Source organism: Musa acuminata, chromosome BXJ1-4 (genome assembly GCF_036884655.1).
Source record: "Musa acuminata AAA Group cultivar baxijiao chromosome BXJ1-4, Cavendish_Baxijiao_AAA, whole genome shotgun sequence".
In the NCBI taxonomy this organism is placed as follows: domain Eukaryota; kingdom Viridiplantae; phylum Streptophyta; class Magnoliopsida; order Zingiberales; family Musaceae; genus Musa; species Musa acuminata.
This window is the reverse complement of record NC_088330.1, coordinates 38,615,001-38,753,458: the sequence shown is the minus strand read 5'-3', so window position 1 is coordinate 38,753,458 and position 138,458 is coordinate 38,615,001. Positions and strand designations below refer to the sequence as shown.

Here is a 138,458-nt window from a genome sequence, read left to right as displayed (position 1 = left end):
AGACGTGCTACATTTATGTATTTGACATAAAAGGCATCAGATTGAAAATTCTGTAACTATCATCCCCAATAAGATTTGCATGTTAGAAACCAATCTTTTAGTAAATAGCTTGTATAAAGAATAAGTAGAATATTCTGAATCACATAGAAGTGACTATCTTGCTTATTGTTCATTGATGGGAACCATTCACTGTGACATGATTAAGCTAATGCCACAATGGGACAGTGTGGGAAGGATGAGAAAATTTGAGTCTGGAGTCCCAAGTTAAGGTGCAGAAGTAAAAAAGGAAAAAAAAATGGCAGAATAACCTCTATGCTAATCATGCTTATGCAATGATATCACCAATGATAAACTTAAAGGAACAAGAAAAGAAACCTGGGGAATACATTCCTACAAATAATAACATTCAAGAAAGAGAAAAGAAACAAAACCTGTAAACTGAGGCATAGAAGATCGGCAAGCCTCTTTAAGGTTATCCTTGAATAATACTTTGATACTACCAATATATTCTGTAAATATGACAAAAGTAACAAATGTTAGTAACAGAAACTATATTGGAAACAAAACATATGGGAATGAATAGTTAGCACAATGTACATGTTCAATGATTCTAAGTTTCAGATCTTCCTCAGCCTCGGTACCCAAAGACCCTCCAAGAAGATTTTTCTCATTTTCAAACTCGACCTTATACATCTCCCAAAGACTTGCCCAATGAATCACCTCCATGGTTACAAGCTGCTTCAACAGTAAACTAGGATGCGAGTCAACAACAAAAAATAGCATATGAGACCATAGTAATCAGATAATCCAATAAAAAAAGCTAATAATACATATAGTGGACAAGCATTCAAAACATAATTCATACTGAAAACTAGGAAGCTCAGAAAGATTTTTATCTTCTAAAGTAGAGTTAAGAAGACTTGATTGCATAGGGTCGTATGGAGACAACACCAAGTACCAGCAAATTTTTCTTAGCACCTGTAAACAGAATACTTCTCAGAATAGCTCCAGTGCAATTCCCATGGGAAAAGAAATGAGTAAAGCAAACATTTACAGGAATCCACTGTGCTGAGTCCTCTTTTACAGAAGGAATGCCGTATATTGCCTTGTAACTACGACATATTTCCAGGTAATCATTGTTATGAGAATGATAGCTGCACCAGGCGAAATAAAAAAAACTAGTTACTAGCCATTCATTCCTCAAGCCAACAAAGAGAGATACTGCAACTAGAACTAAACAGAAATACTCCTGAAAAGTACACCTCATTTCTAATAAAACTTAAGCAATATGCATGCTCAGAACACAATAACCAAATCAGATTGGAGTAAGATGCAAGATGTAAGTTGCTTCCCAAGGGAACACTTTACAGCAGAACTAATCCCCACACCCCCTTCTCTTTTCCTTCTGTCCCTCTTCAAAGAAGACATTGCAAGAGAAAAGAGGGATTTCCACTTTTGTTGGATGCCAAAGATGCCCTACCCCAACTACATTGGCCAAGGGAGTGGGAGCTTTAATGGATTCTACACAAGCAAGACTTGATACATAAAACTAATCATTTCTTCACCACTTCATGACTTAATAAGAACTATGATCCCACTTAGTGCCTCGTTTTGGCAGGTGCTACATCTAAATTATTGTACTTTGTGATGGAATGAGAGAGAATAAACTCTAATGATACTAACACTTTATTAAAAAAATCAACATTTCCAAGATAATGCAAGAGCCAGAGGAACACAACCCATGTCATGGGCCTCGGAGAACAAGAAATGACCCTCCTGTTTTTATCCCTTGTGTATATTACGAAAGGAATTTAGTTGAGCTGTAATAAAATGTAAATTAAGTCACACGCAAAGAACTGGTGATAGTAAAGCCAGTAAATAGAACAAGATAATGACAAAAGGGTGAATATTACAGATGATGGGAAGAACCTTGATAGTCTAAGGCAACATATATTTTCACTGAGTGAACTATTACAGATACATTGCATTAATAAGGGCAACAACTAAGTTGACTAAATTAAAAACTCTGATACACCAGTCTGTACCACTTGGACAAAAGAAACTCTAAATGACCCTCAATTAAGTCCCAGACCTCGAATGATTATTGTCCATTGCAGTTATAATTCGTCGATCCAAAACTACAGAAAGAAAATGTGGGCATTAAAAATAATCAAAATAGATTTTTCACATAGACTGATTAGGTATACCCACTGCACTTAGATCACAAGACTGACATGTTGAATAAAAATATTCCACTGGGTCCAGAAAAGGCAGTTGAGTGATGAAAGGCTCCTGCTTAACTATACATGAGGAGAGACAATGTCCATGATTTGAAACCATGACACCAAAGACAATAGGGAAACATTGCTGTTGGGCAAAGGTGTGCCATCTTTCAAGTGCTCAAGGTTATAGACACGAAGGAAAATTGAATTTGCAAAGTATGCATTTTTATTGCAGTCACATTATTGCTTTGAAGCACAACTTGGTTTTACTCTTAAAAACTGCAAGATGGCTTTGGTATAACAACGAATTTAGCAAGTAAACGAATATACCGAATCATTAGTTCATAATAAATGCGCTTCAACTCCAAGAGTGAAGGTATATCTGCAGGAGCCTCTTCAACAACATTATCACCTTCCTTTGGCTTCTTTTTTCCCTTTGAAGCATCTGCATTGAATACCCGAGGACTAATTTTTCTTGACAAAATTTGTGCCCGTACATAATCCTGACGGTCTAAGCACAAGCGCACCTGGATTTGTTTGTTTTGAGTGCATGTCAGCATTGATACATAATATTTATGTCAATAATTGGTAATGAGTAACTGGAGGCAAGGTTATCGCAGCCTCATACTTGATCAAGAATGAAAGCGATTTTTTCAGTCTTTGCCATGGCTCCAAAAGTCTCCACCTGTAAATTATGCGACAAAGAATGACATTAACAAAAAGGTAAAACAAAACAGATAAATTGAAAAACAGCAGTTTTAAGACTCATAACTACTCAGAAGCAACATATTCCTAGTATAACCTAAGGCTTCATATCATTCTTGCAACCTAGGGATACAAAATCTAAGTCACAACTTACAGCAATTTCTTGCATCAAATCAGCAGCCTCAGATATAAGGCCTTGTTCTTCTTTAATCTCTGCAAGTTTTTTAATTAAACGTGCCCGCTCTATCTCGACATAAATCTGCAAAAGGTTCCATTAGATAGTTTTTAATATAAGTAAAGAACGGTCGCCTCTAGCTCCAACATGATGTGTCATTCACCTTCCCAGCAGAAACATTGTTCAGGGTTTTGATTAACTCAATGCGAGTTTCAATATCAGGTGTATCATCAATGTACTGCATTGCTTTTTGCACCACAGCAGTCACAGCCTGCACAAGAGAATGGTAAGAGAAGATATGAAAAACCAACAAAAGGTAGTGAAAGTTATGAATAAGTATACCAAATAAGTTGAAATCTAAATCACTAAAATCAAGGATCCAACATTCCTCTATGACAAATGCCTTTGTGTTTACATGGCATGCAGCTATTGAACAAGAAGATTAGCAAGAGCAAACATAAAAGGAACGAAAAAAAGAAAGAAGAAATTTACCTGCTTAAGCTGTCCTCTTCTCTTCGAGAGAAGAACAATCTGATCATTCAGAGTCTTCCATGCACGTGCTTTGTAGCAAAGCTCCACTATGTCAATAACAGCTTTCTTTGTTCCAGCCACATCACCAGCAAGCCTCATTTGCTTCTCCACATTCAATAGAGAATCTACAGCAGCATCTAGATTCTCTTCCTGCATCAAACAAATTTTACATCAGAAATCATGATGAGGGAGGCTGAGAACAAGCCATACTAATGACTTTGCGTCAATCGCATAGACTAGGGGAAAAGTCACAGTTCTGTTGGATAAGAGTATTTCGATCGACATCTATGAATAATTTCACTGTCGGGCTAAACTCTTCGACATATTATAAGCATTAAAATAAACAATATCAGTTCTGAAAGCAAGATATTACTGGATTTCTTCTCATGCAAGAAACTACTAATCCAAATTTCCTTCTTTTCTTAAAAGAAACATAGCTATGCCCTCCTCCAGACAAGTTCAAATTAAACACCAGTCATTGGATCATGAGGAACAAGAAACACAATTTCCACAATACAAGATCCAAAGAGACCACCATAAGAGGGTAAAACCATTCCTAACTTCACCGATAAAAAGATACGAACACTATCCCGAGATCAGCCAAACGATTAAGAAGAAGAAGTCGAACAGAAACACGGAGAGCAATTGAGTCATCAAAAATCAAGATCGACGGCTCTGAGAAACAAAAGCAAAGAAGAGAAAAATAAATGGAGCTCAGATCTTTAGCCAAAACATGGATCGAAGGGAACGACGGATGGAAATGGAATCGGGATCTCGAGATCAAAGAGAAGCTCACCATCTTGGAAGCGACTCGGAGCCCCAGCGGACAGAGTGCAAGGGAAAGGCGTGACCATTCGCTAAATGAGTTGCTGGTTTCGGTCGGATCCAGTACGGATCTACAGAAACAGATCCGAATCCGAAAATTTCAAAAAGCCATATCATTGCGCATCCAAAAGAGCCCTTAACAAAATATTTTTCGTACATGTCTTTCCTACTCGACAGAGATATCTGTCTTCTTATTGGACAAGGAGAAGGCCCCACGGTTTCTTTCAGTCAAAAAGTTTCACTAACTGGTTTTGGGCCCCACTGATCCTCATCTACCCACGAAACAAAAGGAAATTCCAGCTGGAGATGTCATCGGTGGACTACGTTGGGTCCCATGGGTTTCATCCAATAATAAATCAGGTGGTCGGTGGGCTGCTTCGCGAAAGGTCCTCCCTCAAAACCCAGCCGGAGGAGCTCGACGGTGCGGCCTTGCCACTGAAGCAGTTATAGCGGCCGGCCTGAGTCTGAAGTGACACGACCTTCAACAAGTCCAAACCAAATCCCCAGCTTTAATTAATAGAATTTTTGTCTCTATGATAAATCCTAATTCTTTTCGCAAATAAGGGGTTAGTTTAAACTCAATTAATCATTCTTCTGATGATGGTATAGGTTTCATTCTCATTGAAATAGATATCGAATTATAAGATATATATATATATATATATATATATATATATTTATTTATTTAGAAGACCACATCAAATGAGGGAATAGCCGTTGAGGGGGTGGGGCTGCGGATGTTAACCATGCAACATCATCATGACTAATTGACGATGTTAAACAGCGCGACTTATTGAGGTCCCATGCTCGATCGTCATGACTAACCAACGCTGTTAAATGCCATTACTGGTGCGGCCATCAACGCTTTGGTCACGCAAAGGTACCTAAGAGGAGGGAGGGTAGATCTATTTCCGCCACCTCAAGAAAGCCTCTCATCCCTCTTGCGCCTCTCTCCTCTTTCCCTTTGATTGCGTTGTTCTACCGTCCGTTGTGTCCATTTCTAGGGTTCATTTAGGACTCGGATTTCACCCTTCGCTTCGAATTGAAGCGAAAAGGGGCAGGTGGGCTTCGGGTGCCGTAAAAAAATTGGGTTTTTTGACAGCGAGCAGCGAAGTTTATTTGCGGGGGTCGTTCGATCCCAAGATGTCTGATCCCGCAGCCATGTTGGCCGCCATTGAAGCCCGATTCAGCTCCCTGGAGCTCATCGGGAGGGGATCCTTCGGCGATGTCTTCAGAGGGTAAGTGCCGGATCCATTTCGTGGTTTTGGAATCCTTAGCTTTTTGGTTCCTTGATGTTGATTATTGTGCCGGTGTTGTTAATTTGGTGAAAAGGGACTTCTTTTTAGTGAGATTTTTTGGATGGTCGCTAGGTGTTGTGTGTTTTAACTGGTTAAGGCTAATGAGTTATTTACGGAAGAAGATGCGTTATGGTGAACACGTGAAAACGCAAAATGTGGCCTTTGGTTGTATCCGTTCAGACTTTGGTATACATGGCAGCTTGAACTATACAGTGTTTCAGCGACTAATGGAGTCGTTGAATGCCTCTTCATCAGTTTTTCCAGAGGCATCAATGTTCGTCAGTGATGTATGGAGAGTATGGTGGTCTCACTTGATTCTTTCCCCCACCCTTTTATATGTTTTTGGTTGCTGGACCTAGGGTTGATAATAACTAGTAAAAGACTCTAGAGTCTATTGTTATATTGCTCATGTGAAGGACTTCAATGACTTTTTATTGGCTTTGTCAACAACAACAAGAAGCTGTGATGTCGCATCTATTTAGGATCATCTAGATGGATCTTTCCTTGCCTTTGAGATTTGTGCAAGACAACATATCTAATAAAATCAAGACCAATCGTATCTCTTTTTATGTTTTTTTAAAAAATCTTCTTAGGTTTCCTATACCTTATTTGTACCCTTGATACCAATCTTGTCACTATATCCTTTGAATATGTTTATACCATCTTAGACAATTTATCCTCATTTTATTCTCCATTGGGGCTACATCTAATTGTTCGCAAATGTATTGTTTTTACCTTTCCTAGTAATTCTGCACATTTACCTCAACACTCTCATCTCAGTTATACAAAACTTTTTGTATTTGTTATTTCTTAACCCTTCTATACTTTGATCCATAAAATATGACTGAAACAACAAGTATCTTCTAAAATTTTTCTTTAATCAGAGAAATACTGAGTGATCATATAAAAACTTGATGCCCCTCTTCACTTATTCTATCCAACCTTTTCTCCTTCTAGTGGCTTATTTCTCTTACAAATTTTTTGATTACAATGAATACTAGTAAACTATTGTTTTGTTGTATCAAGTTATTTATATGCTTCTGTACTGTTATGTTTTATTATTCTACTTTTACAACTCTGATTATGTCCCAAACCTTTACTTCCTGTTGGTTTTCCTGACATCTGCATCATGATCATGCATTAGTAATATCAAGCCTAAACAACTCTGACAATTTGCTAGTTTTGCAGGTTTGACAAGGACCTTAACAAAGAGGTTGCAATCAAAGTCATTGACTTGGAGGAAGCGTGAGTTCCTTATTTAGAGTTTTTCATGAATCTCTTAATTTATGTGTTCATTGTAACAATGTATTTGTCCGCATCTTGTATGCAACTAATGCAAAATTGCAAAGCATTGAACTTTAGGCTGGATTCTTCATGCTGACTATACAATGTTGTTTTCATGATATAGGCTGTTAGCACATTCCTATTAGCTTTTCTCTCTTTCTAATGGTCCACAACCATGCAGCTCAAAATTTTGCTTCAGGACTGAAAGCCTAGTTTTTGTTTAATATGTAGTATTAGCACAAAGCTCTGTCCAGAAAAAGTCAAGGGCTACTACTAATGCCCTATATAGTATTTAAACTTCTGTAATGTGAACGAGCAGTAGCAGTATGCTAGAAGTCTTATAGCATTATCACCATATATATGGCTGGCAATGGATACATGACTCTAGCCGAATTCATGTATTGTTTGGAATTGTCAACATTGTTAATGTGTTACGGCAGCTTTATATTACTGAAAAGTTTACTAATTGAACCTGATGGTGTATATTTATCTAACGATAAAGAAATTAGTAGAAGGTAATTTTAGTGAGAAAAAGAATAAAATGAGTGAATTCTTTTGGGGTCTTAAAATTTTAAATAGAATTGTGGTGTAAAGTCTCACAATGATCTGTCATTGTGCGCCTCTCCTGCTTGTAATTTGTAATTTGTGCATAGAACATTTTGTAATTTGTGCTTTGACAACTGAATATTACATATCAAGAGTGTAAAATTATTTTCAATGATGATATCAGTTACCAAATTTGCCTTGATCCTTTAAGAACCCTAGATTGTTTTGATTTTGTGGGAGAGGATTGGTGATGACTGCTTCAGTCAGGCACTAATAAGTTACAATCTTAATGACAGCATCAGTCAGGCACTAATAAGTTATGATCTCTTTGTGAGGATTTAAGACAATTCTTCTCTTGAGAATAATATTGTGGGTGGCTAGATCTGTGTGTTATAGGCTGAACTAGTGGCAGAGATGTGGAATCCATTACGTACAGGGATGACACAACTTAAAAGCTAGTATGATACTCGTAAAAATACTACCGAATAAAGTAGTGGCAACAAGGTGACAGACAATCTGAAAGGATTGATGCTTAAAAAACAAAACAACCTATCTATTATTGGTGATAGTATAGTATTTGAATTACATAGTATATGCTGCATCTAGTTATTTGCATTTTCTGCATCTGGCCAAAGACATGTCAAACAGATGTAGAAGTTGGTGATGGTCTACTCTAGGTTCCAGTTCATGCTTTCCATTTACCCTGGTTCTTGTCAGGTTTGACCTGGTCATCTCCATGAAATTTTTGAATATTATGGTCAAGTGAGGATTGATCTTGATTCTTTCTAAACATCGTCAGCGACTGATCAGCTGCCATGTACGTTAGGATTTTAGTTAGAGATCACTTCCTTTAAGAGTCTAGCTTTTGTTTTCTTTTTTAAAAGATGATGTGAACTATTGATACAGTAAAACTCAATTAACCACTTAATATCTCTTGTGGTTTTCTACATATGCCATTTGCTTCCTTGTGTAGAACTTGCCTCTAATTTTAAAAACTGAAACTCTCTTTAATTAAGCACCATGAGACTGAATTATATTAATTGCATCCCGAGTAATGATATGAATTATGAATCTTTATTGAACATAACCGCAAAAAACAAAGGCCTGCCTAACATCATGATCAATTTCATCCCTGTTCAAAGTTTATTTTGTCACACTCTTTGTCTTTGATGTAAATTTAATATGTTGATTTAACTTGTTGAATCATTGGGCTAAGTCATGGCACATCATGTTTTCAAACTTAAGAGTACTCCAGCTGACCTTGCCAATTGCTCACATGACTATGTCATGACATGGTTCTTTTGGAGCTTGACCAATATTTGAAACAGAATTAGGATGGATTGAGGTATTGTCTCTATTTGGTTGTTAAATTGATGTGTTTCTCAAGTTGCTCATCTGGAATTAGCAAACACATCATTGTTGCACCATGTTATACATACATACATATCTTTATATAAATAAATAAATAAATCTTTTTGATGCTTATTCTGATGCTTTGTATATGTATTCTTCTTTTTTTGTAGTGAAGATGACATCGAAGATATTCAGAAGGTTTGTTATGATCTTGACAGCTTTTCTATTAATCAAATGTTAATCACCATTATTTTCTAATAGAAAACCTTTTTTCCTTCCAGGAAATTTCAGTTTTGTCCCAGTGTAGATCTCCATATATTACTGACTATTATGGATCCTATCTCCATCAAACCAAATTGTGGATAGTTATGGAATACATGGCTGGTGGTTCTGTTGCTGATCTGGTAAGTTCACTTCAATCACTTTAACTTAGCTTAGCTTATAATATTTGTCATAGTTTCTAGATCTGCAACCTGTTAGGATGTGTTTGCTTATAAAATGAAAAAAGAACTTAATGATAATTAAAACTGTATCATGTGACTTATAAAAATTAACATCAAATCATTTCATATGATCCTGCATATGGCATTATAGAAAAATTCATCACATCTTGTGCATTTTGTCTTATGTTGATCAATGAATTTACGATGACCAGGTTCAGACCCATTGTATTGCTACGTTACTATTCTACACCTTTTTTTTTTTCTTCTTCTTCTCCTGATACTCTTCAGATTTGCTGATATTGATCACACTTCATGAGTTACCTAATGTTGTAGAGCGTTTCAGTCTTTCCTCAGATCTTGCTAACATTTTCCATGCATCTCTTAAACCTTTTGATATCCGGCCTTCGTGCAATTTCAGACCATCACCTAGTTAGCTGTAACTTTGGCCTTGCACACCATCCTAAGCCTCCCGATGTTTGCCAAGTCCGAAGCCCCATCTTTACAATGCTAATACATGGCTTTTTCTTGTGAGATGCCTAAGGAGGAGTTGCTATTAATGGCTAATTAATGACTATTTTTTGTAGATTGTGATGAATTGGCACAAGCCTTCCTTTTCCCTGTCACTATAGGTCTCAAAGTGGACTACCGTCCTGAATGTGCTATTTTAAGTTGTCTGACCACCCTTATCTTCACTATGTTTTGTCTCTTTGTATATTTGGTTTATTTTATTTGTATATTTTGCAAGAGAATATTTACTAAACTTTTATGTTGCTTTTCATAAAAGATTTTGAGCTTCTCTGTTCCTTTATTGCTCCCATGTTTAGTGGAGTCCACCATCTTAGTTGGCCAATTCCCCTTCATTAGGTTTCAATTCTTTTTTAACTTTATGAAAATTGCTGCATGGATTGTTGAAGGATTTGATAGTGCCAAGAAGAGAAAAACATTTTTGTATACATATTTATGGAGAAATCAGATACAGATTATATATGACATACCAAATCCAACTGATTAGCCTCTTTGATTAGGTCTTTCGTGGTGTGGCACTTTACGGATGCTATCAACTCCTTACAAAAGATCCTTAATGGTTGGAAACTTGGAATAAATTGTAATTGAACTATTTAATATTTGGATGATCATACTGATATTTTCTTCCCAATTGCAAGTTCAATCATGGAATAATCTAGAGCCTGGTCCCAATTTTTTTCAGGCTGTTTTTTTTATTGAGGTCCTTAATATCAAAATTTATCTTTTGGTTACCTTAGGTTGTGTGAAGCAACTACAATGTTATGCGAAACCCATCTGAGAAAAATTCCATCTCAACCAATCTTTCTTGCATGGGTAGATTAAATTGATTCCTTAGAGATGCTTGATTGGTTGATCTTTAACTAATTGACATATCTTGAAGTCTATACAGCGTAGGTGAAGCTTGTTCATTTTCTCATCTTTGAGAAAGTGCTAATCCTTTTGCCTTGTAGCATAGCATCTCTGATCTATGTTCTAACATGTCTCGTCTGCCCTTATCATGAATTTTTAGCTCACAACAAATAGCACTGTATTTGATATATGCAAATTTGAGAAACATTCAAGAACCAAGTCATATCAGCTTTTGATGATGCTTCTCCTCCTTGCAGTCTTTGAGGAAGCTCCACATTACAATCGGGTCTTGTGCAAACATTATTTCAGTTGAATAATTCCATGGGATTGGTTGATAAAAATTCGAGCTAATGAATGCTTCCTTATGCATGGAAAGATTAACCTCAAAGTCTCCCTTCATGACCTGACCCATGGAGAGGGTAAATATAAAATGTGGTTACAAGACAATGATTGCAGCATCAATTCTTTCATGTCATTGCTGACGGGGGGATAATTTCACTGTTAGGCTTCTCACGGGCAGCTTTACCTTTCTTGATCAATCTATATATTTGGAATTTCATTCATAACTACAATTTGTCTGCCTATCACCCTCCAAGCACTAAATGGCTTTTCTTTCTTATGTCTATATTTTCATTACTATCTTGAAGCAGGCTTGACTTTAATAGACATTGAAAGTGGACCATGTATAATTAATATTTTATAAGCAGCAAATTTTATCGTTTGATTTTCCATAGGCAGTTCAGAGATTACTTTTACTTAAAATTTCTGGTTGGTAGTTCTATAAACAAATAATTGAAATACATTTTCTCCATTACTTTCATGGTAACCACTTGCATGTTACAACATTCTTCCAGACCAATGCACCAATTGCAGTTCTTGCATATCACCAAGTTGGTAACAGAAAAGTGGCCTTTATATTGACCGCAATTGGGAGCTGGCTGGCTGTTATATTGGTCCAGTTGCTCTGATTCGACTCATTTGCAGCATCTGGGCCCATCTGGAATCTATATTTCTTAGTCCCATTTCAAATGTTGTATAGGTGGACTAGATAAATCCACTTGCTGCAACTGACACATAAACAACTTGATTGTGCTTAGGCCAATAGGGAATACATTTCACTATTCTTGTGCAAATTAAATGGTGTTACTGTCACAAAGACAGGGGAACACAAGAATTAATAACACTAGGAGGAGCCTGGTGAAACAGAGGTGGCAAAGAGCTGCAATAGCTCTGTTCTATGGAGATTGACAGTATTGGTGGCTCATTTGATGCAGTGATTTAAAAAGGTGCTCGAGCGAGGTGAGGTGAGGTGAGGCTCAAGCGCCTTCCCCAGAAGCTGGATGACATGCTTCAGTAAAGCATTGCCTAGGCGCTCGCTTGAACTTAGGCGCCGGGTGCCTTGGGCGAGCGCCCAGTTGAAGGTGTGCATTCAAATCAGATGGTCAACTCTAGTGTGATTGAACAATACCTAGTTGGTTCGATTGAACCAACTAAACATTATAGTAAAACCACCTCGCCCTCGCGCGAGACCCCCATACCCTACTTCGCTGCCCCAACTCACCTCTGGTCCCACCAAAGGTAGCCGCTGTCAATGGCTGCTCTCCCTTCACCACTGCTTTTTTCATGCGCAACTCCCTCTATCGCCTAATTTTCGTGTGTAGCTCCCTTCGCCATCAAGGGATAGGTCTGCAACTTTCTCCGTTTCTACTGTCGCCGTCTGCAGGTTCCTCCGCCATCGTTGCCATCGTTCGAAGGTTCCTCCATCGCGATCGCCCTTTCCTTTCCCACCTTTCACCATTTGTGACTCCTCTTCCCCTCCCCCCCACTCTCTCTCTCTTACTGTGCACTATTATAATTATTGTTAATAGGGGATTGTTAATCCTTTGAATTGATGATTAAAACTATTTTTACCATATTTTATATTTTATATTCTATTTATTTTATATTTTAAAATTATATTATATATTTAAATATTTTAATATTCTAGAGAGCCTCGCTTTGTCCGAGTGGGTGCCTAGGTGATCACCTAGCGCCTAAGGCGTTTTGGGCCTTTGGTGCCTTTTGCCACCTATCGCCTTTAAAAACACTGATTTGATATTAGTATTTGTTATATTCTACTTCCAAATATTCTAGGCTCGCTGCTATAGAGGCACTGGATGCAGGTTAAAGGAGCTAAGTGGTGATGGATGGCTGAGTAGTTTCTTTGAGATTTGACAGATTTTAGCAAAGGAAGTTGAAACATTGTCATAGCATTCTAATTATCTGCCTTTGATGTTTTCAAAATTATGAATTTTCATTCTTTAAAGATACCATATGTTTTGTATATCTAACCTCAACAGAACAGTTCCAACTGGTTCTTCACAGTTATATATGTCCAACTTTCCATTTACCTTACTGGTTCTTCCTATGCAGCTTTAATGACAAGGAGAAAATTGTGCTAACAAGAACTACTTTCCCATAGTTGTTTCCGCCATATCTGAAGTTGCTGAGAACCTTTACTTTGCTTGTAATTCTGTTAACTATATGCCTTAGTTCATTTAAAATTCTTATCCACTGTGTTTCTTGTACCATGCTATTGTGTTGAGTTAGACAATTAGTTTTTATGAATTTCCACAAAACCATATCTGTTTTCTGCATCTGAGAGTGATCGTCTATCTCTAAATTTTATGCATGGGTGAAAATTAGGGAAAATCCTGACAAAGTTAAGATTTTTTCATAACATTTCTTAGATACTTAGTCCTGATTACTTTTGTTTTTGTAGCTTCAAACTGGTCCTCCTTTGGATGAAATGTCTATTTCATGCATTCTTCGTGACTTGCTGCATGCAATTGAGTACCTTCACAATGAAGGAAAGATTCACCGGGATATAAAAGGTCATTCTTTTTTCCTGATTATGACCTGCTTCCATTGCTTATGTATATGTACTGATGTCTTGTTTGTGCGACTTTGAAATATTGCTTAGGTTTCATACTATGGTTATTTTTTGCCCCTTCAGCATGTTTTATTTGCTTCTAAGATACATTGAACATACAACTTAATCTAATTTAATATTTTTCAGCTGCCAACATTTTGCTAACTGAAAAAGGAGATGTTAAGGTTAGCAGATACTTTCTCTATTGTTGACACATAAAGATTGGAGGAATATAATTGACATTTGATGCCATTGTATGTAATATGTGTTTATATTGTAGGTTGCAGATTTTGGTGTGTCTGCACAATTGACAAAAACAATGTCAAGAAGGAAGGTATTTCCTTAACAATTATTGAAGCCTTTATAGCTAGGGTTTTACTTATACTTCATGAAATTATCTTGCACTAGGTGCTTTTAAAATTAGTAAATACTAAGGTTTGCTGTACCATGGCATACCGCTCGGTACGGGCGGTATGTACCTGTCCGACGGGGGGTATGAGAGTTACATTAGTATACCCTCATGTACCATATGTCAGTACACTCATTACAGCTTGGTACAGCTTAGCATCTATTATACCGATACTTGATCAGTACACCGGTATGGACCGATAAAGCAAACCGTGGTAAATACTGTTTGTATCCCAGATCCAAGAGTGTATTCAAGTTTCATAGTTTAGCATGTTAAGTGGTCTGATGCTAACTAGTAACCACTTTATATATTCTTTTGGCTTGCTTCAGTAATTGAAAATTTCAGTTATGTTAATCTGATGTTTCCCTTTGGCCAAAAAAAAAAAAAAATGTAGTGGGGTTTCGTCATGAAAGTTTAAGATGGGAGTGCCATATGTTAAGTAATTTTCAACATGGAGTGTTTCAGTGCTTAGGATGTATGATGCATAAAAATGCTGATAGGGAGAGTTGGACATCTTGCAAATTTAACAAGTGCAAACAACAATCATTTGCTAAATTCAAGTCAAGATCAATTTCTGCTGATCTTTCTGGTTTGGCATGGTAGATCTCTTCTTGTCAAGCACTTAAGCAGTATTGCACTAATCATAATTGATTAGTGGTTATAGTCTTATAAAAAAAATCATTTTTCTTACTTAAATCAAGGATTGTCATTTTTTGCACACCATTGTACCTGCATCGTGTTGCCATGGTAGATGCCATCCAGCCCACCCAGGCACAGTAGTCATGCCAGTTGGCATGGTCTATAACTACCTAGAAGTAATTAGGTAGGCACATGCACATACCGGTACCATGCTCATGCAGGTACCCTGTGAGGGTAGTATGTGATGACCTGCATGGGGTGGTAGTATTGAGCAGTAGTAGTCACATATTTTGCCAGGGCTTGCCTGACAATTGCACATAAGGTTTGTATAGTTGTTTTGAAAGACTACACACTTTGTAAGTGAGTATAACATTGAATTTATGAACTTTAAGAACATGCAATTTACACAATGTTGCCTAAATATATGTCATAAACTGTAAAGGCCACAAATTATTTCTAAAGTCAAGTGCACAAGGCTCCTGCCTGTGAAGTTTGGAGGATCAGATGCGCAACAGCCTTAGTTCCAATAACCAGAAAGGTTGTATCACTATGTGAACCGTGCTACATTGGAAATGTTACCATTCCGCAAGGCTCACCTTGTAATTGGTAGGTACATTATGTAGAATTTCATTCTGTTCACTTGCTACTTGATTTTTTCCTTTTTGAAGCATTTGCATTGTTTCTGATGCTTTATTGCACTTGGTCTTATTAATCTTCAAGCCTGTTTAGCTTACTTCAGAAATTAGATGAGATTTGATTTACTGACAAGTTTGGACTGTTTCAGACATTTGTTGGAACTCCATTTTGGATGGCCCCTGAGGTCATTCAGAATTCTGAAGGATATAATGAAAAGGTATTATGCAGAAATTTTACTACAAACTGTTGTACTAATGTTTACATTCTAATGACTTTACTTGGATAAATCTTATTGCTGATGCAGGCAGATATTTGGTCTTTAGGTATTACTGCTATAGAAATGGCAAAAGGTGAACCACCTTTGGCCGATATCCATCCAATGAGGGTTCTTTTTATGATTCCGCGAGAAAATCCTCCTCAGGTTTGGCTTTGTCTTTTCTTTTGAAAAAGTCTGTATTCAAACCCAACTTATTTTTTTTAGTATGGAATGTAGGGATATTTTTTCTAAATGGTAAATGAAGCTTATTTGTGATTAAAAAATAGTAACTATTATTATATTTGATGCAGCTCGATGAGCATTTCTCTCGACCTATGAAAGAATTTGTATCTTTGTGTTTAAGAAAAAGTCCTGCTGAGGTAAACACTCTTCAAAATAGTTTTTCTTTTCCCTTTTTGGTTTTTACTTAAAATAAAGACACAATAAGTAATTCCTTGGTAAAAGAAAAATAAGTAGAATGGCAATATAGATACTTAATTTTCTTTTCTTTTCAGTTGTTTCTTTATTCTCCTTAGAGTTGCAATTAAGGGATCCAGACAGAGTTATGCTGACTGTATGAAGAAGCACTACTTTTTTTAGCTTTTACTTGTGCTATTCAGATATTCCAAGTGCATTTCTGACAATCTCCACCTGTTTGATTACTATACTTCCTATATGTATCTCATACCATCTGATTAAAACTAGCCCCTTGTCATGTAAATAGCACGAAATTTCAATGTGAAGTAGCATGCAGCCCTTAACGATGACAAGAAGATAATAGCCACTATTCCATGTACTAGTCCGGTACCTAGTAAGAAGGTCCTTAACTATGTTCCTTGGATGTCAATTTGATATGTCAGTCCTGGTCTGGTACAGACTTGAAATGGTGTTAGCATCTGATCAGTTTCAAGCAGCATGACTCCACATTTTGTTCCTATAGCTTTTTTTCCTTGATGTGATATCTTCTTCTCAATTCTAATTAGATAAGGTAGTAAAAATGATTGTTGTGTTTGACTTTCTAATGTTTGCCTGGTGCATATGTGGTGTTCATATATTATTGTTTTAATGTCAATGGTAATGCTGTTTAAAAAATATGAATCAAATCCTGTTTTGATCCTGTTATTTCCATGTATTTTAACTCTAATTGATCTTTTATCTCCTGTCTTGTGGAGTAAATTGTCTTGTCAATGGTCCAACATAATGGTGTTTTTACTGTTTTTTCTCTCTTGTCACCTGTCTGGGAATTGTGATTTCCCTTCTTGCTGTAACCCTTAATAATTGGATAAATTTGACTCAGCAAGTAACTCATTCTTCTCTATGAAGCTAGATATTATACACATGTTAAGTCATCATATAAATTTAATGTTTTTAACATCTGGACTTCAGAGACCTAGTGCGAAGGAGCTCCTTAGACATCGTTTTATCAGAAATGCCAGGAGAAGTCCAAGGCTTTTGGAGAGAATAAGGTCTTTTCATTAATGCAATTTGTATTTTGCTACAATTGCAATTACTTTCTTCTTTTAAAATTCTAACAAACTATGTTGGCTTGTTTGAATATACTTGGACTTTAAATGTTTTATGCATTTATCACAATTCATAGTTTGCATTCACATGGCAGAGAGAAGCCAAAGTTTATTGCTAAAGAAGGCATGGAAACCCAGCAGCATCTCCAAAATACCTATGACGATGCAACAAGAACCACCAAGGTGATGAAGGATGGAAACCAAGTTTCTTATTCCAGGTATGTTTTTGTCAACTATATGTAACTTGCATATCCTCTGAACTTCATCTTTGACTTACTTCGATTTCACCACAGTCAAAGCAAGGGCCAGAGTAATCCTAGCTGGGAGAGTGGCATGGGTGGATTACAGGGTACTGGGACTGTCCGTAGTGCTGTGAAACCAAGTAACCAAGTATCCCAGAGCACTGGCACTGTGCGTGCACCAGGACCAAACATGGATGGGTCACAAAGTACAGGGACTATTCGTAGTGCTGTAAGATTGCCTCAAGGTGATTTGGCAAGAGAGAGAAATTCTGATGTTCTATATAGTTCTAACCCAACAAACAAGGTGGCAGACAGAGAAAGTCAGTGGACATCTGCATTGGAAAGTACATTTGATGGATCAACATCGAAAATTTCAGTTAAGAAGGAAGCAGAAAGTGGAGAAGATGATAAAGCACTGCAAAGTCCTCTGGAAGATGTAGGTTTTCATCCTTTAATTTTGTGATTCATAAGGTATAATAACAAGGCTATAAAGTCCCAACTATTTGGATTTGCTACATGGATCTTTTGTCACCATTGGGATTTGAAAAGTCATATCTTTATGTTAAGAATATTTAAATCTTTATTTAGAATTTTTCTTAAAGTCTTTTTAGATCTTCCTCTACCTCATACGACTAATTGTAATCATGTCATCTCTTCTAAATTCTAACTATTGCATTTGTAGAAGTCTGTTGATCACATGTCGATAGCATCTTAAATGATTATCCTCATCTTAACATTTCTTTCCTATCTTTTCTACACACTCCACAGACCTAATTGTGATCCATAAAGCCCATAAGATATTTTGAATCCAAAGATATAGATTAATTTTGGTCGTCTTCTGTCAATATCAGTATGGCTCTAAGAGTCTAAAAATACAACTTAATTTTCAGGATTATCTTTCGTCAAGTGGATCAGGTACTGTTGTCTTACACTCTCCAAGAGAAATTTTGAAGCATGCAGCATTCAATCAAAATGTTAAGGTAAAATGAGTATTAGTTTTTGGGATGAGTACAGGATATTTTTCTGGTGTCAGTAACTCAGATCTTATGTTATTGCAATCTCCTACATTTCAGCCTCTCAGCAAGAACTCTTCATCTGAAGATGTGTCTATCAGTGGTACAGTAGTCCTCCATGGCAAAAATGACGAATCTGATACTCCCCGTGCTTCAAAATCTAGGTTGGGAATGCTGGAGAAGGCATCCAGCTTATCCACTGAAGATAGTGCTACAAACCTTGAACAGGTTCCTTATATCGAAAGAACACATGCGTATCGACATTTGATGAATTATTTTGTTGCTAATCCTTTACTTCATGCAAACGATTGGACACTGCAGGCAAAAGCTGCATTACAAGGGGGACTGAGAAAGGGAAATGCTCGTGAAAGACCACCAGTGAGCAAACAAAGTAAAGATTATCTTGAAAACAAAATGACTGAACGGACAACTACCTCAGTCTCTTCTAGGTTGGTATACTTTCTGGCTTTCGATGCTTGGGGATGTTCTCTTCATCTGGTTTTCTCTTCTAAGAATGATGTTGATTTTTCTTTTTCCTTGGAAATCCTAGTGAGAATGTTGGCTTTCAGAAAATGCTGAACAAGTCAAATCAGTTAAGTGATGAGCTAACTCAATCCAGAGCTGCTGCAGCAGCAGCTTCTCCTGTATTGTCATCATTGATAATTCCTTCACTAAAGGAGGTAGTGCTTATGGGCTAGAAGTATTCATCTAGATTTATGTCTTCTAATTATTTCACAACACCTATTGCTTTTGTGGCTATTTATCTGTTGTTCATTGTGATACTTTGATCATGATTGTATAAAACCTTGATAATCATAATGAAGATAAGTGCTGCAACTAGTCATATTGGCAAAAAGAACTCACAATCTTTTCAGAACCACACAGATTCTCTGTATTAGATTTGTGGTAATCTTGTGTTGGTGAATTGGATAACTCAACTTTTAGAATATTTTAGCTATCTTTTATTCTGGTGATCTTACTAGTTGTCTTCCTTTCCAGTTCATGACAAGTATACATCCTTGTGAATTTTGAGTTATATGCCTTGATATGTTTTGAAAAGCAGGACAATATATGCTATCTTATTTTGTCAAAGGATAGATCTCTCTAACTGATTACCTTTTGCATACTACATTTAAGATGGCACTATTTTGGCATGTGATACTTATGATAGCTGATGGATTGTCAATGATTTTACCCTTTAAATTCATTTTTCTACGTTGATGGAGAAATTTAAATTCTCTATGTTGATAAAATAACTATGAATATTACTTTCTGAAATGGGAACAACTGCTCATGCATGTTGGTGACTGTAGCCACTCTGAGAAACTGTGAGTGCCCTAGAAGTGCCTGTCATAAAAAATTCCTTAGTGATCACAGAGTTGCTTGTGTCATGCCCAGTAGAATATTGCAGCAGTGGCAGGCACATCACATGACATATCTGATAACCAACACAGAACAGTTCATGCTGGAATTGAATTTCATAATGCTACACATATTTGTTCCTAATTGGTTTTGTGCTTAAGATTTGTAAAGTATCTTCAAATCCTTGTGTGAATCCTTAATCCTGAATTAAGATGGACTCTTTGTCTGTTTCTATTAGCACTCAACTGAATCATGTAGTAGATTTTTTTTCATGTTAGTTCATTTTTATAATACAATATACAGATGAAAATAAACTAAAACTATCGAGCATTATATGTAGGCTGCATCATCAAAACAAAGCACAGTCAAATCTCTTTTTATTGTTTTTATTTATTTATTTTAGATCTTCTACCTCTGCTCACAGTACTAATCCTGATACTCATCATTTGATCAAGGCATCTAAGATCTCCTTTAAATATGTTATCTTTATGAGGTCTACGCTTTGTTGTTCGCTATTGAAAACATTTGTTATTCTTTCTATTCCAATAACTTCACACATTCATCCCAATATTCTTATCTTGGCTACACCAATTTTCTGTACATGTTTTTTTTATTATTATGTAATGCTATGATCCATGGTGTAGTTGACCTTATAACTGTCAATTAAATATTTCATTTTAATTTAAATGAAAACATGATATCACAAAGAACTAATACATCTCTTCATTTTAACTACATTGATAATAGATCCAAGATTCTTAGAACTTTTTTTTGGGAACTTGTCCATCCATTTTAACTGCACTCCTATTCCTTTCCTAATATTAGTTGGTAAAGATGGCATTCATATATTCAGATTTTGGTCTTAACATCTTTGATTTCAAATGTTTGTTTCCACAATGTTTGTTAAGCTTTCATCAATCAAAATTATGATAATTTGCTCTTTTTGATTGTCATAAATGAGGCATAGTTGTATATGCAGTCAATTGAATCAAGGCCTGAATTAATGCAATATTCGTTAGGGTAGTAACTTCTTCCATGCCCTTGACTATATTGAATTAGGTCTAAGGGATCATAAGCTTTTTTATCTTTTTCATGTATACGATCTGTAAAATTGATTATCTGTACATTTAACTGCAGTGGTTGCTGAAAATATTTTCATGCATAAAGGGAAGTATGTTCACTCTAGCACATAATGAAGGAAAATTTAGAGAAAATTTGATGCAGTTGAGTGCATGGACATTCAAATCCAATCTATAATAGCGTGTCTAAACATGACAGGATATATGATCCATGTGTGTAAGAGCTCATGTACTGTCGGTGACACTGATGAGTTGAATTCTCTCTCATGTTTTGAGCCACTTTGTACAATCTACTTGTCAAATTGACACACCAACTTAAAATCACTCAACAGTTCTGTTGGTACTACCAAGGATGTTTTCCAGTGAAAGTTGTCTCTTCGCCTAGCAATTTCTTTTATTTGTATCGAGATTCTTTCCAAATCTACTACTACTACTACTGCTACTACTATTATTATTATTTTGCAAGTTCCAAATCTATTATTTGGTGATAGAGCTGATGGTGCATATTTTGTTCTTCACTCCAAACATGACCAACCCCTGTAGATTCTTATTCTTTTATTTCTGGTAGGCCACTGGCGACATGTCTGAAGGAGCAGCAGTTACAGCAGTGATGGAATCATTGATGGATTTGGAGCACCAGGTGCCTGGCACTTGTGAAGCTCTTATTGTTAAGCTTCTTCGGCAACTGCAGAGGTCCCTTCCTTTGATCTTCTGCCTGCATTATGCAATTTTCCCAGTTGTACATTCTATGCCGAAAAATGAACGTTCAACTTTGTTGTACAGTTCAAAGGAGCTTCCGTTGAAAAGAGTTCATGACTTGGCTGTCAGCATTTTCTCAGAGAAAACTGAGGCATCCCAGGAATCAGCTGACGGGAAAAAGCAACCACATGCACCAACGCCTGAGACCCCCGGATTAAGCCCACTTGCAAGATTTCTTCTTTCGAGGTTTGTGATTCTTCAGGTCTTGTGTTGTCAATTTAAATATAATCAGATCCAAATCCTGGATTATTTGGTGCAGATGGCAGAGCCATGTTTCACAGGAACTCAACTCATGAAGGGTGCTGCAGAAATGCTGATAACAGGGTTTGCATTTTTCCCTTCTCATCATTAAAATGTATAATTAATTTTGACTGTAAATATTGATTTGTCTACCAATTTCTTTTTTTTTTCGGATTCTGGCAGCAGCTCTTTTTTTTTTTTAAATGTTGTTAATTGTGTTTCACACTATTTCTTGTGTTCTTTGTTTGTGTCGAAAACACACCCAAGACAAGATTAATTCCTGCTTGTAACTCTTTTATCAGTCATCATTTGCTCTTCTCTAATTCAACCTTAAGCTTTTGCTTCTTTATATCTCCAAAACATAACCACTTTAGATTTATTTATTTTTTTGAGTGTTTCTGTTACTAATTCCCTTTTCGATGACATACTGTTGAAGGCATCGATTTAATATTCCAGTTTCTTATATGATTCATAGGAAAATATATTCCAGGAAATAGGATGGAAACCAATCAAAATAAAAAGTCATAAGAAATGTGTGTTAATGATTTCATATATTTTCTATTACTCAAATTATGCAGTTCATCATGACCACCAATTATTCATCAGTCATTTCTGAATTAGATTCTCATCTGTGAAAACCCTTCCATTTTTACCACAGCAACTATTGATTGATTTGGGTGTGATGTTGTTTCCCCACCCTGTTCATTTACATCTCCATTCAAGCACAAAACATAAAATAACTGGGATTTATGTATCTGGTTTTCAGGTATTCTACAGTTCAATGCATAGTCACCATAAATAATTTTAAGCTAAGCATCATAATACACTGACAAGATGTTAAGCACAAGTAGATGCACTTCTCCAAGATTAAGATGAACTCTTCAAGGATTAAAATACAAATGAGAAGTGAAAATAAACACACTTCAACAAAGTTAATCCATAATGATATCACAACAAGCAGATGATAGCTGCAGAGTTAGTAGATTTCCATGCCACATAGAAAGTGCGCGATAGGCCACGTCTGACCCATATAGCATGACAGAAGAGAGAGAGCATGCTTTCATGGGAAGCACGACATCTCATTTGATCTGGAAATGCTTGTGCGTGGAATTACCCGTGTCACTCATCTGCATCCTCCCATCTTCGTCTGGCTGCCTGAAGCGGCTCAAGCCGTCTCCCTGGCTGTCGGAAGAACTCTTTCTCCGGCGCTCGTTGTGGCCAGCCAAACGCCTGCGACAGCTCCTTTTGGAGTCGTCGAACTCCGATACCTCATGGAATCTGCATTCGTAGAGTCAGGGACGTGTAACCATACTTGGAACGCAAAGCAGAGGAGGAAGGAACAGGGGAGGACCTGCTACATTGCTGACAGAACCTCTGCCGCAGACCCGCGACGATGACGACGGCGGCCTTGGAGTGCACCTCGCAGACTCTATGCCGCCGGTGGTACAGCTTCGCCTCCGCCAGGTCCGCGGCGCACTTCTCGGCCTGGCAGCACGGCGGCGACACGCCTCCGCCGCTGCCGCTACCCGATCCCTTCTTCGTCGCCACGGACGAGGAGGGCCTCCGCTTCTTGTCCTTCTCCGCCGCCTCTCCCCCGGGAGCCACCTCCTCGTCTTCCTCGCCCCCGTCGTCGTGCACGGCAGCCCCCGCCATCTCGTTCCGCACCTTCTTTCTGCTCTTGCTCTGCGGCTTACTCGACAGGCGTCGGGGTTCCATAATTGGTCTGGAGTGTGAGCGTGCAAGGAGGAACGAGAATAGACGCAGAGGGAAGAGACGAAAGGGAGAAAAGGGAAGGGGATGAGAGAGAGAGAGAGTCAAGGATTCTGTTGTCTTTGTGTTGCAGCTGTGTCTTCTGCAGCAGAAGACATGGCAGCTGTGCTCATGCACACAGAACACTGTCGCATTGCTGTGCTAATGCTGAGAGCATCGATACTCGACTCTTGTTCTACCAGAAGAACCAAAGCAGATCCACCAACTCAGAACTTCTCTTGAATCAAACTAAAAGCAGAGTCTGCAACCAACCCCGTCGTCCACGCTACATAACTCGGTGATAAACAAGGCTCCGGTGGGTGGGTGAGACATGACAGGGACGACTCGACGGCACGGCACTGTACCATTCGACTCCACCCGTCGCCATTCCACGCTTAGCACACGGCCCGCCTCGTCTCTTTCGTCCCTCTTCGCATCGTACACATATAATTGCTCTGTTGTTACTCGTGAAATTTTCTACGCAAGAGTCTCCACATAGCTCGATCTTTAAAGGTTTTCTTCACAGTTTAACCACGATTTACCCTTTGTCTCTTTCTGCGGAATCTCTGCAGTTAAGCCACCATAGGAGGGGGAAGATGGAGAGTAAAGACCGCCAACACTGGACGATCCCGGTGGAGCAGAGCAGACTCCACCGTCGCGTCCTCTGTTTCTGTGACTTGTTCTTTTCTCTTTTGTACCGCCCCGCTTTTTAATAACGCTAGCGACAGCCGGCTGACAGCTGCATGACACGTGATCCGAGGGAACACCGGAGAGGACGATGATGAGAGAGAGAGAGAGAGGGTGGACTCAACCCAAATGAACGGGAAAAGGACGAGATTTACTCGGCTTGAGCGGCAGAGGGGACCCGTGACGACGTGCTCGTCACCGGAAGCATCTCCTGCAGTGGAGGCGAGAGAGATTCCTACCACCTTCGCCGTTGAATAAATTAGGCTTTTTCTGGTGCACGTACTTTAATTCTTTATAGCTTGGGTTTTTATTTTCTATAGTTGCACAAATATCACTCCTCCTCGTCCAACGCTCGTCGCCTCCGCGCCGCTTTCGTCATGCGAGGCTTCCCCTCCCTCCTTCCTCCCTTGCATGGCCCAATGTATCACATCCTACTCAAACTGCTCTACACCTCGATCGAGCAGCTAAGAGGGGTAGAAATGGCGGGCGAACACGAGCGAGCAAAAATAGTGGAGAGTAAGGGGCGAGGGACAAAAGTGATGGAGAGAGAAAGGCGAGTAGCGGAAGTGACAGGGCAAAAGCGGGGTGACGATGAGGGATATTATGAGATTTACGAAAATAAGAGTATCATTAAAAAAAAAATAAAAACAATGGTACCTTACGAGATAAGTCCAAAATAGAAAAACTCTCAAATTGATGAATTGATGTATATATAATACATAATTTTTCATCTATATAATAGATGAAAAATTATTTCTTAATATGATAGAATTTACGTGATCGACACAGTGACTTCACGAGTCGATGTGTTAGCCTCGTTTGATCGGCATATTAATGAGATATGACAGAAGTGATATGTTCATTGTTCGAGGGTATTCGAGTTGATTCTGTTGCTCGTTCTTTTATTTCACTCTTGAGACACAACAAAGGTAGTATGACACATGATATCATCATGAATATTTTAGGACATATGACATGATCCACAGAATGAGTACAATTTGTCAACAAGCGATAAATGCATTGCCATGATCATCACAAAGAATATGTCAAATCTACCACAATCTTTATCAGGGTGCGAAGTGAATGCACCACGTCGATTTGTCAACAAGTGGGTATGACACATACCTACTTGTCAAATCACATTGAAGAGATGTCTACGACATACATTCATGCTTGATCATGTTGGTTAGTGTGTTATTCGTTGGTCTCTGTCACGTCCAGTTGTGTTGATCGATACATTCTCCATTGTTCTTCATCGGTCTCAACCATGCTCGATCATGTTAGCTTAAGTGTTCTCCATCGTTCACCATCGGTCTCTGCCATGCTCGGCCATATCAATCGGTATGTTCTCTATCATTTCTCCATGGGTCTTCACCCTACCTGAGCGTGTTAGTCGGTGAATTCTCCATTGGTCTCTACGACGCTTGATTGTGTCACCAGGTGCATTCTCTGTCATTCTCCATCGATCCCTACCACGTCTGGGCATGTTGATTGGTGTGTTCTCTATCGGTCTTCGTCATGCTTAAGCATATTAGTCAATGCATTCTCAGTCGTTCTCTGCCAGTCTTTGCCACGACCAACAATGTTGGCCTAGCACACCCTCTACCTCTGATGTTGCACTCGATCTCCCCAACTCTACTTCTCGAGAAGAAGGGGGGGATTGGGGGGTGCGCAGATGATGTAGCAGAATTGACATGGGTGACATACTAAAGAGATATGATCGACCAACCAACCACCACGATCAATGCTTAATGCAAAGGACACATCAGATCTAGATAGCTAGTGGGCTAGTAGTCTCATGCCACTTGGGCTTAAAATTATTGATTGATGAGGCCATTTCCATCCCCGACAATTGCTACTTAGAGACAATTATCCAATCCTGAGTTTGATGCTGAATAGTGACGATTTTAGTTGAATCTCGTGCCCTCTATTATTACACCAATTGTGTAATAAACATGCATAACGATCCTAGGTGACTATTGTACAAAGGAGGTCTCTGGTACATTTTAGAGATTTTAGTTTTTCAATCCAATTTGTCTAACTAACTACGACTTAACTTTCGGAGGAATGTTTGTCAAGAGTGTCTCCCAAGAGTTAGTTTTACAGGATTTGATACTTTTCTGACGAGACAAAGTTCCACGAGGTCGACTCGTAAAAGAATAAGGATCTGACTCGACTCCCAAGCCATACAACCATAATTTTGATCTAACATATATAATAAGAAATTTATAACAAAAATATAGTATAGAAATATTATTTTGTTACAGAGTGAATTTATGAAAATTGATGACCAAAGTATAATTCTAAACTCTAATGTGTTGACCGATAGTGAAAATAGGTCAACACATGACTTACTGTGATAAAAGAAGAAAAAATAATTATAAAAGTAAGTATAAACTGAGAGGTTCTTTATATCCTCACAGGCACACCTTATGCGACTATCCCTAAAGAACAAACTAGCCTTAATCAATGGTATTACCAAATCGTAGTTTCAGTTCAAACCATTTATTACGATTGATTTTTAAAAAATAAATTACTCTATCGAGATTCAAATCCAAATTAATAGACTTTAAGTTTGAAGTGCTAACCACTGTACCAGAAAACATATTTATATTTTAATTACTTTAAAAAAAATTTAGCACGTTCAACATCGATTCCAATTAAATTTTGGCTTCGGATCGGTGTAGTTCATTCGAATTGAATCGAGGTTAAGATTGCATAAAACCATGTAAACTCATCCAAAATAGAGAATTCTTCTCGTGCCCTTATGCTTGGACCATGACGAAGACAAATAATAATTTATCACATGCTATTTAAGATAGAGCTCACCATGCTATTTAAGATAGAGCTCATCCAAAACAAATTTCATCTCGAACCCTCGCTAAGATAAAAAAAATTATGACTTATTAGATAATGCACAAGGTAGAGTTCGAGTGGACGATTCCTTTGTTATCGATGAAGACAAACAATGTTTTATCAACAAAAAATATATATTATATTTAAGTCCTCCATTAAACTAATATGCTAATAAGTTAATTAAGAAAACTCACTTGAGAATTGACATAGAAATAGTTAATATCAAAAGATTTATAAAAGAAAAATCATCAAATATTTGAATTGGGCCGTGAATAACATGAAAGTGTCGATAGTACTAGGGAAGGGATCAAAGGCCTTGAGAACGAGACAATAAGGAGGACAATAAAAACCTCATTAAATGATTACCAGTGATGAATATTTACGATATTATAAAAAAATATAGAGGATCATATAAAAAGTAAAAAAGATATTTTTCGAAAGGAATTCAAAAAAATTCACCTTAATTATATTTATAAAAACACAATTCTCCCACCAATTTCCGACACCCTCACCCATCTCGTCTTGGCTTCGGAGTTTCAGTAAGATATCTATGGGCCCCACTGACATGTACTCGAAACGGGTGCGACCGGCAGGGGTCGAAAAGGTTCTGCTCTTTCAAGAAACAAAATCAAAACCGTTATCAGATACGATCTCTCTCTCTCTCTCTAAAGCAGCGGCCATAGCTCGTCGTTTTCTTCTCCTGCTCGTCCCCGTCTTCGTCTTCCAGAGAGAGGAAGGACCAAATGCCCGCTCAAAATCACCCGCTTCCTCCATCGGATCACCAACTCCGCCTTACGCCCCGCCTCCACCTCTGCGGCGGTTGTTGGTCGCTAAGCAGAAGCAGAGAAGCAGGAGCATGGTGGTGGCGGAGAAGCGGACGAGGGGAAGGAGCCGGCGGAAGTTCCTCACTAACAGGATGGTCCGTGATAACAGATAAAGATTTCCTCAACCGCATGAGGAAATCTCGTAGGATAGTTGAGGAAATCTTTATCTGTTATCAAGTCCGGACGGAGGCAGCAATCGCGTTTCATGTCTCTCTTCGTTTCGTTCCTCGTAGCGATTCTCTATTCGTCATCCGCTGTTGGTCGCGTTCTCTCTTTTCCATGTTTCATCTGCAGATCTTGATGGCCGAGAAACAAGAGTATGTCGCTCTTCCCTTCTCTTTCCCAATGCAGAAGCAATAGCATTCATTATCGTCTATGGATTTAGTGCAGCTGTGACATGACTTATTAGTCCTTTATCTACTATTAGAATGCTTTACTTCTTCCATTTGTCCGTAAATTGGAACATAAATCTCATCTCCAGCGCGCATATGTCGAACAAGCATAGGTGTTGGAAACAGTGAGACGGCTACAATTGCTGTCTCTGTGACATCGAAGCTCGATGCCTTTCTTGCAGTGCCAAGTGTTCTGCTGCTGGCTTTTGGCCATGAATTATAGGCAACCTTCTTTAGCAAAAGTACCATATCCATATGGAGTCTTAGAATCAGCTCAAGAAGTTTTATCAGGTAGATTTGACTAAAAATTCTACATGTTGTTGATGTAATAGATGAAATTTGTACTTTTAATCCGTGGTTTTGTGAACTTATAGGATACCAATTTGTTGCGGTCTCAACAGGTTGTGGTTGACACCACTTGGCAGCATGAGCTATTTTAGGGTGAGCTGAAGAACTCATTTACACTCTTAATATGTATTTTTAATAGATTACGAATTTGACATGCCATTTTCACTTCCTTTCAGCTTCAAGTTGGCTTTCTATGCGAAGGTGAGGATCTCCTGCAATACACATGGTAAAGAAATATGGGATAGTGGTATTTACTCGACCTTATGCTGTCAAATGCTCAATTATATCTTTTGACGTCAAAATTATGTCTCATGATCCGTGAAATCTTATAGAAAACTCAAATTATCTTATAAGGATTGCATAAATATATTAGAATTAAGTTAGATTTGAATATCTTGAGTCACATGGTCCAAAACCTATCAAGTTAATGAGTTATTTCATCAAAACAGATCATGACAAATGATGTTAGAGTTAGATTACTCCTAGCATTATCAAGACTTAGAACAGATGAACGGGGAGCACAATTTTGAGCACCATTTACATTTGCATTGGCCTGTTGGACAAGGTAAATTAGGAAAAGCTGTCACTCCATATCCTCTCTTCTTCCATATGAAGTATAGAGCCTCTAAAAACCATCAATTAATGTGGTATCTGGATCTGATTAGAGATTGTCTTGGAATGGTTTATGATTCATTATTTACTGTAAAAACTAAGAACTTGCCGCCTTCTTTTTTTTTTCCAGTCCATTAGCTATCATATGGTTTCAAGACTAATTATAAATAACTCTATGTAATTAGCTACCTTTAGCATTATAATTTCTCTACTTTAAAAAATTATATTAATTTTATTTCTCTTCACATCATCGAATTTACTGATGAAAATATCGCATGTATTCAATAGTAAATCGAAGTGAGGTAGAGTCAATACATACTCAATGATAAATATTATAGTATTTCTGTCAACAAAATCGATGATGTGAGAAGAAACGAGATTAAATGTTTCACTTTTATAAATATAGATATCTCAATGTAATTTTTGAAATTACAAAGAACGAAATGCTAAAGATAGCTAATAACATATGATAATATGTAATTAATCCTATAATTTTATATTATAATCATGACATGAATATTAACCTCAACTCCTATGAACTCAACATCTATCTAATCTATTGATTGACTCTTTGATATAGGAGTCGGGCCAACGTATCTTGTTGGCTTGGGTTGAAGCTGAAGTGGCGAGCTGAGTCTACCTTAAAAAAGTTTCTTTGTTACCAACGTGGTCGCACTAATTCCTTTTCTTTTTTGTTCTTTGAAATGCTTGCCATACCTATAAATTGTTCTTCATCACACAATTCTCCCTTTAGTATATCTGCTCATTTAGTGGTATCTTTTCGTTGCCTCTTTCCAGATGTACACTGCTTTCTTTTTCCCCTTGTCTTCCGACATTGCCACGGGAGTCAACCCACCCTGCTCGGCGTGAATGCAGGTAATCAATGCACCCGCATTCCCAAGTCAACGCTGCTCCAATATGTTATGCCCCCACCATTTCTCATCCCCTTTGCATCTTTTGACCCCCGTGATTGCCGACGACTGACCGCCCACTACCTGCAATACCGCTCCTCTCCGGCCATCACATCGTTCTTTTATGCCCTGCTTCCCATCACCACTTCTTCTCCAGAGAAACTACATTGCGATCGTCTGACCCCCCTCTAATTACTGCACATGAATGCTTGATGTCTGGCTGAGCAGCTCTTGCCTTTACTTTGGTAAAGGTAGGACCTGTTTCAGCTGTAATTGAGAGAGGGGGCGAGTTCTTGAAGGACTGGGAGAAAGGGGAGGTACCAGTATGCTGCTGAGATCTTTCATTCATCACAAGTTTCTTGTCTGCACCATTCTGTCAGTCATTTCTCTCTGGAATGCAGCTGCTCAGCATGAGGGTAGGCTTCTTGAATAATCATCATCGTCCTCTGCTTTTCCATCTTTTCCCGATTATAGAGATGAGGAAATTTGGACAGAGCAGCTCCCCTGCTCCATTAACTTCCAAATCAAGAGGATGTCTTTCCCAATCTGGCCTTCACAAGATCCATCTTGTCTTGTGCTCCTTTTTTTTCTGTTTTCTTTCCCTCGTTATCAGGTTTCCTTTTTCGGCCTTCTCTTGGTTTCGATTGTTTGTCTCCCTCTTCCTTGGATGGTTTGTTTCTTTTTCTCAGCAAGGTTGCTATGAGTCCTTATTTTGTTTCTCTGAGATTGTTTTGTAGGTCTCGTTATTCACCTGCGTCAATGTCACTTGAATGTGCCGCAATTAATCTTTAGATTTGTGCCATTAGGATTTTCGTTGGTCAATCAAACTTTGTGTTTGAATACGATATATTACACCATTTGTCAAGTGATTATGAATTCCAAAATTATGTTTCATTGGGTTGTCATCTTTTTGCTAACATCATGATTGATTGCAAGATAATAGTATTACCATTAGAAATTCTAAAAAAAAAAATATAGTTGACTTTTATTTTCTTTCATATTAGGTCTCTTTATGATAACACCATCACTGTCGACCTTAAGCTCAGATGAAAAATATATGAAGGGGTGCATTATGTAACTGACAACCAGCATTAAATTATGTTAAATCTCATGAACATAAATTTTAATCGATTTTAATATAGAAAACATCAAATAATTGAGTTTTATGATTTTATTATTATTGTTGTTGTTGTTATATCTGTAATGTTTGAGCTTACATGTTTCTAGGAGAACCATATGCAATGCGCATAAGCTGCGGGGCTCCAAAGGATGTTACTACTAAGCCTACCAATACCCTATGGAAAAAAGACTTTGGATATACGGGTGGAAAACAGGCAAATGCAACAATCCCCAGTTTCATTGAGCCTCAACTGAAAACACTTCGATATTTCCCTCTGTCTGATGGCCCGGAGAATTGCTACGACATTACTGACATTCCTCGAGGACACTATGAAGTGAGGCTATTTTTTGCACTCATTGCTGATCCTAATTTTGATAATGAACCAATGTTTGATATCTCTATAGAGGGAACTCAAATTCACTCTTTGAAGTCTGGTTGGAGCAACAATGACGAGCAGTCTTTTGTGGAAGCCTTGGTGTTTGTTACTAACGCATCTTTCACTGCTTGTTTCCATAGCACTGGTCATGGTGATCCATCCATTCTCTCAATTGAAATCCTTCAAGTCGATGACACTGCATATTATTCTGGACCACTGTGGGGTAAGGGGACAGTGCTTAGAACAGCCAAAAGATTGTCATGTGGTACTGGGAAGTCTGCATTTGATGAAGACTATGGTGGCAGTCACTGGGGTGGAGACAGATTCTGGTTAGCTATTTCATACTTTCAAGACTCTGGTCATTCCATATCAACGGAACATAGTATCAGTATGACATCAATTTCGCCAAACTTCTATCCGGAGAAGCTTTATCAGTCTGCAATTGTGGGCAGTGATCTACAGCCCGATTTATCATTCGAAATGGAGGTGGAGCCGAACAGAAATTATTCTGTGTGGCTTCATTTCTCTGAGATTGACCCAAGAATAGCTGGTGAAGGGGAAAGAACCTTTGACATATCACTAAATGGCGATATTGCATTTGAAAACATCAACATTATTGGCATGACAGGAGGAAGCTATGCAGCTCTTGTGCTGAACACGACTGTCGAAGTAAGTGGGAAGGCTTTAACAATCGTTTTGCGTGGCACAAATGGAAGTCATGCGATCATAAATGCAATTGAGGTGTTTGAGGTTATTTCAGTAGAGTCCAAAACTTCAGCAGATGACGGTAAGTATACTCCAACTTATTTCACAACTAAATTTCCTTGATAATTTTTATGTTTCGAGTGCTGTTTCTGTTTTCACTTAAGCCATCAATTGTTGTTTCTCAACCAAGAGTGTTATGGATATGTTGAATCATGACTAGGGAGCTAAGACTAGAAAAAGAACAGTTGATTGGCCATGGATACCCTTTCTTCTTCTCTCTAGGTTAATTCCTCCTTACTCTCTTAGAATGCAGTCTTTTGTTTCCTCATACTTTATATTCTCTATGATTGCTGAAAAGGACTGGCCAACTTCATTATGCTTACACCTACTAGCAAATGGCTGTTTTCATGAGACCAACCATGCTCATCCAGGATACATAGGATTTCCATGTTGCAATGCAAAGGGTCAACTTTTTAACCATTGTCAGTGGAAGACTACTACTGTTCACAAATGTTAGAGAAATATGGCATTGTTGTCCCACCACAGCTAGCAAAGAGTTTATACATCATTTTCTTGTAGCAACTATGCTAATTTGGTTTAGGTATTTGTGTGATATAAGTTTCTCACATGCAATTTATTACTGTTAAGAACAGCAACCTATTTGGCTAAAAGTTTGCTTCTGCATGTTTAATTTATTTGATTCTTTGCTGCTCGAAGCTGGTTCGATAATTATATTTTATTTCCAAGTGAATAGCTGATGATATTTCACTTTGCCAGAAAGTGTACATGTTTTTCATAATATTATATCTCCAAATGCCCTTTTGCAGTCAGTACTCTGCAAATTCTAAAGAGCTCTCTGGGACTTCCACGTCGTTTGGGCTGGAATGGTGATCCATGTGTTCCTCAGCAACATCCTTGGAGTGGAGTTGACTGCCAATTTGACAGCAAGAGTGGCAATTGGGTCATAGATGGATTGTACTTTCTCAAACTTGCATTTATTTATATGTAGCTTTACATTATGTTTTCTCTTTTGCTTAAGTTAGAAGTTACCGTACTGACTCCTAAGGAGGGTTAAAAAATTAGATCTCTTTAATATTTTAATTCGTAGATTTAAAAATTTTATATTAAAATTTTTATAGTTATAAAAATAAAATATTTAACTATCTTTATCCTAACGCCATTGATAATATGCAATTAACCCCTCTTAAAGATTCCCTACTCATTGACTTACTTGAGAACAAAAAGACAAGGACTAGCATTTCTTGTCAAGAGCAAAACCTGTTAGCTATCATCCCTTGTGATCACTTGTGTATTGCAAAAAATGTCACTCTAATTCACTGCCACTTGTGACTTAATATTCTAATGTATTTGGGCTTGGCAACATGAAATTCTCAAACCATTAAATTCTGATTAGGGCAATTTCACTAGGCAAACAAATGTGTGAGGGGTGTACTAGATACGTAAACTTACAACCTCATGCTATTTGAGAATGTCTATATCTTATATGAAATGTCAAATAGAGGTTCTTGCTTGTCACACAATTATTAGAGTTGATGTGAAATGCCTAATTCAAAATGTGATCAAAACTTGTCCAACCATATCTTATATATGTGCTAGTATGTGTATATAAGTCTTGACAGTTGAAATACTTCTTACGTGCAGAGGTCTCGACAATCAAGGTTTAAAAGGTTTTCTGCCAAATGACATTGCTAAACTGCAACATTTGCAAAGCATGTAGGTCACCATACTCTTGTTTATGGTCTATAGTACTGCTTAAATTATTTCTCTTATCCTGTTTGGAGAAACTTGTGTCATGGTCTGCCTAACAATTGATATGATATTTGTCATATTAAATAACTTGAGTAAAGGCTTATCTGGTGTAACACTTTTACTGTTATCTTTATTCAATCTTACTTGGATGTACTCATCTATGGATTCTTTCTTTTACTCTTGTGAAGGCTGCTATTTCACCAGTCATATGACATGTTTTCTTGTTCTTTAATTTCTGAAGTAACTTTAGTGAAAACAACCTGTATGGGGCCATTCCATCCTCTCTTGGCACCATTGCCGGATTGCAAACACTGTGAGTTACTTCCTCTTTGTCTTCAATGTATGATGCAACTTTGTCTTTTTTTCTTTATTCTAATATATCAAGTTGAAGTTTTGTTCTATTTACTTTTTAACCATTTATAATTAGTTTAATACGTGAGGCTTTCAAACATAATTCATCTTATCGGTTTGTACTGATGTATCGACCAACTATCGATATGGTACGTACGGAATTGTATTAAGTCAAATCGAATATACTAATATATACCTGTACTGATCTTTTATCGGATTAGTACGTATCGTTCATACCGAATGAAACAATGTGATACGACAAGACTTACTTTCAAGGATGATCAACCCTGAGTTCCTAATATTTGAAAAAATCCTCATCGGCATGCATGTTTAACACCTACATTTAACATAATCTCTGCCACTTGATCTCGATTTTAATCATTTTATTGCTACCTTGTCTACAATGCATTTAACATGGTCAATCTGAAGCATTTTTTATGTCACAATACAAAATTGTTGATCAACAAAAGTTATTATGTGGATAGTCTGTGTGATTTCTCCTTGCGGATATGTAACACTTATCTCAATTATAATCCTGTTTTGTGCAAATATTTCCTAGTCGCAAAACCTCAGTTGTAAGATATTTGGTGCTGATATTTTACCTTGATAAATTAATTACATCTAGAATCAGAGTGAATGTTCTAATGAAGTGACTCATGGATGGTTTAAGCGTCAACCATGCAGTTGTCGACTAATTTGTCAGTACCAGTCTCCCATCATTAATCTACTCAAGTTGGGTCAACTATGCTTATATTTATTTAATCCAGCTAGACAGGGAAATATTCTATTTGGATACAGGATTATGTTATCCTGATCTACAAAATTGCTGATTGAGGTTCTTCAAAGCAGTTCCAAACGAAAAGTGGCCAGCTATGAAAATTAAAAAAAATGCAGGAAATGTGTTATCCTTGTCATAAAAAATAGTCTTAATCAAGTTAGGACTCTGATTTAATCTGTCTACGTGGCTACAATACAGAAGGAAAAAAAGTAATCCTTCTGTATTACTTTGATTTAATCTGTCTAAGCCACAATACAGAAGGAAAAAAACGACTCTGATTTAATCGATACGAGCGATGCATATCGATTTGATAAGGAATCCATATGAATAATACATCGGTGTACCCCCATATATTGTGTCAGTATACTCGGTATAACTTGATATATATTGTACCGATAATTGGTATATCGATAAGACAAATCATGAGAAAAGTATATGTTCTTTTTTCCTTTTTGCTTTTGGTGGAGTATGATTATATAAAGCAGGTCCTCGTATGATTAGTTTGTACATAAATTAGAAAAATATAGATGTATTGGATTTTGTTAAGAAAAATCTAGTTGAACATCAGTCAGGCGTTACCCTCTGCTTTTTCTATCTTTTGATAAGTTGTTCTTTGCAAAGTAACTTCAGTCAATTCTGCTATTTTCTTGATGTTATCAGGAATCTATCTACCTTTTCTGGATTGATATCAGAGTCAAAACCTCTGACCCTTTGTCAAAACTGATCAGTCCTTTGTGCCAACCAAAGGCATCAATTTTGACTTTTCTAAAGATGAAAAAATGGCTTCTTCCTCGGAATTCATCTTTCCTTGATGCAAATATAAAGAAGCTTAGGAAACTTAATATCATTTATATAACAGAGCATGGTGGGATGTTTATTGGATTTTGTCTTGTATAAAAATCTTCTATTGCAACTTTCTTTTCCCAATTTCTTTCCAAGAACTCATCTAATTCACTGATGCACTTGTCATGGAAATAACGGGACACGTGTCCTTCTTTGACCAAAGGTACTTAGGAAATCATTATCATTAATGCTGAAAAAAAAAGGCTTGTCCTTTTCCATTCTATTGCATTAATTTATAGATCAAGGGCGCACTTTAATTTTATAATATCATTCTTTCTTTCTTTTAATATAATATTTTGCAAGAAAATAAAGAAATGCATTAGTTGCTAACTCTATGAATTGTTTGTAGAGATCTCTCCTATAACCAACTAAATGGATCAATTCCTGAGAGCCTTGGGCAGCTGACATTGTTACAGATACTGTAAGGATTGCTACAGTCAAATCTTTGTGAATTTGTAGCGGCTGATGTTGAAACTTTTATATAACTTTCTTGTAGGAATCTCAATCGGAATCTTTTATCTGGAAGAGTTCCTGCAAGCCTTGGAGGACTTCCGCTTCACAGGGCTAGCTTCAAGTAAGAAATGTTTGTTAAGGCAATAGTCAAGATATTTGCTCGACTAATTAATGCCTAAGTTTCTATAGTGGTAATGCAGAAAGTAGCTGTTCTGCAAATATTTGATTACTTGTTTCAATTTTAGCACTTTACGAAGCTGAAAACTAATTTTTGCATCATGCAGAATCTAAGTTGGTTATTAGACACAAATTGACTAAAATATAGAGGGTTTACATATTAGTAGTGTCCCTTTTGAAACTATATGTTCAATGATAGTGATATTCAACATCACCTGAGTTTGAAATTGGAAACTTTTAGTCCACATATATCTATTATTTGATCCCAACTTTTAACGAGTGGAGGCAATTGTCAGGTTGACTGTATTTCTTGTGGCTTCTCAATTGCCTTTTGAAATGAAAATGCAACTTTGATTTGCATAAATTATCGATCATCAGTATTCTTAGTATATTTTACAAATCAGCACTAATTATGACTGTTAGATGACTACTCTAAGGGGTTGAAGATTATGAATAGTACTTATTGGAATAGCCCATAACAGATAAATGCTGTTTAACTATAGTTAGGGACAATGATCAAAAGGAGTTTTCTTCCAAATTTTGCATCAATTATCTCCTCTAGATTCCAGCTACATTTCTCATCATCAGCCTCATGCAGCAGGTGAGACTTGGTGATTAATTAGGTGTCATGCAGATGAGCGTACGGTTTGATTAAGATAATCTTGAGCTCATTATCTGCTTTGAAGAAATATAAATTTTCCTGCATTACTATTTGATCAATGTCTACTCTGCAGTTTTAGGATGCTTACTACGGAATGCACAGTTTTACTGGTAATGCAGGTCTATGTGGAATACCAGGATTACCTTCATGTGGTCCTCATCTATCTGTTGCTGCTAAAATTGGCATTGCTTTTGGGGCTTCGTTTGTGTTTCTGCTCGCCGTCGTCGCTGCACTGATCTGGTGGAAAAGAAGGGAGAACATCCTCCGTGCGCAAAGGATTGCAGCCGGTAAGTATCCTGTGTTCAAAAGAAAAGAAATCTCATCATAACCTTGTTTATGAACTTATTAACTTAAAATAGCTACCTTGCTCTATTGTAGCAAGAGAAGCTCCATATGCCAAAGCTCGGACGCATTTTGCACGAGATGTTCAAATGACAAAACATCATCGACCACATGACCAAGTTCGGAGTCACACACTGATAACGGTTCCAACTTAATCTCTGGATTGAAAGGATTACATGATTGTTCATTTTAACCTCTTTGTTCCTCTGCGATTGTGTTATCATACAGGAAGAGTTTTGATCAAATAGATTTTTGATATAAAAGGTTCATGTATATACATCTCTATTACTTTATTCTGCTCTTCACAGGGGTAAAGGCTTAAACTTACACCTAAAACTTTAGCTTCAATGCTGGTTATATTTTAACTACTGGTCATGAGTTTGGACCAAAACCAATATGTTTTTATCTTGGCTTTTCTTCATTGCAAGCTACATTATGTTATAATTCTTTTAATGTTTTATCACATCAATGCAATTAGGGGAGAGCGGTACTAAGCAACGTGCATTATGACACCCCTATCGTTCAGTGCAAAAATGTATTGTATTGACTCTCCCTCGTCTACAAGAGATCACATCACGTGCTCCAACTAAATTAATCGGCGGACGCATTCACACCCGCGGCGTCTGCGGCTCGAGACAAACCGCTGTCTCCGTTACTCCACCGATTCATCTCGGCCGTCCATTCTGTGAGGCGGAGGACAGACATCTGTGGTGTGTTGGACACGTCTCGCGGACGTACCGCCGCCCCTTGGTACTTCGCCGAGGGCAAACAAAACGGGGGCACACGCACCCGCTGGTATTCGGACAGTGGGTCCCGCGTAAGGGCGGTGGGGGCCCAGCTCCGTGATCCGAGTTGCACGGCGCGGAAGTGGTCGATGCGAACAGATGGTGGGCATCGCTCGACGGCGCCGAATTGTCCTCGATTGCCCCGCTCCACCGTCCAAATCTTGCAATCAACCCATATATAAACCCCTTCCCCCTCTCTTTTAACTCGGCCTCAGCCTCTGCCTCAGCCTCGCTTCTTGGATCAGAGTCATCGTACAATCGGGCAGAGCAAATAGAAGCCACTGCAATTAACAAAAGAGTCAAGAGAAAGAGCACTTCACCCATGGCGACGAGGGAGAAGCCGGCAGCCGGCGATGAAGGAGGAGGAAAGGAGACGCATTTCCGGGGGGTGAGGAAGCGGCCGTGGGGAAGGTACGCGGCGGAGATACGGGACCCGGGGAAGAAGAGCCGGGTCTGGCTTGGAACCTATGACACGGCCGAGGAGGCAGCGCGGGCATACGACGCCGCTGCTCGCCAGTTCCGCGGATCCAAGGCCAGGACTAACTTCCCCCGCCCGGACGCCTGCCCGTGCCCCGGGCCCGCCAGCGTCATCGTCGCCCCCTCCGAAGAAGCTGGCGGCGGCGGCGGCGGCAGCCCCAGTAGCCAGAGCAGCACGGTGGAGTCCTCCAGCCGCGAGGCAGCTGTACCGCCCCTCGCGATCCCGCTCCCGCCCTCGCTCGACCTCGATATCCTCCGCCGCAGCGGCATCAGCGGCTGCGCTCGGTTCCCCTTCCAGCCGTACCCGGCTGTCGCCACCCCCGCCATGCAGCCGGGACACCGGTACTTTCTCTTCGACACGATCGTCAGATCGGAGAAAGCAGCGGCAGCTGCGGCGATAAGCCGCCACCACCTCCTCACGCTGTACCCGCCCACGATCGTCGCCGATCTGAACTCTGCGATAGCCAGCGGCGTCCAGAGCGACTCCGACTCCTCGATGGTCAATCTCCACCGCAACCACCGCTCTTCGCCGCCGCACAGGATGCTACCCCTGGATCTCGACCTCAACCTTCCCCCTCCGCCCGAGATCACGTGATCCGCCCACCACCGTTCCCCCCCCACCCCCCCTCAAACAACAATATCCCACTACCCGTCTCATTCCCCGCCTTGAAATACTTCTCTCGTATCAAGCCCAAAAAGGAACAACTTAGTATTCCGTTTTTCTTATTTCTTTACTTTTCACTTAGAGAGAGAAAGAGACCGAAAAATATTGTAAATATTTAGTTCTTTTTTCCTTTTTTTTTCCACAGAAAAGGAAACCCGTAGTACCATTTCCACTGACAATAAACGCTTTTTTTATATTCTACGGAGGGAAAACGAGGGATGGCTAGGCAGACTTTCGTCCATTTCTTGCTTGTTTCCATTGCGACAATTTGACAACCACCTTTCGTTGTCAACGATCACTTAGACGCGTCAGTAAGCTACTTCACGGGGCAGCGATTCTGGTACTGAAGTAACTATTCCACCGTCGCTCACCAGCTTTGTTTGTGGGTCACCTACGATACCAACCCCATCGGCTACGACGCCCGTGACTTTATTTATATTTATGTTCATCCTTCTCAAATTGGATTACGTTATGGTAATCGAGATGAATTGATTGGATACGGATAGTGATCCACCGTCATTCATAAATTAGGACCACGTCCTCCAACCTCTTATCTCGTATCATTTCGAGGAAGTTTTCGATGGTGCTCAACTCGATGATGTCGCAGACCGCATTCTTACCGCGAACAAGTCGGCCCAACTATCTGACCACGAGTCAGCTCGCAGATTCAGGCACGAGTTCCGGGCGCGCCGCGCATCCATTGTGTCGTGGTGAGCCGTAAAGGTGGTATTAGGACAAAGCACAGGCTGTCTGATGACGTGGCATTTGATGACCGTACCAGCTCAGCCATCTCACACGAAGCGGGAACTCAACTGCATCTGTCCCTTCCTTGTCTAAGACAATCGACAGTTAAAATAAGTACATTTTAAATATCAGGCCTGTAATACTATCCACCTACACACGAACGGTCGTGAATCCACTCCATCATTTTCAGCATCCATCGCAACAGTTAGTCTTGACCGCGATTTGGTTCGAAACCAAACTGATCAAAAACTGAAATCGATCAACGATTTCAGGTTTAAGTTAAACTGACATCAGCTTCTAGCGATTTCGTTCCGATTCCTAATACTTGGAGTGATATTGATTCGGTTCCAAATCGGAAGAAAAAAAAAATCAATATTAAAAATAAAAATTAAGTATTAATAAAATATAAATAAATTAAAAATAATTTCGGTTCAATTAATCAAAACCTAAACTAAAATCGTCAATTTCAAAATCAAAACCACTAGTTCTTGAACTGAAATCGATCTGATTCTGTTAGAATCGACGATCCAATCGATCTGATTCCGCTTCCAAAACTTAGGTTTTGCTCTCTCCTCGCTTTGATGGTCTTAAAAAAGAGAACCGTTCCATCCATCTCTCTCGGCCTTCAGCTATAGTACCGCCATCTCCATTCTCTCGCTATCCACCTAGCCAGCACTACTAATTCGAAACAAAGATGGCAAACTCACAGAAGAAGAAAGATCTACTTCAAAGCTTGATTTCGACCTCGAGTCGAGCTCATCTCGAGCTTGAGCATTTCTTACTGAAAGTGGATCAAATTTCATCATTCACCGGAGTTAACACTGTTCGTGCTTCAGCAACCAAATAGTTGTTCCAACTGAATGAAACTAACCTAACGTTCTCGTATAGACGATCCACACCAAGAACCTACGAAAGAAAAAAATTGCTAGCACCATAGGTTCTAATTAAGCCTTCAAATGTAAATTAAAATTAGATCCTGTCGGACCAGGTAAAGCCTCAACAAATCTCGTTGGTTTGTCTTTACAAGCCAAGTGTCTGCTCACAGATCGGCTTATACAAGGCTTTAGACTTTATTCCTGACTGAGTTAATCATAGTATAAGTTGGGACAGCCTATAGCACTTTCCCATACGACGTCTGCAGTCTCACAAGTTTCTGTTGACTCGTTACATAAGTTGCTCTTTGAACAAGTGTTAAAGTGCCGACATTAGTATGTAGATGCTGCAGCTTAGAAAATATTAGCAGAGCTGGTGTTACCTCTTCAATGCGCATGCTATTCTTTAAATGAGTGGGAAATACTGTGCCGGCCTAAACAACCACAACAGAGAGAGCAAACAAGACTTTAATCCTTGGTTTGGACAATGCTAAAGATACACTAAATTTGAAGTAGTATTTTTAGTTTTTTATGGCTCAAACTTGAAAGGGAAATCAATCTGTCAACTGATATTTTCCTAATTGAAAACTCTAGTCTGCTTTGAAGCTTGAGTTAACTAAGTCAACTAGGAGTGACGTTTTAGTTCCACTAATTACACGATGCTTAATCCATTTCCAGGTGAAGCATATCCGAGTCCTCTGGTTTTATTCATGTTCTCACTTAGACTTCTACTAATTTGCTTCAAATTGTAAACTAAATTTTCTTCTATCTCCTCGTTTTCTAGATCTACGTGCAGAATCATAAATCATGTATAGTAAGCTTTGTTAATTTTCAGTAAAAACTACCTAAAACTGATCTTGGTTGGATCTCTGACATTCAATTGTAAACTTAACTTCACAAAGGCCACAGCAGCAGGAGCGAGAAAATGTTGCATTATCCATTATAAATCTACGTACTGATAAACTAATACCACTGATGAGGAACATAGATCAACATTCTCCTTCACTGCAGTTACAGGATACTAAAAAATCTTTTGACTACAAGGCCAAAACTTCAGTACTAAGCTGAGCACTTCAACCACCGTATCATTTGGCAGGACTTTCAGAGTTGTATGGTGAGATTGTTCATCACAAACATATATATACAAAATGCTTGGATAAAAAATAGCATCATTAACTATAATTTGATTTTTTTATGAAAATATATCAGCAAAAAACAAAATAAAGAGAGAAGTTAGAAGAAGCATTTAACATCATCCCCAAGACTACTCAGTTCCATCTCAATAGCTGAACAATATAATTTGAGGAGAATTATTGCTAGTAATCAAGGACTAAAATGCTTGATTCACAGAATTATGTACTCATATCATGAGAGAGAAATACACATATATAATGCATGCCAACGCGTCCAACATAGGCACACTGCCACGCATCAAATTTGACAGTTCGCATTGGTATGGTGCATTGCAACATCAGCTTGGTACAGTAAAGTACACCATGCCAATACATAGCCACCGTGGATTAGCATGCGAGACATTAATTCTCACTGGTAGGACTACGTTGCGAGACATTAATCTTCACTAGTAGAAGAGACTAAGTAGAGGAGAACAGTATGTCGTCTCATAATAATCTCTACATTAGTACAACTGGAATCACTTTGGAGAGATTGTGCTCCTATATATTGCTTTTACTTGTATGAGTTCCCAAATGAAAATAGTTTTGACAAACAAATACTTCATGTTCCCCTTTGTGCTTAACACTCTTTTGACTGTGGTATGACTCGAGGATTCTCTTGTGAACAAGCTTAAACAGACGTTGATAAGAAAGTCTTATAGGTTAAATTAACTCCTATCTTGCATGTGTTTGACTTTGCAAGAAAATTGACTTTGAGACTGATGTCAATAGTTGCCCATAAAACTTAATACATATCTTCTCTAAGCATCAACCACTAATTGCATGAATATGATGGGGACGACACTAATTAGAAACAACTGCTTCCTTTAACTCTTTTGTCATTTTTTACGTCTAAAAATTAATGGCTGATTTGGCTCCTGAAGCTTGAAATGAGAAGGATCCTCTTCATATGCTGGACTTGTAAAACAAAGGTACATCCAAGATCAAGCTACATACATATTTATAATCCCGTAATATAGAATTGAGTAAGGCTGCATCCTGTTTATCTTGATAAAATTATAGCTCAACCCATGTAGAATAAAATTAACAATGCGTGCCGTATATTTTTTGTTGAGCAATGATTTACCAGTAATTCTACCCATTCTCCTTTCTCAATGCATATCTCCGACACTAAATTAATCAATAAAATGCATAAAGCGGCACAGGACAACTCAAGAGGGAACAAAAAGACACCACGACATACTATGCAGAGGAAGGACAAAATTCGAGTACCTTATCGGCATCGACCCTCAACGTCGAGACGAGCAGCAGTGGCGGATGCCTCCTCAACCTTGAAAAGAAACGAGAAAACAGAGGAAAAAGAGAGGTCAGTCACACGATAACCAAGTGCGCCTCCTCGATGATCGTTATCGAGAGGAAGAAAGCTAAACCACCTCGAATCCTCCGCCGCCATCTGGGGCTTCGTCGGACCCGAGTGCCTCCACAACGGCCGCAGAGAAGGAAGACACGGGACGGGAGATGGGAGGTAAGGGAGCAATTGGAGCAAGGAGGAGATGGGTTTGGGGTTTGGGGTTTGGGGGGCGGCAAATTTGGGGAGATGAGGATGGCGCTGCTGCGCGCGGGCGCTATATATAGACGTCAGATATCGGATCCGGTTGAGACTTGGCAGCGCTCAATCCGACCCAGTTATGCGTCTGACCGAGCATCGATTAGATGACTCAAACAATAACATGTTATACACCAATATATATACGCAGACATGATCATGAAATCACATCGAACGTCAGATATCGGATCCGGTTGAGACTTGGCAGTGCTCGATCCGATCAAGATGAGTCAGATCGAACACGGATTGGATCGGGAACGATTTGATTCAAAGCCAACTCCCTCAAATCGGTTGTCCCTTTTTTACTATTTATAATTAATGGATATAAATATTTTTAACTTATTAGTTAATTCTAACAAACTTTTTGGACTCCTTTTGTACCATTTTTGTTTCTTTCTTTCTTTCCCTTTTTCTATTTCTTATTTTTGTTTTTCTTTATGAGAATCTTTCAACGTTGATGATATAAAATTAAAAAAATAGATAATCAATTTAGATAATTAAAAATCAAAGATAATATTTGTTAGATTGATTTAACATTTTAAGATTTAAGATGTCAAATTATAAGCCCTATCCATTTTTTAGATTTAAGATGTTACATTATAGGCCTAAAAGATGATATCCATTTTCTGTAATAGCCTGAAAAAATATTATCTTTTGGGTCAATTTGTATCAACTCAAAAAATATCATATTCGAAGTCCTCAAAAAATATCATATATATATATATATATATATATATATATATATATATATATATATATATATATATATATATATATATATATATATATATATATATAACTCCTCAATTATCAATCATATTTTTATTTTTCATAACCTCTTAATTGACTTCGAATATGATATATATATATATATATGTATATATATATATATGTATATATATATATATACATATATATATATATACATATATATATATACATATATATATATATACATATATATATATACATATATATATATATACATATATATATACATATATATATATACATATATATATATATACATATATATATATATACATATATATATATATATATATATATATAGATGATTGTATGAAGCGAAGGGGTTATCAATAGCAATTTTCTAACTATATGTTGTACACCAATATACTTACATATATGTGACCTTTTATAATCACAGATATGACCTTTTATAATAAATATACTTTATATGTGATACTAATTTTCTTAGAAAATATTTATATTTTTTTGGGGTATTTATTAAAAATATCTCATTTTATTTATTTTTTCTTAACAGTATATTTGATTTAAAAGTTTCCTTCAAAATTCATATAAAAGAATAAAGAAGTTGAAGAACATGTGGCTCCAAACTTTAAGGGGTGAGGGTGAGTTTAAAGTATTGAAGATGAAAGAGATGGAATCCATTTGGAACTACTTCACAAGTGTCTTAGTTATTGTCAATTGAAGAAATATTGAAACATTATAAGAAAACAAAATTATGGTGAAAATCTTAAGATCCTTGGTTATAAGATTCGATTATATTATGGTGACTATTGAAGAATAAAAAAGATCTTGAAATAATAACCATTGATGAACTTATGACTTATTTACAAGTTTATAAATAAAGAATACAAAAGAAGATAAAAGAAAAAATGGAGTAAGATCTTTAAGCAAGCTTTATCTCGAATACAAATATGAAAAAGTTAAAAGAGAAATGACCCAAAGAGGTTAGGGTTGTCGTCGTGGTAAAGGCTATGGTAGAGATCGAGACGAGCATAATAAAAAATTGATGATGGAAAATGCTCGAAAAGATGATGCGGAAAAGATCATTCTTCAATAGAAAGAACAAAGGTATGATAAATCCAAAGTTCGTTATTATATTTAAAATAAGATTGGTTATTATTCATCTAAATGTTGGTACCATGATTCTAACTAAGTTGATGAGGAGACTAATTATGATAAAAAGAATAAAAAAAGATGATTTCATCTTATTGCTAATACAAAAGGAAGGAGACACCTAGAGAAAGTAATTATATACGTGAGCATAAACATATGTTCATGGAGCCAGATTGAAGAGGTTTTTGGAGATTTCTCAAAAGTGAAAGTAAAGGGAAAATATAAAATCCTTATATAAGCTAAAAATAAAAATTATTATTTTATCTCTAATATGCCCAACATAAAGATAAATATGTTAAACTTAGGACAATATTTAGAGAAATGACATAAATAAATAAATAAATAAATAAATAAATAAATAAATAAATAAATAAATAAATATATATATATATATATATATATATATATATATATATATATATATATATATATATATATATATATATATATATATATATATATATATATATATGTACAATATAACTCCCATGCTAAGAAATGAAAGTATGAATATAATTGCTCGAGTGCAAATGACTAAAAAGTAGTTGTTCATATTGAACATAAAGCATGCTCGAATACTGAAAGATAGTTTTTGATGATAAATACTTGAATACTAGTTTGAAACATAGTTTTTAGATATGGCACTTAAGACATGGACATTTGTACTTTGGTGCACTCAAGTTTTTTTTTGTTAAAATTTTCTACATATTTTTTTACTAGTTAATAAATTATTACAATATTTTCACTTGACTCATTTAGAGTATTTTTCATTAATATTTATAATATTATTTTCTCCTTGGTTGTCATTGTTTATAGAACATTATGATGTCATATTTTTAGAGTATATTTAGATTATTTATAATATTTTTGATGAGATTTTATAATATCTTTATTTTGGTGATAAAAAATACTATAACAAGTCAATGTTTTATTTTTATTTAGATGATATTATTACTAATTATTATAAATAACTACTTGAATGATAGTATTATATATCAAATGGTTTTATGTTTTGATTTAATTTAGTTTATTTATAATATTTTTAGACTTTATAATTTTTTTATTGTGGTGATGATATTATAATAAGTAAAAAAAAATTAAATTAGAGATATTATTTGAAAAAAAAATAAAATCAGTATACCGAAAAATACTCAAATTATAAATATTTTCTAACGTAATCTAACCTTCCCAATTAATGTAAAAGCAACAAATACAATTTGGGACGTAAAGCCGTCTCGATTTCTTGCCCGGGAAGATGGCAGCCTCCCGCCGCTCCCCGTCTTCTTCCTGACCTTCGCATCTCTTCTCATCTTCTCTTCATGATCGCATCTGCGTTACTGCAGTTTTGACGCCAGTCGATAGCCTGGTTTCCTTCGGGGGGGTTGGTGATCACGGCAGAGCGGAGGGATCGCTCGGTCAAGATCATCGCCCCGGGGAAGATCACCCTAACCTCACGCCACCTTCCCGCGCCTCAGGGCGCTCCACCTCAAGCCTGTCGCTGGTCTTTTTCTACGCCTCACGCCATAGGCCCCCCGGATCTCGCCTCTTGTCTGTGGTAGGACCTTTCTCTCGTGACGCATAAATGGTTGTTTCGTCCTCTCTGACTCCGATGCCCTGGAGAGACTTGGTACTATTTATTCGAAATGCCACGATCACTGTTCTGATGTGAAGAAGTCGTTCGTCTCGTTCAACTCTGTTCTAAATCTGATGGGCATTTGGACGCGACATGCATACTCGATACGTCCCCCTTTGTTATGATCTTTCTTGCTCGAACAGTTTTGGGTCAGAATTCTGAATGTTGGTTAATCGGATGCCAATCCGCCTGATCTGACCCCAGATCACGTTAACAGTTGAACTGGGGACGGATCGGGGCCGATACAGTCTAAGTTTCTTGCAGTCCTATGAGCAGCCGTAGACTTAAGCCCGTCAACTTTTCTTTCAATTTTCTTGTAGTTTTTAAGAGATGAACATCATATATTTACTAATCAAACGATAAAAGGACGCGAGAATATGTATTTAGTGGAGGCCTGGTCTTTTAGAGACAAAGCTGCTTACTGAGTTTTTACATGGGCCTCTTATCAAAGAGGAACATCGCTTTTGCTAAAGCTAGAATGTGTGGATATATCCATTTAGAGAAGCTCAATTTGCTTAGAGCAAAACAACTTTAGTCTGCAATATTCAATTCTGTCATATTAAGATATATTTATTGCTCAAAAGTGCATCCTTTAGTTACTGTCAAGTGATTTTGTTGTTTCTGGTGTGTGGTATGACAAATTGAGTCTTTATGATTGCACCATGTGTCCTTAGTCTACTGATAGAATCTACATGAAATGCAGAAAATTGATTTCTAATGACAGGATTTGTATCTAGGAACCTGCAAAATGGCTGTGCTGACTAACTAAATGACAGTATGCTTCCTTGTTTGCAGGTCGTCATAGGCAGTGATCACGATCACTGTCTATGACCTGCACTAGCTTAACTTATGTATGAAGTTCCTTTACCATCTGCTACTAGCCCTCATCTTCGTCGAGCTGGTAGCAAGCCTATTTTTACAGACCAGGGTAAAAGAAAATCAATATCCAGCCATTTCCTTTGCTTTACTCAAGTTTCTGGACGTAATTTGATGTCCACGTCACAAACCTAACTTTCATTTTTCAGATTCCACTGAACCTGGAGTTGCCAATGACTTAGGCTTACTTTTTCCGACAAAGGTAAATGAGTTGAAGAGTCCCAGCATGGCAGCTTCTAGCGTTGCAATGATCCCATCACCAAATTTTTTTTTTTTCTGTATACTTGTTCCTTTTTCCTTTTTTTTATTCTTCATAGTATGAAGATGAGTTCCTTTAAAATGGTAATCTGATTTTTACAACAATATATTTATATTCTCATTTTTCTCTTATTTTAATTGAATAACTTAACTGTTCTTGATTTAGCTTGATCATTTTGAGATTGCTAAAACTATACAAACAATCAGAAAAAAAAAAAAAAAAAATCAGCAACCTTACCTGGTATGTTTGTGTCCTCCAGTTTTGTTCAATCCCCTAATTATTTTGAGATCTGAAGCTATCATAAAAATATGACCCAGCACTCAAAATCCTGACCCCATCTCACTTAAATATGGACTGTCCTAGACTGGTTTGTTTTAGAAGGGAATTAATTTCTAGGCACTGGTGTTTTGGCCATTTTGCTGATGTACCACCATTAAGGACCAATAGATACAGGCAATTTTTTCATATTAGATACTTGTTTTGAAGTGCTGTAGAAGTGAAGTTCATTAATTAAATTATATGTATACTAACTTAAGAACATTTTCAGGTTTTATTGTTTCTTATGTGGGGCATCAGCTGTTGTAAGGTTAGTTCTTAATCTTAATTGGACATATAGTATATTGGACAGGTATGCATAAGTGCCTAAGACAGATTTCAGGTATATAATTCACATATATTCTTTGCAGATAGGCTGGGACTCTGTAATGCAAATGAATACAGATAAACGACATCTGTTTCTTTATGAGGCATTTTTATATTTTAATCCACTTCTTCTTGTCGTGAGTATTGTCATGGTTGGGTAACTCATTTATTCCCAAACCTGATATTTTTTGATCCATTGTTCTCTGATCCCCTATTTGCTTTTTTGTTCTAATATTCTTAATTTAATATTACAGACATTGATGGTTTGGCTGTGGGGAGTAAATCTATGGGTTTTTCTCAATCTTCTGTTAACTATGCTAAAGTATTTGATCTTGACCACACTCATCTCACATATCGGGAGATATGGAAGGTATTACATGTTTCCTTCATCATTTCTTCATCATATGGCTCGTCTCATACTAATGGTCCTCCAAAAGCATATCATCTTCAAAGTATCAAAGTAACACCACTATTGGTATCTTCACTTTAAATGTTTTATGTAAAATTGTAACCACATGCTATCTCCTCTGTGACATGAGTGGGTATGCAATGCTTGCTAATATGTGCAAATAAATATGTCCATGCATGCCTGCTGGGATCATGTGGTCCATTCGGTAGCTATTAGTATATTTTCATTGTGAATATATTGGAAATTTGGATCCAGTTCTGTATACTCCATGTTACCAGTTAGCTCTGTAAAACCACCTCCTCTATATTAAGCTTTCCACATTCCATGGGGTGCATTTTTTGTTTTATTCATGCAATCATGCAATAGAGGCAAATCTCTTCATGTTCCAGAAGCAATCTGGGTCGACTTCGGATTAAAAATAGCTGAATATATGTTATCATTTCTGTGAAATCAACTGGAAAGGAGGCATATTTACTAGTTTTCATGGAAATATCAAGATGTGGAATAAACTGGTGCATAATATGGCATCTCCAATATATTTCATCAATAGTCAAAGCAGTATAATAGATGCCAAAACACTTTTCTGTCTCTGATTTAAATATCAGACCCCATCTTTGTGGAGGCTGATTTAAAGTACATGCTCTTCAGGTTATTTCTCTCTGGTTCCATATGCTTTTCTGATGTTGATGGACATTTTGCCTGCTGCTTGAGTTTGGTGCCGAGTTTTTAAAGAAAGTTTTCAACTGCCATGTGTTTCATTTCTGGTGATGCTAATTACCATGCTAACATCTCTAGCTCCGAACATCTCTCAATGTGACATTAATGGTACTCGGCAGTGATGTGACTGGGGGGTTGATCCCCCATATCTTGGACCCTTTTTTTTCGTTATGTTATAATGTTATTTCTATAATTCCTTTTATGCCAAATATCATTTTCCCACAAAGTACGTCATTTGTTTAGGATATTAAGTTTTACACTTATATAATCACCCTTGTTAGTGTTTTAGACACACATGTAATCTGGATAGTTGAGGATAGATGTAATTTTGATTTAAGAATAGATTTATTTGTTTGTTTGTTTTCTCGATTCATTTAGAGTCTGACATATTAGACTATGTAAGTAGCTAATGCTAACTGAATTCTTTATAATGTTTACAGTGTGCAACCTGGATGACCATCATAGTTCCTACTAGTATGGCAGCTTATCTCTATTTGTATTCACATGGTGAAGTATCACTAGCTGCATCTCAACCAGTATAATATCAGTCCCCCTCTAAATTATTTTTTAGTGCTTATGTTTTTACGTTGTAATGTGTATTACAAATATATGGTGTCTGATCTGTTTCCTTGTTCGTAATAATTTAAGGCGTACTTGCAAGTTGCACATAATGTTTACACCTATTGTTTCTAAAATTACAATAGAACATATATTGACCAAGTTTTAAAATTTTGATTATATCAATCAGTACAAACCAACATGTATTGGTCCAAGTCAGATGATAAAGTTAGTTTTTCCATACCTCCAGATGTTTTCCAACATCGATAAATGTGTTTCAGGTTGCATATTATGAAATGTAAAAGTTTTGAGCTATGCTGTTATGGCCATTAAATGTGTTTTTTGGTGCATTTCACTTACTTTGACAGATGTTCAAAATTTTCAGTGATCTAATTGATTAATATGATTGGGATCTACATTAATGTGTTCCTTTCCTTTTACTGAGAACATGTAATAGTTATATGCACTTCTCGTTTATGTAATTTATGCATCTTACAAGGAACTCAAGTGTTAATAACTTGTGTTTAATTTAAATTCCTCATTTTATGCTTGTAATTTTTGTCTAGTGAACAATCATGTGTGATGCATTCTGATTTTTCTTTTTTCATTGTAATGTTGTTGAATTGTTCTAAGCTTTTTGTTTGAACTGCAGGTTATTCTTTATGCTGCCATTCTAATGGTTCTCATATTCCCCTTTGAAATCTTTTACTTGCCATCCCGCTACTACTTGTTAAGGACTGTATGGCGCATAATACTCCCATTGCAGGCAAGTGTTAATTCTTATACTCTGAACCAACTTTATGCAGAGTTGACATGATAATTATAGCTACCCAACTTGCAAGAAAATTAGGCTTTATCCACATCGTCCATGAGACAGTTTTAACTCAGATCATCATATTTCATTGTTAGAAAGAGTTGAAGGTATAAGCATTTTGGTTAACTTTTTTTGTTTGCATGAATTTTGAAGCTTTGATTTCCAGTGTCCACAATTTGATGTTCTTTTACTATCGACTTCATGAATGGCCCAATTTGTCGAAGTTTGTCACATAATGATAACTGAGCATATTCTAAGTTTCTAGATTATGGCTGCACGTTGAGAGACACTTTGGATTCTTATACGTAATTTTCTTTAGATGTTTTCAAAATGTTTCAAAGATTTATTTTCACAAAATTAAGCTTTTATTTTCCATTCGAATGCAGGCAATCACATTTTCTGATTTCTTCTTGGCAGATATCATGACATCAATGTCAAAGGTATTTAATTTAATAGTTTTCGTCATTTAAATTAGTTATCATTTATCTGTTAAACAATTTCCTAGATAGAAGATTGTGTATGGTGCTTCTTTATGCTATGAATTGGTGTTGTATCACTTGTTCGAACCGAAAGAGAGAACCAACATGCTCTCCAAGTTTGCCGACTTGGATGTTTTGATTGTCACTATCATCTGTCAAGGATGCGAACGAAGATGTGATACCAGTTTCTGTAACCTAGTGGACCAGTATGGTACCCTGTTTGGTACCTGTATACTAGGCATTATACCACTTGTCTTAGTATAATTAAATAAGATAATTATATATAAAAATTGGCTGGCACATGTACTGGTATCGAGCTATATTTTGCAATTCCTTTACTTGATTGACCTGGTCAATATCACTCGTCTTTGGGTCTTGACCAGTTTTTTAATCCTTGTGATCTTTGTTCATGGGTCTATGAGTCAAACTTGTACTGTAATATTTTTCCATAGCTGTCATTTCCTCCGCAAGATCAAACCAATCAACAAGTTCATTCCATGCAGATATCCTCTACTAAATCTGATTATCATGTGATAATTCATAAAACTAAGGAGACGTGCATGCTTCAGTGTTTTGCCAAACATTAATTCTCCTGTTGTATCTTAAATTTTCACTACTGTAATTATTGGTTTCTTTCTAGGTATTCTCAGATTTGGAGCGGTCAGTTTGTCGGATGTTTAGCCGGCAGGTTAGTACAGAAGTATTAAATCGATCTCTTTTTTATATAACTTCCAAGACAAGTACTCGTCAAATGTTTGCAACATGCTTCTTCTATATTTTGCTAGATTTCACTTTCTTTAGCCAAAATTTTAATTTCTATAGAATTTTAAGTCCACCTCTCTGCACATACACCCCCTGAGACAAGCAATCACATTTTATTGGTTATCAAAGTTTTCAACATGATTTTCTTTATTGGCTTCTAGATTGTATGAACTTTTACATAGACTTGTCGTATCTGTTGATGGGCATTCTTCTTTAACATTTGAAGGAATTTGACTGATTGACTGTTTATTTGATTCCTTTGTTCGATAGTGACCTGAGTATCACATGTTGCAGTTTAGACAATACAATACACTACCACAGAAATTATACCCAGTGTGATTTATGTCGTGTTGTTGTCATTGAACATGTATAATTTGGATACGTACAGGTTATAGTACTTTGAGAAATGAATTAAATCATTATTAGCGATGTTCGTTAGGTTGAAGATTTTACAAGCTAAGTTTACCATCACCTAAATAATTTCAAAACTACAAATTGCAATTTAATCGCTTTCCACAATAAATGAAAAAGTGTAACAATGTGCTATGTGCTTAGGAAGCAATTTTAGTTGCTGCCTTATTGCTGCAATAATTAAGCTCTACTGATGTCTGCAACCACAAATTCTCTCTTTTCATCAATAACAGCCTTTATATGGATTCATCAATTTTCAGGTTGCAACAATAGCTTGGTTTGAAGCTGATTCTGTATGTGGCAGCCACTCTGTTGTAATTCCTGTAGTGCTTGTCTTTCCCTATGTGTGCCGTTTTTTCCAATGCTTACGACAGTACAAGGATATTAAAGAAAGAACATGTCTTTTTAATGGTAAAAGTATACATTTAATGCTTTAGCTTATTTTTTAGTAAGCTTTACCATTTCTATTTATGATGCAAACTGCAAGCTTATAGTTATTAGGTCAAAATAAAATATAATATTCTGATGCTTGATATGTATTATTTAGTTGCTCAAAGGGTTACAATGTCTTTGTATGATTAAATGATATTTTGATCCTGACCGCATATCTGTTCATGTTCTTTTTTTTTTTTTTCTTTTGATCCCTTTTTTTTTTTTACCTTTATGCATTCTGTTGTTATGCTTTATAATAACAAGTTCTAATAATTTAGCTAATGTGATAACCACTAATAACTGTTCCATGGCTCAGTGTTCTAGATTCATAGTTGTTTCATAATTCAATTACCAACTGCAAAAGATCGACTTGGGTAAATCAGATAGTAAAACTTAGATAAGTTATGGCTATATTTACCCATAAAGAACACACCTACCATACACGTTTCCCTTATTGTTCACTAAAATTTTAATTTTTGATATCATAATAACTTTTTAGGTCTGCATTGTGATGTGCAATGACAAGCATAACTAATGTCTTTTAAATCGGCAACAACAAAAGCATGTACATTTTTGTAAATGAAGTAAATTATAGAGTAATAATTCTACATGCAAATTCTTTTGAATATAGGAGATGAATGAAAAATGGTTGCCTTGAATGGTCAATGATAACTGAGAGTGTTTCATCTTTGGTTTGAGTTCTAACTCGGCATACTTTTCTAATTCTTCAGCTTTTTTCTGGGTATTCTGACTCGGGGGTAGCAAAGGTTTGTCCCAACTCCCAACTTATCCAAGATGTATTTCATTATTCTTTAGATGAAGTTATTTTCAAGAACTTGTGATCTAGTGCTTGAAGACACAGACCAAGATCAGCCTACACCTTATCCATGATCATATATTTTATTGACCAAGTTTTAGGCCCACAAGAGTCACACTAATGAACTGATCCAAACTCATGACAACCACCCTTCATCTCAAGATTCTCATTACCCTTAGCTTTACTAGATTTAATCGTTTTCTCCTTTTCTTACTTCTGAACAGTTGCTTTAAATGCTTGAATGTTTTGTCTTAATATACTGGATTATCTAGCCTCTTCTCACTTTTTTTTCTTAATTGCTCACATGATATCTTCTCTCGTTTCAGCTTTAAAATATTCAACTGCGGTTCCGTGATTTTTCTTTCGGCTCTTAAGTATCATGTTCTCCCACTCAGTTGGACTAATTTCTACCACCCTCTTTGGCTTATTTCTAGTGTCATAAACTCATTATATTCATTTTATTGGGATGTCACTCGAGACTGGGATCTGAGGTATGTGCCAGCTTTTCTGCATCTTCTGAAGCTTTTTTGAGCTACGATTAAAATTATTTTTTGTTGTATTGATCTATCTCTTCCCTTGCAGTGCATTCTCTCGTATTTTCAAGTTTAAAAATCCACATATCTGCACAAACCTTTTCTATGGGCGAATATGGGTATATACTTGGGAGTCTCTAACAATTCCTGACCACAATGTCATTGTTGCTAAGCCTATGTGTGCAATTGCAGGTCTATTATTGGGTGATAGGAAGCAACTTAATACTTAGGTGCACGTGGACTTACAAACTTTCAGCTCATCTTCGGCACAACCATTTGACAGTTTTTACGATTACTGCTTTGGAAATAATGCGGCGGTTTCAGTGGATCTTCTTTCGGGTCGAAAATGAGTGGAACAAGATGATGATGAGCAAGCCAAGCTTGGAACTATCCATTAATGAAATCCCAGAGGAGGAAGATAAGACTACTTGGATCTGCCAACCATAACGTGTAAACGATGGTGATTCGGCACTTGAGTGGCTATTTTCATGTCACCATTTATTCTTTCCCGGAGAATCTGATGGCCCTTCATACAACATAAATCAACAGGAACGAGGTATATGTTTTTTTTCTTGCAATATTCATTTACCCTACAGCTAATTTGTAATTGGCCATTATTTTTTGTAATTGCTAAGACACTAGAATTTAGTATTCGTCACATACATGCTAAAAAATTTAAAATTTTTAAAAGCTTATGTACGTGTTCTTATAATTAATCCATCATTAAATATCATTTAAATGTTAATAAAATGTCGATTTAATTTTTTTTTTTACCATATTATTTCTAAGCTTATTATTTCTAAACTTTGCAAAGGGGGGGGTAGATATGTTAAAATGCCTGTTTCTCCACCCACTACGGTTAAGAGGACAGGAAGGAACGTATGGGTCTACCGTGGACACGAACACGAATCAAAAAGCCGGCACGGGGATAGGACTGACAGGGAGAGTTGCAGTAATTTATCCATCTCTATCGAAGAAAGCTTTATGATGCCACCATCAGAATGATCCCATGTTCATCCACTGGTGATCATACATAAAAACATGATCAATATGGTGAAGTCCACCAAAATATTCGACTCTGTTCATTCTTCACATTTCTGTCAATCTAAAAGATCAAATCTAACCCTCAAAGGTCCAGTCATGTTGTCATAACCAGGACATGACATCACCCATAGACCTTAGTTTACGGACCATGATATCATCTAAAGCCAGTTAAAGTGTCAGAGTAGATTGCTGAATACACTGCATCTCAATAATGAAAACAAACGAGTATGCATCAAACTCCTAATTAATTACCTGCAAATTACAAAAGAATATTTTGACTACAACATGGACCAATTATTAGCGACCACAACAAACATACTCTCTTCTTTCCTCTACAAATGTCAGAAGAAGAGATAGGAAAACAAAAATAGGAGTGTGATCATCTATTCTCAAAACCAATAACCTCTAACAGATGGAAGGCATACACTAAAAGAGAACATTGGACTTTTAGTCATCTTCTAAGTAAATTGCAATGGACTTTGTAGATTATGTTAAGTGTTTTTATACAATAAACTTTACTCCATGATGCATCTAAAGAAAAGCAACCATCAGTGTATCGACCATTCAAATCAGAGACCAAAGAGCCTCAAGAAAAAGGCAGCAATTCGAGACATCAATAGAACATGGAATCCATGTCAAAACAGTCTCAGTGAGGAAATTCATGTGGTATTGGTAAGACTATAATCTTATTGATATGATGCATACTTGCTAGATGATAATGTAACTCACCTTTAGTCCACTAGCTTCGGCACAAGCTGCTCTGTGGGTTCACTTAGAGGTACTCTTTCTATTTTTGAAACTTGCTCGTTTCCATCGACAGATGGTTTTATGAACACATTGAACAAGATGTTGTTCAGAACCGTAAGTAGGACAAGTGCAACGGCAGTATATGCAAGATAAGATCCTGACACTTCTGGCATATCATCAGTCCTCTTGCCGGTTATCAGATCTCTGTCTAGAATAGGCTCTGCAATTTCATTTACGTAAATTGTTGTTAAAGGTGAATAAGAAATTGAAATATGTTATAATACCACTAACATGTAGTGCATGAAATTGTAATCCAGGAAACTAAATGTAACCGAACACCTAATTGGCTATATTGGAATTTCATTATTAGTTCCACATCGTATCCTGTCATAGAAGTGGATCGTACAAAAGGGAAACACTTACTATTTGCATCACCTTATTTTAGATGGTTCTATTTCTTCTAACAAAACAATCATTCCATTAAATATGACATGGTAGAATCATGACTTGTAGCATATGGTACTTCAAAATAATTTCTTTGCAAGTATAGACTTCCACCCAAATCCTTATTTTTTGTGTCCTCACGAATATAGAGTCTATAAACAATAACAACAATTAGAAAAAGTTGTTATCAACAATTTAACGACAACTACATGAACCCTATTCACCATTGAACACTAATAACAGCAGCGTCATGCAACAATTCCCCTCATACCTCTCTTATCATTTGTAATTGGATTCTCTTCGGTCTTCTTCTTCCCCTCTCAGCACCTTTGTTTTCAATTTATTCACCTCATGCCATTGGTGCATTTATAATTTTCAAATGATCTTAGACTATATCCCCTTATTTCGGCAGTGACCAGTCTAACTAATTTCTGATGACCAATGATAATGAAACAATTAGGGATATGCAATTAGGCGATCGAGAAAATATATCAAGATCTTCCATAATCATTTAGATACAATCGAACTACATTCATTTATGATGAATGCATTTCAGATAGTTGAGCGATCCCTTAGCTTCTATATCCTATCTTTATCATTTTGGCATTTATAATATGCAATCAACTCTATATGCAATTTAGGCCTTGACTTCCTTAAATAGTTTTGCCATTCCATGTCTCCTAAAGAAATCCTCTTGTTATTATCTCAAGATGCAGAAGTAGCAACTGAAATCAGAACCCACTAGTTTGTACTACTATGAGAAATTCAGCCTCCTGAAGAGATCAGATCCTGTCATGTATTGATAGCTTGCACTTATTTTCAGCCATTCAATTTATATCCATATTGATTTAAGATTTTCCTTAAAAAATGCATTCATCTCATCTGTGTTGCTTTCCAGGACAAACAAAATGAATACATTCATCTCTCTCCCTTCCTCCCTCCTTCCTTTCTTATCCTTCAATCTCTTTCATTATTCTCCTTTTAAATTTCTTTCTTTGTTTCCTTATCACTGTTGTTATAGAATTTGCTGCACAATTCAACCATGCAAAATCAATTTCAAGATTAACAGTCAACAAGCTTATCGTTAATTCCTTATACACAAATTGATATGTCTCATTCACAGAGATTTTCATCTCCTTCTGCAGCTTTTGGAGACATACCCAATGCCCCCTTTCTCTGGTCTTACTACTACACAAGAACAAAGGTGAACATCGCAATTGACCAAAAAACATGATATAATTCATCCAAAACCACAGATTACTCCATGCAATTTGAAGCGTTAAAGCAATGAAACAGCGAATGGAAACTACAAATATGACCTAGAGAAATTAGGAGGCGTACCTAAAGGAGGAGGAGAGGGCCGCTTCTTCTTCGGGAGGGCTTCCTGCTGCGCGAGGGACTCGAGCTGCTGGTCGAGCCGCTGCAATGCTTCCCGGGCCTTGCTGGGGTCGACCTCGAACCGGGTTTCTTCCCCACCCATGGCGCTAATTGCAGTGAACAGCCGCCTGTGAGCCCTCCTCCGAGCAGGGCCAGGAGCTCCGACGATGTTGAAGCTAAAGGCGGCATTCAGAGGCGAGGCGAGGAGAGCGGCTCTGTGGTGGACGAGCTGAGGCGGCGACGGAGACATGAGAGCCGATCGCCCACGCCTGGCAGCGAATGCACTGCGTTCGTCGAACACTTGGTGGGGGAGTAACGGACATTAATTCACATAATATGCACGAAATTACGAAAAGGAAAAAAGAAATATATGCTCTAATTTCAACAAAAAATAAATAAATTCACATAATTAATATTTTCTCTAAAATTAAATTAATAATTACATATTCGTCATCTTAGAAAAATTCTCAAATGAAATTAATAATCATAATATAAGATAATTTGGATTAAATCATATCAAGTCTAAAATCGTGTTGGACCTTTGAAATTTATATTCAGCCTATTTATATTTCTTGAAGAAAAAGGTCCTAAAAGCTCTCAACATATTTTTTTTTTCCTTATCACACTATTTAAGACCCTAAAATGCAAAGCACTCATTTCATAATTTTCAAAAGTAAATTTCTTCAAACCAAAGATTTTGCAAATTTACAAAATATTGTTCATCAAATTTTGTTTATAAATCTATGTCGAGCTCAATATAATTTTACCATCGTAAAATAAATAGATTATTTTCATAACTCAAACTATGATCATCTAACTCAAAAAAGATCTCAATATAAAAATGATGAGTTCTTGAATAGAGTATCCATCTTGATTAGCTTTGTGATAAAAAAAATAATCTTTTTAATCTTCAAAAATAATTTCTTCAAACAAAATTTTTATAAATATAAAATCCTTCCAAGACCTAAATATTATTTTCTAAAATTATCAATTAAATATTTTTAAATAAATGTATGTCTTTCTCAGCGTAATTTTGCCATTGTAAAATAGATAGATTATTTTCATGACTCAAATTATGATATATTTGACCTCCAAAAGCACAAAAGAGAAGAGTCTTTAATTGAAGTGCCTATTTTGATTGGTTTTGTGGAAAAAGCATATCGTCTTGTGTGTTTATTTTCAATTTTTTTTATGATTTTGTTTATGTAAATGTAATGAGTGGGGTTTATAGATAATGTCTCCTTTATACCCATAAAAGTAAATATCCACTTGTAAAAAGAGTTTTTACTTGATACTTTGCAATGTTCTTATAATGAACTATGCATCTTATGTACCACCACAAGAATCATGTGGTTTGTGATAAGGAAAGCCTATCTATCTATTCACCATTCACACAAAATGCATTAAAAATAAAAGTAAAATAAAAGAGAAAGAAAGTTTTTGTTCCTCAATTTTTCTTACTTAGTAGTTATTGGCCCATCCTCCAATTTATCGTAGTTTAATTTTATTGGAGAGAGTTCATCTTTTTTTTTCATTCTTGAATTAATCTTCGTTAGAAATGTTTCTCATGTCTTATATATATATATATATATATATATATATATATATATATATACTTGAAATAGAAAATAATTAGGTATTTAATTCGATATGCATATGATCTAATCAAATCACGAGTCGAGTCGAGTCGAGGTGAACCCCATCCACTACCATATCGCACGCGAAGAGGAACCCGACCTATGGGTCCCCCAGATCGAGGGACCCAGACGAGAGGGTGAAAAGTCGTAGGGGAGGGATCGTGGGTACGCGTACAAGGAGTCGTATTCATTCCAATGACACCTACATCATGATGGTTGCTGATTGGGGCTGCGCTGGGACCGGTCTCGGGCCCAGCATCGGATCCAATAGGGAAAAGCCGTGTCGTGGTTCCTGGCGGGGCGCGGTTGGTTCAAACTGGTCTGGCTCTCATCGACGACTGAATGATTGGGCTGCGTAGGTGTTCGACGATATGACGCAGCACATGGCGGGAGACACGGCGAGAGGACGACACCGCGGCCGCAGGTCGCAGATGGAGACGTCCGCTCAACTTGTGCTGCTGACATTGCGGTCGAGATTGACTCACCCATTCACTCTCTCACTCACCGTGTGATTTCATGCAACACGCATCTCACTCACCAAGTAATTCTATCTTTCATCCGAACTATTTGCTACGAATAGTTCGACAAATTCTGAGATTTTTCTTAAATAACTTTTCTTTTTTTTTTCGACATCGTCGTAACCATAGTTATCGGAATCGGATTGAACATCAATCTCGTAAAATATGAAGTCACTAATTAATTTATTGAATCACCATACCACGTCGAATGATCAAACAATAAGTTTAATATTTTAAAAAAAAATATATTATATTAAAAATATATAATAGTATAATTGGAGTATATGAGTTCCAAAAAATACATAGATTTTATATTTTCTAAATATGTAAATTTTAAAAAGCATATAATAGATATCTGACGGATTTGATGAACCCTTGGTTTTTATATTCCTTGATGAATCAATATAAAATATAGTATAATTTTTTTATTTTTTTTATAATAAAAAAATAAAATATCTTAGGTTGGAATTAAACTCTAAAACTTCTTGTAATTCTTCCGTAAGATAGTATAGTTAAAGACAAGAATAATGGACATACCTTATTTGGGAACGTCAGAGTATCTGGAAATGTTCGAGAGAGAGAGAGAACTCAAAGAGAAGGAGGAGGCGGAGGAGGAAAAGATGCAGCGCAATAAGTGTTACAGAGCTGAGAAGAAATGTCTGTCCGCACTTAATGCGGTATTGTATTTTTCGCACTCCGATGTTTCTTCTCAGACTGTCTCCGGGCATTCGTATAAGCTTACGCCAACAATGTCCACAGTGGATCCCATTGCAGATTCCCGTGTCCAGTGATTGCTGCAACAGTCATCGCCAGAGAGTGCCAGTGGCCTTGCCAGTTTCCAGCCATGATTGGGCCATCTCAGGACAAAGCCATGTTGCTATTCCTTTCAACCCTTCTTTTGTGTACCTCTCTGTGAGTCTTGTCGTGGCACTCCAGAATAATGCATGTCCTGTTCCCATTCCTATCTCCGCAGCTGCCACCGCCGCAGGAGGATGAAGAAGGAAGGAAGCACATCTCCTTAGACTCACTTCTCCAGTGAACGAACTTGCAGGCTGCTGCAGCATCCACATTCCACTGTACATATTCCACGGCCAGAACGATGAAATGGCAGATCCCAGAGGCGATCTGCCATTATTGCCAACTCCACCCTCACTCATCATCAAGAAGCTTCACCCTTCCCACATCCTAATATAAAGAGGAACAACATGGTGACTGTTAGACGAGAGAAGCTCACAGTCCTATGAAATGTGAGGGATCCTGTCGGCTTCCACGTCGTGGTCGTCGGCGGCAGGTTGCCAAGCAGATGCGGTGAGCAAGGACAAGTCCTTCCAGCCCAGCTTCAAGCATCCGTGCTCCTCCACGAGAGTGTATCCCTTCCATGGAAACATGCCCAGCAGCAGGTTGGCCTGCGCCGCCGGGCTGCCTGCCAGCGACACCCGACGGAACCCCGCTTTGCTGAGCTCCTCCCCCCACCTCTCCACCTTCACCTCCCCCGTCCGCTTCGGGCCGCCCACGGCCACGATGTTTTTGATCTCGGCGGCTAGTAGCTGCCGCTCGACGGCGTGGCGCTCCTCGCTGTCGGCGCCGGCGCCGTCGCCGAGAGCGTCGAAGAGCGCGGAGTAGTAGTGCAGCGCCTCGACGAAGCGGCCCAGAAAGCCGCCCGCGTGGCTGAGGTCCTGCTCAACGATGGTGATCAGCTTGGGGCGGAGCGCCTGGAGCAGGCGCACCGTTCCGGCGTCGGAGCCGGTGACGTCGTAGAGGCAGTGGTGCATCCAGTGGACGACGGTGGCCTCGCGAGGGTGGTGCGGGGCGAGAAGGGGGGCCGGGTCGGCGAGGTGCCCGATCTTGCCCTCCAAGGGGTGGAACTCGAAGGGGAGGCCGAGCGCCTCCGCGAAGTCGGAGAGGCGGCGGCCGGTGGCCTCGAGTAGCTCGATGGAGGAACCGACGCCGGTGAGGCGGAGGGAGCGGAGCTTGGCGGGGCGGGAGGCGAGTATGTGGAAGAGGCCCGGCCATTGGAGGCCCTGCATGATGTCGAGGTCCACGACATGGACGCAGTCCTCGCCGTCGAGGGCCTCGAAGATGGCCTGGTTGGCGGTGAAGTGGGAGAACTTGACGAGGGGGGAGATGGCGTTGTAGGAGTTGAAGGCGTGCGAGATGCGTCGCTGGGTGGCGGCCACGGCAGCAAGCGGAGAGTAAGCGCCCAGGAAGGAGCTCACGATGCGGGCGCGCAGTGCGTCAGCGAAGTAGGCCGCGACGCGCTCGGGGGAGGAGCCGAAGGGGGACGCCAGCTCCGAGATCTCCGGGAGCAGGTCCCGGGCCTCCGCGAGTTGGTCCGCGGCCACCGCCTCAGCGCAGCGGAGAAGGAGGCCGAGTAGCCGGAGGCCCCGCGACTCAGCTCCCCGGACCTCCGCCTCCACGTGCTCCTCCTCGGCCACGACGATCTCCATCTCAGGCTGGTGTTGGTTGCGCTTCTTGCGAGCGCGGTCCTCGTCCTCGACGTCACCGCACCCAGGGGTCGCGTGGCCGGGAGCTGCGGTGGAGCCGCCAGCAGAGGAGGAGGAAGGGTCGCGTTCGGGGCGCTTGGGTCTCATGGCGTTGGCCTTGATGGAGGGCCGACGCTGCACGCTCCGAAGCATCACGAGAGCCAAATCTTATATGGAACGGAAAGCAATTGGACGAAGAAGCAAAAGAGATGGCAGGAGGAGGATCTCTTCGATGTAGAGGAGGAGGGGGAGGAGGAAGAAGAGGAAGGAGATGGTGTTGTTATGGCGTCAAATCGGTGTAAGCGTCAGCTAGCGGCCGCCCGGGCTGTCGCCGTCCTTTTTGTTGGGTTTATCTGCGTCCCGTAGTTGTTTCTTTCCCCCATTATTATATCTGTTTTCGCTTTCATTTCATCAAACGACTTAAGGCCAGTTGGAGTCGCATCTTTGGATCTCGACTGGATGCTCCATCCCATGTCTCGACCGAGTGGCCAACCAGCGAAAACACAAGTCCGAAGTTAACTCGCCACGGTGGGTCCAGTGGGGCCCACCTGCGATCGACCAATGAGCATCCGACGTTATGCGTTTGGTCACTCCCGGGTCGTTGCAAGGGGGGGGAGAGAGAGAGAGTAGCAGCGGCTGCTGCACTTGTGAGGCTGCAATTGCTGGCTTGAGTACAGCCTCACACAGACGAGATGGATTGTGAGATGAAAGGATGAGAAGGGGGGAGGAGGGGATGGTGAGTGAGTGAGAGCTTATGATGTATCTTGACAAGGTTAAGCACAAAATGGCACCGAAGTGGGCCCACCGAAGAAGAGCCAGGTTGGCCATTGTAACCATTGGCTGAGCCTCCCACCTCACCTCATGATTACGTGAAATATCTAATTATTTATGCATGTCTCTATTTATTTATTTCGAGTCAACGTTTGATTTCATCCACATTCATATTTCATTGCTGTTGTGTTGTCCTGACATCACATCACTGATTTCATACACAATTTCCAAAGATATGTACAGTTATTTCGAAGCAAACACCATATGAGAGTTATCAAAGCGATTCTTCTTGCTTCTAGTTAAAAATGGTATTCAAGCAAAATCTCCACACAACATCACTTGATGGGGATGGCAACAGCTTACGGTCTCAAATTAGGAACCATTTTGCAGCAAGGTTACGAGAGTCGGGGCAGGAATCTTAAGGAGTAAATAGCTTTGATAACATGACAGAAGTTGCATCTGCCCCCAACATTTCCACTGACACTCAGAAAATTGATCTGCCAGAAGGAAAGTGACCAAACATTTGTTAGGCTCTCTTCTGTTGGGAGGAGAAAGCAAATTACTGGTCCTCAGCGGATGCTTCTGCAGCAGCAATCTCTGAATCCAGTAACGACATCAGCTGCTCCCCGACATGCTTTGCTACCGATATCATGTCAAGAATAACACTGGGGTCTAAGCCTGCACCCCCTCGTTTCGTCAACCCACAGATGTGGCCATGCCGATTCACGGAAATAGACACCGCAGAGCTCATTTGAGACTCCTCTTCCGAGGTTGCATCTACAATGTAGTGCCTGCTGACCTGACAAAACATTGACTGTTATATATATGACCAATGCAACATGAACCACTAGTTTTGACATAGTAGCTTGCAAGCAATTTGTTGCATGTTTGACGGTTGGTAGCCAGGTTATTTAAGTCCATACATGTGGATCCAGGCAACAAGGATGTTGTTTTCTTAATTGTAAAAATGAAAGACGAAATCAGTGCACTAGAGTGGTAACCATAGCAACAATTTCTCTTACCTTAGTTAAAGTCACTATGACGGGTACTCCACTAGTGTCAAACTGCAAGAACTCTTCATCACTGACGTCGACGTCTGGTTGGTCATTAGGTGAAGCTCCAAGATTGACGGTGACCTTTGGAATGCCTGTATTGCTCAAAGCTACCTGGCAAGAAAGTATACACTGAGAATTGCTGCTCCATGAAACTTTCGAGAAGACATCAATAACTTTGCACCATTTTATAGTTTAGATCAAAGGATCTTATTTAGTTCATTGTTAATTAGACAGCAAGCTTTGGCATAATCAAAAGATTGTTTCTTTGCAACTTGGGTCACTAAAATTCGAACCACAGAAACAGTCCCTCTGCTTATAAAGGTAAGGCCATTCAAGTTGATTCTCCGTAGACCTTGTATTAGCAGAAGCCTTGTAAAGTGGGGTTCGTAATTTTACGTATTGGATCATCACCACCAAAATTAAATATCATCTTTCATACTCATTTAGTGGGCAACAATGATCCGTAGCTTAAGATAACAATAAACAGAGTTCACAACGAGGTGAAGCACATAAAGTCAGCCGGAAATCATTTAATGAATATACAGTTTAAAGCCACTTTGTGATTGTGAGATCATTCCATTCTAAACTCATTACTACTCTCTTTTATGCAAAATTTTGTATGTTGTTGAGACTAGTAGATTCCTGATTTCTGAGCTCAAACTAAATTAGAATGGTTAGCAACATGAACTTGTAAGAATTGAAGTAATTAACTACTGAGATTCTTGTCATTTAAAACCAACAAAACATGTAATGACAAAATAGTTAGGTTTTTTTAACAAAACAGTTAGTTACTGTATTCTTTAAAAAGTTGAGAGATAACTAATACGAAATGCACAAAATCAACTTCCTTAACACTTCAAAACGAACTTTGGTCTTAAAAAGATATTGGAGATAAAGCATTTCATGTATAATAAATTGAAGTGTATACATAAAATGAATGCTTTGCTTGAGATCAGCAGGAGTTTATCTTCAGCCTCTTGAAAAAATCCTTTTCTTCAGTAAGAGTACAAGTCTATTAAAGAGTTCTGTCACTCTTTTAATGCACTATTGAGAAAATAGGAAAGGATAGAATAATGCTCAGAGAGTAGTAAGTTAATAGACTGAGTCTTCAGAGAAAGCAATGACTACAAGTAGGCATAAACAAAATCCTAGAAGCCACAGAAATATATTTATGCTTCCCAATTAGTCACATAAGAAAATCAGCACAATGTATGACTTTGTCATGCAATCAGAAAACTCCTATCTCTTGAGATTAGATAACAAATTAATTTGTTAGCACAAACAAAATGTTAGTAGTCACAGAAAGATACATGGTGCTGACTTTTCTTCTACCAAGAACAATTACCTTGATAGCAGCAGCCAATGCATCAAGTAGGTTTCCATCTGAACTCACAACAAGTCCATCAATGTACAAATCCCAGCATACCTTGCCCTCAACAATGACTAGTGATGAGAGGTCAATTCCAGCCCCTGACATACACTTCCGAAACATCAGCAGCAAAAAGAAAGCCAACGACATGATCTTCTCATTTTTCATAAAAGTTTTCTAGTGTATCTTGAATGCACTTGATTGTGGGGATTTTAATAGCTAATGAGAGAGGTTCTGAAAAGTTGGGAATCAAGTTATGATAATCAATATTCAACATTTTTAGAGTATGAATACCTGCTCCACTCCTTCCACCTAGTAGGCATCTCTGGAGAGCAAATGAGAGCTCTGTAGACAGTTCTTCACCTCCCCTTCCCTGAATATTTTCAATAAACAGGTTGACATCAGAGCTTCTAACACAAATAAATTTATGACAATAATAAATTTTCAACTCAGGAGTTGAAATCTTATATTTGTTCCAAATGGCTACATTTACTTCTCGTATAAGGAAAACTTAATGTTTTAAAATTTAGATGAATTCAATGTCTTCCATTTAGTGCAGCTTAATGCAAGTATAGACAGACACTTGATCATCTGTTAGTTTCAAATATAAACTTTAAAAGTTGCTCTATTTTTTGTTATGAGTTTAGGGCACACAAGTGTTCAAATATAAACATTATCCGTCTGTCCAAACATATTCAATTTATTTATCAAGTTTCCATTAAGTCATCTAATCATTCGCTGCTTTTCTCTGACAAAATTCTCTCCTTCGAACCTACACTCGGTATATAGCTTCTCTCTTCTTTTTTTCCCCAAATGACTGCACTTACTTCATTAAGAGCTTCCATCTATCTCATTTGGTATGCATCCATTATCATTTTGGTGTCTTGCGAAACATGTCATGTAATTGTACTAAAAGCCTAATGCAAAACTGCATTCTATTTTGCCAGTTATTTTGTAAGTAGTTTTCTTGTCACAGACATACATTTTCTAGGAGGTAATTTGCACAAAAGAACATATTTGACATTATATAAAAAAAACCTACAAACCTCAAACATGGGTGCTGCTGTTGGGCTGCAGTCAATGAAAATGGCAACTTTCCCTTTGTCGGGTTGAAGAGGGTGTGGCTTCCCTAATTCTGCCTGCATCAACCAAGAGAGAAAAATAGATGCACAAGTAGTGCACAAATTCACAAAAGATAACCTACTATAAGAATAGGATGCCATGATTGATTATCTCAAGAAATCTTAACCTATTAGTTCTGAGATTTTGATCTAGGAAAGGGAGAAAACAAACTTCAGGCTCCTACTCTTAACACAGTACTTTAAAGTTAACTATGGGATAAGCAGATAATGCACCTTGATGCTTACAATCACATCGGTTGCACCCAATCTAACTCGAGCAGAACCATTTGCCTGCAGAATTTGACATTAAATATGAGATTAAAATATTCCTTACTAAACGGAAGGAACAAAAGGAATAAAAAATGATACTTATTCAAACAAAACAGCAACTTTTCACCTGAGGAATGACCCCTGTTTCAACAGATATGGGCCGGTAGTGGAGTCTTTGGCGGCCATCGGTGCGGAGATCCTGTGCAATCCCGCCCCGTATGAAGCGCTTCTCTCCCTCCGACAGCCCCACCATTCTCTTCCCCTACAAAGAATAATTAGAAGAAAAAGTGTGAAAGCATTAATCATATAAAAAGAATAACGAGAAACTACAATGTATAGAATTCTCTATCACTACTCTCGCAAATAAAGTAAATTCCAGAGTTAAACTAATCTAAAAGATCAAATCAACTTTGTATAGATCAGATAAAGAACTGTGGCAGGAATCGAAAATAACTAAGATATAAACAATTTACACAAGATTTTATGCTTTCTTTCCATGTCGCATTTAAATGAAATTAGTCGATTGGAGAAATATTAAGAATGTAGGTTACTGTCTGTACTTGCTGTTTACTCTTGTATAACGAGCTTACTCGACTACTATTACACAGGTGATTGCAAACTGGTTACCTATAACAGTGGCAGAGCCGACCAATGCTTGGCGGTGGCTGAGGGAGATCCGAAGTCGGGAAAGTGGCGACGAGCAGTATGCGGCAGGTCTCCACCCCAACCGTCGCAAAGAGGAAACCAAACCACAGTGGCCGCTTCGAGGCAGCGGTGGAGCAACACGTTGTCGCGAATACGTCGGAGCGGCAGATGGCTGAGCAGCGAGGAACCAAAGGGTGAGAGAGCGGAGGGTATGCCTCGTCGGTGCGAGGAAAGTGAACACTTCGTCGGGGCAGGGCAGCAGAGACGAGTGAAGGGGCGGCCAGGAAGAGGAGAAAGGAAAGAACGACGAGGGCTTGCGGGAGGGTTTCTGAGAGACTTTGTCCTTCCCTAAGCTTGATTTAAATGACTTATTTACCCTCAACATTTTGCCCATTAAAATTATATTTATATTTTTTTTAAAAAAATATTTTATTATTTTTAAATCTTTCCTTCATTAAAATTTTTATTTTATTATTTTTTAAATATTTCAAATATTTATTATTTTATATATTTATTATTTTTCATAAAAATAATAATAGCCTATGTAATGTTGTGAACATTAGCCTTGACCATGGTTTCGATATATATATATATATATATATATATATATATATATATATATATATATATAATCTTAAATATTTTCGTAATTACGTTTTAAATTTAAGTTTAGTAAATCAGGAATTAAATGCTTCCTTCTTCTCGCCATCCATCGACTAAAGAACGCCGGATGATCTTACACCGTCCATTACCTGATGACTTCAGCCGCTCCACCGTCGGATCGCCCCGGTGCCATTCCAGGAAGTCTAACGCCGCTCGCTGCTCGACCGGGCCGGACGCCTCTCGGGCCGACCACCGTCGCCACCATGGTATTCTGCGCCCCATTCGGATTCTCGTACGCTGCCGGAAGGAGTCAGGAAGAAGTTCCCTTGAGAGATTCCACATCCTATCCCTCTCCTCTCCTCCACTGACCCGGACGACGAACCCTCTCCACACCCGTCATTAGGGTTTTGTGCGGTTCCTCCTCTCCGGCTCCGAGCCGCGATGGGGCGCTCCCGCGCCGTGCCCAATTCCGGCGATGACGAAACCAATCAGAGGTAACACGAGATCCGCCACTCGTCGGAGGGAATTCTTTGATGTCTTCTTTAACAGAATTCCCTTTTTTCCTTTTTTCCTTATTCTTTTTTCGAAGAATTTGATGGGATCTAATTGTTTCCCTGTTTTGCTAATCAATCTTTAAAGAAAAGAAAGAAAGAAGAAAGGGATTTAGAAAAGAAGCGGTGGCGTACTCATGCTGATAGACATGTTGGGAGAATCTGAATTTGTGGAAATCGTGTAAAATTAAAGAATGTAAACAACATATGCTTGCACTGGAGTACAAAAAACTGGGGATTAGATCATAGTTCATTACAACATTCATCAGAGAGATAAAAGAGGAGGAGAATAAATGGCATAATAGTTGTGTCAAGTAAGTCCCTAAGTTGTTTACTGTTAAGAACGCATAGAGCATAGAGGAATAACAGGGCATTTAGGACAATTGAGCTCTTGGTCTTTCAATTTTTTGTTACTCTGAAACAGGAAAAGGATGGACATGAACTTGTTATGCTTAGCACGTATGCTTTGTGCCACATGAGAGAACATTTTCAAGGGCTGTTTCAGTGTTCTTGAATATCTATGTCGCATGTAGATGAATATGTATTACCATATGTGATGTTATCTTTTCTCTTTTATTGTTGAATGTATTAACACTTTTCATTTTGCAGATCAAAGAGAAGGAGGGTTGCTTCAAGTGGGGAAGCTCTGGAAACAATAACTGCAGGTTCTTTTCCTATATGCATGTTTTAGATTAAGTTACAAAAGTTTTTTGTGACAATTTTTTTTAGTCAGGACACTGTATTTCTTTTGAGATGCATTTCAACCTTCAAATGCAAAAAAAAAAGAAAAGATTTTAATAGTCTTTAAAACCTGTTTTTCATTGATGCAAGGTGTTCTTAATCTTTTACCCTTTTATTTACATGAGGTGTTTCTCATTTGGGAACTTAAAGTTCATATAAGCTACATGAAGAAGAAACTAGCTCGTGGAATTTTCTTTAGTCAGGTGTTATAGACTTAGCTGGAATTACCTAAGTTGTGAGGTGCTCTTACGATATCCATTCGCAAAGAGTCAGCCTAAGAGCAATCTCGTATAGGACCTGAAGAAACTGCAAAAAGAAAGTTAATTAGATTTCATAAAACGAGCGGCGAACAAGTCTCAATATCTCGTTGAAAGGGGAAGCATATAAGCAATTCAACAAATACATGGTGTACAAAGAGAAAAAAGAGAGGAATGAAAAACAAGAACTTTAGAAGGCAAAAGAAGAACCGTAAGTCCAAAAACGATTGCTCAACTAGGTGTTGGTGTGTAAGGTAAGCCCACTCACACTTTGCATGTAAACTTGTTTATCCAAACAAAGCCCAACAATGCCCCAAAGCCCCATCTTGCCCTGTGCCACCCGGGTGGTTCCAAGAGTCTGAGATAGCTGATGTTTTGCATTGCACCACTGACTGCAAAAAATAGGTCGCAATACATGAAAATTGGGTTATTTTGGGGCAATTTTGTCTAGTATAGCAAGTGATTGTTGCACAGCTTCATAAACTACTTCTGCTTACAAAAACCCAGCAAAAACACACAAAAACAAGGCATAACACAGTGCCAAACAACTGTGCAAATAAAACAGAAGCGACGAACAATCCGTTGACGAAAGTGTTATGAGCATGCAACAACCGTCCGTGACACAGTACATAAAGCTCCCATAAATGTGGGGTTTAGGGAGGGTCAATTTACACAATCGTACCTCTAAGTATACAGACTCTTGTGGAATTTTCTTTAAGACACAATAATTGCTTGCAGTTACTCGAAGGTTTATTTTCTTGGTAAAAGGAAGTTGACTAATAGATACAAAGCCAATTATTGCTAGCTGAAAGTTGAAGCTGAAATATGGACAGTTGGACCTATTTTTAAAGAAAAATGAAATTATCAAATAATTGTGACAGTGAATGATTTAAGAAAGGAATTTGGTTGCAGCATATTATCAAATGTTAAACTGTCATGGGAAATCAGAAAGCATAGTTGATGCTAAAATTGACTAGGAAAAATGACTGGTGAAAATTTGAGTTGCTGATGTTAAATGACAGGAAAAATGTTGGTCCTCTAAATCTGGTTATTATGGTCCGTGCTGATATTTTTGATGAAAAGTATATTATTTTCATGGTAAAAGGGCTCCAAGCTACAACATGGTAAAGGTTACTTATCAAGTCTGAAACATACAATGTGGACCTTCTTTAATCCATGTGATAATTTCAGGTATCCTTCTAAACTAGCCATTATTCCATTTTTATGCTAACCATGTTTCATCTTGCCCATAAGCAAGATCAAATGATGGATTTTCAAACTCATTGGAGGCAATGTGGACTGTGGAGAAGGATTCACCAAGCAAACCATGAGCTTTGGCAATGGTTTCATGCTTATGGTGGTAATGACTGTGTAAAAACTTTTAAGGAGTGCTCAATGGAAGGGAGGTTAGTATATCTGAAAACATGTTCGGTCATGTTTTAGAAACTAATGCAACAAAAAGGTAAGACATATGTTCCAAGATTGAGAGCGAGGTCCAACTAGAGAAAGATGTGTCTAAAGAAGCCGAGAATCAATAGCAAAAAAAGATATACCATCAGACTATGCTTTAATTACTTTTATTTTGTGCAATCTCAAACAAACAATCAATACTGGATATTTGTTATGGATTTTTCTTTTATTTTTTAAGATTCTAATGCCATGTGTACAGCTTCTTTATGGTTTAACAGAACTGTATGATTCCTTTCAATAAGGTAAATACCCATTATATTTGGAGTTACACCATCATTGTTCCAACTTCCAAAATCAGATGTTGTTTGCTAATCTGACTAGGGTAGTGTTCTGGTGTTATTTTTCCTGTGTGAGCCAACTTTTGGTGTTATGGAGTCTTTGAGATGATATTACCGCAGAATTTGGAGTTACTATATATGAGCATGAAACTGCGGATAACGTAAGATGAAAAATTACTGCTTGATAGAAGAATGAACATCAACACATCAGCATAGATTTTTTTTGAGGAAAACTGTGTTTGTCTCTAATTATATTATAGGAGTCATAATAGCACTTTGTCTTTAGAAATTAAATGTTATTAAACTAGATTCAGTGAGAACTATTATTATTTGGATTATTCATATTAGATATCCAGGTACAAATTTGAAATTTGGGAATCGGTACCATGAATTTTAGTGAACACTGGTAGGTCAGATGCTGGACTAGTGGAAACGATAACTTTTTTCTTCCTACATTCTGAGAATCTACTAGTACCGTTCAAACAAAAGAGGACCAATTAAACAATGCCACACACTCTCCATGAAAATAAATCTCAAGTGTCACCCCTTTCTTTTATGCATCCTATCTCATGGCAGCTTTTATGAGTAATTTTATTGAGGCAGGTCCAGGAGCCAATGAAGGGAAAAAGGCTTTGTATCACTGCAACTATTGCAACAAAGACATTTCAGGGAAGATTCGTATCAAGTGCACAAAATGTCCTGACTTTGATCTATGTGTGGAGTGCTTCTCTGTTGGTGCTGAAGTCACTCCACACAAAAGCAACCATCCATATAGAGTTATGGTTGGTACAAACACTACTATTTCATCCTTAACTTGTTCATGATCTTTAATATGATATAACAATTTTTGCTCCTTCAATGTGGAAAGTTTCAAGTTCCTTAGGCTTCAGGTTGGATGTATCTTCTCTTTTTTTATAAAAAAATTAGTATGAAATTTTTACCAAGTGGTCTTCCTGGAAGCTGAGTTAATTATGTCGAGTGGGGCTTTATTTTGCCATCAAGTTATATTTGAACTGACAGATATTCAATTTGGTATGTACCAACATCGACTGTGAGAGGGCAGACAGTAATAATTAAAAATACACCTTAGGTTTCGAGACTGTTGAGTGGGTCTGTTTCTTTTTACGAGGAAGAGTGAAATGGTACTTAAAAGTCCTACAGAAAAGTGTGACCTTTGTTCTTCTGAGAAAGCTGATACGAAATTAATTTTGGAGTTCTGTTAAGGCTAAATAGATGGTTCAAACTTGCCAAAAATGTGCTGTTGTCAAAAGTGATGAAATTATTATTTTGCTAAATCCATGTCAATTTTTATATGCAGGAGGTAATAATAAGTTGAAGCATTGTCTGAGTAAAAGCATAATTAGAACATAAGGCCTTGTTAAACTACAATAGTGATATCTTTAAGTTGGAAGAAAGTCATCAGATAGCCCTTCTTATTATTGAGGGTTCTGGATTTGAGCTAATTTCACATTACATTAGCTGTTTCTTCTTTTAGAAAACATTATTATATACACTTTGTTTTTCCTAAACTTGTCATTTATCATGATCACCGAGCCTTGTTATTTTCTATAATTTTTTAATGTTGTTTATACTTATAGTCAGATGTTCTTATGTTTTCGCATCCTTACCTCTTTTGATATAAGAATCTTTTTCCTCAGGTCTAATTGCCATTTCTGACCACTATAGGATATGATGTAACCTCCTTAATGAGTTATTGATGACCTCTGTAGGTCTAATTTCCCTGTTACTTTTGTTTAGTGTGGATTAAGGTATTGTTCATGGTTCTATTTATTATTATAAAATATTAATCCCAACAAGTTCTACATCTTTGCAAAAGGATGTTCAGTTAATAACTTCCTCATATTTTGCCAATTTTTCAAATACACAATTATTGTTTTTAGCAAACACATTGGTTTTAAATCTATTCTTTTGTGTAACTCTCTTCTGTTTGCAAAACTGTCATATTGGTTGAACAACTGAAAACAACTAGTTAAATTCTTTTATCGCTCAAAACTAACAATATCAACTCACCCAAGTATGATTCTATCAATGTTGCATTTCTTATTTGTGTGACAGTCAAATGTTATCCTTTTTTATATGTATATATGCAATATTATAGACTTTGAGTGAGACTACACAGTCTCTCACTTTTTAGATAGAAGAGAGAGAGAGAGAGAAAAGAGAGGGGTGAGATGGAATTTTAAGTTGTTTGATATTTATATATTTTGTATATTTTTTGTCTCAAAAGAAAAATAAAAATGGCAATGAGAAGTCTATATGACATTTCTATCTGAAAAAATAAAAAAATCCAGATATCAAACAAGACTTAAGAAGATTTCATCACCCTGACTTCTTTTTTTTAATGCTAATATATAATTAACTGTTTAAATAAATTCTTCCACTAATTTTGTCAGACCTGTTTTATTTTGATGTCTCTGCAGAGATGGATTTATCTACTCTGATAGATGCTAATCAAATGTCAATTTTTTTCATCAGGACAACTTGTCTTTCCCTCTTATTTGTCCAGATTGGAATGCGGACGAGGAAATATTACTTTTGGAGGTACCATCCATCTTTTGTCTACCTAAATGCTTTGGACTCTTAGCCTTACTCAATTTGATCTATAATTTTTTGGGTTACCTTTAGGGGATTGAGATGTACAGCCTGGGGAACTGGGCAGAAGTTGCGGAGCATGTTGGTACCAAGAGCAAGGCTCTGTGCATTGATCATTATACCTCATCGTACTTGAACTCACCTTGCTATCCTCTTCCAGTACTGCGGTGTCCCCAATATCTTTTTTCATTTCATTTTCATGTTTGTTGATACTCATTTTACAATGTCAAAACTCTCATGTTCTGTTGGTTGCTGAATCACACTCAGGACATGTCTCGTGTCAATGGTAAGAATAGAAAGGAACTTCTTGCGATGGCTAAGGTACAAGTTGAGGGCAAGAAAGGTCGGTTTTTATTTCTCTGAACAAATTAGTTATCTTAAACATGCTTTTTCCCGTTCTTTAACTGAGGTGCACAATCAAGTGTAGATGTTAGGGGTTTTTGCACCATAAGTTCACTAGAAATTCAGATCTTGTTGTTCAGTTAGGAACATTTTCAGCTCAATAAAGTTATCTAAACATAAGCAACGGAAGCCAACAAATCTTATAATGTGACATGCAATTAAATTACAACATTAATGATGTTATCATCATTATGCATGATAAGAGCACTGACTGAAATAAGAGATCAACATGAAGTTGATTCAAAAATAATTATGCATGATAAGAAACATTGCATTATTATCATGCAAAGTGACACCTATCAGTGGTTGGCCTGGCTAGGGATGAGACCCTGAATTTTATTCGGGTGAAACGACCCTCATATAGACAGGAGAGATTACTTGATATCACACCTTCAAACAAAATTAGAACGGAGTATTACTTTACTTGTCAATGTCAAAACATGTCTTCTTTACAGACATGTAGAACCGTTTGTGGTCATGTCTGATGTTCCATTGGCCTATTTTGGGAATCACTTAATATAATAATCGAGAGAAACATATCCATTCATATGCGTACATGTCACGTCTTGCAGATGTCATTCTACATCACTTCACATTCTAATACATCAAACTTGTTTATCAAAAGATTCCTATAACAATATCCAAAGAAACTACAATATGCATTAAAAGATAATATGCAATTAATATATACATATATGTATATATTTATTATGCGAGGGATAGCTATCAAAAGAAATACGAATTAGATAGGCACATCATGTTAGAATTTTATCATGTCACAACTTGGAAGGTTTGATATTTCAAAAAGAATCCAAGATCATCTAAATTGGATTTAAAGTCATAAGATATAATCAATTTACAATTTAGTCCCTGGAAATTACAATCAGGTGATCAGAAATTTGTAGATTAGTTCATGGAAACCATAATATATGTTATGGAAACCAAAACATATGAAAGGAGCACTTATGTTATAAAAAGTGAAGGGTTCAAAATTTCAAATATATATTCTCAAAAAGATGGTCAGATTCAGAGGATCGTGATGAGAAAAGGCATGGAATGATTCAAAGGCTAAACAAAATTTTAAAAAATGTAAATTTTGTAAGCAGAAAGATTAAATATTTCTTACTTGGACTTGAAGGTCAACAAGAGAAAAGACAGGTGATTGTTATAAACTCTACTACAGTAATGAATTAATTTAGTGCTATCATCTAGCATCAATTAATTACTTAAAAACCATGAAAAAAGACAATATTTGATAATCAGAAAAATATAATAAGGGTATCAGAAAATTGGGACGGCCCCTGCCTACCTCCCCTTTTGGTTATGACATTACCTCTTCATCTGCAATACACTCCATGATGGATGCTCCCCTACCTATCTCCCCTTTTGGTGATGACACTACCTCTTCATCTGCAATACACCCCATGATGGATGCTACTAAGAAGCATTGATCGGCCAGAGTGGAGGGAATCATTGGAGAATTTACACATGTGAATGGGCATTACGAAATTCAAAAACATAATCCTGTTCTTACTTGAAGTCATCTAGTTGTCAAAACAAATTATAATCTTAGTCAAATTGCAAAACCAATCAAAGCTCCATATTTAAACTCCTAAGTTACCCTTATTTGATCTAGCTAACATTCGGGTTTATGGAATGGAAAGAGTATTATGTTGCTATGCTTCCACATTAGTCAACTGCCAGACTTTCAAATGTCCAAAAAAAAAAGACACATCCTGTTTCTTATGCAATAATTTAGTAAATGTAAACATGTATCAATGTAATAAATGTTTCTGCATCTTAAAGTTTGTGCAGCAGTATCAGTTTTCATTTTCTCTTGAGGGTAAACATGTTATTAATCAATTAAGATTTATGTAAACCTGAGAAATCATTAACTTGAACCATTCGGATTACTTCAGGAAGCTCAAGTGGTCTTAAGCCCCTGAAATTTTCTTTGCTATATTCCCCTCCTTTTATTATAATAATTCATCTCTTACATTTATCATTTATTGTTTACTTGAAATTTGCTTCATGAGATTTGTTTTAAATTTATTGCTTTTAGTTTTTAACTCTGTATAATTTAACATTTTAATTATGATTAGCACCTAAAATGATCCCTTCCCCGATTAGTGTCCTGGCTCTGTTTATAGCACTTGTCTTTGTTCAATAACAAAGAAACATGATATTAGGTCAAAAGATAAGGGAAACTACAAGAAGCGGAAAAGGTTGACTCTACATTAATATTATTAAAACAACATTGTATTCAAGCCCAAAGCAATCCTAAATCTAACCTGGACTAAAACTTAGCTACATTATGTCTTAATTAGCTTTTGTAGAAGGCAGCACAATTAGTGGTTGTGTATTTTGCTGGAGTTGGTTTAGTTATTCCTCATCAATTACCTATGGAATCGCAAATTTGGCAGTAAGCCTTGACAGATACGGGCACCAGTTTCTTTTAGCATCTTCATGGCAAGCATTAACGTGATAATCCATGCTGCCTGGTTTTGGTTCCTTGATAATGGTTTTTGCCTCTTTAGGATGTTATACCTGTTTGGTTGTTGAAACCATTTCTCTTAATGAAGTGCTCTACCACAAAGCTTTTTAATGTCATCTAAAAGTTTGAGGTTGTCGTTTTAACTTTTAACTACTCTTCATTGTCATAAAGGTCACAGTTCTGGAATTTTTTTAGACCATTTTTCATCAAGCCATCAATCTTGAGTTAATGTGCTTGCCACTATCTGTTGGATGCCAATGTGTGCTAAGTCTAATCTTGTGCCTTTACTGTTTAATATTACAGGTACTTCACTGCTTGGTGATGTCACACTAAAGGAAGAGTCTCCATTCTCACCTGCAAGGGTCAAGTATGTGTTCCGATATAAGCCTTTTCTTTTGTCCTCTCTCAAGATCTTTCTGAAACCTCTCTCTCTCTCTCTCTCTCTCTCTCTGCGCTTGTGTGTGTGTGTGTACATGATAGGGTTGAAGATTTAGATGAAGGTTCAACAAATCGAGCACCCTCAAACCTAGCTGCAGGTAATTTTAAGTTACTTTTCTCTAGATGTTGTTATGCTCTTGGTTCTTAGTTGCTGAAGGAGCTAAACATGGACAAAATACTAAAATGTTTTGCATCCAAATTTATTTCTATTAGTTGTAAGTTGTAACATTTACATGGAATTGTTTGAATTTTCTTGCAGGTGCAAGTAAGACGGCTTCAAATGTGGGACAACTCAAGGATAATTCTGATGGACCTAAAGTAGAAGGTTGTACATTAGCAGAGCATACATGTTTCTTTTTGAATTCTCATTTTGACTTCCATCTAAAACTGAAGTTTATTTTGCATATATACATTAAATGCCCTCAGCTTAAATTGATCTTTGTTAAAAATTGGTGCATATCTCTGGACTTTAGCCCCTGGAATTTTTTGCTGATTATCTGCTTGAAATTGTTTGGATAAAAATGTAAAACATGATTTTTAAGGTTCTGAAACTTGAAGCTAAGTATTGTCACAAGATGCTTGTTGCTTGATCAAGTAGTAGTACACATGCTTTTAGGTACAAAGTTTGTGGATCATTATTTCTTAAAGCATCTAATGTTCAGGTGCTTATGTTTCTTGAACGCTAAAAAGCATATCCTAATTCAAAATTAATTGGCAGATTCTTATGCGGATAGGACCATTGGTGTAAAAAAGCCTAAATGTTCAGGAGATGAAGGACCTTCTATAACTGAGAGTGGCTATAATCCCAAGAGACAAGAATTTGATCCTGAATATGACAATGATGCAGAGCAGTCATTGGCTGATATGGAGTTTAAGGAAAATGACTCAGAAACCGAGCGTGAACTGAAGCTGCGGGTGCTTCGTATATATTTGTCAAGGTTTGTGTCTAATGATGAATTTACTGCTGTATATGATTCATTATAGATTATACAGATTCTCTTTAGATCAAGGATACATGACAGTGCTTGGAATTTATTTAACAAAATTCAAAAATGGAGAATCTGATTAATGGTGGAATAAAATTTTGGTAATTTTATAAAACAAAAAAGATTGCATGCAACTGCACTGACTGTTTATGAGTCATCTAAAAAAAGCTAGGGAGAGAAATGAATAAAAAATAATGCCAAGTATATGGTCCTACATTGGTCCTTGCTTAGGCTAGTAAACAGTAATCAGTATATACCAGTTCGGCTGGTATTTGAAACCATAATGAGGACTACCAATATAGTTTTATGCTTACTGAAAACTTGACTTCTCTGATTCTTTATTTTAATATGAAAAGTTTGTGATGGTGTTCTTCGAATTATTTTATGATGGTTTTTGGAAAAGAATGGATATATGATAGATACAATGGTGCGTTCAATATGCAGTGATCACAAATGTAAGGGCAATAGGAAGCAAGATGAATGAATTACTTTAGTATTTCACAGACAACAATTTTGAGTCCTTGTTTATTTAATAAAGTGAACATTTGCAATGGGTATCCAAATATCCTGACTAATAGTGCAACATTATGCATATTTGATAACAGAAGACATTTGGTAGTATTTTATCATTGTGTCGGATGTCTACAGAACATAAAGCTGTTGCTTTTCAAATGACTTTTGTATGACATTCTTCTATGCTTAAGAGAAAAATATCATTCTATTTGTTGACCACTTTCAAAGAGTGATCATTGTGCTATAATCATTCTGATAGACTTGATGAAAGGAAGCGAAGAAAGGATTTTATACTAGAAAGAAATTTACTTTATCCAAATCCATTAGAAAAGGAGCTCTCAAACGAAGACAGGGAAATATATAACCATTTCAAGGTCTTTCTGCGCTTTCTATCTCAAGAAGAGCATGAGGACTTAGTTAAGAGTGTCATTGAGGAGCGGAAAATTCGAAGAAGAATTCAAGAGCTACAGGTGCATTATTTTTCTGTGTTTATGTAACTGTCAATTGCTTTTTGTTAATCATTCTTGTCTTGCTAGCTTTTGTAAATTGGCAAATGATCCTTCCTGATTGAAAGAAGTCAAATGGTCCTCATGACAAAAAAAAAGAAAAAGAAAATAAAGGAAGATTTCTTTCCTGCCCCATGGTTTTACTTCTACCTTTTTCTTTTTTATCTTTTCACTGCAAAATGTGTAACTTCTATCCTGAAATTTTTCACACAATTAAGTGAAATCCATACAGCTCCTAGTTTCTCATCTACAGTTAAGTGTAACTTCTTTTCTAATGCCACCTTGGTTTTATGGAAAATAAGAGCACCAACCCACCCTAAACCGATCATTACTTAAGATAGCAAGTAGAACTTCTTTGCACTACTGATGTTTGTTATGAATACGTTACGTCAATTATATGATTTTAGTTTTTAGCTGGCCTAGATTTAACTGCCAGGAATGTCAAGCTGCTGGGTGCCGCACACTGGCAGAGGCAAAAGCATACACAGAACAGAAGCAGAAAAGGGAACTAGAGGCAAGCACACAAAATTCCAAAGAGAACACTCAGGTTCTTAGTGGTAGCAAACTAGTGCAAAAAGCAAATCGGCCTTTGAACAAAGAAAAAGGGGAAAATGATGGAAGCCTGAGGAACACTATCGATAACTACAAAATAAAAGGCGTCACTGGGCTAGATTCTGGTGGTAAGGACTCACTTTCAACAGCTACAGGACAGATTTCTGCAAGATCATTTGATGAATGGGATATCACTGGACTCCCTGGTACAGAATTACTCAGTGAAACTGTAAGACCAACTTTCCTGTTCCTGTTAACACTTTCTTTGTTCAGTTTGTTGGTCATGTATACACAATCTTGTAGTTTGATATAGATCAGGTGAAATAACATCTTTCTTGAAACCTAAGCTGCTTGTAAATATCATGCTTGGAATTATAAAGTAGCGAGCCCTTCCAATTACTTAATGCAGATAGCTTCTAAGGATATTTTTGTTCTGAGATCTTGTAATAGGACAATTAACATCTTGTCTAACACCTAGACCAGTGAGTCCTTCAGAGATTTCTTTATTTAAGCCATATGTTAGAATTAAGTATAAATTGTTGGTTTGGGACTTCTGAAAAACATGTTTACAACTTGTCTTTATATGGTGTTTAGATAACAGCTTCATTTTCATGTTATCAGGAGCAAGAATTTTGCTGTCAAAATACATTGCTGCCCAGTCATTATCTCAAAATGCAGGAGACGCTGGTGCAAGAAATATACAAGGGCAACATTGCTAACAAATCGGATGCCCATGGTTTATTCAAGGTTGACCCGGTAAAGGTGGATGGGGTGTATGATATGGTAAAGAAAAAGTTGGGCCAGCAAGAAGAGCCTACTGTTGTTTAATTCAGCTCTAGCATAAATTATTTCAATTAATGGCTTCTGTAAGTTATCGAGTCTCGGATAGTTCAGAAGCTGATATGCTTGTAAGCCTTCACAGCACTGTGTTGTATCTGTTACACTTAATTTGCTTGATCTTGAATAAGGTGGGTCAGAGTACATGAATATTTTGTATATCTTGAGTCTTTCGCGGTAATCGTTTCTTGGTTACTTATACATACGCCGAAAGGAAAAGTCATCAGTGTAATCAGTGAATAACCATCATCAGCAAAATTTCATTTGGTTTATAGCTCCTACAATTCAACTGTACTGTTTCTCACAGGACTGTTCTCATATAATTTCAGTAAAACATTTCTAACCTATAGCCCATCCAAAAAGAGAGGACTCTTTTTTGATCTACTCTACAAGAATCTAAGAGCAGTTTGCTGCTTTGAGGCATCTTTTATTACATTGTTCTTATGTTGTGTATGCCCTCCTGTATTTCTAATTGTTGATTATATTGTCATAGTCATGCTGAGTTGTTCGACTATGTATTTGATACTTGAGGTGTGAAGAAGAGTTTAGTTTCTAAACATGTCATGTTTCTTTCACTACAGTCATAGCAACTGAAGCTTGCAGCATGTTGGGATATCTATCACAAGCCACATCATATTTTTCCATGTTGTCATTTGCAGGAAGTTCAAATCAGGGAGGATTTTCTAACACTGTTTTTCTTCTAATGGAGTTTTTTTTACATATTTTTACCTTTCAAAGTTTCAAAATCACATATATATCCCTCCAACATTTTATTAATTATATATATATATATAGTTATTTACAAACTCATATTAAGAACCTTGAATATGACAATAGTGTACACAGGCTCTAAACAGTAATGAAAATAAAAAATTAAAGGAAAAATAAAAAAAATAAAAAAGAGGGAGTTATGAATAATAAAAATTAAAAAGAGGACAAAAATAAAATTAGAGGGAGTTATGAATAATAAAGTATTATTTTATTATTTTTTTAAGGGATTGTGAATACTAAGAATAGGCTCTAAACAGTAAACTCCTATTTGCTACTCCGTATCCAAAATTTCAATTTGGCTTGAATGAATTGGTTGCGTCGAGTCGATTCAGTTTGCGCTGCGCGGGGGGGGGGGGGGGGGTGGGGGGTTCTAATTTACAAAAATGCCCTTTTACTTGCTTTTGTTAAACTTGAATCGTATGCCAAAACCTACTGTTCAACCTCCAACTTCTCATCTCGTTACGAAGTCGATCCCATCGTTTTCGCCTTCTAAGCTTCTTCGGATTCAAGTCCTCTAATCCAAGAAAAAGATAATGATTTGAAGAATCCAATTCGATTTTTCAGTGATGGATGATTTCTCCGACTCTTTCAGGTATTCTGCTTTCTTATAATCTTGCAAGAATCCATGTGTCATTGGGAATGAGGGCGCAGGAAGCTTCCCTTCTATCCGTGAAATAAAAAGTTTCAGAATCACGAGTTTCCTCGTGTTCTTCCGGTTCACCATCCTTCGTAGTAGAAAGATTATAAACGTACAATAATGTTTAAATGTTTTCTGATATTGTCTCTGCAGTGGAAAAGCTGTAGGTTAAAATTTTGGATGAACAAAATAGGTTTAAATACAGAAATTATATCTAGTATTAGTTGATGTGGTTCGAGCCGGTCAAAGATGATCCTCTTGCTGATTGATTGGCATGAGTGGAAGAAAATTTAAAGAACTCTTTTAGGAGAGGCTCAGATGCTGTTTCAACAAGTACTTTAGGTGTCTTTCTTTTCCTAGAGGTCGAACAGCAGGATGCTTCAGCAATGCACTCTTAGGTGATTCATGGTTGTTAGTCATACAAGTTTGGTGTTTTAGGTATAGTGCCACAAAAAGCTCTCTCTCTCTCTCTCTCTCTCTCTCTAAGATGAACAACCATGAAGGTCCCTCCTAGGCCAGTCTACCTACTTGTCATCTCAAACACCCTCACTAATAAATACATCAATGATTCTTTGTTGAGTGCATGATCACACACTTGCTAATTAGTAATTACATAGTCTCGCACTAGCAGGTCAGCTATTTTAATTTTGTCCATTGACCCACTTGCAAGACACAAAAGTGCCTTCTTAGCAGCCTCACATTGATCATATTGTTAAAGGAGAAATGTTTGGCTCATTTCTGCAACCTTGGTTGGCCATTCAGCAGTCTTATCATCTCAATGATCGTTGGAATCAGTGGCCTCCTTCTTCCTTTCTTTATCCATGGTGCATCATGATCCTTACAGCTTAAGCTTAGTCCATGATCTCCTAAATCCATGGTGCCTGATGACCTTTATATCTCAAATGCTCGAGCATGGGTATGGTTCTTTCAAGGTCAAGAAACAAGCACTGCTTCTTTTATTTACTGTGGAGGAAGTATCAGTTATTTGTTCTGTAAATTACTTACATTACTCTGTATGACCAATGTGTTTGGCTTACACAAAATAAACGTTGGCAATGATTAAAAGGTTTGAGGAAGGTGTGGAGAGGGTCGAAGCATCATCCGGAATGTCATGTTTATCTTTGAGGACCACCATCCTTTCCTTGGCCACAGACTAAAGAAACAAAATGGTGATGGTTTTAGGTGACAGTTCATTTTACCCTCTTAATTATCTCCATGTACTAAAGTATCTTTTCTTGCATGTGAAGATTGCTTTGTGGTACCATCTTTAATTGGGAAGTTTGGTTGAGGCCACCAATCATCAGATACGAGCAGTGGAAGTGCAAGCAAGAAAAGCGCTTCTTGTCCAGACTTGGGTACGATTTCTTCTGTATGTCGAGTTAAACTCGTTCTTCTGCAACCCGAAAAAGCGGAGAATTTGAGTCACCAAAATAATATCTATCTCTCAAAGGACGATGGATTGGGTCATTTCCGGACTCGACAAACAATGCCGTAGATAATGCACATTGAGAACACACATGCCTTCTTCGTGTGACTTGTGACGTTCCAACCTCCGGAAGCAGCACTCGCGAAGTTAAGGGTGCTTTAAACATGGCTATGAATCGTGCGAGGGTAGATATAAGAAAAGCTTTGTTCTTGATCATAGTCATTGTGTTGGTGGCCCGTCGACTGCATCTATAGAGGGAGCCGCTTGGTATCCGCTTCTCCCCCAGCTTGGGATCTCAAAACTTTCGAGAGATGGCAGAGGTGTTCATCTCTCTCTCTCTCTCTCTCTCTCTCTCTCTCTCTCTCTGTGTGTGTTTGGTGAACTAATTGTCTGGACATAGATGGATTTATTGTCAGCCATGGATCTTTATGAATTGGTCAACTTCATGCTCTGTTTCATGAGTTATTCAGCTCCTTTTTTTTTTTTACTTTGATGTGTTCTTTATTAATTGGATAACTCACATCATGCAATCCGGATGACCAAAAACAAACAGGATATCAATCGGTCTAGTGGATTTGACCCTTCTTCATTTAGATATAAAATTTCTCTGCTTGGTTTAGATTTTCTTGGACTTTGGATTCAACATGATGTTCTTCAACATTCATTGACTTTTCTACCGAGTCAAAAGCTCCACCGTGCAAGAAAAAGAAGGCTGAAACTTTTGTTCATGGAAGCCAAAACTGATTCATGTCTGTTTGCTTGTGCTTTTCTTGCTCGCCTTGACACAACAGATCGCCACGGTACTTATCACGGTGGACCTGCACTGCTGCACCTGCTCCAAGAAGATCAAGAAAGCACTGTGCAAGCTCCAAGGTAAGCTACCTTCTCCCTCTCTCTCTCTCTCTCTCTCTCTCTCTCTCTCTCTCTCTCTCTCTCATGGTGCTGACAAATTTGTGTGGAAATTGGTCGGTGTGTTGGAGACCGGTTCAACATCCAATCAATCGTCTACGACGAGAAGAACAACACCGTCACAGTATCCGGCCCCTTCAACCCTGACTGCTTCATCAAGAAGATTCGCTGCCTCGCCTGCAAGGTGATCATATGTGTCCAGATCAAGCAGAAGCAGAAACCCGTAACTCCGCCACCGCCACCGCCACCGCCACCGCCACCGCCACCGCCGCCTAAGGTGGATGTGAATTTAGGCGTGTGTGTTTACCCGGGGTGGCCCAACTGCTGGGTCTACGACGGCGTCTGCGACGGCCTCCCGCCGTCCGCCTTCTGCCGTCCCTGTCGCGACGGCTACAATATCATCGTCGAGCAGGAGCCTTGTCAGTCCTGCTCTATTATGTAATTTCCTATACGTATAGTTATTCTCGTTGCAAGATGTTATTGGATAACAGTAATAGTTAACGGATAAGAAGGTGGACTGAGGTAAACGTCATGTGACTTCCTCTGTCAGTAATGTACGTAATATAATATGTCATGATATATGTTTATGCTGTTATATCTCAGTCGTCGCTATACGATGTTCGGTGATTATATATATATATATATATATATATATATAGAGAGAGAGAGAGAGAGAGTGAATCATCTTGATTTGTCGACCATGGAACTTCTTACGTGAATAGTAGATGGAACTTCTTAGTTTATCATCTTGATTTGTCGACCATGGAATAAGGGTCCGATAGCTTCCTCAATTATCAAGCAAACATTCGAACCTTCTCTTCAATCAGATCAGACTTCTTATGCACGACGGGCTTGAATCGAATCGGATTGATCTAAGCATCATCAACATCTATCCATCATGTATTCTAACTCATGATTTGCTCTGATATCCAAATATCACGTATTCTAAAAGCTGAAGTTGTTAGGAAATAAACCCAATATATGCTTTAATCATAGAAAGCAAAAGTGTTTTGTAAGGATTTAGCTGAACATCAAGTCAGAATTATATTAGAATAGTAAAAAAAGGAGAACTAGAAGTTGTGCTTGGAACATTCTACTTGACTAATATGCAGATTCAAACGATCCAAAAACTGGGACTTGATTGCACTGCTGGAGACTAATGAACAGTGCCTTGCGTGATTCAACAAACAAGCACCGAGTGCTAACATCTTACGTTTCTGGATCGAACAGTTTCAACAATAGTCCTCTCGCTGTACCCCATGCCGGCATTAATAAAACAGCGGCCCAAACACAAGAACACAGGAAGAAGAAAGAACGAAGTGGGATCGACAGCTACAAAATTGGAAAGCGAACAGAAGCTGCTTACCAGAATGCCAAAGCGAAACCAACTCGACCTTGACGACGACCTCCCGGTTGGCTTACATATCAAATCCTCAACTTGGGGTCACAACGGGTCGGACATTTCGGAATTCAAGTACCAGAGTCGGGTTCGTACTAGTACCCGATCCGTTTCACGACGAGGCACCGATCGTTATCATGTGATGCGTACGTAACACGTTTGCCCCTCTTATGGAGAGGTGGACCCATGCCCCATGCATGCTACCGGTTGGAGACCCGTCCGTCTCCTTTGCCTTATCGAGAATATAAATTTCTTTTCTTGAAAATATCATAAAATAATATAATTATTTTAAGAATTGAATTGAGTAATTATTTATCCAATTCCAACAGCTTAATCTATCAGAAAAAAATTAATATATGTTGTAACCCTTTTAAAAATAAAAATAAAAAATAAAAATCTATATAATGATTGAGTGCTACCGGCCTTAGTACACAATTAATGATCAGTCATTGTATTGGTGACTCGTCGACTGCCTATATAGAGGGAGCCTTTGGTTATCCGCTTCTCAACCAGCTTGGGGTCTTAACTTTCGAGAGATGGCAGAGGTGTTCATCTCTCTCTCTCTCTCTCTCTCTCTCTCTCTCTCTCTCTTAAAAATCTGTCTTCACTGTGGTGAGCTAATTGTGAGGATAAAGATGAATTTATTGTCGGCCATGGATGTTTATGTGTTGGTCAACTTCATGTTGTGTTTTTCTTTGATGTGTTCTGTATTAATTGGATAACTCACATCATGCAATCCGGATGACCAAAAACAGATCGGTCTTGTGGATTTGATCCTTCTTCTTTTAGATAAAATTTCTCTGCTTGGTTTAGATTTTCTTGGACTTTGGATTCAACATGATGTTCTTCGACATTCATTGACTTTTCTACCGAGTCAAAAGCTCCACCGTGCAAGAAAAAGAAAAATAAACTTTCCCGTCCATCTCGACATTGACGAGAAAGATGATCTCACCGCAGGTTGGGATTGAGATGCATTACCTACCCTGATGACGATGGCAGCGACAACGCTCGGTGACTGCCGGTCAATGGTGGCCGCCAATCTGGTCGTCTTTTCTTTGTCTCCATCCTTGGCTCGGTGGCCTCCCACACTACCAGCCTCGGCACGGATATCGTCGGTCAGGCCATGGCACATTCTGCGTCCCCAGATTTACTTCCAAGTATGTTCCTCTAAAAGCTTCCTGGAGATTGAGAATGGCAGGATCACTATTACTGTCTCTAAGAAATATGACCATTGCTTCCCTCTAAATTCCTCTCCTTTATTCTGTATTAGCAAAAAGGCAGACTAAACACAAAACAAGCATCCAGGAGAAAGCTAGTTTAGATCTGCCATAATGATAAGGTTGCATTTACTTCGATGCTACAAATCAAGATGACAAACTTACATTATTTTTATTGATGAAAATGATATCATATTTAATAAAAGAGACATCTTCAATTATTCCCCTAAGAAGTGTCACATGGCACAATAATGCACCTCAGTGATATAGTTTAGATGTGCCATCCAGCACATGAATGCACTTCGATAATATAGTTTAGATCCAAAACATTGGATGTGGACAAAGGTAATGAATCAAATAAAACTTTAGAGGATAAACATAAAATGTGATCATATCACGACAGAATACAAGTCGAAAAATCATAAATGTATGTGTTTTTCCTGATCTCATATGAATTAAAAGGGCAATGGCAACAATTATTTAGTCATACTGTTAATCACTGTTTCACAAAAAATCTCTTTTTCATCCGACCTCGTTTTTCATACGAACATGTAAGTCTTCCTCAACTATGGAACAAATATTTAAATATTCTTTTCAATCATACCGGACTTTTCCCTTGGTGGAACACAGCCCTCATATGCTGATGACCAAGGCTTTCATCCGATGCAAAATTCGATGCTCGTACGGAAGACCCGCCTCTGCGATACCATGGCCTTCACTCCTTGAATCCATAGCCCTTCTTGCCGTCGTGTTGTTCACCGAAGTGGAGCTTCCAGTAGCTCCCGATCATACCTCCGTATGATCAAGTCCCTCACGGGGCTAGGTTGTGTGAATCGCATTGCCACAAAAATAACCTTTGTGCGCTTCACAATCTTCCAAGCTTGTCCATTCTCGTGGTGCCTCTTGCGCGGAGGGTTGGCCATTCCTCTGAATGCCAATCTCAGATGCTCGCTCCTCTAATCGACTCCTTTTCCCTACATCTCCATGCCCGTTTTCTACCAAACGGTCACGCGTGTGCTAACTGCCCTCAATGCAGCCCCGCTAGGTCCCCCACGTTTGCATGCTAAGTGTTTCTATGAGTGCTTGTCCCGCTCTGATACCATTTGTCACGGACTTAGCTGGTTTCGCCTAAGTCGTGCGGCACCCTTGCGTGTCCGTCCGCAAAGGTCAACCTCCCCGAAGCCTCCCATGGTCCCTTAGGTCCCACAAAAGAGAGAACAGGACAGAGAAAAGGCCTCACTCGGGATCCACAAGCAAACATCTCCGAAAAACACTTTATAGACAATGCAAATTACAAACAGACTTTACAAGCTCTGAATAGTTGCACAACAAAGGGTAAAATGGTCCATTACAGATCGAGAATCAAATAAAACTCGAGTGGACAAACATAAATTGTGGTCCTATCATGCAGAATACAACAATTATCTGGTCATAGTTATTAAGGTCAGTCACTATTTTACTAAAAATCTCTGGTTCGTTATTAACTTAGGTATCGGAGAGATCTCATCGAAAAATCCATCCAGTCTTGTTTATCATACGGGTTGATGCGGGGGGCATCTGTTTAAGCTGTGGCCTCGGGGCCGACGCGGCTCGGTTCTGGGGTCCGGAATGTGGGGGTCTCTAGCGCAGCTCCTCGGGGTCTCCCGACGGCCTGGCACCGTGGTTCGAGTCGGCAGTTCGGGTCGGCAAGTCGGTTCGGGTCGGCAGTTCGGGTCGGGTGGAAGCTCCGCCGCAGCGCTAGGAAGAGGCGACACCGTCTCGGCACCTGCACACAGGTCGGGCCGGGAGCTCGGTCCGACCCCTCCGACGATCAAGGAAGTGAAAGCGGAGAGGGTTTTGGAGGAAGAGAAGCCTCCGAGTGTGTGTGGTGCTTGTGTTGCTCCCAGTGAAGAAGTGGCCTCACGTGGCGTTAAGAACGCTGGGGTATTTATAGATGAGTTTGATGTTACCTGACGTGCCCGCTTGCCGAGGCAGGGCCGTACCTCTGATGGCATCTGACGTCGTCGTGGGTGTTGCGTGGAGAGCCGAGCTGCCGCAGGGTATGGGCGAGCCTCGGTCGACGTGCTCCCATCAGGTCGTCATTAAAGCTTGCTTCCTTGGGCAGTGCGTCCACCTGGGGTGGCTGACGTCATGGTCAGCAGGTTGCCATTTTTGCCCATAACATATTCCCCCCCCCCCCCCCCCCCCCCGAAAGGAGCTATGCATCGGTTGTTGTAAGAGGAATCTGATGCATGGCTTCTGTCTTCAGGCGGGCTGGCCGCGCGGACGAGGTTTCGGGGAGAATGGAGCCGAGGGGCCGAGGAACACGACACAGGCGGGCTGGCCGCGCAGGTGTGTCTCGAGAGCAGGGGCCAAGGAGCACGACGCTGGCGGGTGAACCGCGCAGGTGTGGTCTAGGGATCTGGAGGCCGAGGAGCACGACGCAGGCGAGTAAACCGCGCAGGTGTGTCCCGGGATCTGGAGGCCGAGGAGCACGACGCTGGCGGGTGAACTGCGCAGGTGTGGTCTCGGGATCTAGAGTCCAAGGAGCACGACGCAGGCGGGTAAACCGCGCAGGTGTGGTCTCGGGTGGCGTAAAGTCGAAGAGCCGAGGAGCGGCCAGGTGTGTCTTGGGTGGCGTAAAGCCGAAGAGCCGAGGGGCACGACGCAGGCGGGTAAACCGTGCAGGTGTGGTCTCGGGTGGCGTAAAGCCAAAGAGCCGAGGAGCGGCCGGGTGTGTCTTGGGTGGCGTAAAGCCGAAGAGCCGAGGGGCACGACGCAGGCGGGTAAACCGCGCAGGTGTGGTCTCGGGTGGCGTAAAGCCGAAGAGCCGAGGAGCGGCCGGGTGTGTCTTGGGTGGCGTAAAGCCGAAGAGCCGAGGGGCACGACGTAGGTGGGCTGGCCGCGCGGGTGTGTCTTGGGTGGCGTAAAGCCGAAGAGCCGAGGAGCGGCCAGGTGTGTCTTGGGTGGCGTAAAGCCGAAGAGCCGAGGAGCGGCCAGGTGTGTCTTGGGTGGCGTAAAGCCGAAGAGCCGAGGAGTGGCCGGGTGTGTCTTGGGTGGCGTAAAGCCGAAGAGCCGAGGGGCACGACGCAGGTGGGCTGGCCGCGCGGGTGTGTCTTGGGTGGCGTAAAGCCGAAGTGCCGAGGAGCGACTAGGTGTGTCTTGGGTGGCGTAAAGCCGAAGAGCCGAGGAGCGGTCGCGTGTCTTGGGGGGCGTAAAGCCGAAGAGCCGAGGAGCGGCCAAGTATGTCTTGGGTGGCGTAAAGCCGAGGAGCCGAGGAGCACGACGCAGGCGGGCGAGCCGCGCAGGCGTGGTTTTGGGAGCTGGAGGCCGAGGAGGTCTTGGGCAAGATGTGGCCGAGGAGCTACTTAGGACAGTCGGGGAGCTCGGCGCAGGGGGGTCGACCGCGCACGCGTGTCTCGGGAACATGGGGCCAAGGAGCATCTGTTTAAGCGCCAAAATGATGCGGGGGGCATCTGTTTAAGCCGTGGCCTCGGGGCCGACGCGGCTCGGTTCTGGGGTCCGGAATGTGGGGGTCTCTGGCGCAGCTCCTCGGGGTCTCCCGGCGGCCAGGCACCGTGGTTTGAGTCGACAGTTCGGGTCGGCAGGTCAGTTCGGGTCGGCAGTTCGAGTCGGGAGGAAGCTCCGCCGCAACGCTGGGAAGAGGCGACACCGTCTCGGCACCTGCACACAGGTCGGGCCGGGAGCTCGGTCCGACCCCTCCGACGATCAAGTAAGTGAAAGCGGAGAGGGTTTTGGAGGAAGAGAAGCCTCCGAGTGTGTGTGATGCTTGTGTTGCTCCGAGTGAAGAAGTGGCCTCACGTGGCGTTAAGAATGCTAGGGTATTTATAGATGAGTTTGATGTTACCTGACGTGCCCGCTTGCCGAGGCAGGGCCGTACCTCTGATGGCGTCTGACGTCGTCGTGGGTGTTGCGTGGAGAGCCGAGCTGTCGCAGGGTATGGGTGAACCTCGGTCGACGTGCTCCTATCAAGTCGTCATTAAAGCTTGCTTCCTTGGGCAGTGCGTCCACCTGGGGTGGCTGACGTCATGGTCGGCAGATTGCCATTTTTTCCCATAACACGGGCCGAACATGAAGTAAGAGTCCGAGCTTCCTTAACTATCAAGCAAATATTCGAACCACTCTACAATCACATCAGATTTCTTATACACGATTTGAATCGGGTTGGTCTAAATATCACGAACATCCATCCATCATGTATTCTAACTCATGATTTGCTCTGATATCCAAATATCACATATTCTAAAAGCTGAAGTTGTTAGGAAATAAACCCAATATATGCTTTAATCATAGAGAGCAAAAGTGTTTTGTAAGGATTTACCTGCACAACAAGTCAGAATTATATTAGAATAGTCATAAAGGAGAACTATAAGTTGTGCTTGGAACATTCTACTGGACAAATATGCAGATTCAAACGATCCAAAAACTGGGACTTGATTGCACTGCTGGAGACTAATGAACAGTGCATTGTGCGATTCAACAAACAAGCACCGAGTGCTAACATCTGACGTTTCTGGATCGAACAGTTTCAACGATAATCCTCTCGCTGTACACCGTGCCGGCATTAATAAAACAGCGGCCCAAACACAAGAACACAGGAAGAAGAAAAGAACGAAGTGGGATCGACAGCTACAAGATTGGAAAGCGAACAGAAGGTGCTTACCAGAATGCCAAAGCGAAACCAACTCGACCTTGACGACGACCTCCCGGTTGGCTTACGTATCAAATCCCCAACTTGGGGTCACAACGAGTCGGACATTTCGGTATTCAAGTCCATCCAACCCGCTCGAATCAGGTTCGGGTAGACTGGGTTCGGATTCGAATACCAGAGTCGGGTTCGTACTATAGTCTTCCTAATGGTACCCGATCCGTTTCCCGACGAGGCACCGATCGTTATCATGTGATGCGTACGTGACACGTTTGTCCCTCTTATGGAGAGGTGGACCCATGCCCCCTACATGCCTGCCGCCAATTAGGAGGCACGTTTCTTCCGCATAGGGCCAGAAACGGGTAAAAACACACTGGGACAAGTGAATCTCCTTGCCATGCCATGTGGAACTACTCTGGGATGGCGGCACCATTGGGTTCTTCCGAGGACACCCAAGGATCCCCTCCAATGCCAATGCGATTCCAGCATACACAGGGGACCATACATATGGAAAGCTGGGGCCAGTCTCAGTGGATAGCCACATGGTAAGGGGACTTGAACGGTTTCAATTTAAAGGTGCATCATGGAGAGGATCCGCATCATTTCAAGGCGGAGGTAATCGGCCAATGACCACGGCCGCGAAACCACATTGAACTCGGGTTTGGGGTCCGGAAAGGACACTGCCTGTATACTCCAAATCAGGAAACACTGATCTAGGGTGCTGCCTCCGTCTCGAAGTGGTGGTACCCATGCCTTTGCATGGAGAGTACACTGTATTCTGCATTGGATGGAACAGGTGATCCGACCTATTAAGCCGGGCGGGGAAGAGGGAAGAAAAGGTGCCCTTTCCGATTCCGGGAAGGGGTTTTCGTCCTCTTCTCTCTATTTGGCACGTTTCGATCGCTCGAAGCGCCGTGGTCTCCATCAGGTACGTCTCTTCTTCGACACCAATCTCGTCGTGGCTTAAATTTCATACCATACTTGGGATGCCTCTTCCGAACGAGATAAAATTGGCTCGATCCAGCTAGGGTTCCGTGAATTGCCCACGGATGTTCGCCTTCTTGCTATTTCGTGATTCTTAATGTTTCTGGAAACTTGTTTCGAAAGTTTTGGATCGATTTAGAAGGTAATTCCGAGTGTTGGTGATCGTAGAACCTGGTATCAGATGCTCGATGCCGTAAAGTTGCCTGCTTTATGGGGTGTGTGTTTCTGGGGTTATGAAGAACATGCTCCTGTGCTCTTTAGCGGGGTTGCATTTACTTTTTTTGTTGGTTTCAGGATCTATCCCACCGACTAATAGGTATGTATTTGGTGCTACACATTGGCGCGACGTTTGACAGACGCTTTCTTGCTAGAGATGGAAGTAGGGTTTTTACGGCTCGTGTTACTCCTGTTTTTGCTCCTGTTGATTTTGGCCTTTGATGTTGAATTCTCATACCATTCGTTGTTTTGATTTTGTTTCCTTTTACAATTTGTGCAAATTAATATATTTTGCCATTGTTTTTTTTGTTTTTGTGGTAATTTGCATTTATCTATAGTTAGTAGCTTCAGTGATTTGTAGCTATAAATGCGCCGATTGGTCGCTGGAAAAGTCCTCTTTGCATTGTTTCCGGCGGCCACTCTATCTGGTAGCTAATATATAATATAGCTTTCAAGCAGTTGAAATGACTGAAGAAGGCACAGCTACATGCGGACAGTGCAAGGGAAGAAGCAAACCAAAGAAACGGACACCGACCGATGGACAGGAGAAAAGCAAAGGCAAGAAGCATGTGAACGAAGATGACCATGTTTTAGAAGAGGGTGGTGAAGAAAAGAAGGAAGGTGAAGCAGAAGAGGATGGCGAGGAAGAGAAGGAAGACGAAATCAAAGAGGAGGGGGAGGAAAAAAAGGAAGGTGAAATAGAAGTTGATGGAGATAAAAAGAAGGAAGGGGAAGCAGATGGGGATGAAATAAAGGGAAGGTGGAGATGGGGAGAAGGAAGGTGAAGAAGTAGAAGATGGAGACGAAACGAAGAAAGGTGAAGTAAAAGAAAATGGAGACAAAAAGAAGAACGATAAAGAAGTGATCGATGGTGAAGGAAACGAGGATGGATGGCCAACAAACTCACATGACAAATTTGGAATGTGTGGGCGGAGAAAAAGAGGCCACCGAGAAAGTAAATACAGTAGAAAATGGTGGATGCAGTTGTGTCACGTGATTGCTTTCGTCATCGACTTTAGATGTGATAACGCCATAATACCGGTTGGAGACCCGTCGTTCTCCTTTTCCTTATCGAGAATATAAATTTCTTTTCTTGAAAATATCATAAAATAATATAATTATTTTAAGAATTGAATTGAGTAATTATTTATCCAATTCCAACAGCTTAATCTATCAGAAAAAAAATTAATATATGTTGTAACCCTTTTAAAAATAAAAAAAATTAAAATCTATATAATGATTGAGTGGTACCGGCTTTAGTATACAATTAATGGTCAGTCACTGTATTGGTGACTCGTCGACTGCCTATATAGAGGGAGCCTTTGGTTATCCGCTTCTCAACCAGCTTGGGGTCTTAACTTTCGAGAGATGGCAGAGGTGTTCATCTCTCTCTCTCTCTCTATTAAAAATCTGTCTTCACTGTGGTGAGCTAATTGTCTGGATAAAGATGAATTTATTGTCAGCCATGGATCTTTATGTGTTGGTCAACTTCATGCTGTGTTTTTCTTTGACGTGTTCTTTATTAATTGGATAACTCACATCATGCAATCCTGATGACCAAAAACAGATCGGTCTTGTGGATTTGACCCTTCTTATTTTAGATAAAATTTCTCTGCTTGGTTTAGATTTTCTTGGACTTTGGATTCAACATGATGTTCTTCAACATTCATTGACTTTTCTACCGAGTCAAAAGCTCCACCGTGCAAGAAAAAGAAGGCTGAAACTTTTGTTCATGGAAGCCAAAACTGATTCATGTCTGTTTGCTTGTGCTTTTCTTGCTCGCCTTGACACAACAGATCGCCACGGTACTTATCACGGTGGACCTGCACTGCTGCACCTGCTCCAAGAAGATCAAGAAAGCTCTGTGCAAGCTCCAAAGTAAGCTACCGTCTCCCTCTCTCTCTCTCTCTCTCTCTCTCTCTCTCTTTTTGCTGACTAATTTGTGTGGAAATTGGTCGTTGTGTTCGAGACCGGTTCAACATCGAATCAATCGTCTACGACCAGAAGAAGAACACCATCACAGTATCCGGCCCCTTCAACCCTGACTGCTTCATCAAGAAGATTCGCTGCCTCGCCTGCAAGGTGATCATATGTGTCCAGATCAAGCAGAAGCAGAAACCCGTAACTCCGCCACCGCCACCGCCACCGCCACCGCCGCCTAAGGTGGATGTGAATTTAGGCGTGTGTGTTTACCCGGGGTGGCCCAACTGCTGGGTCTACGACGGCGTCTGCGACGGCCTCCCGCCGCCCGCCTTCTGCCGTCCCTGTCGCGACGGCTACAATATCATCGTCGAGCAGGAGCCTTGTCAGTCCTGCTCTATTATGTAATTTCCTATACGTATAGTTATTCTCGTTGCAAGATGTTATTGGGTAACAGTAATAGATAACGGATAAGAAGGCGGACTGAGGTAAACGTCATGTGACTTCCTCTGTCAGCAACGTACGTAATATAATATTTGATGATATATATGTCTATGCTGTTATCTCTCAGTCGTCGCAATACGATGTTTATATAGAGATTTTGGTTTATACTCGTAATCTAAATTTAATATACATACAAAATAATAATAAAAAATATATATATAAATTTATAGAGATAAAATAGATAATTTCGAAGCCACAAAAACGAATAGATTTATTATAAACCCCCAACAATTTGAAAGATTATAACAAATAGGATTGCTTTTGTTTGAGATATGGTTCAACACACTGGTTGGAGACCCGTCCGTCTCTCCTTTTCCTTGTCAAGAATATAGTTTTCTTTTCTTGAAGATATCATTAAATAATTATATTATTTATGAGTTGAATTGAGTAATTATTTATCAATTCCAACAGCTTAATCTATCAAAAAGAAATTAATATATGTTGTTACCCTTTTAAAAATAAAAAAAAGGACAAGAAGGAACATCTCAATTATAGTAAACCTTTCATAAAAGAAACTTTCCCGTCCATCTCGACATTGACAAGAGAGATGATCTCACTGCAGGTTGGGACTGAGCTGCATTACCTACCGTGATGACGATGGCAACGACAACGCGCGGTGACTGCCGGTCAATGGTGGCGGCCAATGGTGAACCACACGTCTGGTCGGCTTTTCTTGTCTCCATCCTCGGCTCGGTGGCCTCCCACACTAGCAGCCTTGGTACGAATGTGGTCGTTCAGGCCATGGCACATTCTGCATCCCCAGATTTGCTTCCAAGTATGTTCCTCTAAAAGCTTTGGATTACGACGACATACCGGTTGGAGACCCGTCCGTCTCCTTTTCATTGTCAAGAACGATGTTAGCCGTTCCTAATGTACGTGTCAACACAGACAAGAAGGATCATCTCACTTGTAATATCTCTCCTAAATACCATCTTATCGTAAAACTTTCATAAAATAAACTTTGCCATCCATCTCGACATGGACAAGAAGGATCATCTCGCAGCAGGTTGGGATTGAGCTGCATTACCTACCGTGATGACGATGGCGGCGGCGACGTGTGGTGAGTAGCGGTCGATGGTGGCGGCTAATGGAGAACGAAGGAACGTTACCTTTTCTTGGTTCCATCCTCGGCTATGAGTATCGATTGCACTGCCGGAGACGAAGGAACGGTGCCTTCTGTGATTCAACAAACAAGTAGCGAGTGATAATGGCCGCGAGGCCATGAACAAAATGGAGACAGTAGTGAGTTATCTCAACAAGAATCCTGTCCCTGTACCCCGTGCCGGCAGTAATAAAACAGCGCCCCAAACACAAGGAACACAGGAAGAAGACAGAACGAAAGATTGGTTTTGAGTACTTGTTCTTCTGTATGTCGAGTTTTCAGTCTTGGGACGGTAAACTTGTTCTTCTGCAACCCGAAAAACCAGAGTATTTGTTTGAGTCACGAAAATAATCTCTCTCAAACTACATTGGCTCTGAATCTTTACTGGCTCATTTTCCAGACTCGATAAACAGTGCCATATACAACGCACACTGAGAACGCTCAGCCGCACCACACATGGCTTCTTCGTGTGACTCGTGACGTTCGAACAACCTCCGGAAGCAGTACTCGCGAAGGTAAGGGTGCTTTAAACATGGCCATGAATCGTGCGAGGGTAGATACGAGAAAAGCTTTATTCTTGATCAGTCATTGTGTTGGTGGCCCGTCGACTGCCTCTATAAAGGGAGGCTTTGGTTATCCGCTTCTACACCAGCTTGGGTCTCAAAACTTTCGAGAGATGGCCGAGGTGTTCATCTCTCTCTCTCTCTCTCTCTCTCTCTCTCTCTCTCTCTCTCTCTTAAAAATCTGTGTTCACTGTGGTGAGCTAATCGTGAGGATAAAGATGAATTTATTGTCAGCCATGGATGTTTATGTGTTGGTCAACTTGATGCTGTGTTTTTCTTTTATTTGTTCTTTATTAATTGGATAACTCACATCATGCAATCCGGATGACCAAAAACAAACAGGATATCGATCGGTCTTGTGGATTTGACCCTTCTTCTTTTAGATAAAAAATCTCTGCTCGGTTTAGATTTTCTTGGACTTTGGATTCAACATGATGTTCTTCAACATTCTTTGACTCTGTTACTGAGTCAAAAGCTCCACAACACAAGAAAAAGAAGGCTGAAACTTTTGTTCATGGAAGCCAAAACTGATTCATGTCTGTTTGCATGTGCTTCTCTTGCTCGCCTTGGCACAGATAGTCACGGTAATTATCAAGGTTGACCTGCAATGCTGCACCTGCTCCAGGAAGATCAAGAAAGCTCTGTGCGAGCTCCAAAGTAAGCTACCGTCTCTCTCTCTCTCTCTCTCTCTCTCTCTCTCTCGGTGCTGACAAATTTTTGTGGAAATTGGTCGATGTGTTGGAGAATGGTTCAACATCCAATCAATCGTCTTTGACGAGAAGAAGAACACCGTCACAGTATCCGGCCCCTTCAACCCTGACTGCTTCATCAAGGAGCTTCTCTGCCTCGCATGCAAGGTGATCAAAGGCGTCCATATCAAAGAGCCGGCAAAACCGCCGCTGCCACCGCCGCCGCCGCCACCGCCACCGCCACCGCCGCCGCCCGTGTGTGTTTGCCTGCCACCCGTGTGTGTTTGCCCGCCACCCGTGTGTGTTTGCCCGCCACACGTGTGTGTTTGCCGGCCCTCGGTGTGGCCCGTCTGCTGCAAACAGCCGTGCCCCTGCTTCGATCCGCGCCAAGGGTGCCGCCGCTGCTGCACCTGCGGCTGGATCTGCGACGTTCCGTCATTGCCACCATGGAGGCCCAATCCAGTCCCGTTGCCGGAGGCCGTGGTGAGGCCGCCCATGTGTGGTTTCCCGCCCACGGGGTGGCCCGTCTGCTGCAAACAGCCGTGCCCCTGCGTCGATCCGCGCCAAGGGTGCCGCCGCTGCTGCACCTGCGGCTGGATCTGCGACGTCCCGTCACCGCCACCATGTAGGCCGTTCCCGGAGGCCGGGGTGAGGCCGCCCGTGTGTGTTTTCCCGCCCCAGGGGTGGCCCAACTGCTGTCGCCAACCGTGCCCCTGCTTCGAGCCACGCAGCGGGTGCCGCCGCTGCTGCTCCTGCGGCTGGGTCTGCGACGACCCCCCGCCGTCCGCCGCCTGCCGTCCCGGCTGCGAGGTTGGCGGTTGCAAGATCATCGTCGGGCAGGAGCCTTATCAGTCCTGCTCTATTATGTAATTTCCTATACGTATAGTTATTCTCGTTGCAAGATGTTATTGGATAACAGTAATAGTTAACGGATAAGATGGTGGACTGAGGTAAACGTCATGTGACTTCCTCTGTCAGTAATGTACGTAATATAATATGTCATGATATATGTTTATGCTGTTATATCTCAGTCGTCGCTATACGATGTTCGGTGATTATATATATATATATATATAGAGAGAGAGAGAGAGAGTGAATCATCTTGATTTGTCGACCATGGAACTTCTTACGTGAATAGTAGATGGAACTTCTTAGTTTATCATCTTGATTTGTCGACCATGGAATAAGGGTCCGATAGCTTCCTCAATTATCAAGCAAACATTCGAACATTCTCTTCAATCAGATCAGACTTCTTATGCACGACGGGCTTGAATCGAATCGGATTGATCTAAGCATCATCAACATCTATCCATCATGTATTCTAACTCATGATTTGCTCTGATATCCAAATATCACGTATTCTAAAAGCTGAAGTTGTTAGGAAATAAACCCAATATATGCTTTAATCATAGAAAGCAAAAGTGTTTTGTAAGGATTTAGCTGAACATCAAGTCAGAATTATATTAGAATAGTAACAAAAGGAGAACTAGAAGTTGTGCTTGGAACATTCTACTTGACTAATATGCAGATTCAAACGATCCAAAAACTGGGACTTGATTGCACTGCTGGAGACTAATGAACAGTGCCTTGCGTGATTCAACAAACAAGCACCGAGTGCTAACATCTTACGTTTCTGGATCGAACAGTTTCAACAATAGTCCTCTCGCTGTACCCCATGCCGGCATTAATAAAACAGCGGCCCAAACACAAGAACACAGGAAGAAGAAAGAACGAAGTGGGATCGACAGCTACAAAATTGGAAAGCGAACAGAAGCTGCTTACCAGAATGCCAAAGCGAAACCAACTCGACCTTGACGACGACCTCCCGGTTGGCTTACATATCAAATCCTCAACTTGGGGTCACAACGGGTCGGACATTTCGGAATTCAAGTACCAGAGTCGGGTTCGTACTAGTACCCGATCCGTTTCACGACGAGGCACCGATCGTTATCATGTGATGCGTACGTAACACGTTTGCCCCTCTTATGGAGAGGTGGACCCATGCCCCATGCATGCTACCGGTTGGAGACCCGTCCGTCTCCTTTGCCTTATCGAGAATATAAATTTCTTTTCTTGAAAATATCATAAAATAATATAATTATTTTAAGAATTGAATTGAGTAATTATTTATCCAATTCCAACAGCTTAATCTATCAGAAAAAAATTAATATATGTTGTAACCCTTTTAAAAATAAAAATAAAAAATAAAAATCTATATAATGATTGAGTGCTACCGGCCTTAGTACACAATTAATGATCAGTCATTGTATTGGTGACTCGTCGACTGCCTATATAGAGGGAGCCTTTGGTTATCCGCTTCTCAACCAGCTTGGGGTCTTAACTTTCGAGAGATGGCAGAGGTGTTCATCTCTCTCTCTCTCTCTCTCTCTCTCTCTCTCTCTCTCTCTCTCTCTCTCTCTCTCTCTCTCTCTTAAAAATCTGTCTTCACTGTGGTGAGCTAATTGTGAGGATAAAGATGAATTTATTGTCGGCCATGGATGTTTATGTGTTGGTCAACTTCATGTTGTGTTTTTCTTTGATGTGTTCTGTATTAATTGGATAACTCACATCATGCAATCCGGATGACCAAAAACAGATCGGTCTTGTGGATTTGATCCTTCTTCTTTTAGATAAAATTTCTCTGCTTGGTTTAGATTTTCTTGGACTTTGGATTCAACATGATGTTCTTCGACATTCATTGACTTTTCTACCGAGTCAAAAGCTCCACCGTGCAAGAAAAAGAAAAATAAACTTTCCCGTCCATCTCGACATTGACGAGAAAGATGATCTCACCGCAGGTTGGGATTGAGATGCATTACCTACCCTGATGACGATGGCAGCGACAACGCTCGGTGACTGCCGGTCAATGGTGGCCGCCAATCTGGTCGTCTTTTCTTTGTCTCCATCCTTGGCTCGGTGGCCTCCCACACTACCAGCCTCGGCACGGATATCGTCGGTCAGGCCATGGCACATTCTGCGTCCCCAGATTTACTTCCAAGTATGTTCCTCTAAAAGCTTCCTGGAGATTGAGAATGGCAGGATCACTATTACTGTCTCTAAGAAATATGACCATTGCTTCCCTCTAAATTCCTCTCCTTTATTCTGTATTAGCAAAAAGGCAGACTAAACACAAAACAAGCATCCAGGAGAAAGCTAGTTTAGATCTGCCATAATGATAAGGTTGCATTTACTTCGATGCTACAAATCAAGATGACAAACTTACATTATTTTTATTGATGAAAATGATATCATATTTAATAAAAGAGACATCTTCAATTATTCCCCTAAGAAGTGTCACATGGCACAATAATGCACCTCAGTGATATAGTTTAGATGTGCCATCCAGCACATGAATGCACTTCGATAATATAGTTTAGATCCAAAACATTGGATGTGGACAAAGGTAATGAATCAAATAAAACTTTAGAGGATAAACATAAAATGTGATCATATCACGACAGAATACAAGTCGAAAAATCATAAATGTATGTGTTTTTCCTGATCTCATATGAATTAAAAGGGCAATGGCAACAATTATTTAGTCATACTGTTAATCACTGTTTCACAAAAAATCTCTTTTTCATCCGACCTCGTTTTTCATACGAACATGCAAGTCTTCCTCAACTATGGAACAAATATTTAAATATTCTTTTCAATCATACCGGACTTTTCCCTTAGTGGAACACAGCCCTCATATGCTGATGATCAAGGCTTTCATCCGATGCAAAATTCGATGCTCGTACGGAAGACCCGCCTCTGCGGTACCATGGCCTTCACTCCTTGAATCCATAGCCCTTCTTGCCGTCGTGTTGTTCACCGAAGTGGAGCTTCCAGTAGCTCCCGATCATACCTCCGTATGATCAAGTCCCTCACGGGGCTAGGTTGTGTGAATCGCATTGCCACAAAAATAACCTTTGTGCGCTTCACATTCTTCCAAGCTTGTCTGTTCTCGTGTTGCCTCTTGTGCGGAGGGTTGGCCATTCCTCTGAATGCCAATCTCAGATGCTCGCTCCTCTAATCGACTCCTTTTCCCTACATCTCCATGCCCGTTTTCTACCAAACGGTCACGCGTGTGCTGACTGCCCTCAATGCAGCCCCGCTAGGTCCCCCACGTTTGCATGCTAAGTGTTTCTATGAGTGCTTGTCCCGCTCTGATACAATCTGTCACGGACTTAGCTGGTTTCGCCTAAGTCGTGCGGCACCCTTGCGTGTCCGTCCGCAAAGGTCAGCCTCCCCGAAGCCTCCCATGGTCCCTTAGGTCCCACAAAAGAGAGAACAGGACAGAGAAAATGCCTCACTCGGGATCCACAAGCAAACATCTCCGAAAAACACTTTATAGACAATGCAAATTACAAACAGACTTTACAAGCTCCGAACAGTTGCACAACAAAGGGTAAAATGGTCCATTACAGACCGAGAATCACTCACACGTGTCCACATGACACATCCTTTATTTACAAGCCTAAAGCGGCCCCCATCCCAACTAAAATGAGACTATTAAGCCTTCGGTCGTCCCTCTACATGCTGTATAAAGCATGAACACACCAAAAGACACGGACATACATAAGTATTAAATCAAACATCCTGTTTAGAAGTTTGTTCGTGACAATCTGGCACATTAATGCACTTCTACGATGTAGTTTAGATCCATACGAAACATTGATCGGGGACAAAGTTAATGAATCAAATAAAACTCGAGTGGACAAACATAAATTGTGGTCCTATCATGCAGAATACAGTAATTATCTGGTCATAATTATTAAGGTCAGTCACTGTTTTACTAAAAATCTCTGGTTCGTTATTAATTTAGGTATCGGAGAGATCTCATCGAAAAATCCATCCAGTCTTGTTTATCATACGGGTCGATCATGAAGTAAGAATCCGAGCTTCCTTAACTATCAAGCAAATATTCGAACCTACTCTACAATCACATCAGATTTCTTATACACGACTTGAATCGGGTTGGTCTAAATATCACCAACATCCATCCATCATGTATTCTAACTCATGATTTGCTCTGATATCCAAATATCACATATTCTAAAAGCTGAAGTTGTTAGGAAATAAACCCAATATATGCTTTAATCATAGAGAGCAAAAGTGTTTTGTAAGGATTTACCTGCACAACAAGTCAGAATTATATTAGAATAGTCATAAAGGAGAACTATAAGTTGTGCTTGGAACATTCTACTGGACAAATATGCAGATTCAAACGATCCAAAAACTGGGAATTGATTGCACTGCTGGAGACTAATGAACGGTACCTTGTGTGATTCAACAAACAAGCACCGAGTGCTAACATCTGACGTTTCTGGATCGAACAGTTTCAACAATAATCCTCTCGCTGTACACCGTGCCGGCATTAATAAAACAGCGGCCCAAACACAAGAACACAGGAAGAAGAAAAGAACGAAGTGGGATCGACAGCTACAAGATTGGAAAGCGAACAGAAGGTGCTTACCAGAATGCCAAAGCGAAACCAACTCGACCTTGACGACGACCTCCCGGTTGGCTTACGTATCAAATCCCCAACTTGGGGTCACAACGAGTCGGACATTTCGGTATTCAAGTCCATCCAACCCGCTCGAATCAGGTTCGGGTAGACTGGGTTCGGATTCGAATACCAGAGTCGGGTTCGTACTATAGTCTTCCTAATGGTACCCGATCCGTTTCCCGACGAGGCACCGATCGTTATCATGTGATGCGTACGTGACACGTTTGTCCCTCTTATGGAGAGGTGGACCCATGCCCCCTACATGCCTGCCGCCAATTAGGAGGCACGTTTCTTCCGCATAGGGCCAGAAACGGGTAAAAACACACTGGGACAAGTGAATCTCCTTGCCATGCCATGTGGAACTACTCTGGGATGGCGGCACCATTGGGTTCTTCCGAGGACACCCAAGGATCCCCTCCAATGCCAATGCGATTCCAGCATACACAGGGGACCATACATATGGAAAGCTGGGGCCAGTCTCAGTGGATAGCCACATGGTAAGGGGACTTGAACGGTTTCAATTTAAAGGTGCATTATGGAGAGGATCCGCATCATTTCAAGGCGGAGGTAATCGGCCAATGACCACGGCCGCGAAACCACATTGAACTCGGGTTTGGGGTCCGGAAAGGACACTGCCTGTATACTCCAAATCAGGAAACACTGATCTAGGGTGCTGCCTCCGTCTCGAAGTGGTGGTACCCATGCCTTTGCATGGAGAGTACACTGTATTCTGCATTGGATGGAACAGGTGATCCGACCTATTAAGCCGGGCGGGGAAGAGGGAAGAAAAGGTGCCCTTTCCGATTCCGGGAAGGGGTTTTCGTACTCTTCTCTCTATTTGGCACGTTTCGATCGCTCGAAGCGCCGTGGTCTCCATCAGGTACGTCTCTTCTTCGACACCAATCTCGTCGTGGCTTAAATTTCATACCATACTTGGGATGCCTCTTCCGAACGAGATAAAATTGGCTCGATCCAGCTAGGGTTCCGTGAATTGCCCACGGATGTTCGCCTTCTTGCTATTTCGTGATTCTTAATGTTTCTGGAAACTTGTTTCGAAAGTTTTGGATCGATTTAGAAGGTAATTCCGAGTGTTGGTGATCGTAGAACCTGGTATCAGATGCTCGATGCCGTAAAGTTGCCTACTTTATGGGGTGTGTGTTTCTGGGGTTATCAAGAACATGCTCCTGTGCTCTTTAGCGGGGTTGCATTTACTTTTTTTGTTGGTTTCAGGATCTATCCCACCGACTATTACGTATGTATTTGGTGCTACACATTGGCGCGACGTTTGACAGACGCTTTCTTGTTAGAGATGGAAGTAGGGTTTTTACTACTCGTGTTACTCCTGTTTTTGCTCTTGTTGTTTTTGGTCTTTGATGTTGAATTCTCATACCATTCGTTGTTTTGATTTTGTTTCCTTTTACAATTTGTGCAAATTCTCATACCATTAGCTATAAATGCGCCGATTGGTCGCTGGCAAAGTCCTCTTTGCATTGTTTCCGGCGGCCACTCTATCTGGTAGCTAATATATAATATAGCTTTCAATGCAGTTGAAATGACTGAAGAAGGCACAGCTACATGCGGACAGTGCAAGGGAAGAAGCAAACCAAAGAAACGGACACCGACCGATGGACAGGAGAAAAGCAAAGGCAAGAAGGATGTGAACGAAGATGACCATGTTTTAGAAGAGGGTGGAGAAGAAAAGAAGGAAGGTGAAGCAGAAGAGGATGGCGAGGAAGAGAAGGAAGGCGAAACCAAAGAGGGGGAGGAAAAAAAGGAAGGTGAAATAGAAGATGATGGAGATAAAAAGAAGGAAGGGGAAATAGATGGGGATGAAATAAAGGGAAGGTGGAGATGGGGAGAAGGAAGGTGAAGAAGTAGAAGATGGAGACGAAACGAAGAAAGGTGAAGAAGTAGAAGATGGAGACGAAACGAAGAAAGGTGAAGTAAATGAAAATGGAGACAAAAAGAAGAACGATAAAGAAGTGATCGATGGTGAAGGAAATGAGGATGGATGGCCAACAAACTCACATGACAAATTTGGAATGTGTGGGCGGAGAAAAAGAGGCCACCGAGAAAGTAAATACAGTAGAAAATGGTGGATGCAGTTGTGTCACGTGATTGCTTTCGTCATCGACTTGAGATGTGATAACGCCATAATACCGGTTGGAGACCCGTCGTTCTCCTTTTCCTTATCGAGAATATAAATTTCTTTTCTTGAAAATATCATAAAATAATATAATTATTTTAAGAATTGAATTGAGTAATTATTTATCCAATTCCAACAGCTTAATCTATCAGAAAAAAACTAATATATACAATTAATGATCAGTATAATGATTGAGTGGTACTGGCTTTAGTATACAATTAATGATCAGTCACTGTATCGATGACTCGTCGACTGGCTATATAGAGGGAGCCTTTGGTTATCCGCTTCTCAACCTGGGGTCTTAACTTTCGAGAGATGGCAGAGGTGTTCATCTCTCTCTCTCTCTCTCTCTCTCTTAAAAATCTGTCTTCACTGAGGTGAGCTAATTGTGAGGATAAAGATGAATTTATTGTCGGCCATCGATGTTTATGTGTTGGTCAACTTCATGCTGTGTTTTTCTTTGATGTGTTCTTTATTAATTGGATAACTCACATCATGCAATCCGGATGACCAAAAATAGATCGGTCTTGTGGATTTGACCCTTCTTCTTTTAGATGAAATTTCTCTGCTTGGTTTAGATTTTCTTGGACTTGGGATTCAACATTATGTTCTTCGACATTCATTGACTTTTCTACCGAGTCAAAAGCTCCACCGTGCAAGAAAAAGAAGGCTGAAACTTTTGTTCATGGAAGCCAAAACTGATTCATGTCTGTTTGCTTGTGCTTTTCTTGCTCGCCTTGACACAACAGATCGTCACGGTAATTATCACGGTGGACCTGCACTGCTGCACCTGCTCCAAGAAGATCAAGAAAACTCTGTGCAAGCTCCAAAGTAAGCTACCTTCTCCCTCTCTCTCCCTCTCTCTCTCTCTTTTTGCTGACTAATTTCTGTGGAAATTGGTCGTTGTGTTGGAGACCGGTTCAACATCGAATCAATCGTCTACGACGAGAAGAAGAACACCATCACAGTATCCGGCCCCTTCAACCCTGACTGCTTCATCAAGAAGCTTCGCTGCCTCGCCTGCAAGGTGATCATATGTGTCCAGATCAAGCCGAAACCCGTCAAACCACCGCCACCGCCACCGCCGCCGCCGCCGCCGCCTAAGGTGGAGGTGGAGGTGAATTTAGACGTGTGTGTTTTCCCGCCCCCGGGGTGGCCCAACTGCTGTGCCTGCGACGGCCCCCCGCCGTCCGCCTCCTGCCGTCCCTGTCGCGAGTTTGACGGCTGCAGGATCATCGTCGAGCAGGAGCCTTGTCAGTCCTGCTCTATTATGTAGTTTCCTATACGTATTCTTATTCTCGTTGCAAGATGTTATTGGGTAAGAGATAACGGATAAGGCGGACAGAGGTAAACGTCATGTGACTTCCTCTGTCAGCAATGTACGTATGTGATGATATATATGTTTATGCTGTTATATCTCAGTCGTCGCAATATGATGTTTATATAGAGATTTTGGTTCATACCCGTAATCTAAATTTAATATACATACAAAATAAAAATAAAAAAATATATTAAAATTTATACAGATAAAACAGATAGATAATTTCGAAGCCACAAAAAGGAATAGATTTATTATAAACCCCCAACAACATGAAAGATTATAACAAATAGGATTGAGATATGATTCAAAAGGAATATAGTTTTCTTTTCTTGAAGATATCATAAAATAATTATATTATTTCAAGAATTGAATTGAGTAATTATTTATCAATTCCAACAGCTTAATCTATCAAAAAGAAATTAATATATGTTGTTATTCTTTAAAAAAAAAATACAAGAAGGAACATCTCAATTATAGTAAACCTTTCATAAAATAAACTTTCCCGTCCATCTCGACATTGACGAGAAAGATGATCTCACCGCAGGTTGGGATTGAGATGCATTACCTACCCTGATGACGATGGCAGCGACAACGCTCGGTGACTGCCGGTCAATGGTGGCCGCCAATGGTGAACCACACGTCTGGTCGTCTTTTCTTGTCTCTATCCTCGGCTCGGTGGCCTCCCACACTACCAGCCTCGGCACGGATATCGTCGGTCAGGCCATGGCACATTCTGCGTCCCCAGATTTACTTCCAAGTATGTTCCTCTAAAAGCTTCCTGGAGATTGAGAATGGCAGGATCACTATTACTGTCTCTAAGAAATATGACCATTGCTTCCCTCTAAATTCCTCTCCTTTATTCTGTATTAGCAAAAAGGCAGACTAAACACAAAACAAGCATCCAGGAGAAAGCTAGTTTAGATCTGCCATAATGATAAGGTTGCATTTACTTCGATGCTGCCAATCAAACTTACATTGTTTTTATTGATGAAAATGATGTCATATTTGATAAAAGATCTGCCGTCGACTGTCACATGGCACAATAATGCACTTCAATAATATAGTTTAGATCCAAAACATTGGATGTGGACAAAGGTAATGAATCAAATAAAACTTTAGAGGATAAACATAAAATGTGATCATATCACGACAGAATACAAGTCGAAAAATCATAAATGTATGTGTTTTTCCTGATCTCATATGAATTAAAAGGGCAATGGCAACAATTATTTAGTCATACTGTTAATCACTGTTTCACAAAAAATCTCTTTTTCATCCGACCTCGTTTTTCATACGAACATGCAAGTCTTCCTCAACTATGGAACAAATATTTAAATATTCTTTTCAATCATACCGGACTTTTTCCTTAGTGGAACACAGCCCTCATATGCTGATGATCAAGGCTTTCATCCGATGCAAAATTCGATGCTCGTACGGAAGACTCGCCTCTGCGGTACCATGGCCTTCACTCCTTGAATCCATAGCCCTTCTTGCCGTCGTGTTGTTCACCGAAGTGGAGCTTCCAGTAGCTCCCGATCATACCTCCGTATGATCAAGTCCCTCACGGGGCTAGGTTGTGTGAATCGCATTGCCACAAAAATAACCTTTGTGCGCTTCACATTCTTCCAAGCTTGTCTGTTCTCGTGGTGCCTCTTGTGCGGAGGGTTGGCCATTCCTCTGAATGCCAATCTCAGATGCTCGCTCCTCTAATCGACTCCTTTTCCCTACATCTCCATGCCCGTTTTCTACCAAACGATCACGCGTGTGCTGACTGCCCTCAATGCAGCCCCGCTAGGTCCCCCACGTTTGCATGCTAAGTGTTTCTATGAGTGCTTGTCCCGCTCTGATACCATTTGTCACGGACTTAGCTGGTTTCGCCTAAGTCGTGCGGCACCCTTGCGTGTCCGTCCGCAAAGGTCAACCTCCCCGAAGCCTCCCATGGTCCCTTAGGTCCCAAAAAAGAGAGAACAGGACAGAGAAAAGGCCTCACTCGGGATCCACAAGCAAACATCTCCGAAAAACACTTTATAGACAATGCAAATTACAAACAGACTTTACAAGCTCTGAATAGTTGCACAACAAAGGGTAAAATGGTCCATTACAGATCGAGAATCAAATAAAACTCGAGTGGACAAACATAAATTGTGGTCCTATCATGCAGAATACAACAATTATCTGGTCATAGTTATTAAGGTCAGTCACTGTTTTACTAAAAATCTATGGTTCGTTATTAACTTAGGTATCGGAGAGATCTCATCGAAAAATCCATCCAGTCTTGTTTATCATACGGGTTGATGCGAGGGGCATCTGTTTAAGCTGTGGCCTCGGGGCCGACGCGGCTCGGTTCTGGGGTCCGAAATGTGGGGGTCTCTAGCGCAGCTCCTCGGGGTCTCCCGACGGCCTGGCACCGTGGTTCGAGTCGGCAGTTCGGGTCGGCAGGTCGGTTCGGGTCGACAGTTCGGGTCGGGTGGAAGCTCCGCCGCAGCGCTAGGAAGAGGCGACACCGTCTCAGCACCTGCACACAAGTCGGGCCGGGAGCTCGGTCCGACCCCTCCGACGATCAAGTAAGTGAAAGCGGAGAGGGTTTTGGAGGAAGAGAAGCCTCCGAGTGTGTGTGGTGCTTGTGTTGCTCCCAGTGAAGAAGTGGCCTCACGTGGCGTTAAGAACGCTGGGGTATTTATAGATGAGTTTGATGTTACCTGACGTGCCCGCTTGCCGAGGCAGGGCCGTACCTCTGATGGCATCTGACGTCGTCGTGGGTATTGCGTGGAGAGCCGAGCTGCCGCAGGGTATGGGTGAGCCTCGGTCGACGTGCTCCCATCAGGTCATCATTAAAGCTTGCTTCCTTGGGCAGTGCGTCCACCTGGGGTGGCTGACGTCATGGTCGGCAGGTTGCCATTTTTGCCCATAACATATTCCCCCCCCCGAAAGGAGCTATGCATCGGTTGTTGTAAGAGGAATCTGATGCATGGCTTCTGTCTTCAGGCGGGCTGGCCGCGCGGACGAGGTTTCGGGGAGAATGGAGCCGAGGGGCCGAGGAACACGACACAGGCGGGCTGGCCGCGCAGGTGTGTCTCGAGAGTAGGGGCCAAGGAGCACGACGCTGGCGGGTGAACCGCGCAGGTGTGGTCTAGGGATCTGGAGGCCGAGGAGCACGACGCAGGCGAGTAAACCGCGTAGGTGTGTCCCGGGATCTGGAGGCCGAGGAGCACGACGCTGGCGGGTGAACTGCGCAGGTGTGGTCTCGGGATCTAGAGTCCAAGGAGCACGACGCAGGCGGGTAAACCGCGCAGGTGTGGTCTCGGGTGGCGTAAAGCCGAAGAGCCGAGGAGCGGCCAGGTGTGTCTTGGGTGGCGTAAAGCCGAAGAGCCGAGGGGCACGACGCAGGCGGGTAAACCGTGCAGGTGTGGTCTCGGGTGGCGTAAAGCCAAAGAGCCGAGGAGCGGCCGGGTGTGTCTTGGGTGGCGTAAAGCCGAAGAGCCGAGGGGCACGACGCAGGCGGGTAAACCGCGCAGGTGTGGTCTCGGGTGGCGTAAAGCCGAAGAGCCGAGGAGCGGCCGGGTGTGTCTTGGGTGGCGTAAAGCCGAAGAGCCGAGGGGCACGACGTAGGTGGGCTGGCCGCGCGGGTGTGTCTTGGGTGGCGTAAAGCCGAAGAGCCGAGGAGCGGCCAGGTGTGTCTTGGGTGGCGTAAAGCCGAAGAGCCGAGGAGTGGCCGGGTGTGTCTTGGGTGGCGTAAAGCCGAAGAGCCGAGGGGCACGACGCAGGTGGGCTGGCCGCGCGGGTGTGTCTTGGGTGGCGTAAAGCCGAAGTGCCGAGGAGCGACTAGGTGTGTCTTGGGTGGCGTAAAGCCGAAGAGCTGAGGAGCGGTCGCGTGTCTTGGGGGGCGTAAAGCCGAAGAGCCGAGGAGCGGCCAAGTATGTCTTGGGTGGCGTAAAGCCGAGGAGCCGAGGAGCACGACGCAGGCGGGCGAGCCGCGCAGGCGTGGTTTTGGGAGCTGGAGGCCGAGGAGGTCTTGGGCAAGATGTGGCCGAGGAGGTCTTGGGCAACAATTATTTAGTCATACTGTTAATCACTGTTTCACAAAAAATCTTTTTTTCATCCAAACTCGTTTTTGATACGGATCAAACATCCAAGGCTTTCTCAACTATCGAATAAATATTTAAATATTCAAAGTTTCATATTAGTCGGATTGATCTAGACATCACAAATATTTATTATGTATTCTAACCCGTGATTTGGTCTGATAAGCAAAAGATCACATATTCTAAAATCTGAAGTTGTTAGAAAATAAACCCAATATATGCTTTAATCATAGAAAGCAACAGTGTTTTGTAAGCAAAAGTTAGAATTATATCAGAATAGTCAAAAAGGAGAACTAGAAGCAATGGCAGCCGCTTTCTCCTGGTCATAAAGGACATCAAGATAGAATTATATTACAATAGTAAAAAACGGTTTACCTGGCTCGTCGACTGCCTCTATAAAGGGGGCCTTTGGTTATCCGCTTCTCCCCCAGCGTGGGATCTCATAACTTTCGAGAGATGGCAGAGGTGTTCATCTCTCTCTCTCTCTCTCTCTCTCTCTTAAAGATCTGTCTTCACTGTGGTGAGCCAGTTGTCTGGATAAAGATGAATTTATTGTCAGCCATGGATCTTTATGCGTTGGTCAACTTCATGCTGTGTTTTTCTTTGATGTGTCCTTTGTTAATTGGATAACTCACATCATGCAATCCGGATGATCAAAAACAGATCGGTCTTGTGGATTTGACCCTTCTTCTTTTAGATAAAATTTCTCTGCTTGGTTTAGATTTTCTTGGACTTTGGAATCAACATGATGTTCTTCAACATTCATAGACTTTTCTACCGAGTCAAAAGCTCCACAACACAAGAAAAAGAAGGCTGAAACTTTTGTTCATGGAAGCCAAAACTGATACATGTCTGTTTGCATGTGCTTTTCTTGCTCGCCTTGACACAGATAGCCACCGTAATCATCAAGGTTGACCTGCACTGCTGCTCCAACTCCAAGAAGATCAAGAAAGCTCTGTGCAAGCTCCAAAGTAAGCTACCGTCTCTCTCTCTCTCTCTCTCTCTCTCTCTCTTGGTGCTGACAAATTTGTGTGGAAATTGGTCGATGCGTCGGAGACTGGTTCAACATCGAATCAATCGTCTACGACGAGAAGAAGAACACCGTCACAGTATCCGGCCCCTTCAACCCTGAGTGCTTCATCAGGAAGCTTCGCTGCCTCGCCTGCAAGGCGATCGAAGACGTCCAGACCAAACCGCCGAAACCCCCACCTTCTTCTCCTCCCAAGGACGAAAAACCAAAGCCCGATAAACCGCCGCCGCCGCCTGAGGTGGTGGTGAAGCTCCACGTGTGTGTTTTCCCGCCCTCGGCGTGGCCCATCCGCTGCTGCCAGCCGTGCCCCGAGCCACGCCGCGGGTGCCGCCGCTGCTGCTCCTGCGGCCCGCTGTCCGACGGCCGTCACTGTTACGAGGGTGACGGCTACAAGATCGTCCTCGAGTAGGACCCTTCTTATTCCTGCTCTATTATGTAATTTCCTATGCATATAGTCACTCTCGTTGCAAGATGTCATTTGGTAACGGTAATAGATAACGGATAAGAAGGGGGAATGAGGTAAACGTCATGTCACTTCCTCTCCCCTATGCGTAATGTACGTAATATAATATATGATGATATATGTTTATGCTGTTATATCTCAGTCGTCGCAATACGATGTTTATATAGCGATTTTTTGTTTATACTCGTAATCTAAATTTAATATACAGAAAAAAATTAAAATTTATAGAGATAAAATAGATAATTTCGAAGCCACAAAAAAGAATGGATTTATAAACCCCCAACGATACGAAAGATTATAACAAATAGAAACGTTACAAGTCCAAGCATAAATGATTGCTTTCGTCATCGACTTGACATTTGATTACGACGACATACCGGTTGGAGACCCGTCCGTCTCCTTTTCCTTGTCAAGAACGATGTTAGCCGTTCCTAATGTACGTGTCAACATAGACAAGAAGAATCATCTCACTTATAATATCTCTCCTAAATATCATCTTATCGTAAACCTTTCATAAAATAAACTTTGCCATCCATCTCGACATGGACAAGAAGGATCATCTCGCAGCAGGTTGGGATTGAGCTGCATTACCTACCGTGATGACGATGGCGGCGGCGACGTGTGGTGAGTAGCGGTCGATGGTGGCGGCTAATGGAGAACGAAGGAACGGTACCTTTTCTTGGTTCCATCCTCGGCTATGAGAATTGATTGCACTGCCGCGAAGGAACGGTACGTTCTGTGATTCAACAAACAAGTACCGAGTGATAATGGTCGCGAGGCCATGAACAAAATGGAGTCAGTAGTGAGTTATCTCAACAAGAATCCTGTCCCTGTACCCCGTGCCGGCATTGATAAAACAGCGCCCCAAACACAAGGAACACAGGAAGAAGACAGAACGAAAGATTGGTTTTGAGTACTTGTTCTTCTGTATGTCGAGTTTTCAGTCTTGGGACGGTAAACTTGTTCTTCTGCAACCCGAAAAACCAGAGTATTTGTTTGAGTCACGAAAATAATCTTTCTCAAAGTACATTGGCTCTGAATCTTTACTGGCTCATTTTCCAGACTCGATAAACGGTGCCATATACAACGCACACTGAGAACGCTCAGCCGCACCACACATGGCTTCTTCGTGTGACTCGTGACGTTCCAACAACCTCCGGAAGCAGCACTCGCGAAGGTAAGGGTGCTTTAAACATGGCCATGAATCACACGAGGGTAGAGACAAGAAAAGCTTTATTCTTGATCAGTCATTGTGTTGGTGGCCCGTCGACTGCCTCTATAAAGGGAGCCTTTGGTTATCCGCTTCTCCACCAGCTTGGGGTCTCAAAACTTTCGAGAGATGGCCGAGGTGTTCATCTCTCTCTCTCTCTCTCTCTCTCTCTCTTAAAAATCTGTGTTCACTGTGGTGAGCTAATTGTGAGGATAAAGATGAATTTATTGTCAGCCATGGATGTTTATGTGTTGGTCAACTTCATGCTGTGTTTTTCTTTGATGTGTTCACTGTGTTTTTCTTTTAGATAAAAAATCTCTGCTCGGTTTAGATTTTCTTGGACTTTGGATTCAACATGATGTTCTTCAACATTCTTTGACTTTTGTACTGAGTCAAAAGCTCCACAACACGAAGAAAAAGAAGGCTGAAACTTTTGTTCATGGAAGCCAAAACTGATTCATGTCTGTTTCCATGTGCTTCTCTTGCTCGCCTTGGCACAGATAGCCACGGTAATTATCAAGGTTGACCTGCAGTGCTGCACCTGCTCCAGGAAGATCAAGAAAGCTCTGTGCAAGCTCCAAAGTAAGCTACCGTCTCTCTCTCTCTCTCTCTCTCTCTCTCTCTCTCTCTCTCTCTCGGTGCTGACAAAGTTTTGTGGAAATTGGTCGATGTGTTGGAGAACGGTTCAACATCCAATCAATCGTCTTTGACGAGAAGAAGAACACCGTCACAGTCTCCGGCCCCTTCAACCCTCAGCGCTTCATCGAGAAGCTTCGCTGCCTCGCATGCAAGGTGATCAAAGACGTCCAGATCAAACCGCCGCCGCCGCCGCCGACACCGCCGAAGCCACCGCCGCCGCCGCCGCCTGAGCAGAAGCCACCCGTGTGTGTTTGCCCGCCACCCGTGTGTGCTTGCCGGCCCCCGGTGTGGCCCTCCTGCTGCAAACAGCCGTGCCCCTGCTTCGATCCGCGCCAAGGGTGCCGCCGCTGCTGCACCTGCGGCTGGATCTGCGACGTCCCGTCATTGCCACCATGTAGGCCCATTCCACTCCCGTTGCCGGAGGCCGTGGTGAGGCCGCCCATGTGTGGTTTCCCGCCCACGGGGTGGCCCGTCTGCTGCAAACAGCCGTGCCCCTGCTTCGATCCGCGCCAAGGGTGCCGCCGCTGCTGCACCTGCGGCTGGGTCTGCGACGGCACCCCGTCGTCCGCCGCCTGCCGTCCCGGTTGCGAGGTTGGCGGCTGCAAGATCATCGTCGGGCAGGAGCCTTGTCAGTCCTGCTCTATTATGTAATTTCCTATACTTATAGTTATTCTCGTTGCAAGATGTTATTGCGTAACAGTAATAGTTAACGGATAAGAAGGTGGACTGAGGTAAACGTCATGTGACTTCCTCTGTCAGTCATGTACGTAATATAATATGTGATGATATATGTTTATGCTGTTATATCTCAGTCGTCGCAATACGATGTTCGGTGATTATATATATATATATATATATATATATATATATATATATATATATATATATAGAGTGAATCATGTTGAGATATATATCTATATATACATATATATATATATATATATATATATATGTATATATATATATATATGTATATATATATATATATGTATATATATATATATACATATATATATATTTATATATATATACATATACATATATATACATATGTATATATATATATATATATGTATATATATACATATGTATATATATATATATGTATATATATGTATATGTATATATATACATATATATATACATATATATGTATATATATACATATATATATAAACATATATATATATATGTATATATATATATATATGTATATATATATATATTTATATATATATATATATAATAGTAAAAAAAAGGAGAACTATAAGTTTTGCTTGGAACATTCTACTCGACAAATATGCAGATTCAAACGATCCAAAAGCTGGGAATTGATTGCACTGCTGGAGACTAATGAACAGTGCCTTGTGTGGTTCAACAGACAAGCACCGATTGCTAACATCTTACGTTTCTGGATCGAACAGCTTCAACAATAATCCTCTCGCTGTACACCGTGCCGGCATTAATAAAATAGCGGCCCAAACACAAGAACACAGGAAGAAGAAAGAACGAAGTGGGATCGACAGCTACAAGATTGGAAAGCGAACAGAAGGTGCTTACCAGAATGCCAAAGCGAAACCAACTCGACCTTGACGATGACCTCCCGGTTGGCTTACGCATCAAATCCCCAACTTGGGGTCACAACGGGTCGGACATTTCGGTATTCAAGTCCATCCAACCCGCTTGAATCAGGTTCGAGTTGACTGGGTTCGGATTCGAATACCAGAGTCGGGTTCGTACTATCGTCTTCCTAATGGTACCCGATCCTTTTCCCGACGAGGCACCGATCGTTATCATGTGTTGCGTAGGTGACACGTTTGCCCCTCTTATGTAGAGGTGGACCCAAGCGCCCTGCATGCCTGCCGCCAATTAGGAGGCAGGTATGTTCCGTATAGGATTAGAAACGGGTAAAACACATTGGGACAAGTGAATCTCCTTGCCATGCCATGTGGAAGTACTCTGGGATGGCGGTACCATTGGGTTCTTCCGGGGACCCGAGGGATCCCCTCCAATGCCAATGCCTGTACGCATCACAGGGGGCCCCACATGATAAGGGGACTTGAACGGTTTCCTTTTAAAGGTGCGTCTTGGAGAGGATCCACGTCATTTCAAGGCGGAGGTAATCGGCCAATGACCACGGCCGCGAAACCACATAGAACTGTCCTGTCAGGACACTTCCTGTATACTGCAAAACAGGAAACACTGATCGAGGGTGCTGCGTTCGTCTCGAACTGGTGGGTACCCATGCCTTTGCATGGAGAGTACACTGTATTCTGTGTTGGATGGAACAGGTGATCAGAACCCCGGTGATCCGAACTATTAAGTCGGGCGGGGAAGAGGGCAGAAAAGTTAACCTTTCCGATTACGTGAAGGGGTTGTCGTCCTCTTCTCTCTATTTGGCACGTTTCGATCGCTCGAAGCGCTGTGATCTCCATCAGGTACGTCTCTTCTTCGACACCAATCTCGTCGTGGCTTAAATTTCGTACCATACTTGGGATGCCTCTTCCGAACGAGATAAAATTGGCTCGATCCAGCTAGGGTTCCGTGAATTGCCCATGGATGTTCGCCTTCTTGCTATTTCGTGATTCTTAATGGTTCTGGAAACTTGTTTCGAAAGTTTTGGATCGATTTAGAAGGTAATTCCGAGTGTTGGTGATCGTAGAACCTGGTATCAGATGCTCGATGCCGTAAAGTTGCCTGCTTTATGGGGTGTGTGATTCTGGGGTTATGAAGAACATACTCCTGTGCTCTTTGGCGGGGTCACATTTACCTTTTTGTTGGGTTCAGGATCTATCCCACCGACTAATAGGTATGTATTTGGTGCTTCACATTGGTGCGACGTTTGACAGACGCTTTCTTGCTAGAGACGGAAGTAGGGTTTTTACGACTCGTGTTACTCCTGTTTTTGCTCTTGTTGATTTTGGTCTTTGATGTTGAATTCTCATACCATTTGTTGCTTTGATTTTGTTTCCTTTTACAATTTGTGCGAATTAATATATTTTGCCATTGTTTTTTTTTGTGGTAATTTGCATTTATCTATAGTTAGTAGCTTCAGTGATTTGTAGCTTTAAATGCGCCGATTGGTCGCTGGCAAAGTCCTGTTTGCATTGTTTCCGGCGGCCACTCTATCTGGTAGCTAATATATAATATAGGTTTCAATGCAGTTGAAATGACTGAAGAAGGCACAGCTACATGCGGACGGTGCAAGGGAAGAAGCAAACCAAAGGACACCGATGGACTGGAGAAAAGCAAAGGCAAGAAGGATGTGAACGAAGATGACCATGTTTTAGAAGAGGGTGGAGAAGAAAAGAAGGAAGGTGAAGCAGAAGAGGATGGCGAGGAAGAGAAGGCGAAACCAAAGAGGGAGGGGGAGGAAAAAAAGGAAGGTGAAATAGAAGATGATGGAGATAAAAAGAAGGAAGGGGAAGTAGATGGGGATGAAATAAAGGGAAGGCGGAGATGGGGAGAAGGAAGGTGAAGAAGTAGAAGATGGAGACGAAACGAAGAAAGGTGAAGTAAAAGAAAATGGAGACAAAAAGAAGAAAGATAAAGAAGTGATCGATGGTGAAGGAAATGAGGATGGATGGCCGACAACACACGACAGATTTGGAATGTGTGGGCGGAGAAAAAGAGGCCACCGAGAAAGTAAATACAGTAGAAAATGGTGGATGTAGATGACGTCAAAGATGAAGAAAAAGGTTGGTTGTGTCACGTGATTGCTTTCGTCATCGACTTGAGATGTGATAGCGCCATAACACCGGTTGGAGACTCGTCCGTCTCCTTTGCCTTATCGAGAATATAAATTTCTTTTCTTGAAAATATCATAAAATAATATAATTATTTTAAGAATTGAATTGAGTAATTATTTATCCAATTCCAACAGCTTAATCTATCAAAAAAAACTAATATATACAATTAATGATCAGTATAATGATTGAGTGGTACCGGCTTTAGTATACAATTAATGATCAGTCACTGTATCGATGACTCGTCGACTGGCTATATAGAGGGAGTTTTTGGTTATCCGCTTCTCAACCAGCTTGGGGTCTTAACTTTCGAGAGATGGCAGAGGTGTTCATCTCTCTCTCTCTCTCTCTCTCTCTCTCTCTCTCTCTCTTTCTCTCTCTCTCTTAAAATTCTGTCTTCACTGTGCTGAGCTAATTGTGAGGATAAAGATGAATTTATTGTCGGCCATGGATGTTTATGCGTTGGTCAACTTCATGCTGTGTTTTTCTTTGACGTGTTCTTTATTAATTGGATAACTCACATCATGCAATCCGGATGACCAAAAATAGATCGGTCTTGTGGATTTGACCCTTCTTCTTTTAGATAAAATTTCTCTGCTTGGTTTAGATTTTCTTGGACTTTGGATTCAACATTATGTTCTTCGACATTCATTGACTTTTCTACCGAGTCAAAAGCTCCACCGTGCAAGAAAAAGAAGGCTGAAACTTTTGTTCATGGAAGCCAAAACTGATTCATGTCTGTTTGCTTGTGCTTTTCTTGCTCGCCTTGACACAACAGATCGCCACGGTAATTATCACGGTGGACCTGCACTGCTGCACCTGCTCCAAGAAGATCAAGAAAACTCTGTGCAAGCTCCAAAGCAAGCTACCTTCTCCCTCTCTCTCTCTCTTTTTGCTGACTAATTTCTGTGGAAATTGGTCGTTGTGTTGGAGACCGGTTCAACATCGAATCAATTGTCTACGACGAGAAGAAGAACACCATCACAGTATCCGGCCCCTTCAACCCTGACTGCTTCATCAAGAAGCTTCGCTGCCTCGCCTGCAAGGTGATCATATGTGTCCAGATCAAGCCGAAACCCGTCAAACCACCGCCACCGCCACCGCCGCCTAAGGTGGAGGTGGAGGTGAATTTAGACGTGTGTGTTTTCCCGCCCCCGGGGTGGCCCAACTGCTGTGCCTGCGACGGCCCCCCGCCGTCCGCCTCCTGCCGTCCCTGTCGCGAGTTTGACGGCTGCAGGATCATCGTCGAGCAGGAGCCTTGTCAGTCCTGCTCTATTATGTAGTTTCCTATACGTATTCTTATTCTCGTTGCAAGATGTTATTGGGTAAGAGATAACGGATAAGGCGGACAGAGGTAAACGTCATGTGACTTCCTCTGTCAGCAATGTACGTATGTGATGATATATATGTTTATGCTGTTATATCTCAGTCGTCGCAATATGATGTTTATATAGAGATTTTGGTTCATACCCGTAATCTAAATTTAATATACATACAAAATAAAAATAAAAAATATATTAAAATTTATAGAGATAAAACAGATAGATAATTTCGAAGCCACAAAAAGGAATAGATTTATTATAAACCCCCAACAACATGAAAGATTATAACAAATAGGATTGAGATATGATTCAAAAGGAATATAGTTTTCTTTTCTTGAAGATATCATAAAATAATTATATTATTTCAAGAATTGAATTGAGTAATTATTTATCAATTCCAACAGCTTAATCTATCAAAAAGAAATTAATATATGTTGTTATTCTTTAAAAAAAAAATACAAGAAGGAACATCTCAATTATAGTATACCTTTCATAAAATAAACTTTCCCGTCCATCTCGACATTGACGAGAAAGATGATCTCACCGCAGGTTGGGATTGAGCTGCATTACCTACCGTGAAGACGATGGCAGCGACAACGCTCGGTGACTGCCGGTCAATGGTGGCAGCCAATGGTGAACCACACGTCTGGTCGTCTTTTCTTGTCTCTATCCTCGGCTCGGTGGCCTCCCACACTACCAACCTTGGTACGGATATGGTCGGTCAGGCCATGGCACATTCTGCATCCCCAGATTTACTTCCAAGTATGTTACTCTAAAAGCTTCCTGGAGATTGAGAATGGCAGGATCACTAAGAAATATGACCATTGCTTCCCTCTAAATTCCTCTCCTTTATTCTGTATTAGCAAAAAGGCAGACTAAACACAAAACAAGCATCCAGGAGAAAGCTAGTTTAGATCTGCCATAATGATAAGGTTGCATTTACTTCGATGCTGCCAATCAAACTTACATTGTTTTTATTGATGAAAATGATGTCATATTTGATAAAAGATCTGCCGTCGACTGTCACATGGCACAATAATGCACTTCAATAATATAGTTTAGATCCAAAACATTGTATGTGGACCAAGGTAATGAATCAAATAAAACTTTAGAGGATAAACATAAAATGTGATCTTATCACGCAGAATACAAGTCGAAAAATCATAAATACATGTGTTTTTCCTTATCTCATATGAATTAAAAGGGCAATGACAACAATTATTTAGTCATACTATTAATCACTGTTTCACAAAAAATCTTTTTTTCATCCAAACTCGTTTTTGATACGGATCAAACATCCAAGGCTTTCTCAACTATCGAATAAATATTTAAATATTCAAAGTTTCATATTAGTCGGATTGATCTAGACATCACAAATATTTATTATGTATTCTAACCCGTGATTTGGTCTGATAAGCAAAAGATCACATATTCTAAAATCTGAAGTTGTTAGAAAATAAACCCAATATATGCTTTAATCATAGAAAGCAACAGTGTTTTGTAAGCAAAAGTTAGAATTATATCAGAATAGTCAAAAAGGAGAACTAGAAGCAATGGCAGCCGCTTTCTCCTGGTCATAAAGGACATCAAGATAGAATTATATTACAATAGTAAAAAACGGTTTACCTGGCTCGTCGACTGCCTCTATAAAGGGGGCCTTTGGTTATCCGCTTCTCCCCCAGCGTGGGATCTCATAACTTTCGAGAGATGGCAGAGGTGTTCATCTCTCTCTCTCTCTCTCTCTCTCTCTTAAAGATCTGTCTTCACTGTGGTGAGCCAGTTGTCTGGATAAAGATGAATTTAGTATCGATTGCACTGCCGGAGACGAAGGAACGGTGCCTTCTGTGATTCAACAAACAAGTAGCGAGTGATAATGGCCGCGAGGCCATGAACAAAATGGAGACAGTAGTGAGTTATCTCAACAAGAATCCTGTCCCTGTACCCCGTGCCGGCAGTAATAAAACAGCGCCCCAAACACAAGGAACACAGGAAGAAGACAGAACGAAAGATTGGTTTTGAGTACTTGTTCTTCTGTATGTCGAGTTTTCAGTCTTGGGACGGTAAACTTGTTCTTCTGCAACCCGAAAAACCAGAGTATTTGTTTGAGTCACGAAAATAATCTCTCTCAAACTACATTGGCTCTGAATCTTTACTGGCTCATTTTCCAGACTCGATAAACAGTGCCATATACAACGCACACTGAGAACGCTCAGCCGCACCACACATGGCTTCTTCGTGTGACTCGTGACGTTCGAACAACCTCCGGAAGCAGTACTCGCGAAGGTAAGGGTGCTTTAAACATGGCCATGAATCGTGCGAGGGTAGATACGAGAAAAGCTTTATTCTTGATCAGTCATTGTGTTGGTGGCCCGTCGACTGCCTCTATAAAGGGAGGCTTTGGTTATCCGCTTCTACACCAGCTTGGGTCTCAAAACTTTCGAGAGATGGCCGAGGTGTTCATCTCTCTCTCTCTCTCTCTCTCTCTCTCTCTCTCTCTCTCTCTTAAAAATCTGTGTTCACTGTGGTGAGCTAATCGTGAGGATAAAGATGAATTTATTGTCAGCCATGGATGTTTATGTGTTGGTCAACTTGATGCTGTGTTTTTCTTTTATTTGTTCTTTATTAATTGGATAACTCACATCATGCAATCCGGATGACCAAAAACAAACAGGATATCGATCGGTCTTGTGGATTTGACCCTTCTTCTTTTAGATAAAAAATATCTGCTCGGTTTAGATTTTCTTGGACTTTGGATTCAACATGATGTTCTTCAACATTCTTTGACTCTGTTACTGAGTCAAAAGCTCCACAACACAAGAAAAAGAAGGCTGAAACTTTTGTTCATGGAAGCCAAAACTGATTCATGTCTGTTTGCATGTGCTTCTCTTGCTCGCCTTGGCACAGATAGTCACGGTAATTATCAAGGTTGACCTGCAATGCTGCACCTGCTCCAGGAAGATCAAGAAAGCTCTGTGCGAGCTCCAAAGTAAGCTACCGTCTCTCTCTCTCTCTCTCTCTCTCTCTCTCTCTCGGTGCTGACAAATTTTTGTGGAAATTGGTCGATGTGTTGGAGAATGGTTCAACATCCAATCAATCGTCTTTGACGAGAAGAAGAACACCGTCACAGTATCCGGCCCCTTCAACCCTGACTGCTTCATCAAGGAGCTTCTCTGCCTCGCATGCAAGGTGATCAAAGGCGTCCATATCAAAGAGCCGGCAAAACCGCCGCTGCCACCGCCGCCGCCGCCACCGCCACCGCCACCGCCGCCGCCCGTGTGTGTTTGCCTGCCACCCGTGTGTGTTTGCCCGCCACCCGTGTGTGTTTGCCCGCCACACGTGTGTGTTTGCCGGCCCTCGGTGTGGCCCGTCTGCTGCAAACAGCCGTGCCCCTGCTTCGATCCGCGCCAAGGGTGCCGCCGCTGCTGCACCTGCGGCTGGATCTGCGACGTTCCGTCATTGCCACCATGGAGGCCCAATCCAGTCCCGTTGCCGGAGGCCGTGGTGAGGCCGCCCATGTGTGGTTTCCCGCCCACGGGGTGGCCCGTCTGCTGCAAACAGCCGTGCCCCTGCGTCGATCCGCGCCAAGGGTGCCGCCGCTGCTGCACCTGCGGCTGGATCTGCGACGTCCCGTCACCGCCACCATGTAGGCCGTTCCCGGAGGCCGGGGTGAGGCCGCCCGTGTGTGTTTTCCCGCCCCAGGGGTGGCCCAACTGCTGTCGCCAACCGTGCCCCTGCTTCGAGCCACGCAGCGGGTGCCGCCGCTGCTGCTCCTGCGGCTGGGTCTGCGACGACCCCCCGCCGTCCGCCGCCTGCCGTCCCGGCTGCGAGGTTGGCGGTTGCAAGATCATCGTCGGGCAGGAGCCTTATCAGTCCTGCTCTATTATGTAATTTCCTATACGTATAGTTATTCTCGTTGCAAGATGTTATTGGATAACAGTAATAGTTAACGGATAAGATGGTGGACTGAGGTAAACGTCATGTGACTTCCTCTGTCAGTAATGTACGTAATATAATATGTCATGATATATGTTTATGCTGTTATATCTCAGTCGTCGCTATACGATGTTCGGTGATTATATATATATATATATATAGAGAGAGAGAGAGAGAGTGAATCATCTTGATTTGTCGACCATGGAACTTCTTACGTGAATAGTAGATGGAACTTCTTAGTTTATCATCTTGATTTGTCGACCATGGAATAAGGGTCCGATAGCTTCCTCAATTATCAAGCAAACATTCGAACATTCTCTTCAATCAGATCAGACTTCTTATGCACGACGGGCTTGAATCGAATCGGATTGATCTAAGCATCATCAACATCTATCCATCATGTATTCTAACTCATGATTTGCTCTGATATCCAAATATCACGTATTCTAAAAGCTGAAGTTGTTAGGAAATAAACCCAATATATGCTTTAATCATAGAAAGCAAAAGTGTTTTGTAAGGATTTAGCTGAACATCAAGTCAGAATTATATTAGAATAGTAACAAAAGGAGAACTAGAAGTTGTGCTTGGAACATTCTACTTGACTAATATGCAGATTCAAACGATCCAAAAACTGGGACTTGATTGCACTGCTGGAGACTAATGAACAGTGCCTTGCGTGATTCAACAAACAAGCACCGAGTGCTAACATCTTACGTTTCTGGATCGAACAGTTTCAACAATAGTCCTCTCGCTGTACCCCATGCCGGCATTAATAAAACAGCGGCCCAAACACAAGAACACAGGAAGAAGAAAGAACGAAGTGGGATCGACAGCTACAAAATTGGAAAGCGAACAGAAGCTGCTTACCAGAATGCCAAAGCGAAACCAACTCGACCTTGACGACGACCTCCCGGTTGGCTTACATATCAAATCCTCAACTTGGGGTCACAACGGGTCGGACATTTCGGAATTCAAGTACCAGAGTCGGGTTCGTACTAGTACCCGATCCGTTTCACGACGAGGCACCGATCGTTATCATGTGATGCGTACGTAACACGTTTGCCCCTCTTATGGAGAGGTGGACCCATGCCCCATGCATGCTACCGGTTGGAGACCCGTCCGTCTCCTTTGCCTTATCGAGAATATAAATTTCTTTTCTTGAAAATATCATAAAATAATATAATTATTTTAAGAATTGAATTGAGTAATTATTTATCCAATTCCAACAGCTTAATCTATCAGAAAAAAATTAATATATGTTGTAACCCTTTTAAAAATAAAAATAAAAAATAAAAATCTATATAATGATTGAGTGCTACCGGCCTTAGTACACAATTAATGATCAGTCATTGTATTGGTGACTCGTCGACTGCCTATATAGAGGGAGCCTTTGGTTATCCGCTTCTCAACCAGCTTGGGGTCTTAACTTTCGAGAGATGGCAGAGGTGTTCATCTCTCTCTCTCTCTCTCTCTCTCTCTCTCTCTCTCTCTCTCTCTCTCTCTCTCTTAAAAATCTGTCTTCACTGTGGTGAGCTAATTGTGAGGATAAAGATGAATTTATTGTCGGCCATGGATGTTTATGTGTTGGTCAACTTCATGTTGTGTTTTTCTTTGATGTGTTCTGTATTAATTGGATAACTCACATCATGCAATCCGGATGACCAAAAACAGATCGGTCTTGTGGATTTGATCCTTCTTCTTTTAGATAAAATTTCTCTGCTTGGTTTAGATTTTCTTGGACTTTGGATTCAACATGATGTTCTTCGACATTCATTGACTTTTCTACCGAGTCAAAAGCTCCACCGTGCAAGAAAAAGAAAAATAAACTTTCCCGTCCATCTCGACATTGACGAGAAAGATGATCTCACCGCAGGTTGGGATTGAGATGCATTACCTACCCTGATGACGATGGCAGCGACAACGCTCGGTGACTGCCGGTCAATGGTGGCCGCCAATCTGGTCGTCTTTTCTTTGTCTCCATCCTTGGCTCGGTGGCCTCCCACACTACCAGCCTCGGCACGGATATCGTCGGTCAGGCCATGGCACATTCTGCGTCCCCAGATTTACTTCCAAGTATGTTCCTCTAAAAGCTTCCTGGAGATTGAGAATGGCAGGATCACTATTACTGTCTCTAAGAAATATGACCATTGCTTCCCTCTAAATTCCTCTCCTTTATTCTGTATTAGCAAAAAGGCAGACTAAACACAAAACAAGCATCCAGGAGAAAGCTAGTTTAGATCTGCCATAATGATAAGGTTGCATTTACTTCGATGCTACAAATCAAGATGACAAACTTACATTATTTTTATTGATGAAAATGATATCATATTTAATAAAAGAGACATCTTCAATTATTCCCCTAAGAAGTGTCACATGGCACAATAATGCACCTCAGTGATATAGTTTAGATGTGCCATCCAGCACATGAATGCACTTCGATAATATAGTTTAGATCCAAAACATTGGATGTGGACAAAGGTAATGAATCAAATAAAACTTTAGAGGATAAACATAAAATGTGATCATATCACGACAGAATACAAGTCGAAAAATCATAAATGTATGTGTTTTTCCTGATCTCATATGAATTAAAAGGGCAATGGCAACAATTATTTAGTCATACTGTTAATCACTGTTTCACAAAAAATCTCTTTTTCATCCGACCTCGTTTTTCATACGAACATGCAAGTCTTCCTCAACTATGGAACAAATATTTAAATATTCTTTTCAATCATACCGGACTTTTCCCTTAGTGGAACACAGCCCTCATATGCTGATGATCAAGGCTTTCATCCGATGCAAAATTCGATGCTCGTACGGAAGACCCGCCTCTGCGGTACCATGGCCTTCACTCCTTGAATCCATAGCCCTTCTTGCCGTCGTGTTGTTCACCGAAGTGGAGCTTCCAGTAGCTCCCGATCATACCTCCGTATGATCAAGTCCCTCACGGGGCTAGGTTGTGTGAATCGCATTGCCACAAAAATAACCTTTGTGCGCTTCACATTCTTCCAAGCTTGTCTGTTCTCGTGTTGCCTCTTGTGCGGAGGGTTGGCCATTCCTCTGAATGCCAATCTCAGATGCTCGCTCCTCTAATCGACTCCTTTTCCCTACATCTCCATGCCCGTTTTCTACCAAACGGTCACGCGTGTGCTGACTGCCCTCAATGCAGCCCCGCTAGGTCCCCCACGTTTGCATGCTAAGTGTTTCTATGAGTGCTTGTCCCGCTCTGATACAATCTGTCACGGACTTAGCTGGTTTCGCCTAAGTCGTGCGGCACCCTTGCGTGTCCGTCCGCAAAGGTCAGCCTCCCCGAAGCCTCCCATGGTCCCTTAGGTCCCACAAAAGAGAGAACAGGACAGAGAAAATGCCTCACTCGGGATCCACAAGCAAACATCTCCGAAAAACACTTTATAGACAATGCAAATTACAAACAGACTTTACAAGCTCCGAACAGTTGCACAACAAAGGGTAAAATGGTCCATTACAGACCGAGAATCACTCACACGTGTCCACATGACACATCCTTTATTTACAAGCCTAAAGCGGCCCCCATCCCAACTAAAATGAGACTATTAAGCCTTCGGTCGTCCCTCTACATGCTGTATAAAGCATGAACACACCAAAAGACACGGACATACATAAGTATTAAATCAAACATCCTGTTTAGAAGTTTGTTCGTGACAATCTGGCACATTAATGCACTTCTACGATGTAGTTTAGATCCATACGAAACATTGATCGGGGACAAAGTTAATGAATCAAATAAAACTCGAGTGGACAAACATAAATTGTGGTCCTATCATGCAGAATACAGTAATTATCTGGTCATAATTATTAAGGTCAGTCACTGTTTTACTAAAAATCTCTGGTTCGTTATTAATTTAGGTATCGGAGAGATCTCATCGAAAAATCCATCCAGTCTTGTTTATCATACGGGTCGATCATGAAGTAAGAATCCGAGCTTCCTTAACTATCAAGCAAATATTCGAACCTACTCTACAATCACATCAGATTTCTTATACACGACTTGAATCGGGTTGGTCTAAATATCACCAACATCCATCCATCATGTATTCTAACTCATGATTTGCTCTGATATCCAAATATCACATATTCTAAAAGCTGAAGTTGTTAGGAAATAAACCCAATATATGCTTTAATCATAGAGAGCAAAAGTGTTTTGTAAGGATTTACCTGCACAACAAGTCAGAATTATATTAGAATAGTCATAAAGGAGAACTATAAGTTGTGCTTGGAACATTCTACTGGACAAATATGCAGATTCAAACGATCCAAAAACTGGGAATTGATTGCACTGCTGGAGACTAATGAACGGTACCTTGTGTGATTCAACAAACAAGCACCGAGTGCTAACATCTGACGTTTCTGGATCGAACAGTTTCAACAATAATCCTCTCGCTGTACACCGTGCCGGCATTAATAAAACAGCGGCCCAAACACAAGAACACAGGAAGAAGAAAAGAACGAAGTGGGATCGACAGCTACAAGATTGGAAAGCGAACAGAAGGTGCTTACCAGAATGCCAAAGCGAAACCAACTCGACCTTGACGACGACCTCCCGGTTGGCTTACGTATCAAATCCCCAACTTGGGGTCACAACGAGTCGGACATTTCGGTATTCAAGTCCATCCAACCCGCTCGAATCAGGTTCGGGTAGACTGGGTTCGGATTCGAATACCAGAGTCGGGTTCGTACTATAGTCTTCCTAATGGTACCCGATCCGTTTCCCGACGAGGCACCGATCGTTATCATGTGATGCGTACGTGACACGTTTGTCCCTCTTATGGAGAGGTGGACCCATGCCCCCTACATGCCTGCCGCCAATTAGGAGGCACGTTTCTTCCGCATAGGGCCAGAAACGGGTAAAAACACACTGGGACAAGTGAATCTCCTTGCCATGCCATGTGGAACTACTCTGGGATGGCGGCACCATTGGGTTCTTCCGAGGACACCCAAGGATCCCCTCCAATGCCAATGCGATTCCAGCATACACAGGGGACCATACATATGGAAAGCTGGGGCCAGTCTCAGTGGATAGCCACATGGTAAGGGGACTTGAACGGTTTCAATTTAAAGGTGCATTATGGAGAGGATCCGCATCATTTCAAGGCGGAAGTAATCGGCCAATGACCACGGCCGCGAAACCACATTGAACTCGGGTTTGGGGTCCGGAAAGGACACTGCCTGTATACTCCAAATCAGGAAACACTGATCTAGGGTGCTGCCTCCGTCTCGAAGTGGTGGTACCCATGCCTTTGCATGGAGAGTACACTGTATTCTGCATTGGATGGAACAGGTGATCCGACCTATTAAGCCGGGCGGGGAAGAGGGAAGAAAAGGTGCCCTTTCCGATTCCGGGAAGGGGTTTTCGTACTCTTCTCTCTATTTGGCACGTTTCGATCGCTCGAAGCGCCGTGGTCTCCATCAGGTACGTCTCTTCTTCGACACCAATCTCGTCGTGGCTTAAATTTCATACCATACTTGGGATGCCTCTTCCGAACGAGATAAAATTGGCTCGATCCAGCTAGGGTTCCGTGAATTGCCCACGGATGTTCGCCTTCTTGCTATTTCGTGATTCTTAATGTTTCTGGAAACTTGTTTCGAAAGTTTTGGATCGATTTAGAAGGTAATTCCGAGTGTTGGTGATCGTAGAACCTGGTATCAGATGCTCGATGCCGTAAAGTTGCCTACTTTATGGGGTGTGTGTTTCTGGGGTTATCAAGAACATGCTCCTGTGCTCTTTAGCGGGGTTGCATTTACTTTTTTTGTTGGTTTCAGGATCTATCCCACCGACTATTACGTATGTATTTGGTGCTACACATTGGCGCGACGTTTGACAGACGCTTTCTTGTTAGAGATGGAAGTAGGGTTTTTACTACTCGTGTTACTCCTGTTTTTGCTCTTGTTGTTTTTGGTCTTTGATGTTGAATTCTCATACCATTCGTTGTTTTGATTTTGTTTCCTTTTACAATTTGTGCAAATTCTCATACCATTAGCTATAAATGCGCCGATTGGTCGCTGGCAAAGTCCTCTTTGCATTGTTTCCGGCGGCCACTCTATCTGGTAGCTAATATATAATATAGCTTTCAATGCAGTTGAAATGACTGAAGAAGGCACAGCTACATGCGGACAGTGCAAGGGAAGAAGCAAACCAAAGAAACGGACACCGACCGATGGACAGGAGAAAAGCAAAGGCAAGAAGGATGTGAACGAAGATGACCATGTTTTAGAAGAGGGTGGAGAAGAAAAGAAGGAAGGTGAAGCAGAAGAGGATGGCGAGGAAGAGAAGGAAGGCGAAACCAAAGAGGGGGAGGAAAAAAAGGAAGGTGAAATAGAAGATGATGGAGATAAAAAGAAGGAAGGGGAAATAGATGGGGATGAAATAAAGGGAAGGTGGAGATGGGGAGAAGGAAGGTGAAGAAGTAGAAGATGGAGACGAAACGAAGAAAGGTGAAGAAGTAGAAGATGGAGACGAAACGAAGAAAGGTGAAGTAAATGAAAATGGAGACAAAAAGAAGAACGATAAAGAAGTGATCGATGGTGAAGGAAATGAGGATGGATGGCCAACAAACTCACATGACAAATTTGGAATGTGTGGGCGGAGAAAAAGAGGCCACCGAGAAAGTAAATACAGTAGAAAATGGTGGATGCAGTTGTGTCACGTGATTGCTTTCGTCATCGACTTGAGATGTGATAACGCCATAATACCGGTTGGAGACCCGTCGTTCTCCTTTTCCTTATCGAGAATATAAATTTCTTTTCTTGAAAATATCATAAAATAATATAATTATTTTAAGAATTGAATTGAGTAATTATTTATCCAATTCCAACAGCTTAATCTATCAGAAAAAAACTAATATATACAATTAATGATCAGTATAATGATTGAGTGGTACTGGCTTTAGTATACAATTAATGATCAGTCACTGTATCGATGACTCGTCGACTGGCTATATAGAGGGAGCCTTTGGTTATCCGCTTCTCAACCTGGGGTCTTAACTTTCGAGAGATGGCAGAGGTGTTCATCTCTCTCTCTCTCTCTCTCTCTCTTAAAAATCTGTCTTCACTGAGGTGAGCTAATTGTGAGGATAAAGATGAATTTATTGTCGGCCATCGATGTTTATGTGTTGGTCAACTTCATGCTGTGTTTTTCTTTGATGTGTTCTTTATTAATTGGATAACTCACATCATGCAATCCGGATGACCAAAAATAGATCGGTCTTGTGGATTTGACCCTTCTTCTTTTAGATGAAATTTCTCTGCTTGGTTTAGATTTTCTTGGACTTGGGATTCAACATTATGTTCTTCGACATTCATTGACTTTTCTACCGAGTCAAAAGCTCCACCGTGCAAGAAAAAGAAGGCTGAAACTTTTGTTCATGGAAGCCAAAACTGATTCATGTCTGTTTGCTTGTGCTTTTCTTGCTCGCCTTGACACAACAGATCGTCACGGTAATTATCACGGTGGACCTGCACTGCTGCACCTGCTCCAAGAAGATCAAGAAAACTCTGTGCAAGCTCCAAAGTAAGCTACCTTCTCCCTCTCTCTCCCTCTCTCTCTCTCTTTTTGCTGACTAATTTCTGTGGAAATTGGTCGTTGTGTTGGAGACCGGTTCAACATCGAATCAATCGTCTACGACGAGAAGAAGAACACCATCACAGTATCCGGCCCCTTCAACCCTGACTGCTTCATCAAGAAGCTTCGCTGCCTCGCCTGCAAGGTGATCATATGTGTCCAGATCAAGCCGAAACCCGTCAAACCACCGCCACCGCCACCGCCGCCGCCGCCGCCGCCTAAGGTGGAGGTGGAGGTGAATTTAGACGTGTGTGTTTTCCCGCCCCCGGGGTGGCCCAACTGCTGTGCCTGCGACGGCCCCCCGCCGTCCGCCTCCTGCCGTCCCTGTCGCGAGTTTGACGGCTGCAGGATCATCGTCGAGCAGGAGCCTTGTCAGTCCTGCTCTATTATGTAGTTTCCTATACGTATTCTTATTCTCGTTGCAAGATGTTATTGGGTAAGAGATAACGGATAAGGCGGACAGAGGTAAACGTCATGTGACTTCCTCTGTCAGCAATGTACGTATGTGATGATATATATGTTTATGCTGTTATATCTCAGTCGTCGCAATATGATGTTTATATAGAGATTTTGGTTCATACCCGTAATCTAAATTTAATATACATACAAAATAAAAATAAAAAAATATATTAAAATTTATACAGATAAAACAGATAGATAATTTCGAAGCCACAAAAAGGAATAGATTTATTATAAACCCCCAACAACATGAAAGATTATAACAAATAGGATTGAGATATGATTCAAAAGGAATATAGTTTTCTTTTCTTGAAGATATCATAAAATAATTATATTATTTCAAGAATTGAATTGAGTAATTATTTATCAATTCCAACAGCTTAATCTATCAAAAAGAAATTAATATATGTTGTTATTCTTTAAAAAAAAAATACAAGAAGGAACATCTCAATTATAGTAAACCTTTCATAAAATAAACTTTCCCGTCCATCTCGACATTGACGAGAAAGATGATCTCACCGCAGGTTGGGATTGAGATGCATTACCTACCCTGATGACGATGGCAGCGACAACGCTCGGTGACTGCCGGTCAATGGTGGCCGCCAATGGTGAACCACACGTCTGGTCGTCTTTTCTTGTCTCTATCCTCGGCTCGGTGGCCTCCCACACTACCAGCCTCGGCACGGATATCGTCGGTCAGGCCATGGCACATTCTGCGTCCCCAGATTTACTTCCAAGTATGTTCCTCTAAAAGCTTCCTGGAGATTGAGAATGGCAGGATCACTATTACTGTCTCTAAGAAATATGACCATTGCTTCCCTCTAAATTCCTCTCCTTTATTCTGTATTAGCAAAAAGGCAGACTAAACACAAAACAAGCATCCAGGAGAAAGCTAGTTTAGATCTGCCATAATGATAAGGTTGCATTTACTTCGATGCTGCCAATCAAACTTACATTGTTTTTATTGATGAAAATGATGTCATATTTGATAAAAGATCTGCCGTCGACTGTCACATGGCACAATAATGCACTTCAATAATATAGTTTAGATCCAAAACATTGGATGTGGACAAAGGTAATGAATCAAATAAAACTTTAGAGGATAAACATAAAATGTGATCATATCACGACAGAATACAAGTCGAAAAATCATAAATGTATGTGTTTTTCCTGATCTCATATGAATTAAAAGGGCAATGGCAACAATTATTTAGTCATACTGTTAATCACTGTTTCACAAAAAATCTCTTTTTCATCCGACCTCGTTTTTCATACGAACATGCAAGTCTTCCTCAACTATGGAACAAATATTTAAATATTCTTTTCAATCATACCGGACTTTTTCCTTAGTGGAACACAGCCCTCATATGCTGATGATCAAGGCTTTCATCCGATGCAAAATTCGATGCTCGTACGGAAGACCCGCCTCTGCGGTACCATGGCCTTCACTCCTTGAATCCATAGCCCTTCTTGCCGTCGTGTTGTTCACCGAAGTGGAGCTTCCAGTAGCTCCCGATCATACCTCCGTATGATCAAGTCCCTCACGGGGCTAGGTTGTGTGAATCGCATTGCCACAAAAATAACCTTTGTGCGCTTCACATTCTTCCAAGCTTGTCTGTTCTCGTGGTGCCTCTTGTGCGGAGGGTTGGCCATTCCTCTGAATGCCAATCTCAGATGCTCGCTCCTCTAATCGACTCCTTTTCCCTACATCTCCATGCCCGTTTTCTACCAAACGATCACGCGTGTGCTGACTGCCCTCAATGCAGCCCCGCTAGGTCCCCCACGTTTGCATGCTAAGTGTTTCTATGAGTGCTTGTCCCGCTCTGATACCATTTGTCACGGACTTAGCTGGTTTCGCCTAAGTCGTGCGGCACCCTTGCGTGTCCGTCCGCAAAGGTCAACCTCCCCGAAGCCTCCCATGGTCCCTTAGGTCCCAAAAAAGAGAGAACAGGACAGAGAAAAGGCCTCACTCGGGATCCACAAGCAAACATCTCCGAAAAACACTTTATAGACAATGCAAATTACAAACAGACTTTACAAGCTCTGAATAGTTGCACAACAAAGGGTAAAATGGTCCATTACAGATCGAGAATCAAATAAAACTCGAGTGGACAAACATAAATTGTGGTCCTATCATGCAGAATACAACAATTATCTGGTCATAGTTATTAAGGTCAGTCACTGTTTTACTAAAAATCTATGGTTCGTTATTAACTTAGGTATCGGAGAGATCTCATCGAAAAATCCATCCAGTCTTGTTTATCATACGGGTTGATGCGAGGGGCATCTGTTTAAGCTGTGGCCTCGGGGCCGACGCGGCTCGGTTCTGGGGTCCGAAATGTGGGGGTCTCTAGCGCAGCTCCTCGGGGTCTCCCGACGGCCTGGCACCGTGGTTCGAGTCGGCAGTTCGGGTCGGCAGGTCGGTTCGGGTCGACAGTTCGGGTCGGGTGGAAGCTCCGCCGCAGCGCTAGGAAGAGGCGACACCGTCTCAGCACCTGCACACAAGTCGGGCCGGGAGCTCGGTCCGACCCCTCCGACGATCAAGTAAGTGAAAGCGGAGAGGGTTTTGGAGGAAGAGAAGCCTCCGAGTGTGTGTGGTGCTTGTGTTGCTCCCAGTGAAGAAGTGGCCTCACGTGGCGTTAAGAACGCTGGGGTATTTATAGATGAGTTTGATGTTACCTGACGTGCCCGCTTGCCGAGGCAGGGCCGTACCTCTGATGGCATCTGACGTCGTCGTGGGTATTGCGTGGAGAGCCGAGCTGCCGCAGGGTATGGGTGAGCCTCGGTCGACGTGCTCCCATCAGGTCATCATTAAAGCTTGCTTCCTTGGGCAGTGCGTCCACCTGGGGTGGCTGACGTCATGGTCGGCAGGTTGCCATTTTTGCCCATAACATATTCCCCCCCCCGAAAGGAGCTATGCATCGGTTGTTGTAAGAGGAATCTGATGCATGGCTTCTGTCTTCAGGCGGGCTGGCCGCGCGGACGAGGTTTCGGGGAGAATGGAGCCGAGGGGCCGAGGAACACGACACAGGCGGGCTGGCCGCGCAGGTGTGTCTCGAGAGTAGGGGCCAAGGAGCACGACGCTGGCGGGTGAACCGCGCAGGTGTGGTCTAGGGATCTGGAGGCCGAGGAGCACGACGCAGGCGAGTAAACCGCGTAGGTGTGTCCCGGGATCTGGAGGCCGAGGAGCACGACGCTGGCGGGTGAACTGCGCAGGTGTGGTCTCGGGATCTAGAGTCCAAGGAGCACGACGCAGGCGGGTAAACCGCGCAGGTGTGGTCTCGGGTGGCGTAAAGCCGAAGAGCCGAGGAGCGGCCAGGTGTGTCTTGGGTGGCGTAAAGCCGAAGAGCCGAGGGGCACGACGCAGGCGGGTAAACCGTGCAGGTGTGGTCTCGGGTGGCGTAAAGCCAAAGAGCCGAGGAGCGGCCGGGTGTGTCTTGGGTGGCGTAAAGCCGAAGAGCCGAGGGGCACGACGCAGGCGGGTAAACCGCGCAGGTGTGGTCTCGGGTGGCGTAAAGCCGAAGAGCCGAGGAGCGGCCGGGTGTGTCTTGGGTGGCGTAAAGCCGAAGAGCCGAGGGGCACGACGTAGGTGGGCTGGCCGCGCGGGTGTGTCTTGGGTGGCGTAAAGCCGAAGAGCCGAGGAGCGACCAGGTGTGTCTTGGGTGGCGTAAAGCCGAAGAGCCGAGGAGTGGCCGGGTGTGTCTTGGGTGGCGTAAAGCCGAAGAGCCGAGGGGCACGACGCAGGTGGGCTGGCCGCGCGGGTGTGTCTTGGGTGGCGTAAAGCCGAAGTGCCGAGGAGCGACTAGGTGTGTCTTGGGTGGCGTAAAGCCGAAGAGCTGAGGAGCGGTCGCGTGTCTTGGGGGGCGTAAAGCCGAAGAGCCGAGGAGCGGCCAAGTATGTCTTGGGTGGCGTAAAGCCGAGGAGCCGAGGAGCACGACGCAGGCGGGCGAGCCGCGCAGGCGTGGTTTTGGGAGCTGGAGGCCGAGGAGGTCTTGGGCAAGATGTGGCCGAGGAGGTCTTGGGCAACAATTATTTAGTCATACTGTTAATCACTGTTTCACAAAAAATCTTTTTTTCATCCAAACTCGTTTTTGATACGGATCAAACATCCAAGGCTTTCTCAACTATCGAATAAATATTTAAATATTCAAAGTTTCATATTAGTCGGATTGATCTAGACATCACAAATATTTATTATGTATTCTAACCCGTGATTTGGTCTGATAAGCAAAAGATCACATATTCTAAAATCTGAAGTTGTTAGAAAATAAACCCAATATATGCTTTAATCATAGAAAGCAACAGTGTTTTGTAAGCAAAAGTTAGAATTATATCAGAATAGTCAAAAAGGAGAACTAGAAGCAATGGCAGCCGCTTTCTCCTGGTCATAAAGGACATCAAGATAGAATTATATTACAATAGTAAAAAACGGTTTACCTGGCTCGTCGACTGCCTCTATAAAGGGGGCCTTTGGTTATCCGCTTCTCCCCCAGCGTGGGATCTCATAACTTTCGAGAGATGGCAGAGGTGTTCATCTCTCTCTCTCTCTCTCTCTCTCTCTTAAAGATCTGTCTTCACTGTGGTGAGCCAGTTGTCTGGATAAAGATGAATTTATTGTCAGCCATGGATCTTTATGCGTTGGTCAACTTCATGCTGTGTTTTTCTTTGATGTGTCCTTTGTTAATTGGATAACTCACATCATGCAATCCGGATGATCAAAAACAGATCGGTCTTGTGGATTTGACCCTTCTTCTTTTAGATAAAATTTCTCTGCTTGGTTTAGATTTTCTTGGACTTTGGAATCAACATGATGTTCTTCAACATTCATAGACTTTTCTACCGAGTCAAAAGCTCCACAACACAAGAAAAAGAAGGCTGAAACTTTTGTTCATGGAAGCCAAAACTGATACATGTCTGTTTGCATGTGCTTTTCTTGCTCGCCTTGACACAGATAGCCACCGTAATCATCAAGGTTGACCTGCACTGCTGCTCCAACTCCAAGAAGATCAAGAAAGCTCTGTGCAAGCTCCAAAGTAAGCTACCGTCTCTCTCTCTCTCTCTCTCTCTCTCTCTCTTGGTGCTGACAAATTTGTGTGGAAATTGGTCGATGCGTCGGAGACTGGTTCAACATCGAATCAATCGTCTACGACGAGAAGAAGAACACCGTCACAGTATCCGGCCCCTTCAACCCTGAGTGCTTCATCAGGAAGCTTCGCTGCCTCGCCTGCAAGGCGATCGAAGACGTCCAGACCAAACCGCCGAAACCCCCACCTTCTTCTCCTCCCAAGGACGAAAAACCAAAGCCCGATAAACCGCCGCCGCCGCCTGAGGTGGTGGTGAAGCTCCACGTGTGTGTTTTCCCGCCCTCGGCGTGGCCCATCCGCTGCTGCCAGCCGTGCCCCGAGCCACGCCGCGGGTGCCGCCGCTGCTGCTCCTGCGGCCCGCTGTCCGACGGCCGTCACTGTTACGAGGGTGACGGCTACAAGATCGTCCTCGAGTAGGACCCTTCTTATTCCTGCTCTATTATGTAATTTCCTATGCATATAGTCACTCTCGTTGCAAGATGTCATTTGGTAACGGTAATAGATAACGGATAAGAAGGGGGAATGAGGTAAACGTCATGTCACTTCCTCTCCCCTATGCGTAATGTACGTAATATAATATATGATGATATATGTTTATGCTGTTATATCTCAGTCGTCGCAATACGATGTTTATATAGCGATTTTTTGTTTATACTCGTAATCTAAATTTAATATACAGAAAAAAATTAAAATTTATAGAGATAAAATAGATAATTTCGAAGCCACAAAAAAGAATGGATTTATAAACCCCCAACGATACGAAAGATTATAACAAATAGAAACGTTACAAGTCCAAGCATAAATGATTGCTTTCGTCATCGACTTGACATTTGATTACGACGACATACCGGTTGGAGACCCGTCCGTCTCCTTTTCCTTGTCAAGAACGATGTTAGCCGTTCCTAATGTACGTGTCAACATAGACAAGAAGAATCATC

The 138,458-nt window shown here is 40.6% G+C and overlaps 17 protein-coding genes, 2 long non-coding RNA genes and 1 pseudogene across 31 annotated transcripts in view; 14 read left to right on the top strand and 6 right to left on the bottom strand.

Moving 5' to 3' along the window:
- The window catches only part of LOC135665987 (26S proteasome non-ATPase regulatory subunit 12 homolog A-like), a 5,845-nt gene extending 1,324 nt beyond the window's left edge, over positions 1-4,521 (bottom strand). The window contains exons 1-10 of one of the 2 annotated variants that reach the window (XM_065177469.1): positions 4,430-4,521; positions 3,595-3,783; positions 3,266-3,373; positions 3,082-3,186; positions 2,851-2,907; positions 2,553-2,749; positions 1,055-1,154; positions 866-978; positions 598-751; positions 432-509 (exon numbers count right to left, since the gene is read on the bottom strand). In XM_065177469.1, coding sequence (XP_065033541.1) covers positions 432-509; positions 598-751; positions 866-978; positions 1,055-1,154; positions 2,553-2,749; positions 2,851-2,907; positions 3,082-3,186; positions 3,266-3,373; positions 3,595-3,783; positions 4,430-4,432 — 1,104 coding nt within the window. In that variant the 5' untranslated portion in view covers positions 4,433-4,521. Of the gene's footprint in view, positions 1-431; positions 510-597; positions 752-865; positions 979-1,054; positions 1,155-2,552; positions 2,750-2,850; positions 2,908-3,081; positions 3,187-3,265; positions 3,374-3,594; positions 3,790-4,429 lie in introns of those variants that run through there. The other variant, XM_065177461.1, reaches the window with a different exon arrangement.
- Positions 4,522-5,308: 787 nt separating this feature from the next.
- LOC103982891 (uncharacterized) lies at positions 5,309-22,126 on the top strand. 2 transcript variants are annotated; one of them, XM_009399956.3, is made up of 20 exons: positions 5,309-5,696; positions 6,945-7,001; positions 9,110-9,137; positions 9,221-9,343; positions 13,518-13,629; positions 13,815-13,852; positions 13,948-14,001; positions 15,500-15,568; positions 15,656-15,772; positions 15,919-15,987; positions 16,994-17,073; positions 17,226-17,348; positions 17,424-17,808; positions 18,263-18,352; positions 18,446-18,613; positions 18,707-18,834; positions 18,936-19,065; positions 21,395-21,519; positions 21,610-21,771; positions 21,845-22,126. In XM_009399956.3, exons 1-20 carry the CDS (start codon positions 5,602-5,604, stop codon positions 21,879-21,881), a joined length of 2,190 nt encoding a protein of 729 aa, XP_009398231.2. In that variant the 5' UTR covers positions 5,309-5,601; the 3' UTR covers positions 21,882-22,126. The 2 variants fall into 2 exon arrangements, with proteins under 2 accessions (XP_009398231.2, XP_065033523.1); XM_065177451.1 differs by lacking the exons at positions 5,309-5,696; positions 6,945-7,001; positions 9,110-9,137 and adding an exon at positions 11,014-11,175.
- A 566-nt stretch (positions 22,127-22,692) lies between these two features.
- Positions 22,693-24,258, bottom strand: LOC135672605 (squamosa promoter-binding protein 1-like). Its single transcript, XM_065181100.1, has 2 exons — positions 23,177-24,258; positions 22,693-23,103 (listed from the first exon to the last, which is right to left on the bottom strand). The coding sequence occupies exons 1-2, from the start codon at positions 23,539-23,541 to the stop codon at positions 22,905-22,907; spliced, it is 564 nt and encodes a 187-aa protein (XP_065037172.1). The 5' UTR covers positions 23,542-24,258; the 3' UTR covers positions 22,693-22,904.
- A 5,962-nt stretch (positions 24,259-30,220) lies between these two features.
- On the top strand, positions 30,221-38,057 carry LOC135665926 (receptor-like protein 4). 3 transcript variants are annotated; one of them, XM_065177431.1, is made up of 9 exons: positions 30,221-30,521; positions 31,432-32,487; positions 33,233-33,380; positions 34,068-34,139; positions 34,417-34,488; positions 36,497-36,568; positions 36,644-36,721; positions 37,541-37,725; positions 37,817-38,057. In XM_065177431.1, the coding sequence occupies exons 2-9, from the start codon at positions 31,446-31,448 to the stop codon at positions 37,933-37,935; spliced, it is 1,788 nt and encodes a 595-aa protein (XP_065033503.1). In that variant the 5' UTR covers positions 30,221-30,521; positions 31,432-31,445; the 3' UTR covers positions 37,936-38,057. The 3 variants fall into 3 exon arrangements, with proteins under 3 accessions (XP_065033503.1, XP_065033502.1, XP_065033501.1); XM_065177429.1 differs by having other exon boundaries at positions 30,223-30,620; XM_065177430.1 differs by lacking the exon at positions 34,068-34,139 and having other exon boundaries at positions 30,221-30,620.
- Positions 38,058-38,189: 132 nt separating this feature from the next.
- On the top strand, positions 38,190-39,873 carry LOC135665962 (ethylene-responsive transcription factor 4-like). Its single transcript, XM_065177432.1, has one exon. It carries the CDS (start codon positions 38,888-38,890, stop codon positions 39,635-39,637), a length of 750 nt encoding a protein of 249 aa, XP_065033504.1. The 5' UTR covers positions 38,190-38,887; the 3' UTR covers positions 39,638-39,873.
- Positions 39,874-43,427: 3,554 nt separating this feature from the next.
- On the bottom strand, positions 43,428-44,037 carry LOC135665972 (uncharacterized). The gene is made up of 2 exons (XR_010509659.1): positions 43,889-44,037; positions 43,428-43,785 (listed from the first exon to the last, which is right to left on the bottom strand). It is a non-coding gene; the product is annotated as an uncharacterized LOC135665972 (long non-coding RNA).
- Positions 44,038-47,063: 3,026 nt separating this feature from the next.
- Positions 47,064-56,852, top strand: LOC103982894 (uncharacterized; annotated as a pseudogene).
- A 65-nt stretch (positions 56,853-56,917) lies between these two features.
- On the bottom strand, positions 56,918-59,226 carry LOC135665895 (uncharacterized). Its single transcript, XM_065177428.1, has 2 exons — positions 58,864-59,226; positions 56,918-57,298 (listed from the first exon to the last, which is right to left on the bottom strand). Exons 1-2 carry the CDS (start codon positions 59,147-59,149, stop codon positions 57,063-57,065), a joined length of 522 nt encoding a protein of 173 aa, XP_065033500.1. The 5' UTR covers positions 59,150-59,226; the 3' UTR covers positions 56,918-57,062.
- A 2,436-nt stretch (positions 59,227-61,662) lies between these two features.
- Positions 61,663-63,876, bottom strand: LOC103982895 (scarecrow-like protein 23). Its single transcript, XM_009399962.3, has one exon. The coding sequence runs from the start codon at positions 63,688-63,690 to the stop codon at positions 62,293-62,295; it is 1,398 nt and encodes a 465-aa protein (XP_009398237.2). The 5' UTR covers positions 63,691-63,876; the 3' UTR covers positions 61,663-62,292.
- A 697-nt stretch (positions 63,877-64,573) lies between these two features.
- LOC103982896 (uncharacterized) lies at positions 64,574-69,095 on the bottom strand. Its single transcript, XM_009399963.3, has 8 exons — positions 68,751-69,095; positions 68,251-68,385; positions 68,088-68,144; positions 67,779-67,871; positions 67,027-67,105; positions 66,709-66,833; positions 65,331-65,474; positions 64,574-65,107 (listed from the first exon to the last, which is right to left on the bottom strand). Exons 2-8 carry the CDS (start codon positions 68,374-68,376, stop codon positions 64,868-64,870), a joined length of 864 nt encoding a protein of 287 aa, XP_009398238.2. The 5' UTR covers positions 68,377-68,385; positions 68,751-69,095; the 3' UTR covers positions 64,574-64,867.
- A 422-nt stretch (positions 69,096-69,517) lies between these two features.
- Positions 69,518-82,168, top strand: LOC135665829 (transcriptional adapter ADA2-like). 3 transcript variants are annotated; one of them, XM_065177425.1, is made up of 13 exons: positions 69,518-69,865; positions 70,532-70,587; positions 73,272-73,450; positions 75,165-75,230; positions 75,315-75,440; positions 75,549-75,624; positions 78,481-78,544; positions 78,658-78,713; positions 78,875-78,940; positions 79,334-79,553; positions 80,374-80,584; positions 81,057-81,401; positions 81,794-82,168. In XM_065177425.1, the coding sequence occupies exons 1-13, from the start codon at positions 69,813-69,815 to the stop codon at positions 81,998-82,000; spliced, it is 1,725 nt and encodes a 574-aa protein (XP_065033497.1). In that variant the 5' UTR covers positions 69,518-69,812; the 3' UTR covers positions 82,001-82,168. The 3 variants fall into 3 exon arrangements, with proteins under 3 accessions (XP_065033497.1, XP_065033499.1, XP_065033498.1); XM_065177427.1 differs by lacking the exons at positions 69,518-69,865; positions 70,532-70,587 and adding an exon at positions 72,001-72,326; XM_065177426.1 differs by lacking the exons at positions 69,518-69,865; positions 70,532-70,587; positions 73,272-73,450 and adding an exon at positions 74,330-74,394.
- Positions 82,169-84,862: 2,694 nt separating this feature from the next.
- On the top strand, positions 84,863-108,055 carry LOC135586298 (protein PYRICULARIA ORYZAE RESISTANCE 21-like). 4 transcript variants are annotated; one of them, XM_065177422.1, is made up of 3 exons: positions 84,863-85,163; positions 85,635-85,716; positions 85,824-86,354. In XM_065177422.1, exons 1-3 carry the CDS (start codon positions 85,155-85,157, stop codon positions 86,192-86,194), a joined length of 462 nt encoding a protein of 153 aa, XP_065033494.1. In that variant the 5' UTR covers positions 84,863-85,154; the 3' UTR covers positions 86,195-86,354. The 4 variants fall into 4 exon arrangements, 3 of the variants coding, with proteins under 3 accessions (XP_065033494.1, XP_065033496.1, XP_065033495.1); XM_065177424.1 differs by lacking the exons at positions 85,635-85,716; positions 85,824-86,354 and adding exons at positions 107,384-107,465; positions 107,549-108,055 and having other exon boundaries at positions 84,903-85,163; XM_065177423.1 differs by lacking the exons at positions 84,863-85,163; positions 85,635-85,716; positions 85,824-86,354 and adding exons at positions 106,908-106,958; positions 107,384-107,465; positions 107,549-108,055.
- On the top strand, positions 93,794-96,745 carry LOC135672604 (protein PYRICULARIA ORYZAE RESISTANCE 21-like). Of its 2 annotated transcripts, none has more exons than XM_065181098.1 (3): positions 93,794-93,944; positions 96,013-96,094; positions 96,186-96,745. In XM_065181098.1, exons 1-3 carry the CDS (start codon positions 93,804-93,806, stop codon positions 96,542-96,544), a joined length of 582 nt encoding a protein of 193 aa, XP_065037170.1. In that variant the 5' UTR covers positions 93,794-93,803; the 3' UTR covers positions 96,545-96,745. The 2 variants fall into 2 exon arrangements, with proteins under 2 accessions (XP_065037170.1, XP_065037171.1); XM_065181099.1 differs by lacking the exon at positions 93,794-93,944 and adding an exon at positions 95,487-95,593.
- Positions 98,352-100,024, top strand: LOC135665776 (protein PYRICULARIA ORYZAE RESISTANCE 21-like). Its single transcript, XM_065177421.1, has 3 exons — positions 98,352-98,427; positions 98,881-98,962; positions 99,050-100,024. The coding sequence occupies exons 1-3, from the start codon at positions 98,419-98,421 to the stop codon at positions 99,862-99,864; spliced, it is 906 nt and encodes a 301-aa protein (XP_065033493.1). The 5' UTR covers positions 98,352-98,418; the 3' UTR covers positions 99,865-100,024.
- Positions 108,056-112,438: 4,383 nt separating the features above from the next.
- LOC135586097 (heavy metal-associated isoprenylated plant protein 43-like) lies at positions 112,439-113,664 on the top strand. Its single transcript, XM_009399965.3, has 3 exons — positions 112,439-112,502; positions 112,927-113,008; positions 113,094-113,664. Exons 1-3 carry the CDS (start codon positions 112,494-112,496, stop codon positions 113,474-113,476), a joined length of 474 nt encoding a protein of 157 aa, XP_009398240.2. The 5' UTR covers positions 112,439-112,493; the 3' UTR covers positions 113,477-113,664.
- A 1,145-nt stretch (positions 113,665-114,809) lies between these two features.
- On the top strand, positions 114,810-116,190 carry LOC135672603 (heavy metal-associated isoprenylated plant protein 43-like). Its single transcript, XM_065181097.1, has 3 exons — positions 114,810-114,878; positions 115,241-115,322; positions 115,420-116,190. Exons 1-3 carry the CDS (start codon positions 114,870-114,872, stop codon positions 116,028-116,030), a joined length of 702 nt encoding a protein of 233 aa, XP_065037169.1. The 5' UTR covers positions 114,810-114,869; the 3' UTR covers positions 116,031-116,190.
- A 1,527-nt stretch (positions 116,191-117,717) lies between these two features.
- On the top strand, positions 117,718-120,580 carry LOC135665770 (uncharacterized). Of its 2 annotated transcripts, none has more exons than XR_010509468.1 (3): positions 117,718-117,817; positions 118,532-119,450; positions 119,904-120,580. It is a non-coding gene; the product is annotated as an uncharacterized LOC135665770 (long non-coding RNA). The 2 variants fall into 2 exon arrangements; XR_010509469.1 differs by lacking the exon at positions 117,718-117,817 and adding an exon at positions 117,828-118,188.
- Positions 120,581-122,824: 2,244 nt separating this feature from the next.
- LOC135665759 (protein PYRICULARIA ORYZAE RESISTANCE 21-like) lies at positions 122,825-124,495 on the top strand. The gene is made up of 3 exons (XM_065177398.1): positions 122,825-122,900; positions 123,352-123,433; positions 123,521-124,495. The coding sequence occupies exons 1-3, from the start codon at positions 122,892-122,894 to the stop codon at positions 124,333-124,335; spliced, it is 906 nt and encodes a 301-aa protein (XP_065033470.1). The 5' UTR covers positions 122,825-122,891; the 3' UTR covers positions 124,336-124,495.
- Positions 124,496-131,368: 6,873 nt separating this feature from the next.
- Positions 131,369-132,516, top strand: LOC135586177 (protein PYRICULARIA ORYZAE RESISTANCE 21-like). Of its 2 annotated transcripts, none has more exons than XM_009399967.3 (3): positions 131,369-131,419; positions 131,845-131,926; positions 132,010-132,516. In XM_009399967.3, exons 1-3 carry the CDS (start codon positions 131,411-131,413, stop codon positions 132,369-132,371), a joined length of 453 nt encoding a protein of 150 aa, XP_009398242.2. In that variant the 5' UTR covers positions 131,369-131,410; the 3' UTR covers positions 132,372-132,516. The 2 variants fall into 2 exon arrangements, 1 of the variants encoding a protein (XP_009398242.2); XR_010509452.1 differs by having other exon boundaries at positions 131,375-131,472.
- Positions 132,517-136,899: 4,383 nt separating this feature from the next.
- LOC135665728 (heavy metal-associated isoprenylated plant protein 43-like) lies at positions 136,900-138,125 on the top strand. Its single transcript, XM_065177388.1, has 3 exons — positions 136,900-136,963; positions 137,388-137,469; positions 137,555-138,125. Exons 1-3 carry the CDS (start codon positions 136,955-136,957, stop codon positions 137,935-137,937), a joined length of 474 nt encoding a protein of 157 aa, XP_065033460.1. The 5' UTR covers positions 136,900-136,954; the 3' UTR covers positions 137,938-138,125.
- Positions 138,126-138,458: the final 333 nt, after the last annotated feature.

Excerpts from the sequence above, each read along its gene's own strand:
- LOC135665962 (XM_065177432.1), top strand. The coding sequence starts at position 38,888 with ATGGCGACGAGGGAGAAGCCGGCAGCCGGCGATGAAGGAGGAGGAAAG.
- LOC135672605 (XM_065181100.1), bottom strand. The coding sequence starts at position 23,541 with ATGGAACCCCGACGCCTGTCGAGTAAGCCGCAGAGCAAGAGCAGAAAG. Across the intron at positions 23,104-23,176 it reads TTCTGTCAGCAATGTAGCAG|ATTCCATGAGGTATCGGAGT; the intron begins GTCCTCCCCTGT and ends CTACGAATGCAG.
- LOC135665829 (XM_065177425.1), top strand. The coding sequence starts at position 69,813 with ATGGGGCGCTCCCGCGCCGTGCCCAATTCCGGCGATGACGAAACCAAT. Across the intron at positions 69,866-70,531 it reads GATGACGAAACCAATCAGAG|ATCAAAGAGAAGGAGGGTTG; the intron begins GTAACACGAGAT and ends TTCATTTTGCAG. Across the intron at positions 75,441-75,548 it reads CACCTTGCTATCCTCTTCCA|GACATGTCTCGTGTCAATGG; the intron begins GTACTGCGGTGT and ends AATCACACTCAG.
- LOC135665728 (XM_065177388.1), top strand. Across the intron at positions 137,470-137,554 it reads AGCTCTGTGCAAGCTCCAAA|ACTGGTTCAACATCGAATCA; the intron begins GTAAGCTACCGT and ends GATGCGTCGGAG.
- LOC103982896 (XM_009399963.3), bottom strand. The coding sequence starts at position 68,376 with ATGGTGGGGCTGTCGGAGGGAGAGAAGCGCTTCATACGGGGCGGGATT. Across the intron at positions 65,475-66,708 it reads CATTGGCTGCTGCTATCAAG|GTAGCTTTGAGCAATACAGG; the intron begins GTAATTGTTCTT and ends CTTTCTTGCCAG. Across the intron at positions 65,108-65,330 it reads TCATAGTGACTTTAACTAAG|GTCAGCAGGCACTACATTGT; the intron begins GTAAGAGAAATT and ends ATGTTTTGTCAG.
- LOC135672603 (XM_065181097.1), top strand. Across the intron at positions 115,323-115,419 it reads AGCTCTGTGCAAGCTCCAAA|AACGGTTCAACATCCAATCA; the intron begins GTAAGCTACCGT and ends GATGTGTTGGAG.
- LOC135665776 (XM_065177421.1), top strand. Across the intron at positions 98,963-99,049 it reads AGCTCTGTGCGAGCTCCAAA|AATGGTTCAACATCCAATCA; the intron begins GTAAGCTACCGT and ends GATGTGTTGGAG.
- LOC135665926 (XM_065177429.1), top strand. The coding sequence starts at position 30,530 with ATGCTGCTGAGATCTTTCATTCATCACAAGTTTCTTGTCTGCACCATT. Across the intron at positions 34,140-34,416 it reads CTGCAACATTTGCAAAGCAT|TAACTTTAGTGAAAACAACC; the intron begins GTAGGTCACCAT and ends TAATTTCTGAAG. Across the intron at positions 37,726-37,816 it reads TGCGCAAAGGATTGCAGCCG|CAAGAGAAGCTCCATATGCC; the intron begins GTAAGTATCCTG and ends GCTCTATTGTAG.
- LOC135586097 (XM_009399965.3), top strand. Across the intron at positions 113,009-113,093 it reads AGCTCTGTGCAAGCTCCAAA|ACTGGTTCAACATCGAATCA; the intron begins GTAAGCTACCGT and ends GATGCGTCGGAG.
- LOC103982895 (XM_009399962.3), bottom strand. The coding sequence starts at position 63,690 with ATGCTTCGGAGCGTGCAGCGTCGGCCCTCCATCAAGGCCAACGCCATG.
- LOC135672604 (XM_065181098.1), top strand. The coding sequence starts at position 93,804 with ATGGAACAGGTGATCCGACCTATTAAGCCGGGCGGGGAAGAGGGAAGA. Across the intron at positions 93,945-96,012 it reads AGCGCCGTGGTCTCCATCAG|ATCGCCACGGTACTTATCAC; the intron begins GTACGTCTCTTC and ends TTGACACAACAG. Across the intron at positions 96,095-96,185 it reads AGCTCTGTGCAAGCTCCAAA|ACCGGTTCAACATCGAATCA; the intron begins GTAAGCTACCGT and ends GTTGTGTTCGAG.
- LOC135586298 (XM_065177422.1), top strand. Across the intron at positions 85,717-85,823 it reads AGCACTGTGCAAGCTCCAAG|ACCGGTTCAACATCCAATCA; the intron begins GTAAGCTACCTT and ends GGTGTGTTGGAG.
- LOC135586177 (XM_009399967.3), top strand. Across the intron at positions 131,927-132,009 it reads AACTCTGTGCAAGCTCCAAA|ACCGGTTCAACATCGAATCA; the intron begins GTAAGCTACCTT and ends GTTGTGTTGGAG.
- LOC103982891 (XM_009399956.3), top strand. The coding sequence starts at position 5,602 with ATGTCTGATCCCGCAGCCATGTTGGCCGCCATTGAAGCCCGATTCAGC. Across the intron at positions 17,074-17,225 it reads AGGCTTTTGGAGAGAATAAG|AGAGAAGCCAAAGTTTATTG; the intron begins GTCTTTTCATTA and ends TTCACATGGCAG. Across the intron at positions 18,835-18,935 it reads ACTACCTCAGTCTCTTCTAG|TGAGAATGTTGGCTTTCAGA; the intron begins GTTGGTATACTT and ends TGGAAATCCTAG.
- LOC135665895 (XM_065177428.1), bottom strand. The coding sequence starts at position 59,149 with ATGTCTCCGTCGCCGCCTCAGCTCGTCCACCACAGAGCCGCTCTCCTC. Across the intron at positions 57,299-58,863 it reads GCCCTCTCCTCCTCCTTTAG|AGCCTATTCTAGACAGAGAT; the intron begins GTACGCCTCCTA and ends ATGAAATTGCAG.
- LOC135665759 (XM_065177398.1), top strand. Across the intron at positions 123,434-123,520 it reads AGCTCTGTGCGAGCTCCAAA|AATGGTTCAACATCCAATCA; the intron begins GTAAGCTACCGT and ends GATGTGTTGGAG.